Source organism: Chenopodium album, chromosome 23, assembly GCF_948465745.1.
Source record: "Chenopodium album chromosome 23, dcCheAlbu1.1, whole genome shotgun sequence".
Taxonomy (NCBI): Eukaryota; Viridiplantae; Streptophyta; class Magnoliopsida; order Caryophyllales; family Amaranthaceae; genus Chenopodium; species Chenopodium album.
This window is the reverse complement of record NC_137856.1, coordinates 21,838,093-21,982,271: the sequence shown is the minus strand read 5'-3', so window position 1 is coordinate 21,982,271 and position 144,179 is coordinate 21,838,093. Positions and strand designations below refer to the sequence as shown.

Below are 144,179 nucleotides of genomic sequence, written 5' to 3'. Positions count from 1 at the left end.
AAGTCAGCCCACCTTCATATTTGGTGGAAATTTTGGACCAATTCAAAATAGTCTTCAATATGCCAAGTGGGCTTCCACCAGAATGAGGCCATGAACAATGCCATCATTCTCAAGGATGGGGCCAACCAAATTAGTGTTATGCCCTATAGATATCTCCAAATTCAGAAAGATGAAGTTGAAAGACTTATTCAAGAAATGCTTGAGTTCGGGATCATCAAACCATCCTCGAGTCCGTTCTCAAGCCCGGTTTTTCTCGTGAAGAAAAAAGACGGTTCTTGCAGATTTTGCGTTGACTATCGAGCTCTTAACAAAGAGACCGTACCGGATAAATATCCAATATCGGTTATTGATGAGCTATTGGATGAGCTACATGGGGCTACGGTTTTCTCTAAGCTCGACTTGAAATCCGGGTATCATCAAATCCGGGTTCGGCCAAGTGACACTCACAAAACGGCGTTCCGAACGCACGAGGGGCATTATGAGTTTTTCGTGATGCCTTTTGGTCTCACAAACGCACCGGCTACATTTCAATCCCTTATGAACAACGTTTTTCGGCCCTATTTGAGGAGGTCCGATCGATTGTGGAATGGAAAATTCTGAGTAATCTCAAGGAACTCCAGGGATTTTTGGGGTTGACCGGCTACTATCGGAAGTTTGTCAAGCACTATGCGCAAATTGCGGGTCCCCTCACAGCTCAGTTGAAAAAAGATAGTTATGGGTGGTGGGAGGAGGCTACGGTGGCATTCCAAAATATGAAAACGGCCATGACTACAGCTCCGGCATTGGTGGTGCCCAATTTTAATGAGGGTTTTGTGGTGGAGACAGACGCCTCCGGCTCCGGATTAGGCGCCGTGATGATGCAGCGGGATAGGCCGATCGCATACTACAACAAATTACTCGGAGTTCGAGCTCGTGGCAAATCAATCTATGAAAAGGAATTGATGGCGATCTCTCTCGCCTTCGCAAGGTGGCGCCACTACCTGTTGGGGCGGCTGTTCATCATACGCACCGAACAACAGAGTCTTAAGTTCTTGACTGAGCAACACGGAGTGGGTGGAGAGTATCAAAGGTGGTTGAGGAAATTACTAAACTCGATACAAAATGATATCATGTATATTGAAGATGAGTATAGACTATACTCGATTACCAAGCACTATGTTATATCTAGATCTGATTCTTATATGACACTAAGGGTTAGAGAATAACGCAAAGTTGTTTGAAAAATGACTACAATATTATTTTAATGATATATAATATGATCGGTTCATTTTTTCACGTTATAAAATGACCACAGTTACTCTTATAATATCTACAATGTAAGTATAAATTTTGAAAATTTTTATCCGACATAAAATAATTATATTTTGAGATTCTATAAAATAAGAAAAAAAAATTACATAAATGAAACTAAATTTTTGATAAATAAAAAAAGTTGATAATGCTATTTTTTAACACCCCTAAATCTCCCTCTACGTAAATACTATATTTATACGTATACAAATACCGTAGAGATAGACTTGGGCGTATTACCGCCACGTGAAAACGTAAGGCTTAATTCATTACTCAAATTGCAGGAAAAATATCTAACTTTTATTAATAATAGGAGTAACCATAATAACTGTTTCAAAGTAATCTAATAAAAATTTGTCCACATATAAATAAAATTAATTCCTAACAATGTGATCCCAATCCCGACTCTAGTATGCGCACGAACAACTTCACACCTGAAATCAAGACTGCTTACCAAAATGGTAAACAGGGCGAACCAAAACAAAAAGGAAAACAGATTAGCAAAAACGCTAAGTACGTATAAGCGCAAGGCATGTAAATACTTTTATTAGGCAAACATGCTTTCGAAATAACCATTTAAATTTAAACATGTCACGAATCAATTTCCAAAATTAAACTTTCCAAAAAAAATAATTAAACCTTTCAAGGGTAGTAATATTCATCAATAAAAGCTTTCCAAACCAATAGATTTCCAATTTATAAATTTCTCAATTTTCGATATATTCCTAAACCAATTTTCCTCACCTAAGTGTGCACACCCCCCAAGCAAGTTATACTATACTCGAGGAAAGACCAGATCATACAAAGCTCATGGTCTTACTTAACCAGTCCCGGGTAGAGGGACAATTAAAATACCAAATACTCAGGCCCATAATGAGCTGCAAATTAATTAAATTAAGTAATTTATAAATCAACAACTTTTATTAAATCGATCAACACTTTTAAAGATTAAACCGTTAAATCGTAAAATATATATTTCAACTTATCATGAAAATCGTTAACTTAAATACTCATACGCTTAATTTATTCAAACAATCATTCAAACAAACATTTACCAAAACACGCATTGTATCAAGGACCTAGCCTCCTATACGTACCTTGATCACGAGAACAAAAAGGTACGACTACTAAACTTGACCACGATCGAGAGACTCCTCCTACACAATCAAAGTAACCTTAATTAATATAAGGTTAACAAAATAAACACAAAACTATAAATAATACTCTATTTGTACTTGAACTACTAAAATATCAACCTTATAAAATCAAATTTTACAACAATTTATGTAAGTATTACTTTAGTACCAAAGTTAGGTAGTATAATAATGTTCCTAGTATCAAAACTTAATAATAGTAATCATAATATTAATAGTAGTATAATAAGGAGTAAAAGAGTAGGAAATTGTTGTTATGCTTTTAACAGATGCTCACGCAAAATAAGTGAAATAGTAGGATGGTGAGTAGCACCTTGCGGCAGTAGCAAGTGGTAGAGAAAGGGGGCAATAAGGTAGCAGCGTCAAGGTGTTGTTAGTGCAACAATAAGGTGGCAATGGTGACTATAGAAACAACAAGTTGGTGGCGATTACGGTGTTTGTTTTAGGCAAGGGAAATAGGGAGAAGGAGAGGGATGTGAGTTTAAGAAATAGGGAAGAGTGTTTTCTGATTTGTGTGAGGTTTTTGTGAAAGATTGAAGGTCTATTTATAGTGTTTAGAGGGGAGAAAAGATAGAGTTCAAGGTATGACATGTTTACTAGAAAACATGATAAGTTTTGGAGTTTGTTAAAGTACTTGGATCAAATTGAGTCTAGGTTAGTAGTTGGGTTAAAAGATGAGAGAAATTTAGATAGATTTGCATATGGTTGAAAGAATGAAGATAGGAAGCAAAATGGATAATGAAGAAGGCTAGAGGTTAAGTTAAATAAGCTTATCATAAAAGTCATGGTTGTTAGCTTAGCTTCACGTCATTCATTTTTTTTTTTAATAAATAAAAAACGAAAATCATTCTTAAATAAATAAAATAATTAGATTTGATACTTAAATCAAGTTAAAATATATAGAGAATATCAAAACTAAGATCAGTTGTAATTCATGAGATAATAATTAAGCTAAAGTTGTTAAGTATTATTAAGATAAAATCCGGAAAATAAAATTAAAAACGGAATATAACGGTAATTAATAAAGTATGGACCGACGAAGATCATAATTTAGAAATATTTAATTATTTCAATTAATTAAAGAAATTACTAATTAAGAAAATATTTCCAAAAATTAGGTGTATTACAGTCTACCCCCCTTAAAAGAAGTTTCGTCCCGAAACTTAAAATTATTTAATAACTCGAATTAATACTCCTAAATTAGTTAAAATTTAGTAAGTTCATGCACAACCTAAGGACTTGACTCAAAAGACTCACTTAATCAAGACATAAAAGGAAAGCGCGAAACTCTATTGCATTCTACCCCCCTTAAAAGGAAGTTACGTCCCCATAACTTAACCACTCACCATGAAAAGGTCAGGGTACTTTTTACGCATTTCTGCCTCAGCTCAGCCTCCCAAGTTGCTTCCTCAACCTTATGGTTTGACCAAAGAACCTTGACAAGCTTCACATCCTTGTTTCTGGTGCTTCTAACTTTACTATCTAAAATTCTCACCGGTCTTTCTTCATAGGTCAAACTCTCATCTAGCTCAATTGTCTCTGGTTATAGCACATGTGCAATATCAGGAACATACTTGCGGATCTGACTCACATGAAAGACATTGTGCACCCTTTCCAACTCGTTGGGTAAGTCCAACTTATATGCTACTTTTCCAACTTTCTGAAGAATCTCGTATGGCCCAATGTACTTTGGGCTCAACTTCCCCCTCTTCCCAAATCTCATTACCCCCTTCATAGGAGATATCTTTAGCAACACCTTCTCTCCTACTTGGAATTCTACATCTCTACGCTTCTCATCAGCATAACTTTTCTGTCTATCTTGGGCTGCTTTGATTTTCTCCTGGATTAACTTCACTTGCTTAATAGTTTCCTCAATCATTTCAGGCCCAAGTACAACAGTTTCACTTATGTCACTCCAACAAACTGGGCTCCTACATTTCCTTCCATACAAGGCCTCAAATGGGGCCATTCCAATGCTTGCATGATGGCTATTATTATATGAAAACTCAATCAAGTCTAAGTGGTCTTCCCATGAACCTTGATACTCCAATACACATGCTCTCAACATGTCCTCCAAGGTCTGTATGGTCCTTTCAGTCTGACCATCAGTTGCAGGGTGAAAAGCTGTACTCATCAATAGCTTTGTTCCCATGGCCTTTTGCTAACTTTTCCAAAAGTTAGACAAGAACCTCGAATCACGATATGAAATGATATCTGTAGGCACTCCATGATACTTCACCACAAACTTCACATATGCCCTTCCCAACTGATCCATAGACCAAGTGTTTTTCATAGGTATAAAGGTTGCAGACTTAGTCAATCGATCCACAATGACCCAAATCGAGTCATTCCCTGCCCTGGTCCTTGGTAATGCCCCCACAAAATCCATAGCGATCGAATCCCACTTGCACTTTCGTACTTCCAAGGATTGAACCATTCATTGTGGCCTTCGATGCTCTATCTTCACTTTCTGGCATGTTAAGCATTTTGCCACAAACTCTGCTACTTCTCTCTTCATGTTTGGCCACCAAAAGACCTTTTTCATATCCTTATACAACTTATCCCTTCCAGGATGAATTGAATAAGGACAGTTATGGGCCTCCTCCATCAGTCTCTGCTTAATGTCCCCACAATGTTGTGGAATACACCATCACTCTTTAAATCGAATACTTCCATCATCAGCAATAGTAAAGTCCAAAACATGTCCTCCCTCAATCTTCTCTTTTATTGCCTTCAATTTCGAGTCCCCCAACTGACTTTCTCTAATCTCATCATAAATAGAAGGTTTCACTGCCAAGGCATTTAACATCTTACTGACCTCTCCATACTCCACCACTTCCAAATTCATCTTCTGAAATTCTACACACAACTGGTCTGGTAAAATCATCAAATTCATGAAATGACTGGTTTTCCTACTTAAAGCATCAACTACCACATTAGCTTTCCCCTCATGATATTGGATATTTACACTATAATCTTTCATAAATTCCAACCATCGACTCTGTCTCGAGTTCAAATATTGCTGAGTGTAAATGTACTTTAGACTTTGATGATCTGTGTACATTTTACAAGTTGCACCATATAGATAATGTCTCCAAATTTTCAAAGCAAACACAATCGCAGCTAACTCCAGGTCATGGGTTGGGTAGTTCACCTCATGTTGTTTCAACTGTCTCGAAGCATACGCAATGACCCTCCGATTCTGCATTAAAACACAACCCAATCCAAACTTTGATGCATCACTATACACCTCATAGTGTCCACTTTCATCTGGCAAAGCCAACACTGGTGCCGAGGTTAACTTGTCTTTCAAGGTCTGGAATGCTTGTTCACACTCCTGGGTCCAAACAAACTTACATTCCTTCTTCATTAAATTCGTCATGGGCCTCGCAATCCTCAAAAAATCCTTCACAAATCTTCGATAATAACCTGCCAATCCCAAGAAACTACGGACATCTGACACATTCTTCGGTGTTGGCCATTCACTCACTACATTGATTTTCGAGGGATCTACTGAAATTCCTTCCTTAGAAATCACGTGACCCAAAAAGGCTAGCTTAGCATACAACTGGTTTTCCCTCAGGATCGACAATACTTTCATCAAATGATCTTCATGTTCCTCCCTATTTTTAGAGTAGATCAAAATATCATCAATGAAAACCCTATAATTTACCCCCAATTTGATTAGGGATTTGCATGATCGAGAATGAAATTTAATCGATCTTACTATGGGATTTGAAATTCTTAGTTTTAATTTGTACTTGATGGGTTTTGATCTTAAATTCTCAGTTTTAATTTGGAATTTGGGTTTTTGAAGGGTGTAGCGTGGCTGGGGGGAGGGCTGGCCAGAACGACGACTGAAAGAGAGGGAAAGGGGAAGAGGGAATGGAATGGCCGAAAAAGGGGGCTGCCGGTATCACTGGTGAAGGGAAGGCTGATATTCAATTTTTTTTTTTTTTAGTTAAAAATTAAAATTGAAAATAAAAAAAAAATTTACCTAAAGATCAGGTAGCATGTCACCTTGGCCTAATAGAATAGAAGACCCCTCCCCCCCCGCCTCCCAAAGCTTGGATTATTGTGGAATAATCGAAAGGTCGGATTAATAAAAAAAGACCGCTCAAAGGTTGGATTATTAGAATCAAATTTTCCATAAAAGTATTAGATGTATATGTGTTCACACAATCATGCATACAAAATATGTGATCCTTCCAATCCACACATACTTATATAACAAATATAAGTCATCTACTTCAAGCAAGAGTAATATCATCCAATATATAAGTGATTGTAAAAAATATAATTCCTTGACTTTTGAGGAAACAGTTAGAAAAAACTGATACTTGACTTAAATTTTCAATCGTAACTTTATAATTTTTTGTTAAATGTTTGAATAAATATGGAGCTAATTTTTCGTCTAAAATTTTCAATCGTAACTTTACAATTTTTTATTTTCATAACAAAAATAAATAAATAAATAAAAATAAAAATAAAAAACACAACAACCTTATAAATAATTTAGTAACTGAATATCGCACTATATAAATATAAAATGGTGTGCAATACTACAATACAATAACCTTAAGGTGCTCAATCATTAGACAACATCCGCTGTTAGTTTATATATCACAAGGTAAGAGACACACACAAAATTGCATGTGCAATATAAGAAATCTATATATCTCGATCCTTTTTTTTTCAAAATATTATATACCTAATTCTAATATATATATATATATATATATATATATATATATATATATATATATATATATATATATATATATATATATATATATTCCCTAAAAAAAAAAAAAGGTTAGCTTTAAACTTTTCAATAAAGAATGTGTTATATAATATATGTATTAGTGGATGCCCATTATATCCTTAGGATTATTCAGGAATATTCTAGATACTATTATTCCCCAAAACTCTAGTTGTATCTCATGTATAAATATATGTATACTCTCACATATTTTTTTTTTTTTTTTTTTTTTTTTTGACAACAGCAAAACCCTAAATTAATCATAAACTAAAGTACACACTAGAACATTAGGGGTAGAACCATATAATAACTTTCTATTCGGAAGCCATAGGAGTTCGGTGGGATAAGACGCTTTCCTTTTTGAGCCACTCATCCTGCAAAACAAAGGGTTAGTAAAGATAGAAGAAGTTAAACTTCTTAGAGATTGACTTTTCCTTCTAGCTCTGGAACGACAAATAGAAACCAATAACTTCAAATTCTGAGAAGAGGGGTTGTTGGGGCTTGCAGCATACTTCAATGAGGAGTAGGCTGGAGCAATTGGAAGGGGCACCGACGTACTTTCACACGATGACACTTGATCAACCATACCTATGGTCGAATCATCTTGTGCCAAATTTGGAGTTGCTTCACACCTATCATGCCCTTTCACAGGGGGGTGACTAATCTCCATTGGTGTAAAAACTTCTTGAGTTTCAACACAATCCATCTTCTTTGGAGGATCGAGTACTCGGATGCTAATAAAATCCTTCTTGGAAGAGCAATAGTAGTGTAGTTTCCGTCCTTTAGAAATCGCTCCATACATTGTTGGAGTGAGATGCAAATAGGAATCATTACGTTTTCGGTTACAAAACCGATAACTTGACCCTGTAAGATTTGGGTTTTTTGTTTCTGAAGTTGACTTCAGATCAGAATTGTTATCAATAATGTTGGGCCTTCGATCTTGATCGATAGGGTTAACTTTACCCTCCTCCGAATTCAAAGATTCGCCAGCAACATCCTTTTCCTTTTTGGTGACATCTTTTACACCAATACACCTACGAACACAACCATCTCCACTACCATCTCTTTCCTTTCTTTTCCCTTTTTTCCCTAACTTCCTCTTTTCTTCTTCTTTCCCAATTTTAGCATAATCGATCTCTAAATATTTTATCCTCTCTTGTAACTGCAAGTGCCTCATTAACAAAATCCGAAGACCAACCCAATAAAGATATCACCTCATTGAGTTTTTCTTGAAACTCTCTGTTGTTGGGATCAATCCTAATTGTTTGTGCAAGATCCATGAAAGCTAATTCGGGTTTATTGAGCCCTAAAGCTTCCACCGCCCTTCTAAAATAAGCTTTTACATTAGAAGTATCATAACACAAAACTGCAGAACACAACTGACCCACCTTGTCAAAGTTTTCCTCTTTGACATAACAAGCACCCAAGTTCAGATTAAGAGACATAGCTAGGCTCGAAAAAACTGATTTATCTTCATCATTACCCACCGTAACAAAAGATAATAACTTGAGTGCAAGAGAGTATTTAGTAAGCGCTAATCCCACATTACACTGTTTGTAGAAGGCATTACCATCATCTTTCAAACCCCTAACAAATTCCAGAATACCATAAGGATTCTCCAACTTTCCAACTAAAAGCTCTAGTTTATGTGAAGATATATCATCTTCTTCAACATGAGCAATACACAAGATCCCCCTAAGTTCTTCAAACTTATCCATAAAAACTTAAAAACTAAGATAAGCTTTAAATACCAAACAACTAGAAACTAAAGCTCAACCTGATAAACAAAGGGAAAAACAAGCTTCTCCTTAACCAAACAACACATACCAGAGAGACCATTATAAAGAACACCTTGGCAGAGCCGCAGAACCCAGTCAGATGCGCCGTTAGCTCCACCTACACCACCCCGAACAGCAGTGGTATTACAGCCAAACACTAGTCCTTTGATCTTTACCGTATACTTTTGATTAAAGATCCGAAACCACACTTGGCGGCGACGTAGTTAGCGTTGGAATTAAAGCCCATCCACCCCACAACAACCAAATCCTCAGTCAAACAAGAAACCAACCTTAACCTTTCCCTTTACCGAAGAAATTATCAACGGCGGCGGTTGAGAAAGCTTTGAAAGAGGATCCCAAAGGTAGATGAAACCCACGAACCTCCTTTGCAATGAAGAAACCGGCGAAGCAACAATAGCCTCTCGCACAGGAGAAGCGTCACCTTGAAAACCGCAACTAACGAAAAAGGGGGTTTCTCACCGGAGCTACGGCCGCGGCGCCGGAACCCCGGTGAGGCCCTAGGTTTACGGGGGGAACTTTTTTGAGGAGAGAGAAGAGAGGTTTTGGGTTTTGGGCTTTCTGTTTTGGTTCTTTTTTATTGTCACATGAATGTTGTATACTCCCACATATTATTGAATAAGAATATTGATCTATTCTCTCCCTTACTTTCTTCTCTTTCTCTTAAATTTCATAACACGTTATCAGCACCAAAGCTCTACCACTAGTCCTCTAATGTATCTATTATTGGAATCCATAACATTGAGATAAGTATTTATTGTTTTATTCGCTTTTATTAACAATCTGAAAAACGATTATTTGATTTTTAATACTACGTGTTTGATTTTTGATATGTTGAATTTAGGATGCTTTTTATTTGACGCAACAATTCAAGAGGATTTATTTGGCCATCGATCAACCTTTTGTTGGTTTTTGTTTTCGAGACATTATATCAAGTTTCTGATCTTGGAGTTGGGCTCCAGCCTTTCATGCCACGTTTGGTGATATACTAAATTACTAATATTGCTATTTTCGATTATCTTTTAAATAAAGTTCTAGTGGCATTTAATTGAATTTAACATTGAGGATTAATTATATGCTTTGGAGTTATTGAAATAATCAAAATTGTGCGGCAATTATGTATTTATGTTGAACATCTTTAATCCAATTTGTGAAAAAGTAATTAGTTGTGTCAGATAGGTGATATGATTTCATGATATTTTTGATTTCATGGAATTTAATAATTGATGTTAAGCAAGTGATGATCAATCGGCAGTGATATTAGCAATTGGCGAAGTTTCGTGATCGAGTTTTTGGAACATGAAATATTGATTAACACAGAAGTTTGTTTTTAATTTAAGGCTACAATAAGATATCGTAAGTGTGAGTCGCGTGATTAGATCATCTTGAAATCAAGGGAGTTTACTAATTTTAATAGTCGTGACGTTAAACTTATGCGTAGAATAATATGACTATTGTGTGCCCTTAATTATGAGTATTATTTATGACAATTGGTAATCTATAATATACATTAAGGCCTTGCCTGTATTAGGGGTACTCATTACAAGGGTAAATTGTATTGGGGAAAGTGATACTAGAGGACTAATTAAGGGAGAAGATTTCAAGGAAGTAAAATCAGACAAGGTTTGGTTTAAGTGAAACAAATAATGGGAAACAAATGATTCTTTCAGACACTTGAAATAAGATTCATATGAACATGCTTTTTTTTTTTTTTTTTTTTTTTTTTTTTTTTTTTTGTGAAAACAAACATGCTTTTTAAAAAAGATTAATAAAATTTAAATACACTTTGATATCAAATTAATAGTAGTATTGAAATTCAGGACATATATCACTGGATTTTACGGATCAACTTCACACATCACATCAAAATGTTAAGAAGTATATTAAAATTTATCATCAAATTTCAAAAAAAATGGAAAAAAAAAAAACAAAAACAAAAACAAAAACAAAAAAAACCCATCTAATAATCCAAATATAAAGTAAAAAAGGCAGAAACCAAATAATCTTATAAATTTGAAACTAAATTATTCATTTGAAACAGATCAAGTATCAAATAACAATTCACGAATGTGTCAAACTTCGAATTCAATTATTCTTCAAAAAAAAATAAAAAATAAAAAATTCGAAGTTGATGATCAAGAACAATCATTAACCAAATACAGAGGAAATTCTCGTAAAAAAAAATACAGAGGAAATATGATTTTTTTTAAAAAAAAAATACAAAGGAATTTCAAAGAGAGAGAATAATAGTTGAGAGAAAATGAGTGAGCGGCTACAATCAGTACAATGTGAAAGGGATGAAGTTTGGGTTATAAATTTTTACCCCTGAATTGTTACCCTAGGGGGGCCCTGGGTAATGTATTACCCTCATTTTGGGGGTAAAATGTTCAGCCCAAATTATTTCCCCCTATTCCAGGCAGTGTACCATGGTCAGTAATTATTAAGCCTTAAATTATTCCGGCCCATTTCCATCAATCCAGGCAGGGCCTAAAAGTGAGTTCTTTTCTCTCTCTAAAAACTGAGAGCTTATCTCACTAAAAGTGAGTTCTTCCAGTTTAACTAGGGTTCATCCTAAGTGTTTAATCTTGCTGTCTGCATCTTGAAGATTCTTGCAGACTCACTACTTATCTTTAGTTTACTTCTGTTGGAAATAGGAGATTCTCTTTTAGGATTTCTTCAGTACAAAGGGTTCAATCAGTTGGATTACTTCTGTCGTTGTACAAATATATTTGCTACATTCAAGGAGTTGTTCATCATTTTATGAAAAACGCTTCAGCCCCCCAAAAAAGACACACGCCTTTCTCTTATACCTCGTTTCTTTCATTTCGTCTGTGGGTACTAGGCGGCTCATGCAACCAATAACATTGCTGCATTTATTGCTCAACGTTCTAACTGGTGCAGCTCTTATACCAATTAGAGTCAGCTACTAGAAGTAGTGAATTTATTTCTCCAGCTCCTGCTCCCCATGCTTAATTTCTTACAAATTTCAATACTGTTGGGAGTGCTATAAATGTGAAAGAATTCATTCAAGTTCACAATATTCTCATTCTCTTATTCTCTTCTTCTGTCTTTTTCTTTCTAACTTATTGTTACTCTGCCTTCTTCTCTGCTCCTTCTCTGTTTTTCAGTTACTGAAAATGGATAATACTACAAACAACACAAATTCTTACAATGAGCACCAAACAAACTCTCAAAACAACCATAATGAACAACATACAAATAACCCGAATGCTGAAGCTGAGCAGCGAAGTCTAGATCTACGTGGGGGACCACTTATCCCACCTCCACTAGATTTCGAATTAAATAACAATGAGATTGATTATAATGCATGTGTTATTGGTTTCTTTATTGGACCTAACCCACCACCAGAAACATTCGTGCAACATATGGTTAATTCCAGGTGGCTTAGGGGGGGTGAAATCTGGGTCCACAGGTTTGGATCTTATTATCTGTTTGAATGCAGAAATAGACAAGATCAGGAGGGTCTTGTCAGCATTAATACGATTATAATTGATGACAGGATCATCAATTTTCGAAGGTACCAAGAGGACTATGTTCCTCAACAAATAAGCTTTACACTTACTCGACTTTGGGTGAGAGTGTACGGGCTACCTCTAGCCTATCTTACAGAGGGATGGGCTAGGCAAATTTTCAGGCATGTGGGATATATTGAGGAGATAGATCAAGGGGAGAACAATCAACCAATCCAAGCTGAGCTAAGGGCTAGGGTGCTAGTCGATCTATTTATTCCTCTCATCCCGGGATGTTTCATTCCTCTTGAAGGGGACAGGGTAATCTGGGTTTATTTAAGGTACGAAGGTATATTCAGATTCTGCAAATTATGCGGGTGTGCAGGACACTCTACTTCCAGATGCAATCTTCATCCTATTGTGGCTAGGAGGCGTGCTAGGAGAAGACTAGATGAGGTCGAAGCAGACGGAATACGGGTATTATACGGCCCCTCTGAATATCCTTTTTATTCTAACTACATTAGAGGTTTGCCAGATTGGTACAGGTTTCGTAATACTAATGCAGATCTGAGAATCCGAGAAGTGCAAGATAGGATTCCAAGGGAAAACATGAACTTTGATCATGGGCATTATGATGAGCAATCTGACTCATCCTTTAGCAGCGAGGAAAGTGAACAATTCCACACAGGTGATGAGGAATTTTCAGAGGAAAATTCGAATGGAGATTCGGAAATAATCGAATCTGGAAGGGATCATATCCAACCCCATCTGTCTCCGTCTCCTGGGAGAAGATTGGGGCTTGGAGGAGATCCATATGCTGAGTTTACTCACAGGAATGCTGGGTATGGGAATAGGCAGAGCAATGCCAATACTAATCAGCAACCAAACATTGATCAACAATAGAGAACTGGTGGTTTTCATGAAGAAAGGCAAAGGGAAAGAATGGATCTTAGCCCAATTAGGAATTCAATTTTCCAGCCCACAACTCAGCAACCACGGTATGGGCCTTTTAACCCACCTCGGCCCAATTTCGTGGGCTCAACCTTTGAAGTAGGAGAGTCTTCATCAGCGCGGCAAGCTACGAGACTAGGTGGTGGCCCAGGGACTCTGTTTCATACCCTGGGCATCTCCGAATGGGCTACTGGCCCAATGAGTTATGAGAGAGGTTCGTCTGGGATGGTGGGAAACAGAGCAGCAAATCCACCGCCTATTTTTAGGCCGCAAACAGAGTGGCTGGACTCACCGATAATGGCAACGGAGCGGGTTACAGAGGAAATTTTTTCTGATGCAGAATATGCAACCTTAATGGAAGCAGGTACTATCCTTACACTAGGGATAAGGGAGGAAAGAAGAATCAATAACAATGGTGATTTTCAGAATGCTAGAGCTGCTACTCCACCGTTTTTGCGCCTCTCTCCGTCGGACTTGGGGGGTTTGTCAAATCTTCCTTTAACTGAGTTCGACCCGCCAAATACCCCGGTATCTCATTTTAGTTCTTTCAATTTTACGGAGTTGTTTAATTATGATGACAGTGCAAATACAAGAAAAAGAATCAAGGAGGCAACGAGGCACTTGCAACACTCGTGTGACGGAGAATCGGTTAGAGAAAGTGAATCTGACCACACATGGGTGGAGCGAAAAAGGCTTAAGAGATTACATCGGTGGTCGGAGAAAGGGGGATTTAGCATCTGGCTTCGTGATGGTAATGGAGGGGTGAAATTTGCTTCAAAGGCAATATCGGACCCTGATATGGCGAGGGAATTTGGTGTGGAGGTGAATGACGACATTGCTCGTAGGGGAAAAATGAAAAGACAGCAAGATTTTTCGTCCTCTTCCTCTGAATCTGTCAAGAGGCAGCGAAGTGAAGAAGTAACCTCAGAGCTGCGGGTAATTGCGGACGATATGGACATCGATCTCCAAGTTTCTCTCTTTGAGTCTGTGAAAATTAGTTCTATGGGTATGGTGGCTGAACCAGAGTAGCCCCCAAATCAGATATGAGTATTGTTTCATGGAATTGTAGGGGCTTGAACGATCCACACTCCCTTGCAATTCCGTACCTAGTGTGGCTCTATCGGTCGAAACTTCCTAGTTTTATGTTTATTTCGGAAACTAAAATGGACTATGTCCAAGCGGCTACTAAGTTTATTTTTTTGAATGCTACTTCAATTTTTGGGTGGGGTGCGGAAGGAAGTAGTGGGGGTTTAGTTGTGCTAGGATGGTCAAGTGATATTGTTGAATGCTTGTATGCCGCAAAAAATTTCATCCTTTGTAAAATTTCTGAAACTAATGGAAATGCTAAGTATGTGCTGTTTTTTTTATGGAGAGTCGTTAGTAGATAATAGAGCAATAGTATGGGAACAATTACATTGGTTTTTAGAAGAGTATAAGAATGTCTTGGTTATAAGTGATTTTAACCAAGTTGAAAGTGGAAGTGATAAGATTGGGGGATCTACTCGGGTAAGAGGAATTGATAAGTTCCTAGATTGGAGATTTAGTAGTAATGTGACGGAAGTTCCGTTTACGGGGCCGCGTTTTACTTGGAGTAATAAGAGGGAAAATGAGAGTCTGATCTTGGAAAGATTAGATAGAGCGTACATTACAGAGGAATGGTTTAGTCACTCTCCGGATGGACGGGTCTTCAACGAACCTATTATTTGCTCGGACCATGCCTCCATCACCTATGTTCCTCATCCACCTTCAAATGGGTCGAATAGACCTTATCAGATTGAAAATTGGTGCCTTAATTTCCCGGAAATTAAAGGCATAGTGGAAACTAACTAGAATGTGCATGTGCAAGGATCGTGTATGTTCCAAGTCTCAAGGAAGCTAAGTCGGGTAAGAACCAAAATTCAACAGTGGTGCTTGGAAAATAGGAAAGTTTGGGGCATCAATTGGAGGAAGCTAACACGGGACCTTTATAGGACAGGATTGGAGGTTACCTCTGTTGTAAATGGAGGAAGTTATATTCAGGCGATTAATCTTCAAGTCCCGGAGTGCCAATTGAGTTTTGATTACTTGAAACAAAGAATGAAATCGAGTTGGATAAGGCTCGGGGACTGCCCCACTTCTTTGATGTATAGGAAAGTCAAGCAACGACAACAGCATAAAGAAATCCTCACATTGAGAAATGACAATAATACTTGGGTTGAAGGGCAAAAGGAAGTTGAAGAGGTAATCTTAGCTTCAATAAAGGGTATTTATAACCCAAGTATATCTTCTGATCATGAATAGGATATTGATCTCCTTCTAAGGCAGCTGGACATTCCCTCAATATCTGATAGGGACCGGATAGGATTGGAGCGGCCTTTTACAGAAAATGAAATTAAGAAAGCAACTTTGAGTATGCATCGTTCGAAATCTCCGGGGCCAGACGGTTTTACTGCGGACTTTTTCCAGGTACATTGGAATGAGGTGGGGAAACTAGTTGTGGAAAGTGTCCAACAATTCTTAAGAACAGGTAATATGCTTAAGGAGTGGAATCAATCGCTGCTTGTCTTCATCCCTAAAGTCAAAGTTCCAGAACTTGCAAGCGAGTTAAGGCCTATAAGTCTGTGCAACACAGTCTATAAGTGCATCTCTAAATGCTTGGTTAACAGATTAAAGGTTATTCTACCAAGCATTATCTCTGAGAACCAGCATGCCTTTATCCCAGGAAGATATATGGAAGATAATATTCTCCTGAGTCATGAGTTGATGCATCTCATAAATTCAAGGAAAGGGTCGAATTTTACAGGGGTTAAAATTGATATGTCAAAAGCTTATGATAGGGTAGACTGGCTCTTTCTCCTTAAGGTTTTACAAGCGTATGGGTTTTCTAATCATTGGATCAACATGATCCATCAATGTGTATCTACAGTAAGTTTCAAAGCTATTATCAACAGGAAAGCTACAACCCCCTTTAGCCCTCAGTGTGGGTTAAGACAAGGGGATCCTCTTTCTCCATACCTGTTTATCTTCTGTATGGATATCCTGTCAAGAATGCTCTCGATAGCGGAAGACATCAACCAGTTCAAAGGATTAAAAGTCTCGAGAAGATCACATTCGATTTCTCATCTGTTTTTTGCAGATGATGCCATGCTCTTTTTCAAGGCCACCGAAGAGTCTTGCTTATGCATCCGGGATATTCTTAGCAGGTTTGGTAAAGCCTCTGGTCAGCAGCTGAACCTCCAAAAGTCCTTTGTGAAATTTTCGCCGGGGTTGGATGAAAGGGTTAAAACCTCGCTCAAAGGGATTCTGTCTATGCCTGAGGTAGATAATATGGGGATTCACCTAGGTGCCCCTATAGATATAAAGGGTAAAAAGAGTGCTTCATTCCAGTTTCTGATAGACAAAGTATCAGAAAGGATAGTTTCGTGGGCATCCCTCAATCTTTCCCAGGCAGCAAAACTTATCCTGATTAATACAGTTCTGGTAAGCATCCCAGCACATGTCATGAAATGTCTAAAGCTGCCCCAAAGTATAGCAAACAAGATTGATTCTTTGATCACAAGATTTTGGTGGTCCAATAAGGGGAAATATGGGATGCACTAGGTTAATCGTAATATCATCCAACTTCCTAAAAGCATGGGAGGTTTAGGTATTCGAGGGGCCTCTCTGCTAAATGATGCCTTATTGTTCAAACAAGCAACACGGATGCACCTTAATCCACAGCTGTTACTTTCTAGGGTGCTTAAAGGGTTTCAACCGTGTGGCATCTGTAATATGGAGAAGCCATACAAGAGGAAAGGGAATCCATCTATGGGAAGGTCTAGTCTACAGAAGACCATTGAAACCTTCAAAAAAGGTTTTTCCTGGAAGGTTGGTAAGGGAACAGATATCAAGGCCATTAGCATGCCATGGGTACGAGGGGAGGTTCCGGTTGTCAACTCACACCAAAATCTGTGGGCGGCTACAAAATGGAAGGTTAGTGATTTCATTGATAATAGGACTTCCATGTGGAAAGCAGGAAAGGTAAGGGAGTGTTTTGAGTGGGATAGTGCGAAAGCTATATTGGCTATGGAGCTTCCCCCAAGGTCAGAGGATGACTACCTATACTGGAAACACCACCCCTCGGGAAGATACACTGTCAAAACGGGTTACTATTTCCTGTCCAAAGAACAGGGTCTAGAGAGGTCTAATCTGAGCAAAAGAGAACTAGAATTTGTGAAGCTTGTGTGGAGGTTGAACATCCAACCGAAATGGAAGTTATTTTTATGGAAACTCTTCTATGATGGCATTGCAGTTAAGGGAAACTTAACTAAGAGGGGAATTCAGATTGACGACTCTTGTGATTTATGTAGAGGGAACACGGAGGATAGCCAACACCTCTTCAGGTTCTGTAATATGGCAAAGTCGTCGATATGGGAAGATGGTCCCCTGTCGATTTGCTCTGACTCTCCTGGGTTCAGCTCCTTGAGCGATTGGATCCAGCACTATATCCTGCTCTTTTATAGCGAGGATGGTAAGTGGAGCGACCGCATTGTTAAATTCATTGCTTGTTTATGGGGTTTATGGAGGGCTAGGAATGAAAGAAGCTTTAACGGGGCTAGTGGCACTCAAATTTTGGTGAAGGAATTTAGGGACATAGCAATGAAGGACCATGATATCTTTATAGATCAAGAAAGGAAGGGAATGAGAATGGGAAATGAAACTAGAGAAGGCCCAGATATTCCCCCAGGGTTTCCATCATGTCCAACTAGGAAAGGAAAAGACTGGTTTTGATGAGTATACCATACAAGTGGATGGAGCATGGGAAAAGAAGTCGTCTAGGGCTGGGATCGGTTGGATGGTTAATACTAATGATCAATCTGAGATTTTCGATGGGGGAGAGAAACACGGAGCGGCATGCTCAGCTTTGCATTGCGAAGCTTGGGCGTGTTTAGAAGCTCTAATTTGGGCAAAGACAAACGGGAAAGAAGGAGTCCTTATATTGACCGACTCGGTGGTGCTTCTCAACAACTTACAAGAAAGTGCAGGCAATGATATTTCTATTTCTTATACACTAAAGGAGATCAAGAACGTTGGGGCAACCTTTGAGAAATGGGCAATCATCAAAGCTCAGAGAGAACAGGTTCAAAAGGCTCATGACATTGCTAGGCAATGCAGGATGACCTTGTCGGATCATCCATAGTTTAATTGTTTGTATTTGTTTTTGCTATTGTCAAAAAAAAAAAAAAAAAAAAAAATTATGAGTATTATTTGATATTGTGATTGTTATCTATGTGGGGTTGAGTTAATTTAGAGACTAACTAGATAGTAAACCGGTCCCACTGATATTTATGAGTGTTGAAGAGAAATACTTTCATGTAGATTTATCTATGACTAATGTGATAGTTGATTACTTCTAGTTCTACTAATCTTCATTGTGTTCATTGGTAAGTTGTGATTATTGATTGTGGAACTTATTATTTGTCTCATTTGATTATGTATTGTTTGCTTACTTTTGAATGATTAAAGTTAAACAGCCACTTAAACTGTCACCTTGATCTAGAGGCATATGCAATTGATGATCAGAATTTTTGAGCATGGACTAATTGGTAGGTTTATTTTGTGAGTATCTTATTAGCTTGCATTGACTCCGAAGAGAATTTACAATCATTATTGGTATATATTCTTGTAAATTTAGCATTTTATCGAACTGGAAATGTATATAATTGCAAGGGGTGTAGCATTTATTTTCTTTTTGAAGGTTTAGATAAGACCCAATATTTCTCCAAGATTGATAACCGAAATGAAAGGTTTGGCAAAGGATCAGTAAGGTCATACAAAGTATATTTTTTTGTGTAATCTACATGCGTATACGTGATTAAGCCATATGCAAGGAACTATTACTATTTTTCACTACTTCGGCAATCAGCATTAAGTTCTTTTATTAGTATAAGAAGTACGTGATTTGCTTTATATAAATAACATTACTGTTTTTTTTTGTTAATGTTGCGCTATGCGATTTCAAATTATCACAGATTTATCATTTTGAATTGAATTTATAATATTTTCTTTATAGCAAATTATGTTGAACTTGGCAAAATTTGAATTTGACGTTATTGATGATGTTGAAATTCATCTAAATACAAAGGGCCTTTTTCTTTTGTTATCTTTTGATAAGTTGACAAGGTATTATGAATGTATTTTGATCGTTTTTTGAATTTAAATGTGTATATGAGGGCAATATTTTATTTTATTTTGAAATAATTGATTTAGGGATTATGAGCAATAGTGGTAATCATGACAATGTTTACTATATGACATCATATTCCTTAATTAATGTAGATGGATGATTGATAGATCTGTGATTTAATTCAATTGCATATGAAAAATATGCGAATGTATTTTGAATGATTGATGTATCATTTAAATATTAAGTAATTATACCATATGGACATGAAGTTCCTTAAATATTTATAAGAGATAGCTACTTTACGACCTTCAGAAGTAGGCATAATTTTGATGGTAAGACAACTTAACAAAATTGTCATATAAGAGATAGTGGTAAACACAACATAGGTATTGATCTCACAAGTATGCATAGATAAATGAAAATGCCTAACAGTGAAGATTTGAAGATTCAAGTTTGATCAGGAAGGATCAGTTATCAAGGAATGTTATTTAGCTACAAGTGTGAAGTCACTAAGGCATTGGATTCATTACATTGGAAGATCTCAAGTTATGTGTTTATCAGGGGGGAAAAATATGCACTGCACTCTTTTTCCCTTATCCATGGTTTTGTCCCACATTAGGTTTTCCTGGTAAGGTTTTTAACGAGGCAGCATGTCAAGGCGTATTACGAAAGTATTGTACTCTTTTTCCTTCAATAGGTTTTTATCCCATCGGGTTTTCCCTAGTAAGGTTTTAACGAGGCACACTATTCGATAATGGTCATCCAAGGGGGAGTGTTATATAATATATGTATTAGTGGATGCCCATTATATCCTTAGGATTATTCAGGAATATTCTATGCAGAATGAATGAATGAATGGACTTGTGAATAAGGGATCAGAAATATATGTCCATTTTGATGTCGACATGAAACTCAGATAATAAATAAAAAGTTTATATATCATGGACTAGTAGGTCCAATTTGAAAATGGATTTCTGAAATCCACACTGTATAGTGTTTACATTTTGAGTCTTTTATTTATATGTATGTTTGAGTTTCAGATTTATGCATTACTCATTGTATATATAGGATGTAGTTTGATGCATTACTTATCACATATGTATTTTGTTTACGATTTTATCATAAATTCTACATCTCATATTGGATGCATTAGTTCAATACAACAATTGTGTTATATGTGAATGTTTGTGGTATGACGAGTTTATAATTATGATGAAGGCTTACAAGAAGAAAAGTAAATATACTCCGATGGGCTTATAATTGTAATGAAAGTTTATATGATGACGATCAAATAGCATGTTATGAATCATGCATAAAAAGTTCCCGAAGAACTTACATACAACGTATTAAAATATCTAGCCCTTCAAATTCTATATTATGAAAAATGACTATTGTTATCAAACTAATGGAGAGTATTGGTGACTAAGTTATTGAGATTTCAACCTGAAATTTAACCAAGTGAGGGTTAATCGATTTTTGTATTCATTGGAAAATTCTCGCCTAAAATGAAAAATGTCTAAAGAAGAATAGTAATGAGATATATTATAGTAAGTATAATCTTCTTATGGTCCAGAAGAACCATGAGTAAAGTATATAATAATTATTTATGTTGTATTATTACTAATTCATATAAGCTTAGATAATGATATCAAGATATCACAAGTTGCCATAAAATATTATCAATATTTGATTATCAATAGCTACTTTACAACCTTCAGAAGTAGGCATAATTTTGATGGTAAGACAACTTAACAAAATTGTCATATAAGAGATAGTGGTAAACACAACATAGGTATTGATCTCACAAGTATGCATGGATAAATGAAAATGCCTAACAGTGAAGATTTGAAGATTCAAGTTTGATCAGGAAGGATCAGTTATCAAGGAATGTTATTTAGCTACAAGTGTGAAGTCACTAAGGCATTGGATTCATTACATTGGAAGATCTCAAGTTATGCGTTTATCAGGGGGAGAAAAATATGCGCTGCACTCTTTTTCCCTTATCCATGGTTTTGTCCCACATTAGGTTTTCCTGGTAAGGTTTTTAACGAGGCAGCATGTCAAGGCGTATTACGAAAGTATTGTACTCTTTTTCCTTCACTAGGTTTTTATCCCATCGGGTTTTCCCTAGTAAGGTTTTAACGAGGCACACTATTCGATAATGGTCATCCAAGGGGGAGTGTTATATAATATATGTATTAGTGGATGCCCATTATATCCTTAGGATTATTCAGGAATATTCTATGCAGAATGAATGAATGAATGGACTTGTGAATAAGGGATCAGAAATATATGTCCATTTTGATGTCGACATGAAACTCAGATAATAAATAAAAAGTTTATATATCATGGACTAGTAGGTCCAATTTGAAAATGGATTTCTGAAATCCACACTGTATAGTGTTTACATTTTGAGTCTTTTATTTATATGTATGTTTGAGTTTCAGATTTATGCATTACTCATTGTATATATAGGATGTAGTTTGATGCATTACTTATCACATATGTATTTTGTTTACGATTTTATCATAAATTCTACATCTCATATTGGATGCATTAGTTCAATACAACAATTGTGTTATATGTGAATGTTTGTGGTATGACGAGTTTATAATTATGATGAAGGCTTACAAGAAGAAAAGTAAATATACTCCGATGGGCTTATAATTGTAATGAAAGTTTATATGATGACGATCAAATAGCATGTTATGAATCATGCATAAAAAGTTCCCGAAGAACTTACATACAACGTATTAAAATATCTAGCCCTTCAAATTCTATATTATGAAAAATGACTATTGTTATCAAACTAATGGAGAGTATTGGTGACTAAGTTATTGAGATTTCAACCTGAAATTTAACCAAGTGAGGGTTAATCGATTTTTGTATTCATTGGAAAATTCTCGCCTAAAATGAAAAATGTCTAAAGAAGAATAGTAATGAGATATATTATAGTAAGTATAATCTTCTTATGGTCCAGAAGAACCATGAGTAAAGTATATAATAATTATTTATGTTGTATTATTACTAATTCATATAAGCTTAGATAATGATATCAAGATATCACAAGTTGCCATAAAATATTATCAATATTTGATTATCAATAGCTACTTTACAACCTTCAGAAGTAGGCATAATTTTGATGGTAAGACAACTTAACAAAATTGTCATATAAGAGATAGTGGTAAACACAACATAGGTATTGATCTCACAAGTATGCATGGATAAATGAAAATGCCTAACAGTGAAGATTTGAAGATTCAAGTTTGATCAGGAAGGATCAGTTATCAAGGAATGTTATTTAGCTACAAGTGTGAAGTCACTAAGGCATTGGATTCATTACATTGGAAGATCTCAAGTTATGCGTTTATCAGGGGGAGAAAAATATGCGCTGCACTCTTTTTCCCTTATCCATGGTTTTGTCCCACATTAGGTTTTCCTGGTAAGGTTTTTAACGAGGCAGCATGTCAAGGCGTATTACGAAAGTATTGTACTCTTTTTCCTTCACTAGGTTTTTATCCCATCGGGTTTTCCCTAGTAAGGTTTTAACGAGGCACACTATTCGATAATGGTCATCCAAGGGGGAGTGTTATATAATATATGTATTAGTGGATGCCCATTATATCCTTAGGATTATTCAGGAATATTCTAGATACTATTACTCCCCAAAACGCTAGTTGTATCTCATGTATAAATATATGTATACTCCCACATATTATCGAATAAGAATATTGATCTAATATTCTCTCCCTCACTTTCTTCTCTTTCTTAAATTTCATAACAGAATGGTAGTTTTTTTTATTTTTTATTTTGTATTTATTGATGGTAGTTATTTTCAAAAAAAAAATGTCGGTAGTTTTTTTAAAAGAAAATAAAAAATTAGAGGGGTATTTTTGGAAAGAAAAATTCATCAACCAAAACCCCCTCTCACTTTATATATTACTATAGATAATCTTTACATGTAAGAATTTGATTATCCAGATATGCAACTTTGTTTATTTCTTGATTATAATTGGTAAAGAATGACACTCTTACATGGTCTTACACTACATGTGTAATGTGCGTGTATTTAGTACTCGTAAAATCGTAGTTTATAAAGAGTTCCACTTGATTAGGAACACTTGTTATTGTACCTGAAATTATAAGAACTTATTAAGTTATCAGACCTTAATCACCTTGTTAAACTTAGGCCATGTTCTCTTCACCTTTAAAAATAATATTAAGTAAATATAATTTCAGTTCAGTAAAAATAAGTTTTGTTCAGTAAAATTAATTTCAGTTCAATAAAAATAAGTTCGTAAAATTCAGTTTTTAAAGAAGAATTATAATAGAAAATCAGTAAAAAAATAATTTCAGTTCACCAAAAATAATTTCAATTCAGTAAAATTAATTTAAGTTCAGTAAAAATAATTTAAGTTCAGCAAAAATAATTCAATTCAGTAAAAATAATTTCAGTTCAGCAAAATTAAGGTGAGGAGAACGGCGCCTTATTAGACCTTATTAAACTTATTAAACATGATTAAACTTATTAGAACTTATTGGATCTTAGGGTGTGTCTATTCACCTAATTTGAACTTATCTTAACTTAATTAAACTTATCAGAAATTAACTTCTCTTATTTGAACTTATTTGAATTTATTAAAACTTATTTTACTTGTAATTTGAACTTGGATAACCCTTATCATGACTTTTTTTTTTCTTAAATTTACTTATCTAAACTTATTCTTATCTAAACTTATATAACCTATCTGAATTTTTTTTTTTTTTTTGACGAGAACCGATAAAACTGTAGGAGTTTATAGGTACTACGCAGCGGAAATAAACATGAATCATATTCATACAGTACCTAATCCAAGGATCTAATGCATAACACATAAAGAACAAATAATTGTACCTTTGAAGCGTGATTCCACGTGCGATCGAGCAGTAACAAGGGGAGATAAAGAACCTCAAGCGTGATTCCTCTACTTGGTCCACGGGCACAGATTAAGACCTCCACTAATGCTAGTTAGTCGCAATTGAACACTTCAATTGACCTTCTACGGAGAGGAGAGACATACTAACCAAGAACCACCACGATAACCACCACACGCACCACCAAGGGGTGGCCGGCTGTACGAACATGAGGGGAGGATGAGGGCCGTGAGTTGGAGAGAGGATTAGGGTTTTGGGATTGGTTGCCTTGATGTCAAAATTCACTGTGTGTGAATTATGACTTCTTATTACAAACCCTAGGCATGGATCTTATTTATAGATCTCATCTCTAAATAAGAGCCCATGTCAAAAGCCCAAAACCTAATTCCAATCTAACTATGCTAGCCCAATCCATTTCATGATTAGTTAATTGCTCATGAGGCCCATTAATGGGCCTCTTACTTGCTTAACCCAATACCCTTGTGTGTGACCAATATAGGATCCATTCTAAAGGGCTTTGGGCTATTTGACTAGCCCAAAGATCATCTCTCATAGTCTAGCAACAGAGGATGACGCCCCAATAGAATGAACTTATTATCTCCATAATAGTGATCCTTGATATATCTAGTAATTGCACTTATCGAAGACATAATTCCTTCAATCTCCCACTTGTCTGAGACAAGTGCGCAATATTCAAATTCCTTAAGTCAATGTGTGTCAATTTGATAATATGATTGCATCTTATGTCGTGATCATATTAATCTACAAATCTTTTCTTGAAATCTGAGTTAGAATTTACAAAACAAATGGTTACTATGTAACACATTTGAGCACGGCCATGCATTTTCTGAATTCTCCCTCTTCAAGGGGCCAAGACACATTCCTAATTAAATAGGTAGACTCTATCCAATCTTGTGGCAACCAAAGCTCCCACTCAACTTCTGAAATAACCAGGAAACACCCTTTATAATCTCCAGTTACGGGAAGACGTTTGAATGTACCACAGTTATAACATCCATTGAATGAGATCAATGTTCCACTCATGTCAAAGGAATCCACTAATATATCCGGAAGCTCTATACTTGAACTTCAAAGTAGGTCAATAGTTCGATCATGCATCATTCATGCATATCCATGTGATTGACCGAGCATCACTACGCTCCTATAGATTCTACTTGTGAGGTAGCAACATTTGCTTCTAAACTTGTAGATTTATTCCTTCTTCCTTTAGATCAACCATATTGTGCAATGAGTGAGCTAAACAAGACATCATATGTCCAAGAAGTAGCAATATGCTAAATCAATTTCTATAATATAATTCTTAGATTGGAACATTTCCATTCTTTTACCTTCCAACTATATGAGGTAGTATCTAATCAATTGGAATTGGTCCATTTAATTTGAAACATTTGTTGTTCATAACAACTTTTAGCATGTAAGTAGTTCTAGGTTTGAGAAGTAGCAACTTGTTTGCATTTCTTGGCCTATAACATCTTAATGCAATCCTCATATATTCCTAAACCTTTCCCGTTTGAGCCACTTAGAACATTTCTCTTAGGTTCAAAATGATACTTTGCTTAACTTCTTTAATCACTTTTCATGATTTTGCTAAGTCTATTCAATCATTTTTCATATTTGAGTTTCATCAAATATTAAACTCTATATGAAATGGATGAAGAATAGTGTCATTTGATCAACTTTTGATCATAGATATTTCCAATCACTTCCTTATATTCAATCATATTGAAGATAAGAGATTTTATTGGATTTTTTTATACTTGTCTTTTGGAGGGTTTATACCTCTCATCTCATTATATCCCTTGAAACATTTTTCAAAATGAAGATGTGTTGGCATTTTACTCAAACATTTTGAATAAAACCAACCTTAGACATGTGACATGAATTTCTAAAACTTGCCTTTTAGAACAATTTTAGCAAAATTGGAATATAGGTTTATGGATAATCTTTTAAACTATTGAGAACGTTTCTCAATTTTATTTTCAATCGAGGGGATTATATATATATAATAAAATTAGAACGACATGTTACTTATAAGTAAACGCAAAATTCAATTATGTTTATTAAAATTTAAAGTACCATAAGCAAATTAAATTGGTAACTTTAAAGCATTTCATTCAATTTTAAATTGATCCCTATTGAATTAAATGATTCCAAGATCCTTTATTCGTGCAATAATTAACCGGACTTTGGCCCTGCCATCAACCATTACATTTTCAATGTGAGTAAACTCTTTACTGATTACAACTCTTTGTAATTCTTGGTTGAATAATTAACCATCACATGTTTAATTATTACCCTTAGCTTCAAGGTTCTAAACTTTATCTTTAGGTAACCTTGTTGAGTATAACCAATTAAAAGTGTAGAATTTGTCCTACCCCCACTCCCCAATGAAAAATATGATGCCCAGCTTTGGCATGACCCATCATAAATGTCAAAGGTTTCTTCGGGTTTTTAATTGGAAAAGCTGCCTCAATATTACTGGGACCTAGATTTATTATGTTGTGATTAAATAGTGAACTCTAGCGCATCATCACAAAACATCAATAAAATCTAACATGCATAAAATACAAAATGCATAAATAAGACATAGCATGGCCCCTAATCCTAAGAAAACTAATAAAGTAAATGCTCCCACTTGAATCATCATGGATCGCATCCACCTTGCTCCTTTGGGCCTTTACTTCATGGGCTTCTTGGATTAACTGCAACCTGTAATTCTATTCTATTCTATCTACTATTTAAATGAAATAAAATAAAATTACAAAAATACTTTATTGGTACGTAGACCGTACTAAGATTACAAAAATACATCACGATGCGCAGATTGTATTTAGCAATCTACTGGGCCATACTAGTCATTATATAGCAATAAACAACATCATATATTATAAAATTGCCACATAATAAATCACTCATCATGCTTTCCTAAACTATAACATCGAATGATCATAATTAAGGAAACATGACATCTAAATATCTCATATTTTAATTAGGAAAATTTTTAAATTACCACCCAAAAATGTAACCATTTTCAAACTAACCACTTGTTTAATTTTTTATGTTAAATTACCACCCCTTAAATTAAATAAATGCTCATATTACCACCCATTTTAAAAATCCGGTGGATTTTCTGTCTGTGGGCCCCACCTAACGCTTATTTTGATCCTTTTGACTGATTTTTTACTCGATTTTTCTCTTTAAAAACGCTCTCCTAACTTTATTCACATTTTTCTCTTTGAAATTAGGTAGAATTTGGTAAAGGAAATGTGAATTAAATTTAGAGAGCGTTTTTAAATAGAAAAATCGGGCAAAAAATCAGTCAAAAGGGTTAAAATGAGTGTTAGGTGGGCCTTACAGACGGAAAATCCACCAGATTTTTGAAATGGGTGGTAATCTGAGCATTTATTTAATTTAAGGGGTGGTAATTTAAAATAAAAAATTAAACGGGTGGTTAGTTCAAAAATGGTTACATTTTTGGGTGGTAATTTAAAAATTAACCTTTTAATTAATGTAATTAGATAATATCATATATTATTCATGATCATCAATAAAATATCATATATTCTAAATTAGTCATGAGATAGAATCAAATCTTATTTTAATCTTAAAAGATAAATCACATTTATCCTCAAAGATTATCCTAACAAAGTTAGGAAATTCTATCCTAATTACTAGCCAATCACAATATTTTAAATCAATTATATCCAAAAATAATTATGGGATAATCACATTATTTAAATCAATTATTATCCTTTTGGAATATGCGCAGAATATCCTAATCATTCTTATCCATAATTAACCACTTTAATTTAGGATAATTACCAATTTAACAACTTAAATATGGATAATATCAAATATAACAACTTTTGAATATTTGATTTTATCCTAAAATAAGAGATTCTATCCAAATAAAACCAATTTTATCTTTTAAAATAAAAGATCATATTTTGAAAATATTTTATTTTATCCAAAATAAAACCAATTTTATCCCAAAATAATTCGTAATTATCTTGAAATAATTTTTCTAAACAGATTTTTTTTTTTTTTTGAAAACCGTGAGCCACCAACGCCGGCCACGGTGGTTGGCTAGCCGAAGCTAGCCACGGTGGTTGGCTGCCATGACAGCAGCCACTGCCGCAAGGGCAGCAGCATGGCAGCTGCTTCTGCCGGGGCTGCAGGCCACCGTGCGTGGCCAGCCAAAGCTAGCCACGGTGGCTGGCTGCTTTGCAGCAGCCACTGCCGCGCAAGGCAGCAGCAGCACCAGCGGTGGCAGCCGCGACAGCAGCCGTGCAACGGTTGCACGCTGCTGCCCACAGCCACCATGGACCGCCGCCCTCCCTAACCCTCCCTCTTGGACCACCACCTGGTCGGCAGCCGCCGTGGCTGCGCCACCCAGCCACGGTTGCCGACTAAAATTATTATTTTTTTTTGTGTTTTAATTTAATTAAAATAACATTTATCCTAATTAAATTAAATCAGTCCATAAGATTAAAATTAAATCTATGATCATACATAAAACATTTTTATGCATAAATCAACCCAATTAAAATTATGAAACATAAAACAAATTGAATTAAATCAAAATCAAGCACAAAAATCATATTTTAAGGCTAGAAATTCGAAATTATTCGAAAAATAGGGTTAGGGGGTTCGAAAATTTCGAACAAGTTAGGGCTAAATTTCGGTCCTCTTCATGGCTATTTTGAGCATAATTAAATCGCATTTAATCTATTAAAAAAGTTTAATCCCATTAAATATAACAATTGAACCATAATTAAATATTCTCCCTCCTAATTGAATTAAAATTGTGGATTATCAAAGAATTATTGGCAATATGCGTAAATGCAATAGGCTAACTAATACCACAGTAGGAGTTTATAGGTACTACGCAGCGGAAATAAACATGAATCATATTCATACAGTACCTAATCCAAGGATCTAATGCATAACACATAAAGAACAAATAATTGTACCTTTGAAGCGTGATTCCACGTGCGATCGAGCAAGAACAAGGGGAGAAAAAAACCTCAAGCGTGATTCCTCTACTTGGTCCACGAGCACAGATTAAGACCTCCACTAATGCTAGTTAGTCGCAATTGAACACTTCAATTGACCTTCTACGGAGAGGAGAGACATACTAATCAAGAACCACCACGATAACCACCACACGCACCACCAAGGGGTGGCCGGCCGTACGGACGTGAGGGGAGGATGAGGGCCGTGAGTTGGAGAGAGGATTAGGGTTTTGGGATTGGTTGCCTTGATGTCAAAATTCACTGTGTGTGAATTATGACTTCTTATTACAAACCCTAGGCATGGATCTTATTTATAGATCTCATCTCTAAATAAGAGCCCATGTCAAAAGCCCAAAACCTAATTCCAATCTAACTATGCTAGCCCAATCCATTTCATGATTAGTTAATTGCTCATGAGGCCCATTAATGGGCCTCTTACTTGCTTAACCCAATACCCTTGTGTGTGACCAATATAGGATCCATTCTAAAGGGCTTTGGGCTATTTGACTAGCCCAAAGATCATCTCTCATAGTCTAGCAACAGAGGATGACGCCCCAATAGAATGAACTTATTATCTCCATAATAGTGATCCTTGATATATCTAGTAATTGCACTTATCGAAGACATAATTCCTTCAAAAACCAGCTTTATTAATCAACTAGAAGGCTTAAGTCAGCCATTACAACATCAGTGATACTCAAAGGAACTTCTTCCATCCACACCCTAAGAGAGTCGAAGGAAGAACTAAGCTTGGCAAGAGCATGAGCCACTCGGTTGCCGTTCCTTTTAACAAAAGTAAAATGACATGAAAGACACCTACTAGAAAGCTGGAGAATATCATGGACTATTGAACCAAAAGCAGTAGCTAGTGAACATTGCTTGATCAAATGGCTGTGAAGCTTGAGGCTATCCGTTTCCAAGCAGATTTTTCGAAAACCCGAATCAATTGCTACACTTAAGGCGTGTCTCATGGCAAGGGCTTCAGCAATATCGACTTCAAAATTACCATGGAGGGGCAAGAAGGTAGAGGCAACAACATCACCCTCGGCATCTCTCATAACACCCCCTAATCCCACTCCATTCGGCTTAAAAATCGCAGCATCCGAGTTGACCTTAATCACCCCTTGTGAGGGAGGTTTCCATGTCTCATCCAGCTTCGGTCTTGCATTACTCGCACTAGGATCACTTTGAGCCAGAGCATACTCCCCTGCCATTCCCATAACTTTGTAAATAATCTCACCTATATCCATCTTTCTCCCATCAAACACCCAAGCATTTCTGCGAAGCCATACTCCCCAAAGAAAATAGAAGAATAAATTCCACCACTCACCATCCTTATGCCTTCTACGAACAGCAGCACACCACTCCCAAAAGGAGTTCCCTTCGTATCGCTCCACCTCCAATCTTAAAGGGGGGAGATACAAAAGCCTATGCAAAATACTTTCATTCTCTATCCCACACAAAGGACATATAGGATCGATTTCCATACCTCGTTGAATCAGACTTTGACGGGCTGCCACATCACCCTAGATAGCTCTCCATGCGAAAAAATTCACTTTCGGGGGGACCTCAGCATACCAAATAACATTCCAATCGAAATTGCAGGACTCACTTGAAGAAGTAGCCTTGTTCTGTTTTTGCTCCATCTTGATCAAGTTATAGGCACTCCTAACCGAGTATAACCCATCATTTGTATGATGCCAAACCCATGCATCCACTCGATCATATAAAGGAATGGGAATGTTACAAATTTCAGCCACTTCTACTGGAGAGAAAAGAGCATTTAACACCTCCAAATTCCAAGATTTATCAGTCCACAACTCACGCACAGTAGCAGGACCTCCATCCATCTCACCTTGAGTCGATGAAACCTTAAAGCCAGGGAGGTTTGGCACCCACGGATCATGCCAAATGCTGATAGAAGATCCATTTCCCACTGCCTTTCTAACACCCTTCATTAACACATTTCGCGCTCCCAAGATCGACCTCCAAGTATAGCTCGCATTAGGACAAACCTTTGCATCAAAGAGTGTTGAGTGAGGAAAGTACTTGCCCTTAAGCACTCTAGCCGCAAGAGAAGTTGGATTCGAGATAATACGCAATTGACAGGGTAAAGTCGTATCCCCAAATCAAAAGAATTACCTAAGTCCTCTAACTAATGCAGATAGGGAAGTAGGGTCGAATCCACAGGAAAACTAGTCTTTCTATTCCTAATTAATTATTATAATCTAAATTATCAAGGTAACGAATGTTGTTGTTATTTAAAGGAATTATACTACGAAGAATATGAGTGAGGAAAATAAAGTAGGGGAGAAAACAAATATTAAAAGGCTAGGGCATATGTTCACCAATAAATAATACTCCAGGGTAAAACATATTAATCAATCATCAATGTATCAATTTAATCAGATCATAAAGGGATTTCGCTACGTATTACAATCACAAAGTTAATTTACCGGTATTAAATCTCATCTCTCGAATCTTGACTTAACCATTTATAAATTAAATTGCCTATTGAAACTAGGCCTTAATATTAATTCTCATCTCTCGAATCTCGAATTAATATTGCGTAACTCATACAATTAAACCAGCGCTAATCTAGTTGCAGAGAATTAAATCAATCAATAGGATATTAATATCAAGCATTGACGATTAACAGTAATAAATTACCCCTTCATATTATTCATGGATCCCCACAACCCTAGTAATTAAACTACTCGTGCATAATTAAAACTAAACTAAACAAAGCAATTAAAACAAACATATAAAAACAAGAATCAAAATAAAGTAAATAATAATATTAAAACTAATAACAATAAAGAGAACTAGAAAATAAAAGCAAAGTTAAGAAAACTAAATAAAGCTAATATTGTGAAAGCTAATCAAAAAGCTGCGTAAAACATGAAAACTAAAAGAAACAAAAGTCAACTTTAAAGAATAAAACTATGAAATCCCACTTAAACTCAAACTAAAGAAAACTTATGGTAAAAGTAAAAAAAAAAAAAAAAATTAACAAACTTAAAACTAAACTAATAAACTTGCCTAACTAACCTACGTAACTACTCCTCCTTTTATAGGAAAAGGAAAAAGGAGTTTGACTCTTAATCCCACTCAAGCGTGAGAATATTGAGAATTCGCAAACCGACTATAATAAAGGCTGGAGTAAAGCCCAAGTCAGCAACACGGGGCATAGCAGCGAGCTGGGCTATTTGTTCGGGGCCGTCAGCTTCACACCATACAATCTCTTGTATGATTGGGCTGATTAATCCCTTGGCCCAATCTCCTTCTTGATATTCAATTATTGGAATTGTAACAAAATTAATACTCCGATCAAACCGAGCCCTTAATCACCGAATCAAATACCTTTAACTCGGTCTTGGTCTTAAAATATACGGTCATAAAATACGCTCCGTCTCTAATATCTTTGTAGTGGTTCAATAAGCTCAGGAATCGTCATAAATCTGCAAATTCCTACAAAATAATACCAACTCTACAAAAACACTAGAAAACGTATATTAGTAATAAAAATAGCTTCGCAGAGCTCAAATTAGCACAAATATGACCGTGGGACGGGGAATAAATATATATATAAAATAGACTTATCAAACTCCCCCAAGCCAAACCTTTGCTTGTCCCTAAGCAAAGCAAATGAATAAATAAATCAATACTTCACCCCAAATACTGTTAAACTCAATAAATATGATTCAAGGTAAATACGACAAATATGTATCAAAGTCAACCAATCAAATCCATCCAATTACCAATCTTCCCTAACAATTGTCAAATAGAGCAAACCACAAGAGCATATAGAATTCAAGACTAGTGCTTACACACTCGCCTCTCATTTATGTGGCGAGTAAAAGATGTACTCGATCGCTCTCCATCCCAACCCCTTTATATGTGAACAATGCCATCCCAAACTCACAAGACTCGTGTGTTTAAAAAGACATACACTCAACCTAGATAGTCGACTCGGAATATGTCAAGTCATAACTTGCATTGATAAGCAACACTTTCACATCTACACAACTCTATGCACAAGGTCAGAAGGTCTTTAAAGCTTGTAATGTACTACTAGGGTAAAGGGTAGGATAAATTTGGGGATATGTGAGAGAAAAGTCTTGCTAAAAGGGAGCCATATCCTAATAAACCCATGACCAAAGATAATGATCATAATCATCTCCAACAAAACTAACTCCAACACAAATCCACCAAATATACTCCAATCAATATAAACAATCCCAATACTTACAAAATTCACTCATAAAAATATGATAATATAAACTAGAGTGAATAAACAAACTCAAACTCAAATATTTACAATGAAACTCAATTTTTTCTTTGAATTTTTTTTTTTTGATAAACCTTCACTTAGATAATTTGAACATCAAACTTTTTTTTTCTTTTTGCTCTTTTTTTTTTTCTTTTTAGAAGTTCACTTTCTTTTTTTTTTTATATTTCTCACTTTTTTTTTTTTTGAACTTCTTTTTTTTCTTTTTTTTCTTCACTTTTTTTTTTCCAAGGATATTCAACTTTTAAACTCATCAAAACAAAAATATGATCAAGAACAAATTACTTCTCAAAACCCACCCAAATTGTGCAAATAATGTGCACACTACAAACTCCCTCACCTCACTCGCTAATAGCTCCCCCAAGCCAAGCTTGGGACTAGTAACCAATGGGGCAAAATAGGCTTGTAATGTGGCTAAAAACAATAAAAAGTCAAGGCAACAACATGGGTAGCAAGAAGGGAACAAATGTATCTAAAATAATCTGAAGGCTACCTAAAAGAATGAACGCCTTCGTCCTCCACATGTGCATAATAATGAGTCATGAAACACTACTCATAGTTGCAAACCAATACTCAAATTCATTGACATACCAGGAACTAACACACATTCCTAACCAAATCAACTAGTCAAGCACTATATTCACAAGTAGTTGGACAAAATTGACGCATTTTAAGGTTCCAAGGCAATCAAATATCAAATCACGATCAACTAATCCACAATATTCATCATCAAATACCAAGAATCAAAACAAGTTTCGAAAATTTCATCAAGGGGCACAGAGAAGTATGATTCATTATTTATTGGAACGTATTTTTGTATTTTTTTAATTTTTCAATTTTTTTGTATTTTTCTCATATAGGATAGCAATAAAACTATACTAGAAAGCAATAAAACTGTACTAAGAAAGCATTAAAAGCTAAACTAAGCACACCAAAGAAAAATAAAAAGAAAACGGAAAGAAAGAGTACCTAAATATACAAGAAATCCCCCCAAGCTAAATCAGACAATGTCCTCATTGGCTTAAAGGGAAGCTTGTAATCCAAGTGACTACCCTTCATTATCAAACTTGTCTCCACCACCATCCCAAACATTGCAATGCATCACCTTGGTACAATTTTGGACAAAATAGAAACAAAGTGTTAGTAAGAGAAGAGGCAAAAACGAGTCAGGTCCACTATTTTGCTCATAACTTTTTTTATACAAATGATAATGACGTGATTCTAATTGAATTGGAAAGGAGACTCGAAGAGCTTTACAATGATAGGTCACACGCAAAATTTCGTTAAGAAACGCAAAAGTTATGGCTGTTTGAAGTTGGCCAGTTTTGTTGCCGCGGTCTCGCGCCCGACCGGGCGAGCGTGGCCCGACCGGGCCCGCCTCTAGAGTCCGACCACGTCGTGTTTTACGACTTGCTGCACGAGAATTCTTCTTGGCCTTAGTTTTCTTCATATTTTTCCTTGTTTGAGCAAATGCCACCTGTAGGGAATATTTCAAGCATTACGATAACCCCAAACTTGAACCCCACTGTGATCATACACTAAAGTACGACGGCGTTCCAAAGGGAAAGACAAAGAGCAAAAAGAGTCGCCAACAAGTTTTAGGAACTTGTAAACCCAAAAGACAATCCAAAAGGACCATCAACTACTCCATAAGGTCTTGAACCAAACAGGGTCCGGGGATGAGGGTACGAATCCAATCTACAAAAGAAAGGACCCGCCCTATAAAATAGGCCTCTACTTTGTTCTGCTCGTATTCATGCGCGCTTTTCGAATAACATACAAACATTATATTGAACCTACCCTGTTTAATCTATGTTGGTTGAATATTAATGCACAAATAACACTATTATTGGCGATCACTTGAGTTAAAATCACGTTAGCCTAAACCAAATTATTAGTTATCTTATTAAGCGTGATTTCAAGTACAAATTCCCTTTAAACCTGCATAAAAGGCGTGATCAAGCAACAACAATAAAATATATCAAGCAACATAAATAATAAACAATAATAAATAATAACGGCGATAATAACATGATAAGGCATAATAAAGCTTAATAATGATAGCAAGATTCTAGGCATGATACTAACAAGATTAATAACAAATCCTAGCATGTCACTAAACATTAAAGATCAAAGCTTTAAACCTAACATGGTACTAACATGATAACATGATATTAGAAAAGATAAAGGCACTCTAAACATGATACTAGAAAGCATTAAAAGCATCCTAACATGATACTAGAAAGCATTAAAAGCATCCTAACATGATACTAGGAATTAAACAATAATAAGCATGCTTTCTACATTGAAAGAGAGTAATAAGATTACATACTTTAAAGCCTCGTACCTCTTTCTAATAACAAAATATACAAGTTAGTAAACTTCAATGAAAATAATAAAGAATAATTAAAGAATTAAATTGAAATCAAATTAAATAAAGTTTTGACTAGTTTTGGACCAAACCCTCAGAAATTGTCAAACCTTGCACGTCTAGGGCGAAAGCAACTTCGAACTTGGCTAGATGACTCTAAGTCTTGTGAATGCGGAATATTGTTTGTAAAAAGCTAGTTTAGAAAAAGAGGGAGAAAGAAAGCATATATTGCTCAAGAGGGAAAAGAGAGAATTAAGGAAGAATTGAATGAGAATTGATGATTCTGAAAACAGGGATTCGGACTCTATTTATAATGAAAATACTCCGGAAAATCATAGAATTTGATAAGGAATAAAACTCCACGCTGTCGCCAGGAATCAACTCTGTCGCGACGCGACAATGTCTGTCGCGAGGCGACAGGGTCTGTCGCGTGGCGACAGACTTGTCGTTTGGCGACAGACTTGTCGTTTGGCGACAGCCTGTATTAGCGCGTTTTTCTTCACGCGGAATCCGATCTTTAATCAACTCGATCTACAAAATCCGTACAGAAGATAAAATATATATTTTTAAGATAACAAAACAATATTTTATTCCAAATTAAAATCTATTTTAAAATAATTAATTATTAATTTAACAATATTAGAATTAAAAGGAACTTTCTAGAAACTTCTAGAAAACTATAATTAATCCTAATAATTTTAGGAATAATAATTAATATTGGGCCCTCCTCTAGATCATTGGGCCGTATTAAAATAATTAACCGGGCCCAGTTTAGTGTTTTGGCCATAACTTCCTCAATATTCATCGGAATTAGGCTTATAATATATCGTTGGAAAGGTCTCTTCGAGCCCCATCCATCTATACTATTATTGAACCTTAATTATAGACAAAACTAAATTGGTTCGGCTATTTTCAAATAAATAAAGTCATTTTCAAAAACAGAGAGAAAAGAATTCAATTAAAACTAAACCGCAACACTTGGCTTTTAAATCACTTTCACCTAATTCGATAATAACACAACGTGCAAGACATTCATCACTGGGTTTGGTTTTGGGGAGACACAAATGGGTGTCTACAGAAGCCCCCACTTTGACTGAGTTTGAAGAAACTTATGTTTCGAAAAACGAGAGTCAAAGTATCAATAGGGACGGAGAATGATTCAAAATGTTCTGCAATTCCAAATCATTCTTATAACGCCGATACCTGCAAACTAATCATTAGTTAAAACAAGTAAAAGAGTTGAGAAACGCGTATCTTGCACCGTCGAGCACACGTCTTTGAATGTAATCATTTTGTTGTTGCTTCATATGTTGTTTGTGACAACCTCCACTGTGCCTCGTGAACGCCATCGTCGAAGATAACCATATGTCGTCGCCTTCAATATTCTTGGTGACAATCCTCCACAGTGTTTCGGGAACATCGTCGAAAATAACTGTATGTCGTCATCTTCTAGGTGTGACCGTACATCGCCAGGCAGTATGTCGCCGCTATAGACAATCTCTTCTTTACCTTGAGGGACCGCCGAAGGTGGCCTTGCTTCGCCATCTCCACTAATTGTGACACTACCTTGTCACGACCGTACTTCGCCGCTAGACAACTCTTCTCTATGTTGAGACATTGCCAAAGAATCATTTTACCTATTGACCCTTAATACCATTATTCATCATTGCTTTTATATTTGTGCCAGTACTTTGGTGCTTTTGCGTTTGTAAACCATTACTTTGGTGCATCTATTGAACCAATATTTCGGTGCCTTATTTTGAGCCAATACTTAGGCACTTCAAGCTAAAGTGAGACGATCTTTCATCAAGTCGATCACTTAGTGCATTTTGATCAAACTGACTAAATCATGTCAATTTCTTAAAGGGGCTAACTGGCGTACCAAGGAACCCAAATTACTAAACTGGACCCAAAAAAACATAAGGAGAGGCCCAGTGCTCTGTCTCCGTTCCAGCGTTGGCCAGAGACACCTGTCGCGAGACTCGGGTTCTGTCGCCGCGCGACAGAGTCTGTCGCCTCGCGACAATTCTGTCGTTTGGCGACAGAATCGGGGTTTTAAAACCCGTCTTCTTCTTCTTTCTCATTTCGCTGCTCTGCTTCACGAAACTCACGAAAATCTTCACTTTACTCGTTCTCGCTCATTTCTCAACCAAATTCGCTCAAACTTGTTGCAAATCGAAGCTTTTCTCATCTATTTTCCCGATCTATGTAAGTTTTGCTCAAACTCTACTCGGTTTTTGACGAATTGTCCGTTCTTGTTCGCGTATTTTTCGAAAATCCGAAAATGCTTTTGCTTAATTTGCTTTATTTGTTGAATTTTATGCCTTGAATTTGTTTAATTATGCTTGTATATTACCTTGGGAGTATTCTGAGACTTGTTTGACTCAATTTGATGAAGAAATGAACGATTCACCATTGTTGGACCTCTTAAGGTCGAGAAGAACAATGTGGGTCTTTCTTTGCATTTTTACTGCCTTTACTTGTACAATTTGTCACAATATATTCATCATATGTTTGCAAGAAATTGTTTATTTGCTTAAAGAACACTTCCATGCTTGTTAGAAATTTTGCTCTGTTTTAGTACTACGTACTCTGTTTTTTTTGCGAACATAGTATCATGCGGCCTAGGCGAACTTTAGATACTGTAGAAACTTAAGCTTAATTACTTTTACATACTTTAGCATGGCTAGACGACGTGGTTCCGGTTCTCGGTCGAGGGACACGCGTCGAGAGGACGAGCCCACCAGCGAGGGCGAGGACGTGCCTTCTACTTCCAGGCTGGGTCTCATGCCTGATTGGGACGAGCGCACCCTATTTCACGCGCCGGTGCATCATTTGTCGGAGCGGATCCGACGAGGTCTAGCGAGTAGGAGGACCCGTAGCCATGGCTCGGGTAATTCGACCATCATTTCTCTGTACGACAACTTCATCTGCCGCGCTGAAGGGCTTCGTCGTCTTTGGGAGTCATGTGGATTGACTCCCCTGCTACAGGCTACCCGGGCCATGTTTTCATACGATGGGGGTAACCTCGTCGTCCGGGCTTTGGTGGAGTTCTTTTGGGACACCACTAACACTTTTCACTTTCCCTGGGGTGAGATGACAGTCACCCCAGCTGACTTTAGTCTCATCACGGGGCTAGAGTTCCAGTCTACTCCCCTGCCTTTCGTTGCCGGCGTTACTGTTTATTCGCCGGAGGTTTTGGAGTTATTGGGGCCGATCGTTATTCGGGCCCAGGCTGAGGCTCAGTCGGGACAGCTGAGTTCCCGATGCATTCATCGCTGCACGCTGGCTGCAGCCTTCGAGGATGATGCGACTACCCGAGAGCAGCGGGTGCGCATCTTTGTGCTGATTCTGTTATCAGGGACGTTTTCCCCTGATCGAGGTAGTAGGGTACTACTATACTACATGTCTGCTGTTCGCGACCTCCAGTTGGTCGGAACATATGACTGGGCCAGCATGGCCTATGCTGATTTTCTACTAGGCTTGCGGCGCTCCTGTCGTCACAAGGCCCTGTCTGGAGAGATTGCCCTTTCCAGCTTCTGGAGGGTCGTAGAGGTATATCTCTTTTTTCCTATTTAGGTTTTAACTCTAGATTTAGAAGCACAATCTTTACTGGTTTTCATTTTTTGTATAGATCTGGTTCTACGAGTACTTCCCTTCTCTTGCGCCTACGAGGCCTTCTCCTCGCGTGCTCCCCATTGCTGCTAGTTGGGGAGGCCGCAGAGGTCCGCCGGAGGTGCTGCGCCTTCGAGAGATGATCCTCACGGTAAGTTATGGATCCTCACGGTACTTTCCTTTTATCATGTTTTGGTGTTAGTATCTTACTTAGTAATGTTTCAGGAGCCCAGCCCGGTCTATCGACCTTGGGCTGCTTTCCCTATCTCTGCGCTGGCGGCGCAGTATACAGCTGAGCGTCATTACTTTCTGGGGACGTACGACGCGGTGGTCTACCTGGGGGAGAGGGTAGCCATCCAGCACTCCTCAGATACCTTTTTTGTTCCCGCTCCTCCACCTCGGCATATGTTCCACGACGCTTTACAGCGGGACCGCGCTGGTGGGCCTGCCCGGGGCACTCCTTGGAGGTCTTATGTTCTCCTTGAGCAGAGCTACGAGGAGGACATGCTGCCGTTACTGGCGCCGGCTCCTGTCCTTTTTGAGGAGGCAGCGGTATGTTTTCATTTATTTAACTCAAGTGTTCTTTAGGTAGCCCCCAAGTATCTTTCTAATTTTTTTATTCTTAGCAGGCTGGTCCTAGGGAGTTCATCCCTCCGAGGATGTCTATACGCTACCAGGGTACGTATGGGCCGATCGAGGAGCTTATTCCGCCAGCTCCAGAGGGAGAGCAGTTTGTGGAGCGGTCTATTCCTCGTCACCAGACTCGAGTAAGTAGTTTTTTCCATACCATCCTTATGTTGGCTTTATAATTGTTATTGACTTTGACTATTTTGGCAGTTCTTTCGTGAGGTGGTGACGGCTATGGCCAGGTGCATAGACGCCTTTTGCAGCCAGCTTGTGAGGTTGCGGAACCGTGCTACCTGTCGTAGCAATGACGCTGAGGAGGTATTACTTTTGCTTTTATTACTTTTGACTTTATTTTTGTTGCATTTGCTAACTTTGATTTACTTTCGCAGGGGCAGCCTATTCCTTCTCCACGTACTCGATCGAGGCCCCAGCCTAGGAGGGAGACTACTAGGTCCGACTCGAGGCGTCGCCGGACTACTTCCGGTGGTCGAGGTGGTCGTTCTGAGGCCGCCGCTGTAGAGGATTCGGCGTCATCACCTGAGGACGTTCCGACCGGGCCGACCGTTCGAGGTGGGATGGGTGGTGGGACATACGAGTTTGGCTCGTCGTCGCAACAGCCTTTGCAGCCCCAGCCTCTTTCCGTCGGGTTTCAGGGTGAGGTTAGGTGGCCTGGCCCTGAGCTGCAGTTCGCGCCGCCTGGTGGTTCAGGGGACGATGATGGACATACTCCGCGGAGTAGGACATTTTTTGATACATTCGGCATTCCTTGCGACTTGCGACCTCCGGCACCATAGTTGTACCTGTGTTTATTTTTTGACTTTTGTAGGACTTTATCTATTGTGTTCATATGACTCATGTACTAGACACTTGTATATATATGTATTTTATTATTTATTTTATATTTTATTTGCCTAATTTATTATTAATGTGTGTGTGCATGTAAGTGTGTGATGAAGTGTAATTTTTGCGAAATTTTTTCCGTCATTTTTAATATTAGTGGAGGGTACCGACTCTCTCCCCCAAAAAAAGAAATGAAAAAAAGGAAAATGAAGGAAGAAAATATGATAAGCTTAAAATTAATTAAGCTTTAATATGATATAATGATAATAATAATAATAATAATAGTAGTAATAATAACGATAATAATAATAAATATAATAATAAAAATAATAATATTAAAGGTATGAGAAGAGGAATAGAACAGTAAGTCAAGTCAAAGTCGAAATCAAATATGTAAAAACACGGTTTCCTACGCGCAATAGGTGTCGCTGCAAAGAAATAAACTGGCGCCGCGTAAATCATCCTGTCGCCACGCGACAGAGTCTGTCTCCACGCGACAGCCTTTGTCGCCACGCGACAATTTTGTCGCCTGGCGACAGACGCGCTTTCCTATTTCCTACAGGAATCGAAGCCCGTCATGAAAAAAAGGTTATAAATAGCCCCCGAATCATCCGTTTACTGCATAATTTAACCAGCTTATTAATTAGTTAATTAAATAGAAATCATGCCTTTAGCTAAAAGAACTTTTTGTGGATACATGGATGAATGGTGTCGTCATTTAACTGCTAAAGACAAAAAAGCATTAGATATTTCTCATATGGGGGGTATGTTTGGAATCAAGGGGATGAGTCTTGATATTGACTTTATTTATTCTGCCATAGACTATTGGGATATTGATACTCATTGTTTTAGATTTTTTCATGATGAAATATGTCCTTTACCGGAAGAATTTGGAGCCATTATAGGTTATTATTCTACAGATCTTGCGGTAATGCCTAGAATCAATGAATATTATTATAAGGATTTTGAACACTTTTTTTATTTGAGGGGTACGGCTTTAAAACATATAGTGCATGGTAACATAGTTGATTTGACAGAATTTGCACATTATTTTTATGATAATCCTAATCCCGATTTCCGTGTCTATAAGAGAAGGGCTTTTCTTTATTGCTTATTTAACCAATTGCTCTTAGTTAGTGGTAATGATAATGAAGGCCAATCAATGATTGTATCTGTTATAGAACAAGTTGAATCTGGGAGAAATCCAATGCCACTAATTGTTGGAGAGACTATGCTATGGTTAGATGCACTAAGAAAGAATTCAAGAGCACCTTTAAGAGGTTCTCCAATTTTATTACTGGTATAAAATAATGCTATTATTAATTTACCAAGAACTACAGAATATTATTTTACACTGTAATACATATTTTGCAGATATGGCTCATGGAGTGGTTGAAGCTTATTAATCCTCCTGACGATATACACACGTATGTACCAAATTGCATAGTCTGGCGAAAGAAACCATAAACTGGATTGTTCCTTGGTGGAAGATTGAGGCGATGATTGATTGTAGTAACCAAGCATATTGTCGTCTCCCGAGCTTGTCGAGATTAACTTTTTATTTTCCTTGTAGAGTTATGAGACAATATGGTCTTGCACAAACTATCCCTACAGGAGATCTCCGCCGTCCTTACGAATTTCCTGTGTCACAAGAGACTGAGCGCTTTGATGGATACTGGAGTGGTAGGCCCTTATGGGAGGTGATTACTCATAAGGAACCACCTTGTTTGTCAAATAAAGTGAAGCAATGGCTTGATGGAAGATTCCAAAAATCTCAAGTCAAAATTGAGAAGACCAATGTGAAGGATCGTCTAGGTGACAAAAAGGTCCCTGCTAAAGAACGTCTAGGGGAAAGAATTGAATTTAAGACTCCTATTATGCTTAGAAAGAAGAGTTCTAAGAAAAATCAAGGAAAAAGAAAAGTCGACTCTACTAAGAAGGAAGCTTGGGTAGAGAAGAAACATGGAATCCTAGCGGAGGGAGAAACTATCTATACTAAAATAGAGTGTAGATCTTCTAATGGTTGTCTCCTAGCAAAGGTTATGGATCAAGAGGAAGAGAATGAAGACACAAATTGGAAAAGAATCAAGAAAGAGAAAAAAGATTAGAGCATTGCTTTTCCTTTGATTTATTAGACAAAGTTAATTTGTTTTAGTTAATTTTTCAGCTTTTATTTTACCAATAATGTACTTTCTTTATTAATTAATAAAATTTCAGCTTTTATTTCAATTAACTTTCAATTAAAGCAATGAAAACAATTACAACATTTATTTTTCGGAGAATTAATTCGAATACGGAAGTCGAATAAATTTCCAGAATATGTGAAACTTGTCTAGACACTCGCAGAAAGCTGGCGCTGCTATCTGATGCACTGTCGCTGACGATTTGGCTCTGTCGCCTGGCGACAAAATTGTCGTCGGGCGACAGAGCCTATTTTCTGGCGCCGGTCTTGAAATTTTGCGGACATGCATTTTTTGCTTCGGGGATACTGAATTTCAAGAGATTAAAGTGGCCGTACCCTGTATGGGTTGCCTACGTATCCTTTACTTAAGGAATCAGGCCAAACGTAGCTCTCTTGAGTGTTTCACTCAAATACTTATGGGTAGTATTTCTTAAGTTGGTCAAGGTTTGTCATGTTTGAAAATTCATTGCCATCCATATCAGTTAGTTTAGCCGCGCCTCCTGACAGGATTGTTTTGACAATATATGGTCCAGACCAATTAGGTCGGAATTTGCCTCTTGGATCTAAAACGTTTTTTCTTAATGCTTTTAATACCAAGTCCCCAACCTTGATATTTCTAGTCTTGACCTTTTTATTGAAATGTCTAGCCATGCGGGTTTGATAACATTGGGTATGATGTAGAGCTTCTAGTCGTTTTTCATCGAGTAGGATTAACTCTTCATATCGTGCTCTAGTCCATTCAACTTCATCGAGTTTACTTTCTAACGCAATGCGTAAAGAAGGTATTTCTAACTCTACAGGTTGTACGGCATCCATTCCATATACTAAGTTGAATGGCGTATTTCCTGTTGACGTTCGGATTGATGTGCAATAACCCCACAGTGCGAAGTGAAGTTTGTCAGGCCAATCCTTATAATTTTCAGTCATTTTTTCAATGATCGTTTTCAAATTTTTATTAGCGGCCTCAACTGCTCCATTTGCTTGAGGTCTATAAGGGGAAGAATGGTGATGTTGAATACCATACTTTTGTAGCAATTCTTCACATTCTGCTTGAAAGTGAGTTCCATTGTCACTTATCATTTCATGTGGGACTCCGCATCGACAAATTATGTTTCTTTCGATAAAGAGTGCTACATGTTTGGCGGTGAGTTTGGCATATGATTGTGCTTCCACCCACTTTGTGAAGTAATCTATTGCAACTAAGATGTATTCATGACCTCCTGTTCCGGGAGGTGTAATCTTTCCAATTATGTCTATTCCCCATGTAGAGAAAGGCCATGGTGAAGTGTAGGTGTAGAGAAGAGATGGTGGGATATGTTGCAAATTTGCGTAAATTTGACATTTTGGGCATCTTTTTACATATTGATGACAATCTTTATTCATGGTAGTCCAGTAATATCCTTCTCGCATTATCTTTTGGACTAGCATTTTGCCGTTAACATGTGTTCCGCATATACCTTCATGGATTACTCTCATAGCTCTTTGAGCATCTTTTTTGCCTACACATAATAAAGCTCGACCCTTAGGTACCCTTTTGTGTAGTTCATTTCCTATGAGTACAAACTGGGAAGCTAAAAGTCTTAATACTCTTTTCGCTCTTTTGTCAGCATGAGGAGGATATTCCCCTTTGGTGACATAATTTAATATATCTATGAACCATGGTTCCTCCTCTAGCTCCTCTTCTTGAATTACTTCGTCATCTTCTATAGCTTGGATATATGCTGGTTTGTGCCTTTTTTCTATGGTTAAAGGCATTTGCTCAATTTCCTTAGGTATTCTAACCATTGAGGCTAGTCTTGCCAAGGCATCGGCGAATCAGTTTTCCTCTCTAGGTAGGTAAGTGTATTCCACTTTTTCCAATTGATCGGTGAGAGTTTCCAAATACGTTTGGTAAGGAGCTAAGCCTTCACTCCTAACCTTCCATCTTTTGGAAATTTGATTAATAAATAGGGAGGAATCTCGAAATATCCGGAGTTTCTTTACGCCTAAGGCTAAAGCGGTTTCGAGGCCTACCACACATGCTTCATATTCGGCTGCGTTGTTGGTGACGTTGAAATCTAATTTGATGGATATAGGGACATGTTCTTCTTTTGGTGATACTAACAAGACTCCTACGCCGCATCCCTTTTGGTTTGAGGCTCCATCAAAATATAGAGTCCATGTATCATCCTCCGTCATCATTAAACTTTCATCTGGAAATTCATTCTCTTCTAAGGGTGTTGAATCTTCTATTGGGAAATCTGCTAGATAATCCGAGACCACTGATCCTTTAATTGCCTTTTGAGGCATAAACCTTATATCGAACTGGGCCAAATTTACTATCCATCTTGAGATACGCCCGTTAAGCGTAGATCTTTCGAATATATATTTAAGGGGATCCATTCGTGAGACTACGTGAACGGTATGCACGAGCATGTAATGTCTCAATTTAGTTGTGGCCCACACCAACGCGAGACACAGCTTTTCCAATGGTGTGTAGCGTGTTTCGTACTCGAGCATTTTCTTACTTAAGTAATAAATAGCATTTTCTTTGCTTTCTACCTCTTGTGCAAGCATAGCTCCCATTGTTTCTTTTGTGACAGTTAAGTATAGTCTTAAAGGTATTCTGGGGAGTGCTGGAGCTAATACGGGAGGATTCGAGAGATAGGCTTTGATCTTCTCAAAGGCTTTTTGACACTCATCGTCCCATATGATTGGTACATTTTTCTTAAGCTTTTTGAATATTGGTTCGCATATCGTGGTTAATTTGGATATGAATCTACTTATGTATTGCAACCGGCCAATAAATCCTCGAATTTGCTTTTCGGTTTTGGGCGGTGGCATGGACATGATTGCTTTAATTTTGGTGGGATCTATCTCTATTCCTCTAGAGCTTATGACATATCCCAAGAGTTTCCCTGAGGTTACTCCAAAAGCACATTTGGAGGGGTTTAATCTCATGTTGTATTTTCTTAATCTTTCAAAGAACTTCTTTAAGGCTATTGGGTGTCCTTGGCGGTCTTTTGATTTTACAATCATGTCATCCACATAGACCTCCACTTCTTTATGCATCATATCATGGAGTAGGGCAGTTGCTGCTCGTTGGTAAGTAGCACCCGCGTTTTTTAACCCGAATGGCATTACCGTGTAGCAATAAGTACCCCAAGGTGTTATGAATGTTGTCTTCTCCATATCTTCTTCGGCCATGAGGATTTGATTGTATCCTGCGTACCCGTCCATAAACGAGAGAAGTGCATGGTTTGCTGTATTATCTACCAAAATATCGATGTGTGGTAAAGGGAAGTCGTCCTTTGGACTTGCCTTATTTAAATCTCGATAGTCGACACACATTCGAACTCTACCATCTTTTTTCGGAACCGGGACAACATTGGCGACCCATTTGGGGTATTTGGATACCCTGATAAAACCTGCAGTTATTTGTTTTTGTACTTCTTCTTTTATCTTAAGGGCCACGTCGGGTTTCATTCGACGTAACTTTTGTTTTACAGGTTTCATTCCTGGAATTAATGGTATGGTGTGTTGAGCTATTTCTCTATTAATGCCTGGCATATCTTCGTATGACCAAGCAAATACATCGATAAATTCTTTAAGTAGATTAATTAAATCGGTTCTTTCTTCTTTGTTTAGTGTTAGTCCGATTTTAACTTCTCTTTTAATGGTTGGATCTTTTGAGATATCAACCGTTTCTGTATCTTCAATTATTGGTGTCTTATTTTCAAGTGTTTCCATTGCTTTAATTATTTCTTTATCATTTTCATCATTAGTTAAGCAATGCTCGTCATCTTTAGATAAAGAAAAACAAGAGGAATACGGGGAAAAAGACATATTATTAAATTCAGAAATCATTACATCAAACAAAGAAATGTCCGTCGGGACTTGATTGCTAACTATCCTAGGAGTAGAAATAGAAGATGAGGGTGCTACAACTAAAGACTTAGAAGACTCGATAGGGGAAGACTCTAATTTCGACTCTGACTCAGACGATTCTTCGAACATTGGTCCTTGTCCTGTAGTTACTGAAAACTTCTTTCCATTCGTAGTGATTATCTTCACTGTCTTGCGCCATCCACGCTCTTGATCTTTTATTGGAGTGATAAGTTCGGAGGGGTCAAAATTTTCACTTTGGAGAACCGCTTGGATAAGTGAAGAATCATCCTCCGTGTATCTTGATTCATTCTTTTCCCTTCCAAAGAGGAGTCCCATGACATTAAAGTCGAAACAAGGAGGTGCCTTTTCCTTATAGATTGGAGCTGGGATCTCGTCTAGGAAGTAACAATCCAAAAAGATTTCGAACCCAGGCTGCCTTATACCATTCACAACAAAGGATTCAGGAAATTCATGACAAGGGTAGTCCTCTCCTTCTCTTATAAATTGTCCATTTAAGGTGAGAGGATATTGATCCATGGGTATTTCCTTTTTTTTTGTGCGGGCATTTCTTCGTGCTCTCGATTTTTCCTGGGCCCGTTTAAGGTCTTCGCGAGTTGGTTCAAAACCAAGTCCGAAAGTATCCAATTTAGGGAGGCCAGGTAAGCCCATGTGTTTAGCCACTCTTTTCTTCTTTCCTAGAGTCATTCCAGGAAAGTGTCCTTGCTTTCTTAGGATAGCATTTGTTGTCATGTTTGAGTGGAGGTCATAATGAAGAGGGGTCCTTTCATCTTCCTCTATTAAGGAGACCTCTTCGCTAAAGCCCCACAAATCTTCATCATTTTCATCGTGTTCCACATTAATTAGTGGATTTTCTACTGTTTTGATCCTCATAGATGAAGCATCAATGCTAATTGGAATGCCTCCAACTATAGCCTTTACTTGTTGATGAAGAGACGAAGGGACGGCCTTTAAATCATGAAGCCCAGGGCGTCCCAATAGCAAGTTAAAAGATGCCTTGATATCTACTACTTGAAATGTAGTGGCATGCTTAATTGCGCCCGCCGTTATATTCATGGTAATTGTCCCTAGTGCTTGACGACGCGAATTATCATAAGCTCTTATGCCCTGGGTTGACGGGGATAAATCCTCATCTCTTATTCCCAACATTCTTGCGGTTCTAAGTGGGCACACATTAATTGCTGAACCATTATCCACAAGAGTCATAGGGACGTTCATTCTTTTGCATATGACTGTGAGGTTTAGAGCTTTATTGTGTTTGTCACCTTCCGGTGGTAGATCTTTATCCGAAAAAGTGACTAAATTAATTGGACTTGGGAGGTCACTCGTGAGGAAGTTAGCAAGTCCCTCAGGAGTGGTATCCGAATATATGCCTACTTTAGCCAGCGCATCCATGACTGCAACTCTATGTTCTCGAGATGTGGCTAAGAGTTTCCATACATTCATTTCCACTTTAGTCTTTTTTAACTGTTTGACAACATCGTTGTCTTCTATAACAGGCACGAGAATTTGCTGAATAGAAGGTATGGGTTGTGTTAAAATGGGAGGTTGTATTCTCCCGGACCTAGTGAGGACATCTATGGGCGAATCCTCCTCGTCCCGAATGTCACTTACTGGATATATTGTTGATAGAGGAGTTTCTTCAATGTCTTTAAGGTAAACATCCTCATCGTCACTGTCCCATACTCCATTAATCATGGTATCTTGTGGAAGTTGAACTAATTTCTTCTCATCAATCAAACGTTGAACCAAGTCCTTAAACTTGAAGCATTGCTCTATTGTATGTCCCCCTGATTGATGATATGCACAATAGTGTTTGTCTGTTCTTTTCAGCGATTCAAATGGTCTTGGTTCGAGAGGTTGAATTTTTCCATTCTCGAAGAGCATCTTGAATATATTTGTGTATGATGTCCCAATTGGAGTATATTTCCTATTATTCTTTTTGGGAGTGTCAATTACATGGAGAGAAAAAGGTTTCTTTTGTTTAAGTGGGGGTTTACTTTTAAGTAACTCATTTTTCTCTTTTATAGCCTCAAAGGTTTGTGAGATTAGCTTTTTCAATTCCGACAATACTAATGTCAATGCCAATACTTCTTACTTAGTTGCAGGTTCCTGACCAGGGAATTCGAGAGCATCTTCGAAGACTTCTTCTTCAATGGTCTCGATAGGCTCTATGAGGCTAGATGGATCCTCTTGGTTTTTTTCGTCGGAAATAGCCAAAGAATCTGATAACGGCGCGGTATTGATACTTGGCTTCTTACTTGCAGGAGGTAATGGGAGCTTGTTACTATCGATCAAGTCTTGAATGGCTTCCTTTAGTCTCCAACAATTTTCTGTAGGATGACCCCTACCTTGGTGATATTTGCAATGTGCATTTGGGTTCCAGCTAGCCGTTCTCCTTTCGACAGGTGGGTCCCCAAATGGTCCAATAGGAGTTATAAGACCTTTTGCATGTAAGCGATCAAATGCGGTGTCATAACTCATACCAATAGGAGTATAATTCTTCCTAAATGGTTTCTTTTGTCCTTGATTATTATTCATTGCCAATACTTCATTAAGAGGAAAGGTGCTAACATTATTTGAGTGGGTAGATTTGGATGAAGAAGGATTGTCGTTCTTCTTATTTTTCCAGCCACTACTTGAGTTGTTATTAACAACTTTCTGTTTAGCAAGGTCATCTTCAATATTAATTCCAATATCATATACAGCTTTGAAAGTGTTTAAGTTGCTTTGGTATTTAAGGTGCTTAGAGTATTTTTCTTGAAGGTTCTTAATGAACATCCTCACGGATTCCTTTTCACTAGGCACTTCAACCATTTTTGCAGTAGTTTCCCTCCATTTATTGAAGAAGGAGGTGAAACCCTCATTTTCTTTTTGTTTTAGCATTTCTAATTCTCTATGATCGGTTTCAACTTGTATATTGCATTTATACCTTTCAATGAAAGCGCTCACAATAGATTCCCAACTAGAGGTCTTTTCTTTATCAAGTGAAAAGTACCACTGTTGACATACAACTTCTAAGGATAATGAAAATACAGAATGAAATGCTTTTCTATCTATCCCCTTAATACTCATTACAGTTTCAAAAGCTCTTAAATGAAAATAAGGATTATCCATAGCCTTGAACTTAGGGATGTCATTGGGATTGAACTTTTGTGGAAGAAGGTCCTTATCCACCGAGACCCCTTGGGATCTAATCTCTTGAAATCTGAAGTCGTTGGACAGTTTGCCCAAGCTTTCCTGGATTAGGTCCATTTGTTTTTGTTTTTCAGGATTACTTATTTGCAGCGATAGGTTTTGCAACATCTCAGCCAAGTTGGCTACCTGTCCCTTGACTTCATTAAGTTCTTCTTGACTAGCCATTGCCTTCTTAGCTTTCCTTTTCCTACTGATTGGTTTGTCAAAAAGTAAAACTTGAACAAAAGTGTTGTCCTTGATTAAACGCCCTTCCTTTCTTGACCACGCGCTGTAATTTAAACCATATTTGTTTTAATATTTGACTCTAATTAACTTGACTTTATGTTCAATAAGAAAAAAAAAATGGGGTATAAAATGGGGTATATATTTTAAGGGAAATTGAAAATTGGAGGATTAATATCCGACTTACCCCCCCAAAAAAAAATGACGGAAAACACGCATTCAAGACTCTCTAGACATGGTCATAATGTGACAAACATGTTATGTGTGTGCTTTATGTGTATGTAAGCGACATGCTTTGACTACTAGTGTATGACCATGGGACTTTTAAGTGCCTAAACTCAATTAAAGACTTAAACATGGTTTGAAATATTAACAAACTGATTAATCCGACTAGTAGACTGTTAATTAGACTCGTCGTGGTGACTCGAGCAAGAAAACTGGACTGTCGCTAAAACAATAGGACTGTCGCCACTGTTTAGAGCCTGTCGCCAGACGGCAAAACTGTCGCCAGGCGACAGACACTAGACTGCAGCGCCACAATCCAAATTCCTGCGCCATTGCTGGAACATTAATCTGGACTGTTTCCAGTAATTTTACTTTAAATGGACATGCCTAAAGTCGTACTAAGTCGAATTGATTAATATATTAGCCTTTAATTAATTCAAAATTAATTAATTAATTAGACAAAGTCCTTTTAGTCATTAGTCAATTTATTTAGTCTTTAAAACACAAGTCAAACAAACCGTTAACACATATATAATATATACAAACAAGGTAGACAAGTAGTTCACATAGTCACAATATGATGAGTTTGCAACCTAACCATGGCTCTAGTTCTCTAAAGTTCGAGGATATGGGTTAAGTCAAAAAGGTCCATGGTTAAAAATCCATATGCATTGCACACAAGCCTACCGGGAGGGTTGGAGCGAACGGACAGGATTCCGCGAGTTCGTGATGAAATCGAACTCGACGCCACGGTTTGGTGGATTCACAAACATTACACGTACCCAAATCTGAACTTTGCACATGATAGTGGAATATTCCATTGGGCAGGTGAAGCAGGAACCCCCAGAGGGTTATTTCCATATGTAGAACACATATGGGTTCAGAAAAGTGAGAAAACGACTCAATCAATAAGCAAAATCGAGCCAACAACACTAGAAATGGTCAAAGCAAGAAGACAGACCCCTGGCTCGGTATTGGAAGAACTTGGCGCCAGACTACAGGGACTGTCGCTGCAAAAAAGCTCCTGTCGCCAGGCGATAGAACTGTCGCCAGGCGATAGAACTGTCGCCAGGCGGCGACAGAAACTTTTTACGGGCGACAAGCCCTGTTTTCTAGACGCTAGTTCCTACATGCCTTGGCAAGTTTCTGTGTTCTTCGAATTTTCCAGATTTCGCATCATCTTTTCGATTCTAGTCATGAAAGATATTTCTCAAATTTCCTACGTGTAAAATTCCTATGGATTGACTCATGGGGTGCTCCCATGAGGACCTTTTGCATATGACAATAATGTTAATCAAATCACGTACATGAAATACTTAGAATTTTTCGAGTCTCATCCGCTCATTCTAAATAATTGCCAAAATTAAATAAATTTCAGGAATATAAATAGAAATCCTCCCCAGCGGAGTCGCCAAAAACTGTAGGGAATATTTCAAGCATTACGATAACCCCAAACTTGAACCCCACTGTGATCATACACTAAAGTACGGCGGCGTTCCAAAGGGAAAGACAAAGAGCAAAAAGAGTCGCCAACAAGTTTTAGGAACTTGTAAACCCAAAAGACAATCCAAAAGGACCATCAACTACTCCATAAGGCACTACTAGAAAAAGGGTCATTTCCGACGGAAAAATTACGTCGGAACCACCCCGAAATCCGTCGGAAAACCAGTTTTCGACGGAATTCCGTCGTAACCGATTGTCGGAAAACCTTTCGTAGGAAATTTGTCTTTTTCCGACGAAAATTCCGTCGGAAACACTTTTCCAACAGAATTTCCGACGGAATTTTCCGTCGAAAGAGGTTTACAGCACCAGGAAAATCCGTCGGAAATTTCCGACGGATACAATTCGGTCGGAAATTTTCCGACGGAAATTCCGTCGGAACCTGTATTTTAGGAATTAAAAAAAAACGCCGCGCCACCACGGCACGACGTATCATCCACCACCAACCACCAAATATACCCTTACCCCTACATCAGACAACCAACACTACCACCAGCCCCTAACTAACCCCCCACCACCACGGCACCACCCCACACCACCAGCCCCCCTAACCCGCCCCGTACCACCACCCACACCACCAAAACCCATACCCTCCTAACCCTAACCCACACTAGGAGCCCAGATCTACCACCCCACCTAAGCGAACCACCCCACCACCTACCTCAAACAATCACCGCCACCACCCCCACCAAAACAAACTACCACAACCCAAAAATAAAAAATATAAAAAAAAGAAAAAATTAAAACCCCAACCAAACACCCAGAAACCCGAAAAACTCCCAACCCCCCTCACCCTAAAACCGACCCACCCTCCTAAACGACCCAGATCCGACCAAAAACCAAACCACCATGACACCGAACCACCACACAAGCCACCACAACCACATCGAACAGCTAAAAATCGAAAATATTTACAAAAAAAAATTAAAGACTCGAAAAACATACCTTATTAACTGAAATTGGCTTTGAAGTCTTGAATTTGGTTTAAATAGGTCAAATTCGACCATAAAAAGTGTAGATCTACACTTTTCATGGTCGAATTTGACCAAAAAACCATTAATTTCGGCCATGGAAATCACAAGTATGAGAAGAGAGATGAGGAAAGAGATGAAAGGAGAAGATGGTGGATAGAAAGAGATGGAGGAGGAGAGAGGAGAAGATGTTGTTGTTCGTGTTGTCCGTGGGAGAAGACGAAGAGGAGAGAACCAGGAGAGAGATGGGGGAAGGAGAAGACGAACTAGGAGAGAGAAGGGGGAAGGAGAAGATGAACCAGGAGGAGACGAACCAGGAGGAAAGAGAAGAGGAGAGAGAAGGAGAAGGGGGAAAAAGAAAAGTGGAGGCGGAGGAAAGGTGTAGGGTATTTGGGTTTTTAAAAACTTTTTCCTTTTTTTTAATTAGATTCCGACGGAAAATTCCGTCGGAAAGTTCCGACGGATTTGTAGTCCGTCGGAAATTGTACTTTCCGACGGAATTTCCGTCGGAAAAAACGAAATTTCCGACGGATTTATTTTCCGTCGGAAATTTCCGACGGAATTATTGAATTCGTCGGAAATATCCGACGGAATAAAAAATCCATCGGAAATTTCGTTTTTTCCGACGGAATAATGGGTCCGTCGGAAGCAGTCCGTCGCTATTAAACTGTTTTCTTGTAGTGAGGTCTTGAACCAAACAGGGTCCGGGGATGAGGGTACGAATCTAATCTACAAAAGAAAGGACCCGCCCTATAAAATAGGCCTCTACTTTGTTCTGCTCGTATTCATGCGCGCTTTTCGAATAACATACAAACATTATATTGAACCTACCCTGTTTAATCTATGTTGGTTGAATATTAATGCACAAATAACACTATTATTGGCGATCACTTGAGTTAAAATCACGTTAGCCTAAACCAAATTATTAGTTATCTTATTAAGCGTGATTTCAAGTACAAATTCCCTTTAAACCTGCATAAAAGGCGTGATCAAGCAACAACAATAAAATATATCAAGCAACATAAATAATAAACAATAATAAATAATAACGGCGATAATAACATGATAAGGCATAATAAAGCTTAATAATGATAGCAAGATTCTAGGCATGATACTAACAAGATTAATAACAAATCCTAGCATGTCACTAAACATTAAAGATCAAAGCTTTAAACCTAACATGGTACTAACATGATATTAGAAAAGATAAAGGCACTCTAAACATGATACTAGAAAGCATTAAAAGCATCCTAACATGATACTAGAAAGCATTAAAAGCATCCTAACATGATACTAAGAATTAAACAATAATAAGCATGCTTTCTACATTGAAAGAGAGTAATAAGATTACATACTTTAAAGCCTCGTACCTCTTTCTAATAACAAAATATACAAGTTAGTAAACTTCAATGAAAATAATAAAGAATAATTAAAGAATTAAATTGAAATCAAATTAAATAAAGTTTTGACTAGTTTTGGACCAAACCCTCAGAAATTGTCAAACCTTGCACGTCTAGGGCGAAGGCAACTTCGAACTTGGCTAGATGACTCTAAGTCTTGTGAATGCGGAATATTGTTTGTAAAAAGCTAGTTTAGAAAAAAGAGGGAGAAAGAAAGCATATATTGCTTAAGAGGGAAAAGAGAGAATTAAGGAAGAATTGAATGAGAATTGATGATTCTGAAAACAGGGATTCGGACTCTATTTATAATGAAAATAGTCCGGAAAATCATAGAATTTGATAAGGAATAAAACTCCACGATGTCGCCAGGAATCAACTCTGTCGCGACGCAACAATGTCTGTCGCGAGGCGACAGGGTCTGTCGTGTGGCGACAGACTTGTCGTTTGGCGACAGCCTGTATTAGCGCGTTTTTCTTCACGCGGAATCCGATCTTTAATCAACTTGATCTACGGAATCCGTACAGAAGATAAAATATATATTTTTAAGATAACAAAACAATATTTCATTCCAAATTAAAATCTATTTTAAAATAATTAATTATTAAATCTAACAATATTAGAATTAAAAGGAACTTTCTAGAAACTTCTAGAAAAATATAATTAATCCTAATAATTTTAGGAATAATAATTAATATTGGGCCCTCCTCTAGATCATTGGGCCGTATTAAAATAATTAACCGGGCCCAGTTTAGTGTTTTGGCCATAACTTCCTCAATATTCATCGGAATTGGGCTTATAATATATCGTTGGAAAGGTCTCTTCGAGCCCCATCCATCTATACTATTATTGAACCTTAATTATAGACCAAACTAAACTGGTTCGGCTATTTTCAAATAAATAAAGTCATTTTCAAAAACAGAGAGAAAAGAATTCAATTAAAACTAAACCGCAACACTTGGCTTTCAAATCACTTTCACCTAATTCGATAATAACACAACGTGCAAGGCATTCATCACTGGGTTTGGTTTTGGGGAGACACAAATGGGTGTCTACACCACCCGATCAAATGGGACTTTCACTACGGCCTCAAACTCTACAACTTGCTTCTCTTTCTCCACTTGTTCATCCTCAAACCCAAGTCCTACACAATTTAGAGCTCTTTCTATAGCATCCACATCATCTTTCCAAGTATTAGTTTTTCCTGCGGAAGATGCAACACAAAATACCGCCTCCAAGGGATCTCTAACGAGAGCTTGGGGCTTATTAGAAAAATTATTTACATCAACCACATGAACACTATAGCACTTTTCCTCTAACATGGGGCTTTTAGGAACATTATTTAAATTAAAAGTAATATTATCATCCCCTACACATAATGTAAGTTTACCACTTTTCACATCAATTATTCCCCCTGCAGTATGAAGGAATGGTCTACCCAAAATAATCGGAATTTGCAAATCTTCCTTCATATCAAGAACAACAAAATCAACAGGTATATAAAATTTACCTACTCTAACAGGATCATCCTCTAAAATACCTAAAGGATATTTAACAAAACGGTCGGCCATTTGCAGAGTAATATTGGTAGATTTTAATTTACTTATATTTAATTTAGAGCTCACAGATAATGGCATAACACTTACACTAGCACCCAAATCACATAAAGCTTTATCAATCATCAGATTACCAATATGACATGGAATAGAAAAACTACCCGGATCTTTTAGTTTAGGTGGAGATTTATTCTGTAATATAGCACTACATTATGCGGTAAAAGCAACTATCTCTACCTCACTAATAGATCTTTTTCTAGTCAAAATTTCTTTCATAAATTTAGAATATGCAGGAACTTGAGTAATTAATTCTGTAAAAGGAACCGTTACCTGCAAATTCTTCACAATCTCCAGAAACTTACTAAATTGCTTATCCAACTTACTCTTTAAATGCCTATTAGGAAATGGAAGTTTAATAGCTGGACCCTGCACATCTCCACTCTTATCCTGGGGTTTACCCTGCAAAGAATTATCAAAAATATTAGTACTTTCCTGTAGCCCTGCAGGGCTAGTAACAACATCATTTGGTATAACAGAATCAAGATTAGCAATTTTTGTTATAACAGGTTCGTCATCTTTGGGCATAGGAGGCCCATCATAGTGTGAACCACTCCTCAGGGTAATTGCATTCGCATATTCTGTAGGTTGTACTGGCTGTGATGGTAGGGCTCCCTGCTGGCGAGTTTGCAGAGTAGCGGAAAGTTGCGCAATTTGAGTATCTATCATTTTATTATGTGCTATCAATGAGTCAATTTGCGCATCTCTACTCTGCATTTGCTTCTGCATAGTACCTAACATTGTTTTGATTTCTGATAGGTCGGAATCAAATGGAGAAGTAATAACCTGTTGTGGTCTCTGATGTGGAGGTTGGTAGTACCTCTGTTGTGGTTGTTGTACCTGTGGTGGGGGGTTAGGCACATTCGTACTATTATACGACATATTTTGGTTATTTTTCAACCCTGCATTGTAGGTGTTAGAGTATGGACTAATTTGCTTATATGCCTGAAAAGCATTAACTTTCTCAAGTGAACTCCTACAATTCTGCGCCCAATGACCTACAAGACCACAATTTTCACAAAATATTACAGGGTTAGTACCAATAGCAGAAACATTAGCAATGGAAGATGAATTAGAATTATTAATATTGTCTAATTTCTGGCTAATAGAAGTCAATTGTGCTTGCAAAAAGGATATAGAATCGACTTGATATTTTCCCTTATTTGCAAATCCTCTGGGATTCCCATATTGGGAATTATGAATAGCCATCTCTTCGACAACATTGCTCGATATATTCAAATCTAAATTCATAAATCTTCCGTTAGCTGCAGAGTCCAAAATCATTCTTGAATTATATCCAAGCCCATTGTAGAAAGCTTGGATTATCTGCCACTGTTCTAGTTTATGATGGGGACATTCTCTCTGCAAATCCTTAAATCTTTCCCAAGCTTCATATAAAGATTCATCCGCTTCTTGGGAAAAATTTAGGATTGAACTCCTTAACAAAGCTGTCCTCTCTGCAGGGTAATATTTATTATAAAAATTCAAAACAAGAGTATCCCATTCAGTAATACCAAGTGCATTTCTATTCAATCCATTATACCATAATTTAGCTTTACCACACAAAGAAAAAGGAAAAAGAATCTCCCTGATTTGGTCTTGTGTGACCCCAGCTTGCCTAATGGTGTTGCAATATTGACAGAAATCTGCAATATGAAGATTTGGGTCTTCACCCTTAGCTCCGCTAAATTGCTTTCTTTCAATCATAATAATAAACTGGGGTTTGATCTCGAATTGTACTCCCTCGAGATTTGGTGTAGGAGATAGATGTGGAAAATCCGTCAGGGACGGCTGCGAATAATCGCTAAGCTTGCAAGGTGGAGGTGGTGGCGGTGGATTCATGCTTGATTCTTGATCTGTACTAAACAAACAAATATGAGAAACTATCTCAAAGAACTTGCGTTCTCTGAGACGAGAAAAAAAAATAAAAAAATAAAATAAAAATAAAAATAATAATCTAGACTACAAAAATAATCAGAAATAAAAATAAAACCGTTTCTCCGGCAACGGCGCCAAATTTTGACAGGGTAAAGTCGTATCCCCAAATCAAAAGAATTACCTAAGTCCTCTAACTAATGCAGATAGGGAAGTAGGGTCGAATCCACAGGGAAACTAGTCTTTCTATTCCTAATTAATTATTATAATCTAAATTATCAAGGTAACGAATGTTGTTGTTATTTAAAGGAATTATACTACGAAGAATATGAGTGAGAAAAATAAAGTAGGGGAGAAAGCAAATATTAAAAGGCCTAGGGCATAGGTTCACCAATAAATAATACTCCAGGGTAAAACATATTAATCAATCATCAATGTATCAATTAAACAGATCATAAAGGGCTTTCGCTACGTATTACAATCACAAAGTTAATTTACCGGTATTAAATCTCATCTCTTGAATCTCGACTTAACCATTTATAAATTAAATTGCCTATTGAAACTAGGCCTTAATATTAATTCTCATCTCTCGAATCTCGAATTAATATTGCGTAACTCATACAATTAAACCAGCGCTAATCTAGTTGCAGAGAATTAAATCAATCAATAGGATATTAATATCAAGCATTGACGATTAACAGTAATAAATTACCCCTTCATATTATTCATGGATCCCCACAACCCTAGAAATTAAACTACTCGTGCATAATTAAAATTAAACTAAACAAAGCAATTAAAACAAACATATAAAAACAAGAATTAAAATAAAGTAAATAATAATATTAAAACTAATTAATAACAATAAAGAGAACTAGAAAATAAAAGCAAAGTTAAGAAAACTAAATAAAGCTAATATTGTGAAAGCTAATCAAAAAGCTGCGTAAAACATGAAAACTAAAAGAAACAAAAGTCAACTTTAAAGAATAAAACTATGAAATCCCACTTAAACTCAAACTAAAGAAAACTTATGGTAAAAGTAAAAAAAAAAAAAAAAAATTAACAAACTTAAAACTAAACTAATAAACTTGCCTAACTAACCTACGTAACTACTCCTCCTTTTATAGGAAAAGGAAAAAGGAGTTTGACTCTTAATCCCACTCAAGCGTGAGAATATTGAGAATTCGCAAACCGACTATAATAAAGGCTGGAGTAAAGCCCAAGTCAGCAACACGGGGCATAGCAGCGAGCTGGGCTATTTGTTCGGGGCCGTCAGCTTCACACCATACAATCTCTTGTATGATTGGGCTGATTAATTCCTTGGCCAATCTCCTTCTTGATATTCAATTATTGGACTTGTAACAAAATTAATACTCCGATCAAACCGAGCCCTTAATCACCGAACCAAATACCTTTAACTCGGTCTTGGTCTTAAAATATACGGTCATAAAATACGCACCGTCTCTAATATCTTTGTAGTGGTTCAATAAGCTCAGGAATCGTCATAAATCTGCAAATTCCTACAAAATAATACCAACTCTACAAAAATACTAAAAAACGTATATTAGTAATAAAAATAGCTCCGCAGAGCTCAAATTAGCACAAATATGACCGTGGGACGGGGAATAAATATATATATAAAATAGACTTATCAGCAATCCAACACATCTTCCTTTCTTCACCTTTTTGTCCCCAAAAGAAATGTCGATAGAGCCTCTCAATTTCATTAAGAATACTAGCCGGAAGAGCAAAGCATTGCATTGCATAAGTAGGAATCGCTTGTGCAATCGATTTAATCAAGACCTCTTTACCCGCTTGAGACAAAAAATTTTCTTTCCACCCTTTGAGTTTTTTCCAAACACAATCCTGAATATTTTGGAACACTTGTTTCTTCGATCCACCAATGTAAGTCGGCAAACCAAGATACTTGTCATGTCCTTCGACGACCTTAAAGGATAACTTCATCTGAAGCATATTTTTCCGTTCATGCTCAATATTTCGGCTAAAAGACACTTCCGATTTGTCCATATTCAGTTTCTGTCCCGAAGCTAACTCATAGGTAGAAAGGATATGCAAAACATTCTCAATCTCTTCCTCCGTTGCTCTCACAAATAAAAGGCTATCATCTGCAAAGAAAAGGTGGGAAATAGGTTCCATATTCCTTCCAATTTTCACACCATGGATGAGTTTTTTACTCTCCGCATCACGAAGGAGAGCCGACAAGCCTTCTGCACACATGATAAACAAGAACGGGGATAGAGGATCACCTTGTTTAAGCCCCCTACTAGGCTTAAAATGCCTCGACGGCTGCCCATTCACCAAAACATCAAACTCTGCAGAGCTAACACAATTCATAATCAAAGCAGCAAATTGGACCGGCAACCCCAATTTTAGCATCATTTTTTCCAGGAAATCCCATTCTACTCTGTCATAGGCTTTACTCATATCAAGTTTGAGCCCCAAGAAACCTTTCTTCCCTGTTTTCTTTTTTCTAAGGTAGTGAAAACACTCATACGCAACCAGAACATTATTAGTGATCAATCTTCCAGGAACAAAACCACTCTGCGACTCGTGAATAATAAAAGGTAGAACTAACTTTAAGCGGTTAGCAAGTACCTTGGTGACAATTTTATATATTACATTGCACAAACTAATAGTTCTATAATCAACAGGAGACTCACAATCTTTTTTTCGGAATTAAAAGAACCTATGTCACCATTATTATTCAAGATATTTAGCACTTTATCTACAACATCCACCCCCACAATATCCCAAAACTTCTGCAAAAATATGGCAGACATACCATCGGGCCCGGGGGCCTTCGTCGGATGCATCTGGAATAAAGCAATTCGCACTTCCTCGGCTGTGAATGTTTCATTTAGAGTGCTACATTGTCTGTCGCTGATCATTGGAGACACTTTCTCGATCACAGGTTCCATCTCAATGTGGATGCTGCCCGCAAAAAGATCAGAGAAATATTGGACGAAAGTTTCTGTAATCTGCTCTTCTTCCTAAAAAATGTTCCCTGCTTCATCTTTTATTTTTTTAATGCTATTTCTTTCACGCCTCTGCTTTGCCTTTGTATGGAAAAAAGAAGTGTTTTTATCTCCAGTTTTCAGCCACTCTTGTCTACTTCTTTGTTTCCAGTACAATTCTTCTCTCCTCTCCAATTCATCCATTCTGTCATCAATTGCCCTCATTTGAGCAATAATTTCATCCGATTGATCCTCCTTCATCAACCTTTCCATCTCCGATCAACAAGCTTGCATTTCCTGCACAAAGTCACCAAATTTCTCCCTACTCCATGCACTCAATCGACTAGAGGTGAAAGCAATTTTAGAGCATAAATCTCCACCCCTTTCCCAAGCTTTCGAGACAATTTCAGCACAGTTTGTGTCCCGAAGCTACATCTCTTCGAAGCGATATTGTTTTTTCTTCTTCTTTTTCTTCGTGTTCTGCATCGCTTCTTTCACACATAACAGTAAGGGTAGATGATCTGATTTTCTTTTTGAAAGATGGGTGAAAAAAGAGCCCGGGAAGCATTCCCTCCATTCTCGATTTGCAAGAAATCAGTCTAGACGTTCCTGAATATTATCCGTCCCACCTTTATTATTCGACCACGTAAAATCATGACCAATGTACCCCAAATCCTCCATATTACAATGAGAAATAGCCCCTCTGAGAATTTCGGCATCCCCATTATCAAAGACCCGACCTCCTGTCTTCTCACTAGATTGCAGCATTAAGTTTAGATCTCCTCGGCAAAGCCAAGGTAAACCATCAGCTACCCATAAATTCTTCAAAAGTAACCCCGTCTTGAATTTAAGCTCGTCTTCCGGATACCCATAAAGACCCGAAAATCTCCACTCCCTACTTCCTATAGACTTGATCCGCACATCGATGTGATTTTGCGAATATGAGTCCACATTAACATCAACCGAATTTCTCCACATCAAAGCTAGTCCACCTTTCCTACTTCTGCCTTCTCCTTCACAATCAACAACAAGTGCACACTCAAACTTTGTTTTTTGTTTGATTTTTTCAAATTCAAAATCTTTCAACTTCGTCTCACAAAGAAAGACAATTTGAGGGTTCTCAAGAAACACGATGCGTTTCAACGCATTAATTGCAGGGTTACCCCCTAACCCCCTGCAATTCCATGAAATGATGTACGTCATTGATCACCGAGAGCCCTGTGGGTGGGGCTCGCCACACTAGCAATTTCACTCAAGTTCAGCCTTCGTTTGATCACACCACCCTCCTCCTTATGCACCGAATTACCTGACCCCTCATCACATTCTGTATTTTTTCTTTTTTCACCCAAAATTTTTTCAGAGCAATTCATACTATGATCAGTATCCCTTATGTTTCTCTTCCTGGATTTATTATTTTTTTTCTCTCCCAACTTCTAAATTTTTTCTCCAGCAGGCTCCTTCACACTCCCTTCCCCAACCACTTCCCCACTACTAAAAACAAAAGTTCCAGTATCCAACAAAGTATTATGAACTACAGCCCCATCATTATTATGTATATGAACATTAACAAGTTTGTTCATTACCTCATTTACATGAGTAGTATTAGCCATATTCGACACACTGCTCTCCTTTGGCTTTGTCACAAACAAGTTCTCTGCACAGCTTCCACTCCTCCTCTCCTCTTCTTCTCTGCCTCCCACGTTATACTTCCACAGAGATGCTTTCAACCAAGTCCCGAAAGGAAGATTTGAAGCTTCAGTTTCTCTATGATCCTCACAGTCTTTTAAACCATGTCCCATCATCCCACAAGAGAAGCAAAATAGGGGCGGTTTTTCATATTTGACTTCAAATAATTCTTCTACTCCACCCCTCAATTTCAGTTTGACATTCTTGAACAGGGGTTTACAAACATCCACCATTACCCGCAATCGAATAGACTTGTCTATCCCCACCTTTGCTGCTGCATCCATCTTTACGAATACTCCTAATTTGTTTCCTATCTTCTCCACATTCGCAAGGTTTAATCTGCCTTTTAGGGGTAAGTTATACACCCTAATCCACATTGGCAAGTAAAATAACTCTATGTCCGATGGTTTCACAGAGTCAGCGGTTTCACTAAGAATCAGTGCGTGCCTGTCGAAATGCCAAGGTTGTTCATCGAGAACACGCTGCTTGTCCTTCCAATGATAAAATTGGAAAAGAAAACGGTTCTTTCCAATATTTGAGACATCCACTCCATGCTTAGGCTGCCAAACACCCTTAATTGTTTCAATAAAGGCATTCGAATTGATGTTTCGGTTTGTCCAGAGAGCCCCAACAAGAGCAAGTTCAACCCGCGCATCCTCATCAGTTTCACCACTATCATCCCATTCAATTGCTTCGTTTGGATCCTCCTTGGTTAGCGAATCCTTATTACCACGGACATCATCCTCCTTCTCTTTTAATGTTAACATCGATGAATTAGCCTTCTCCATAGGAAAGAAAGGCCAGAAAAACAGAACAAGAAAGCGAAAATTGATTGCAAACTCGAGATCAAATCGAGAAACACCTTGAAAAATCAAGAAAACCTAGCCAAGAAGCTAGAAAAAACCCTCCCAAGGAAACCCTAGAGGGAACGAAGGTTAGACAATGTTTTTCAAACCAAACTTAACCTATCTGAATTTATTAGACCTGAAATAAGTAAAAATAAAGAAAACATACCCTCATTACACCTTTACACCTCATTATTAGACTTGATTATAACTCACTACATGAAGCCCGTGCGATGCACGGTTCGATCTATCTTTTTTAAAAAAATATTTTTCATATTTATGTGATTACATTTGTTATTTTATTAGTTGTACGTAATATATCATTTTCTCCGTATTTATTTTAAAATATTAGATAAAATTCCTAATCTCAAAAAGATAATATTTCGTATTTAATTAATGTAACCCTTAAAATCTCATTGATCAATTATGCTTATGTGGCACTTGAATTATTTATTGGATATAACTATAATTTATAATCCTACTAGTTCAAAACCCGTGCTATGCACGGTTTTGCAATAGTATTTCATTAATCGTTTAATAGAAACTGTACAAAATGAAATCATTATAACTACAAAAAAAAAAAAAAAAAAAAAAAAAAAAAAAAAAAAACATAAATAAAAAAAATTACAATAAACATTGTGAATTTGTACTATAATTAATGTACGTAAGATGAAAGGAGATTAAAAAAAAAAAAAAAAAAAAAACTTTTTGATAATATCCTAAGTAGAGTATTTTATATTATTACGTAGCATTTCTTATTCTTTAACATTATATTTTGTAATTTGAATTAGTACTGTTTGGCGTCATTCCGTAATAAATATAATGCTAAAACTTCTCCCTAACATATAGCAACAAACTTCTTTCAATGACAAATAACAAAATAAATAAATAAAGATAAATAAATAAATAAATAATTTGGCGGGAAAATTTTGTATAAGGTGGTGACACGTGTACTTAGGGGATAACTACGGGGATTACTTTAGTATAATAGTATAGATGTGGCACGTTGAGTAATCTTATATTAGGCGGCATAATTCTATCGTGACGTTTTAAAAATATTAATCCTATGTGGCACTCTAATAATTTTTTAAAAATAAAAATCCTACATGGCGCTCTAAAATCTCGGGAAAAAACTCCCCTTTATATATATATATATATATATATATATATATAATTAGATCTTATTTTGACTTATTGATACTTATTGAATTTATTAGACCTTATTAAACTCCTTGGACCTTATAGGCTTATGAACTTATTTGAAGTTATTAAACCATAAACTTGTTTTTATAAGATGAAGTCATGAAGAGAACAAGCCCTTAAAGTCTTGAAATAATTTAAATTTTGACTACTTAATCAATGACACTAGTTATTTATATGAAACAATAATATTGTAATAAACTAACAACACTCTCAGCAATATAATAATGGTGTTGACGCTTAGATTTATATTTCTTATTAAAAACATTAGTAATTATAACAATAACATTAATAAATTTGACTATTTGAGCTTGATGCCTTAGACCCAAAGTTTCAATCCCAACATGACCGGATCATAACTTGACTCGACAATTATACTCAAAGATTGACTCGACCCGAACTTGACTCGACCCGAATTCGACCTTGGCCCGACATTTGACCTGAAGACTAACCTAACCCGATTCGACCCTACCCAAAATGACCCGACTTTAATTTGACCTCAAGTGTTGGCCTGATACCCGACCCAACCCGAATAATAATTAACCCAAAACTAATCTGATACCCAAATTGACCCGACCCGACCAGAATATTCATTGACCCCAAAATTTACCCAACCCAAATGACCCGTTTGCCAGGCTAGGCACAAGTAATACTAACAAGTATCAAATTGGCAACAAGAATCTTGAGCTAATTAAATTTTTAATACAATCTAGTATCAAATTGCCAACAAGAAACTTGAGATATTTTAATACAATCTGTCAACGATTAAAACTACAATTAAAGTAGCATGATAGCATTGAACCCTTGATAGTTTGCAAACACTGCATATATCATTTTCTAAGACCTCAAAGTTGACATTTAAACATGGGCCAGTAAATCAGCATTGAACTATATCAAACAGTTCAATGCAAAAGCCAAGGAACTCAGGACACAATGCAGGGTTAAATCAAGATCTATAGTTCACCATCCACTTGAAAACGCTGCTCATTCAACTTCACCCAAGTAGTCATCAATTTCAGCAGGAGTAAGTACCCTGCAAGTTGAATTTATACACTTGTGATTTGTCAATAGACTTATCAAAATTTTTTAAATAGGTATGCAGACCGTTCAATCACACAGAAAGCTGGATAACGACTCTAAGATATTTAGCAGAGCAAATAGTTCAGAATAGCACTCATCAAAATTATTACTGGTACATCTGAGCAACAAGGAAAATATAGGATAAAGTAACATCTGCTCAATGAATAGTATATCCGAATGGATATACCAGCTTTCCAAACTAAACAAATCATGGAACAAGCAATGGGAGTCCCTTTAGCTCAAACATGAGCAACTATAGGACACAAATATTTTTGAGACACCATTTCAATTGCAAAATTCCATAAGCAAGCAGACAAGAGTCTTTAGGTGAATATCATACTCTGCAACCTTACCTCTCTGCGCAGCCTCATGTACCCATACCTTAATTACACTAATTCACTTTATTGCAACCACAAAATAATGGGGTCGGCCACATGAACCAAGATTTTATTTCATGTATTCGTCAACCGTGATCCTCTCCTTCTGTTCCTTTCTATCTAATGTTATATGCTCATCAAACTCAACTTCTTCAAGTCCTTAACTCTTACATCCAATCCATTTTTGGTCTGTCCCTCTTCTGAAACCCCCTTGATACTAACAATCTACTTTCATTACTGGTACATCTTCTGATCTCCACCTAACATTCCCGAACCAACGCAACCAGTTCTCCCTAATTTTATCCACAATGTCCGCAACTCTAACTTTTCTCCTAACATTTTCATTTCTAAATATTTCTTTTTAGTGTTCACAGTTCCCCCACATCCGTCTAACCATACGCATCTCTGCTACTCTCATCTTCCTAATGTAATCGATCCTGAATGCCCAACATTGACCCATATAACCGCTGGTCTGATGGCTGTCCGATAATTTTTCCCTCTCGACTTCAAAGGTATGCTACTTCACTTTATTAAAAACTTGAAAATTATTGCACAGAGAAATCTTACAGTGGAATGTGAACTATAAGTGCCAGAAAAGGAATCAAGAACACTCACTGTTTACAGCAATAATTAACTTGACAAGACAATGCATGATTTATAACTTTCAATAGCTGGATTAATTGAAACAATCAGGGTGTGTAGGCTTTGTTTGGTTCTTTAGTAGCCCACATAACAAATTACTCAGGAGAAATAAGAACACACTAGAATCAACATGGGGTAGAGGGGAATCCAGGCAGTTAACATTAAATGGCAAGCAAGCAAGACAGAAGAATAGTTACATCCTGAAGAGAAAGGACGATGACACTGGCTGGCAGGTTGCTGTAGGGTAGGATGAAGTGATGAACAATGCAACACCTGCATTTCTTACTATTCAGTATCTTGATGTGATTCCTCAACCCCCCCCCCCCCCCCCCCTCCCTACCTCTCCTCTCTTTGAGGTTTTTGAATTCCCTCGAAAACAGATAAAGAAGGTATAAAAGAGAGGCCGAAAGAAAAATGAGACAGCCATACACAACGAACTCCCTGAAAGTTGGTAACATAACATACACTACACTTCTTTGATTATATTAGCAAGATTCACAACACATTTTACAAAAAATAAACAGATGTACTTTTTTACATCCTAAGCTATAAATCATTGCCAATTAAACACCAAAAGTAACTCTGATCAAAATTAACAAAGTTTATTTGAACCATAGTGCCATACATGACTTGGTAGTGGTATCACTGGTATCTAGCTTTGCCTCACATTAAAATATAAGCTCTCCAGAAGATGTTAACAGTAATACACATTTCCACAATGCAGATAGTACTTAAAGGACTAGTACCGCAAAAATAATTAAAAAGAATGCGCACCTGAACTTTTTGTCAGAGCCAATAATCCCAATCTCAATATTCTTCCCTGAAATTTGGCCTTCAAAACTGTATGAAGGACAGTATTAATGAGATGACAAACTACTGCAATTGCTGCATCTTAGAGGAAAACAATAAGACTACATAAGCCTATTTTAACTACACATGCAATAAGAGCATTAGAGGACTCCTATTGCCCATATTGTGTTATCTTGTCCATTACAAAGACATAGAACAGAAAAGAAAAACTATTGACCAAGAACAGAAAATTTTATTTTATTGCAGCTAAAACATCCTTCTCTTTCAGAGGCATGTTTCTTTGAATTCTTTCATGCATTATTCATTATTACAGCATGTCCTTTTCATCATATATCCATTCACAACAAAAGACCAAACAAGCACTTAAAATCATCACTTGTATTTTAGGCTTGAGATAAGGAGGGGCACTAGCTTGTTCACATCAGGGTACATGAGTGCAGCAAAGTTCATGGAGTATAAGAAGGCGCACACATCAGGCTGCCTCCACCAGAGTGCAAGCCACTGCACATCATGCGTCACTTTGATAACATAAACCAAACATGGAGTTGTGTGGAGAGGAATTGTAAGTGTTAAAAGCAAACCATTTTTTTATTCTATTACAATTAATTGCATAAGAATCCTTCAGTTAGAACTTTAAACCCTAAATCAAAGCTTATTGCATATGAAACCCTAATCCACAAATTGCCTATAAGGTCATAACTTTAAATTCTGCTGCGCCGTCCCACACTTCCACCCTCTGATTCCACCGTAGTCTCTCTGTGTTTTTTTTTTCCCGAAAATTATAAAAGTTTACCAACATCAAAACGGCATATTTAAGGTTTTAAAGGTCTGATTTGATAATGAAATTCCATGTGGAACTTTCACATTCAAATTGACCACATAAAACGTTAACTTGAGGATACAAAAAGGTTTTATTTAATCAATTTTATCGATTTTTTTCCGAATTTTTTGGTTTATTTATGGGAGGTGTCCAGCAGTTTGAGAGTGAATTAGTTGTTGGTTGAGTGGTTCCCGGCGGTTTGGGGTTGGTTTGGTTGTTTCCGACGGGTTGAAGGTGGTCTCATTATTGGTTGAGTAGGGGTGGTATCTGGCGGTTTGGGGCAGCGATTTGAGGGGTCGGTGTGGGCGGTGTTACTATGAGTTGTGGGTAGTCGTCGTCAGTGAGGTACTATTGATGGGGGTAACAACTTTGGAGTTAATGCTTGGGGAATGGGATTTCAAAACCGGGGGGGGGGGGGGGGGGGGGGGGGGGGGGGGGGGGGTGTGGTTGAAAGTAGGAGAGTTTAAGGTAGATGGAGGCGGGTAAAGGGTTTAGTAAAAATTACATTACAGTAACAAAAGAAATCAACCCTCTTGATTCTCTTTCACTTTCCTGGATGCCCTCAGCAAATGCCCCCTAAGTTCCTAGGCCTCCAAATAGGAAAGAAAAAGCATCTTGTCTATCTATTGACATTAGGTGGTTATCTAGTTACTAATTAATTTATAGGACACAAATCAGTAAACAAAACTTAAAAAACAATAAAACACAAACTCTATGCCAAACAATGGTGGTAAATTAATTTGAAAAGTTGGGGGGGGGGTGGGGGGGGGGTGGGGTGGTTGAAAGTAGGAGAGTTTGAGGTAGATGGAGGCGGGTAAAGGGTTTAGTAAAAATTACATTACAGTAACAAAAGAAATCAACCCTCTTGATTCTCTTTCACTTTCCTGGATGCCCTCAGCAAATGCCCCCTAAGTTCCTAGGCCTCCAAATAGGAAAGAAAAAGCATCTTGTCTATCTATTGACATTAGGTGGTTATCTAGTTACTAATTAATTTATAGGACACAAATCAGTAAACAAAACTTAAAAAACAATAAAACGCAAACTCTATGCCAAACAATGGTGGTAAATTAATTTGAAAAGTTGTTTGGACAGCCATCTCAAGAAACGCATTCAGCCTGTTAATTTATCCCCATTACTGAGATACATAAATAGCATAAAATATTAATTGATCAACAGTTGTTTTTTTTACTTTCTTTTTCCTTTTCGATTTATTGAGTGAAGGGGATGAGGATTAATCTGCTTTCAGCATTATCGAACAGCCACAAGATTTGATGATCATCTAACAAACATGAAATCACACATACAGACAGCATGGGAGGGAGGTTCAAGGTCTCAACAGTTCTTACCCTTCCTTAAGCGTCAATATAGCTGTATGGACAGCATCATCAAGTTCCATATCATCAGTATATCTGCATCCAAACAATAAAAAATAAATAAATAAATAAATAAATAAAATAAGAAAACCAATAAGGAATTCTTCGGTGATAACTTCTCAGTACATAAAATATATTTTTCCATTTGCAACAATTGAAACAATAATTGATAATAAGAGTGTATGCAATGAACTGTGAAAAGGAAAACTGAAAATCTGCCCAGATACACCAGCTTGATTTGAAGGTGCTAAGCAATAACTTTCAGTTAGGGCCTGTTCACATTTACTTAATTTCAGTTCAGTTAAGTTCAGCTCCAATCAGTTCAGTTCAGTTCCGTTCCAATCAGTTCAGTTCAGTTCAGTTCAGCTAGTTCAGTTCAGCTCTTAATTTCCCTCTCACATAAAATATTCATTTCAGCTCAATTAGTCAATTCAATTCAGTTCAGTTCAGTTCCAATCAGTTCAGTTCAGCTCCAATCAGTTCAGTTCAGTTCAGTTCAGCTCAATTCAGTAAATATGAACAGGCCCTTAGTGACAATCACACATTGAAGTTTCATCTAAGATTAACTAATAGGACCAATTTATCCCCATAATCATCTCCAACTGGCTTATTTTATGTTAAGATACCAGCCTAAAAATGTTTAGGCAATTGAGAAACATAAGAAGTTTTGTACGTGTTGACTTACCCAAAGACCGGAGAAGGAAAAAAAAAAAGGTCAAATATTAAGAACTACAACAGGAAATCAATAAGGATAGTTCATCATTGCAAAAGCTCATCAACAAGAGGAATTATGATCATATCATGCCTTTTCTTGAATAAAAATGTTAAAATGTTGTCTTCAAAAGTTTTGCTTAGTAGAAAGGGGAAAAAAATACAAGTAGATAGAAGGGGGGAAAAAGGTTATCATCTATAATGAAATACTCTTAACAGTTGACAAATGAATAAACAAATATAACTCAGGGTTCGTTTGGCACCGTTTTTAGTTTTCTGTCTTGTGTTTTTTAAAAACTGAGAGCTGATTATGGTTTTGGGTTTCAATTTTTTCGAAACTGTTTTTGTTTGTTGGTACATTAATAAAGCTATAATTAAAAAAAAAAAAAATTAAAACTAAACCCAAATTCACCAACTGATTCCTCAATTTCAACAACAAAAACAAATTCAAGTAGTTCAATTTACAACATGATATAATTATTCCACATGCAATATGTTTTACACTGATTGATGATGATCCGTTTATTTCAGAAAAAATATCCAAAATATAAAAACCCAAAAAAAATTGAAATAATGACGAAGAACCCTAAATATTAAAATTCAAGTGCATAAAGAAAAAAGATAAACATGTCATCAAAAAAAAAAAAAAAAAAAAAAAAAAAAAAAAAAAAAAGACATATTTGATGAAAAAAATCAAATACAAACCAAATTCACCAACCAAAAATTAATAAATTGACACAGTAGAAAGAACTAAAGATGGAAGAAGGTTGGTGACTTCAAAGGAAATTGAAAGAAACAGAGAAAGGAGAAGCCTTCATGCCTAAAGTCCTCTCCTTGAATCTTGGGAATAATTAGGGTTTGATGAAAAATGATGGAGATACAGGAAGGAGATACAAGCGTTATTCTTGATAGGCTTTAATTTTTAAAAACAAAACCTATAAAACTGCTTTTAATTCTATTTTTCTTTTCTTTTACGTTGTAACGGCTTTGTACTTTTGCACCATTCACATACATCATTTTGAGTACTTTGGTTATTTAAAAGTGAGGGTAAACAAAACATGTGGGGGTCTTATTAATTTCATCTCAATATCAATTTTCAAAACATCAACTTTTTATAGTTTTTACTTATATGTAATTTCTGACATTATTGGTCAAAGTTGAACATTGGCAAGATTGAAGTCAAAATCTGCATTAAGAGAGAGAGAGAGAGAGAGAGAGAGAGAGAGTATTGTGACTCTGCTGCTAATGGCCTTAAAGCATGAAGAATATTACATAAGATTTTGGCCAACATTTACTGTGTGTTTGGATAGAGAAAGAGGAAGGAAAAGAAGGGGAGGGGAAGGGGAGGGAAGAATGATGGAGAGATCAATTTCTACAATTTATTCCCTCCATTTCTCAACCCCTCCAATTCTCTTCTTCCCTCATTTGTTATCCAAATGAAAGATAATTCATCCCTCCATTTCCCTTTTCTTCCATTTTCTTCAATCCAAACAAAGTGTTAAGCATTACACAGATTTAGTGAGTTTGAACTCATTATAAACCCTACATCACTCATATTGAAGTGACATACTGATATACATTTCAAGATCTTATGACACGAACTCATCTTAATGAAGTAACCATAGGATAAACTTTGATTTCTTATACATACCACCTCTCACATCCCTAGCTAAGATTAGAAAAGTTCATATTAATTTCTACAGCACAAACCAAAACCTGCCCACAATAGACCATATTGAGCAAAAGAAAATCAACTTGGAACTGAATCAATTATATATTTATATCTCATCTACTTGTACAATTTATCCTTCCATATCTATCTGACATCCCCCTTTAATATACATGACATTTAACCTTCATGTGTAGTCTAATTGCTCACTGTCAAAACTGTAAATTCGTCAATTCATTGAGAAATGTGGTTCAACAGATAAGAAATATTAAAGGGAAAAATTGTTTAGGAAAATGTGGTTCAAGGAATCAGAAATAAGAACTGAGCAATGTACAAGTCAAAGAGATTCCTAGCAAATGTAATAGTAACAAATTACGTCTTATCACCCGTTAATTTAATTCTGTACTTCTTAACAGTGGACATGAAGACATTCAGAGCAATGCAGGGATGATTTTTAACAATAACCAGTAACTCATTACCTCTTTTCAAGAAAAGTCTTTGCATTGGAGACATTCTTTCCCATAGCTGAAGCCTTCCATGAGAAATATGAACCAGAGGGATCCACCTAAATAAATATTGAATACTTTAAAAAGCTGCGGAAGAATGTCAAGAACCTAACGAGCATTTATCACTCAAGCCTAATTAACATAGGGAAAGTAACAAATGAAATAAATCAATAAATTATACGCTGACGCTGTTTTCTTATTAGAAACAAGTTTGCCCCCACCAGAATAAACTAGACCAAGAAAAAAGGTTGTTTTATTATTTCATTTTTTTTTTAAAACAGACTTTTAAATAGAATGAAGTAAATTATATACAGAATTTCTGATCATATATTTTTAGTCCATACAAAACAAACAGTAGAACTGTGAAGCTTTCTCTACAAGGTGCCTTAAAACTTTCCTAAATACTTTTAATATTTTGCAGCCAGAAGCAAATAGCATACAGACTTTCAGCTGATATTCAATTTTTTAGAGCATAAAAAATAAAACAAATTTCAGCTCTGTAAAGCATTCTCTACATTGTAAGGTACCTTAAACCCTTTCGTAATACTATTGTTATGTAGATTGTCTTAAATGGATAATATATGCTTTCTAAAAATTCTTTCAGCCAGAACCAAACATTCCTTCTATTAATTCAAAGCAAGCTTCGCATTAGAAGAAAAAATGAAAAGATTGCTAAGAGTATATGATTAAAGTACAGACTTTCAAGAGGGTTGCACCTTCTTCCAAGATCACTCCACATAAAAAGCTACACAACACACCGACAATCTATAGACAGCTACATAGAAAATTTAACAGGAAGCATAGCCATCACTTCAGTTCACTCATTAAGTACCTGGTACAATTGTGGACCACTTTCGTCAAATCCGGCAATCAGAAGTGAAACTCCAAAGGGTCTCACACCACTGCACAGATTTAAAAAAATGTACAGGAAAATTAAAAAATAATGGACCAAAAGCAACTAAAAAAAGCAGCAAACAGAAGCAATGTAAACAAACAATAAGTTCCATAATTTAATCTAAACCTGTTTCAAAAGATGAGAAGAAAAATCAGACCCATCTGTTTCTTAAGTGCCTTGATACTAACATGGTTTCATACTATGGCTATGGGTATAAAACGTGCAATTTTTTTCTTTTTAGGTGGGGGGGTGTTTGGGGAGGAGGGTATACAACTAACACAAAACATTTGATGAAATTTGACAAAAATAAACTACATTGCATCATTCCATGGACAAATACTAGGCCTGTACAAAACTATCCGAGAATCCGATCCGCAACCGATCCGAATTTTTGGCTATCCGATCCGAGTTTTCATTTCGGATCGGATATCCGATCCGAAAAAGCGGATATCAGATGCGGATTTGGATATCAATTTTTAGAATTTCGGATATCCGATATCCGAAAGATATCCGAAATATAAAGCCTAAAATAATATAATTTTTAAATTGTTCATATAAAACTAACCCTTTATTATTAACTTATTGTAATATTCTTAATATATTTGATGATAATATTAATTGCAAAAGGACTACTAGTTTTGTTAAAATATTTTGTACAACTTAGCGATAAAAAAACGGTAAAATTAGTGAAATTTAGAAAGTAATCATAACACTTTTACTTAATATTTAATGGATATCCGAAGCATCCGATCCGAAAATTTTGGATATCCGAATATCGGATATCCGAATTTTTCAAATCAGATTTGGATATCAATTTTTGATATCTGAGTCTTCGGATATCCGATCCGAAATCACATGTCAGATCGGATATCCGATTAGTGAACAGGCCTAACAAATACAAAAATATGACATGAAATTTGGAGAACTAGAACTATAAAGTTAAGACATTACATAGTAAATAGCAGCTGGAGGAAGTCAATTGAAAACATTGTGTGTTGTTAAATAAATATTTAAACTCATTTGCAATATAAAAGTCATTTGAAAGGTGTTGCCACGTATATTTAAAGGCCAAACCAATCCATATCCAATAACCCTATCCAAATTACTAACCAAAACCTATGTTACCTGGACACGGCATTTTGGCCGGCATACCCGGGTCGATACGACGCGACACCGATCCGGGTATGAAATCCGTTCCGGATACTCCATTTTGTTCTCGGGTACGGCGGCCATTGAAGGAGTTGAAGCTTTGAAGAAGATGAAGATGGTTCTCAAACAATTTCGAAGATGAACACGGTTACGAGTTTACGACGGCCATTGAAATACTTGAAGCTTTGAAAGTTTGAAGAATTAGATGAGGATAGGAAGAAAGTGATGTTGAAGGAGGTTTAGTATATTTACTTTTACAGCTGTTAATTTGTACGAATACTTTTACTTTAGACATTTAGTATATTTATTTATTTATTTATTGAATTTAATTTTAAAACTTTTAAAAAAAACTGTGTGGGCAGTTGTTGCTTCCCAAGAAAAGTGGTACAAATTACTAGTATTAGATTATTACTAGTTTGTTGGCACTACTTTGGCTTCCCAAGCAAGGTTTCGAGTGTTTTTCTTTTGAGTGTTTGTATATACAGTACTATTTTTGATATATTATGGACAAAATTATTGTCGTATCCGTACCCGAGTCCAATGTTAAGACGGTGTCCCCGTGTCCTAAATTTTTGAGAATGGCGTATCCGACACTCGGATACGTACCAATATTGGATACCCGTACCCGTGTCAATGTAACATAGACCAAAACTCAATTGTACACGAAACCAAAAGTGAGCAGCCCAAAAATCAAGATTCCTATGATGACCTCAACAATTCACATCATCAAAGTGACCCGACCAAAATACAAATATTAGTGACATAACTAACGTTTCCTGTCACAAAAAATACCACTCAAAATTCCTATGATGACTTGCAAGATTTTCTGCAACATGTCCCTCAAACCAATTAAATTATTATGATTCCTAAGATAACCTGCAATATCTGATGTGACAACATATCGCCCCTCAAACAAATTAAAGTATTACAACCTAAGTACCTAACAGCTCAGACTTACAGCACCAGCCCGAAATTATGAATGCCACCTCAACCCACAAGACCAAAAGGGCTCAAAAATACATTGATTGTCAGATCATGTAACAAAAACTCTTGATAGAACAACTTCCTAATATACACCAGAACAAGCTGCTCACATTGACAACCACTGGCAGTCAGCCTGAATTAAGCGGTACCCCTGCAGTAGTAACAAAAAAAAAAAACCGATTCCAACGGTTTCCAAGTATTGGAGAATCAACAATAGTAGATGCCTTCAACTCAGTGTTAGCTTCTTTGGAAGGAAATGAAACCTGGGTTGGAACTGATTTACATAAAGAAGAAAGAATACTCCATGCGGTGGGGCATTGACACTTATGAGGTACAGTTCTTACAAAGCAAGGCAAGCAATCCTAGATTGTAGACAAAGCTATGGACTACGGGCTTGATTTAATAAAAACTTTTAAAATCATTGGCCAATATGTTCAGTAAAATCATTAGTTTTTGTTGCTAATATGAAGACACGGTGAAGAACAATGTCAATTCTATACTCAATCCATCCCCAAGTAAAAAGTCTAGGTTTCCTCTATTACATATTTTTAAGAAGTTGAATCAAAATGTAAGATAGTGGGGTTTGGCTAATTAAAGGTGAATAAAGTAAACAAGATAGAGGGATTTGGTTCATTAAAAGTGAATTAAGATAATGAGATTTGGTTGATTACATGTAAATAAACAAATAAATAAAGGTGGGGACATTTATTTAGGAACAAAGCTTTGGTCGATTGGCACATCGATGTCGACTCATCACATCCTGGGGTTGAAGAAGGTCCCAAGGATTTAGTTGTTCGCCAGTCAAAAAACATTAGACTTTTCATTGGAGACCGAGGGATAATTTGTGGGGGTTTTTATTTTTGGGGGGGAGACTTTATGACAGTCAATCATTTTGCTACTCTTTTTCCTTTTCAAACGATTCCTTATGCAATTCATGCCAGCCGACCCCAAATCATTTTAGGACTAAGGCTTTGTTGTTGTTATTGTTGTTGGAGACTTCATGACGATGTATATTTGAAGCTGCCATGAGGGAATAGCAGAATACTGACTCGAGGCAGAGGGTTTGTACAGGAAAGGGGAAACACTATCCTACTTCAGAAGATTGTGTCTCAGCTTAGGCCCTGCTTTTTGCTGAACAGAATTTTTTATTGCCAATAAAAAACTGAATTATTATTGATTGAAACTTATTTTATCTGATTGAAACTTCCTATTACTAATTAGAATTAAATTTTACTGACTAGTGTTATTTGTTGCATCAGGTTACTCATTATTAACAATTAGAAAACTTTAAACCTACTTATCAGAATACTGAATCTTATTTTTACAGCGAAAAAAAGAAGGCCTTTATAAAGACTTTTATAGTCTCAACCTAAGCAATAACCGAGGCCGAATTTGGCAAACAAGATTCTCGATCATAAAACATGGTGATTAGGTCACTAACCTCCTAGTCTTAGTTTTAAAGGGCGTAAGGCGCATCAAGGCGCAAAAGTCCTTGGAGCCTAGGCGCAAGGCAAAGGCAAAGGCGAAGGCGCGTGCCTTTTGTAGGTGAGGCGCACTTTATTCTTATATAAAGGAAGTAATAATTTCTATTAAATAAGTGTAAAAATGAAATTATGAGAAAAGGTGAAAGGGCCATGTGATCAATAACAAGAATTCGATTAGGATATGGGATTCCTCTCTCCACTAGAATTGAAGAAAACCTGCCCATAACAAAGTCTCATGGTATAATTTAGGAAAAATAAAATAGTTTTGATACTTTAAAACATAAAGCGCAAAATAAGGTGCAAAGGCGCAAGAAGCAGCCTAGAAAAAAGCGCAAAGGCGCGAGCCTTTTGTAGGTCTTTGAGCCTCAAAGAGCTAAGCCGCCAACTCTCGAGCCTCACGATTTTTAAAACTAAGCTCCTAGTTTATGCTGCATTAATGCTTATCACTAGTAACAATGGACAAGAAAGTAAAAATTTAAAAACAAGACTTTCATGAACCTTTCATATCAAGTACATGGAGCATCTTGGTTCTTTCTCGATTTTGGAAATAACTAGAACAAGGCAAGGAATATTTGTTTATAAAAGAAAATACATCAATCACAACTCACAACTACCAACTTTCAATTTAGTAAGTCTGCTTTCATGACCATTCATCAATCTAGTAAACACTAATCACATCCTATAAACCACCTACATTATAACCTTAATGCCATTCTCTTTTTAATGTACTAAAGCACCAATTCTGTAACAGTACACCCCTCCATTATTCTACCCTTGCTGTACACTGCTATGATTATGATTCCTATGAACATCCAAGCTGCTATTGCAATTGCAGCAAACCCAGTGAGGATTGGAAGAAAACAGAACCAGTGAAATTAGAACTAAAGGAAGAAATCCAAGGCGGTATGATAATTTTTTTTTTTGTGTTATTGGCGGAATGGGTCTGCTTTAATTCTCTTTCTTGTCCTAAATAAAGCCAATTTCCAACTTCCTCTTATAGCATGCTCACACAGTCACACTTGTCAAATTTTACAAATAACTGGGGGGGGGGGGGGGGGGGCAGCTTATGGCAGTTTTTAACTATTTACTAACATTAATTCCTCTGGTACATAATTAGCCACATACTTCCCCACAAGAGAATTTACCATGCTACTAACTACTATATAATCATCTGATCACATCATATAATGAATTGGAATCATAAAATTTCATAATATTAGAGTAAACACCCTTACTTTCTGATGATAATTTATACAAACAACGAAATAGCTCGAAAACTCTATCTTACCCAGATTGTGTGAATTCTTGCATGACAGCAGCAGTTTCCCTAACAAGCTGTGTAACAGGGATTGGTTCCTACCACACAATTTGCAAATAGTTAGTGCTACTTGATCATATATGAGAATAGGTAGAAGGAAATGGGAAGTAAATTGCCCACTGACAGCAAAAACAATAACCCAGGATGTTTAGGGAAGAATGGAAAGATATAATTGAGCAAAGAGATTTTCTGATACAAATAATAGAGAAAGTCAGTAGCAATGTTTGGATTCACATGCAAATTAATAAGAATAAATTACTTTTTTTTTTTATTGAGCCTAAAAAGAAAAAATTACTTAAAAGTTCAATTTTCAATCCATGATTACATATAAATTTTTTAAGGAGAAGAAAAGGAACTTGCTAAGCGTTCAATAGATAGATAAATAATAAAAGTGACAGTATAAGACGTTAAAAATTCCTGGGCACATATAAAAGCAGGGAAGGTTACAAAATAAAGAGATACACAAAGTATAAGAAACCCTTCTTAAATGTAAACAAGAACCACATATAACAAAAAAATGAGAGTATAGCACAATTAAAGATAATACACACAATATTACAAAGGACTGCAATACGACAACTACAAAACCAAGAATATGAAGATCCATAACCAAAAGAGAGCAACAAATAATTTCAAAAGGTACCTTGTATAGTTTATAATATTGTTCTGCCTGCTTTCTGCTTTTACGGACTAAAACACGCGAATCGGGACCCATGCCGCTATATACACAAAGATAAAAAAGAAATAATCAATCAAAGAAAAAAGGACAAAAATGAAGATCAGGCATTGTAGGGTTGAAACGGGAGCCCCCATTTCTGAACTTCAACGATTTGGAAAGGTATGACAAAAATCCGTGACTGTACAAATCTTTTAGAAATTTGTGCTCGCACTAAAGATTCAATTCTTAGTCAAATACTTCAATAGGGCAAGACATTATTGTGGCAAATGCAAACTGCACTACAATCCCTTATTGTGGTATTCTATTGCAGACATGCAGTAATGATCCAATTTTTAGTAATGATCCAATTTTTAGTAGAATACTTTAATAGGGCAATGACATTATTGTGGCAAATGCAAACTGCACTACAATCCATAATTGTGGTAGTCTATTACAACAGTGGTCCCAAATTATCAGAATATTTAATCTAATAGTGCAGTAATCACAAAGACCTAACTACCAAAAACATGAATTAGGAGCGGGGAAATATGAGTAGATGATGCAAACCTGTAGACAACTCCAATGTTAGGTGTCAAAAGTTGAATCTTTTGAACCTGTAGTCAGTGAAAAAAAGTTGATAAATAATGGGTGCATAAAACATAGTGATTTGGGTGAATGAGAAGATTATACGAAGTACTAAGCAATCGCACAAAAAATAAATTATGAGTGCATCACTTTATACAATCAAACTCCTAAACAGTTTGTTGGATAGAAATTGGTCCTCACAGATCACTTGAATAAATTTCATGCTGGTTCAAACTTCACAAATCTACGTACTCTAATTATTAGATAACAAACTTTAAAATTATAAAACTCTGACGCATTTACAACCACTTACAGATGCTTCATCCACCAGGATTGAAGGAAGTTTCTTTTCGGTTGCAATAACAACACCATTAGCAGCTGCAACCACCAAAAAAGACAGTATATTCTTCAAATTAGTATACCTCAAAGTTCTAACAAACAAAAAATTAAGCTTGAGTCAATAAGGCATGGAAAAGGTAAACCAATACATTTGAGTATCTGAGCATATCCCAAATAGTCATCAAGTCAACACAGATATAACCTGTTAGCTATATATTCAGGTCCAAAAATTTTATGATCCAAAACTAAACCAAAGCTAAAAGTTTATCCTTGAAATTGAATACAAAAACAAAAGGAAAACGAAACTAAAATGTTAGGGTACTGTTGGCTATCCCATGAGGTTGAATTAGTTTAACAATTTCATGAGTCTCTCTCTAACAAAGCTACCTAGCAAAAGAGTATCAGTCAGGGCAACCTCGCCGATTATGAAGCTTTACAATTGAGTTCAGCTCATAATTACAAACGCAGCCTATTACAATACATAGTAAAAACTAGAACATCGTTTAAAAGTAATTTAAGGACTATAGAGCAGAATAGCCCTAATTTTTAAAGTTCCCCTTTCACAACCCCTACGAGACACACAAATACACATAACTGTAAAAAAATTTCCAAGATGGATTCATGGATCTTACAAGATTTAAACCCTTGTCATCAAGCAAAAAGGAATATATTATTAACCAACTGAGAAACTGTTATTTTCAAGGGATAGAGATAATAATATCGGCACTAATGAGAACTCATTCGTTTAGTATTGCCAACCCAGCTATATAAAGAATTTTGCACCTCCATAATTACAAAAGTGAACAACAAAGCACGATTTGCGAAAAGTCACCCATCTTAATGCTTTAAGGGGATTGCAACTTAGTAGCTATAACATTAAACAAAGCTACTGATCAGTGGGGTATATGAAATCCATCCTCGAAAAAGCATCAGACATCGTTTTCATCGACGAAAGTGATAAACTTTATGAAATAGCTAATGATCGATTAAACGAGTAATTCAAACGACATGCTAATCATTCTTAAAAAAATCTCACCCCCCCCCCCCCCCCCATTTCCACCCCACCCTAAGAAAGATAACTATTGCAGAAATTTAGCAACCCATTAGCATCAACATCACAAATAAGTATCAAATGGAACAATAAAAGCGAAAACAATAAAATTTAAAAATTTAAAAAAAAAAAAAACTGAAAACCCAACAAAAGCAATCAAAAATCAGTGAATTGGGTTTACCTTTAATGCCAAGAGAAGTCTGCCCAGAACCAACAGCAGTTAAAGCGTGTTCGATCTGTACCAGCTTACCAGAAGGGCTGTTTCATAACACCATTTCAGAATCCAAACATCAATTGAAAGATCAAATACCATAAAAACCCAGTTCAGATAATTGTTGATAGATTATAGTATGAAAATTTAGGTTAATTTTTAGTGAGAATTTGGAGGATGAAATAGCAGGAAAAGAAATGCAAGAGTACCTGAAAGTGGTGAGAGAAAATGAGTATTGGCTGTCCCCCATTGCGGCTTACGAAGATGCAGAGCAGAGACGAGAGGAGAGAGAGACGAGAGGAGAGATGCTGAGGTTTTCGCTTTTACGAAGGAGGAGTGACTCCTTCAGCAAGCAAGATCGCAAGATTTATACCGAGGTACAAGATGCTCAAAGACTTAAAAAATTAAGAGTACTTGTACTCCCTCCGTTTTTAAATAACGAGTCGATATGGGTAAACCCGTGTGATACAAAATCCGCACATAGAACTTGTTGAATAACTATAAGTCCATAACACCTATATGTGAGGAATGTTCATCCTCAACTAAGTTGAGACAAGAATGACTCAACTAAGTGAAAAAAAAAAGGAAAATTTTTATTTTCTGAAATCAATAAAGAGGGTGTAGTACTTGTGGCTCCCACTAATGTTCAGTCACTTTGAGAGGGGACCTCACTAATGTCAGTGAAGGAATCTCGTTGTTTTTGTGTGAAAAAACCAAATCTCCACCCAAATTAATGGTGGGGAGCTGTTTTCCCCCAAATTTTTCCCCAAAATTTTTTCCCCCAAAATATTAATAATTTTTTTCCCTCCCAATTTTTTACACCGAACAATAATAATGTAATTTCTTATTCTTTCCCCATTTACTCCAGAATAATTATCGTAATTGCCAATTTATTCACCATTTACACTGATTGTAATTTTCCCAAATTTGTCCCAAGAATTAAGACAAAATCCAATTTTTACCAAATTTAATAATTGCCGATGAGAGTTAATTGAAGCTTTGGAGCTGATTGCGGGAGTGAAGCTTGCAAGTGAACCTGATTGCTCCTGCAACTGATAGAGACGAGGTGGTGGCGAGCTTAGTAGGTTTTCGACCAAATGGATTATGATGGTGATTGTGTGAATAGAGAAATTGAAATAATTGAGGTAAGATTTTAGTAATTCCAGAATGTTTAGTGTATGAATTTAGCTTTTTTTAATGTGTTTAGCTAATTTAAATGATGGTGTTTATTGAATTTAATTCTGGAATTGAAAGTATTGAAGAAGATTAGGTATGGAATTTTTGATTGGAAATCTGTATTGTTGAAATAGTGTGGTGTAAATTGTGGTCTTTATGTATTATGAAATATGCTTTATTGTCGTGGGATACTTGGAGGCTCAAATTCTATTTACTTATTTGTTTGGATCTCTTCATGTGTTGTTCTTGTCATTCCCTCCCTAATTGTTGTTGTTCTGTTATTAAGCAGAATGACTGTGATAGCTCAGATAGTAGCTCAGACAGCGATGAAAATCCTAATAGTGTTGTGAACAATGATGGGTGGGAGGCTTTTGACTTGAATAAGGAGCCTCCATCTGAGGGTGTTCATTCTTTATTTATGAATAGGGACAGTGATTTTATTGATTTAAATGAAGACTGTAATGATAGTGTAGAGAGGGAGTTAGATAGCTGTAGAGGTAGTGTATTACCTCAACCAGAAGTGGGAATGGTGTTCAGCACCTGGGATGAGATGAATAAGTTTTATCGTGGTTATGGGAGGCAAGAAGGGTTTGGTGTTGTTTGTATAGGTGGTGGGAAGCCTGCCTCTAAAAATGCGAGGAAGTCAACTTCATATCGCACTTATGTATGGAAGTGTGAGTGCTATGGGAAGGTAACATACAGAAGGAAAGGTTAATGGTAAGAGGATTTTGGTTAAGGAAGAACCAGTGGTGAAGAAGAAGACTAAAAATTGTGATTGTCCCGTTATGATGTACGGGCACGGTAATGATGAAGGTGGGTGGATGGTAAAGAAGGTTGTGAATGAGCATAATCATGTAGTGAGTCCTGAGATGTCCAAACACATAGCTATGTATAGGAAGGAGAATATTACAAAGCACTTGGAGTATAGGATTGAAAATGATCATGGTTCCGGCGCTCCAATTGGTCAGATTTTCAACAATATGGCAACTCAAAGACATAGAGTTGGGAATATGGGATTCACTAAAAAAAGATATGCACAACTTGGTGAATAGAAAGAGGAGGTTGAGGTTAAAAAATGGATATGCCTCTACTATGTTGGACTATTTTGATAGGATGATTGCGGATAACCAAATTTTTTTTCATATGCACCGTCTTGATAATAGGGGGAAGACTGTAATACCCCGTATTTTTATGTATTTTTATAAAGTATTTAAGTATTAATAAAATGTATTGTTAAGGGCTCAAGTATTTTGATTAAATATTTTAAAGAATTAATATATTTTAAATATAAGGTTTTATAAAAGTAAAATATATTTTGGGCCAAACGTTTATTAACTATATGAGCTCATTTAAATAATCGTATGTATACTCTTCCTACATATTCTTATTAGACCGACCCATTTAATTTTACTAAGCCCAATAACTTATTTGAACCCTTGTGGGTCAAATGTTTTATGATTCAAGCCCATTTATTTATTGAGCCCAAACTTAAACCCTATTCTTTACTCTATAAATACCTCCCAAAACCCCAAATTTTTCCCACACTAGAAATCAAAAATCAGATTTGGGGTAAGTATTATTTTCCCTTTTATTTCTTTCCCTTTATTTTCTTTCCCTATTTTTCTTTCTTTTTCCTTATTTCTTTTCTTTTCCTTCTTTTTCTCTTATTTTCTTTCCCTTGTTTCTACATGTTGTGCGTGGGAGTTGGGTGCTCAAAACCCACTCACGACATGCAACCTTCCTTGCTGCCACATCATCACGCCGACCACCACCTGCCGGGCTCCGTCGACCACCGCCGGCGACGTGGCTCGCTGCCGCGCGCCCAGCCGGAGTTCCATCCTCCACTTCTTGCTCTCTCTCTCCTCTTCTATTTTAATGGTGGGTTATGATTATAAACGTGGGTTTTTTATTTTAATAGTTCTAAATGTGTTTATTTAGTATAAAAACATGTTATAATGATTTAAAACTATAATTTCAGATTTTTATTATTGACATTATTTTCAGATTTAATAAATTATAAAGTTAGGGTTTTTAATTCATTCAAGACTTGATTTTTTTAGGGTTCTTATATCAATCAAATTGGGGATTTTGAATACCCATTGATTTTGATTATAAAGTAAGTATAAAGATATGATTTTTGATGAGTTTTAAGGAGTTTCTAACAAAGTTATGTTGCTGAAATTTTAATCAAAGTAGTAGAATTATGATTTTATTGAAAAGGGTTTAATTACCTTTTAAAGAGGAGTTTAATTAAAGGTTTATTATAAATTTCAGATTATTTAAAGTAATTTTAAGATAATTTAAGTTGCTGGAAATTGTGTATACAAGGGTAATTAATTTAGTATTATTGTCCCTTTATGTAGGAGACTTGATTCGGGAATTGTTGTAGTATTTTCGGCCACTTTATGGGCTTAATTGAGGTACGTTCGCGTACTTAGCATATTTGATGATGTAGAATCATGCTAGGCTTAATTTCAATCAATTACAAGTAGTTTCATGCTAAGGTTCATGTATTGAATTGTGAATTGTTGGTGTTGGTGATTGAATTGTGAAGCATGAATTATTTGTGATGATCTATGGATTGGAAAATTATATTTTGGCATGATTATATGGACTACATATTTATTTATGGCATGATAGAGAGCATGTTTAGTCAAACTAATTGTTTGGTTATGTTTGGACTATTGAAAAGGAATTTTATTATGGTTCATATAATTTTTATTGATGCTTTAAGCATGAGGAAGGAGCTATGTAAGTGTCTATGTACACAAGGAATAAATTGTGCGTCGGTGCCTTTGTGCACTTAAGGTGTTTTTAACACCGAGGGATAGGATTGTTGGCGCTTTATGCGCTTAAGGTGTCTTTGACACTGAGGTAGATTTAAAAAGGGTTCGACATTAAATTATATGTGGTCACTAATCATTCAAGAATTAAATTGGTATGTTTGTTTGTTTGAATTATTATTGAGATTGAATTGTTATGCTTTGTGAGTCATCACCAAGTCTAATAATATGTAAACAACATAAAGTGAAAGAGATTACGCACCAAAACTCTCGGAACGTATATACCTTGAGTATGAACATATGGGGGGAGTTATGGGGTTTTATATTTAACCATAACTTCTAATGGAGTACAGGACGATGTATATTCCCTTTTATTATTATTATTATGCGCTGGAATTCCGCCACCAATGTGTGGCATAGGTGATGCTGGCACGGTTAGCTCCCGTGTCAGTGGTCCTCAATTTATTGAGGCAGGTTTAGGTGGAAACCCGTTCGATGCGTAATCAACGCTAAATGAATTATTTAGTGTCCAGTCAAGGAGTCTTGTTGTTTGTTGTGGTGCTTGTAAACAGGTGCAAAGAGGTAAGTCTGTGTGATGATAGGAGAATGCATGTTAGTGTGTTTAATTACGCTTATGTGCTCAGCTTTGCTGATTGTGTGTTTTGTTTGTGTCTGGCTACGTCTTTATCTTGGCCCTACGATGATCCATTTTAATGGAGAGTAGTGGGGACAAGTGGAGATGATCTTTTCAAGCGTTGAAGCATATTCATGACGGGGCATGAGTGAAGAGCGAATCATGCTAGTTTCTATTAGTTGAGATGTGGTTTATTTCTTTCAAATATTATATTATGTTATGCTTATGAGACTAACGCAAAGGTTTTCATAATTTAATTGGTTTTGATAAGGGCCTTCAATGGTTCCAAGTTGTAGGTTGATTTTATTTGACTTCGTTTGACTTTGGTTTTAATCTTTATTTTCGTTTGGTTGACTTTTAGGTTGACTCGTTTTTGAATGGTTTTGAGTTGAGTCTTCCGCTGTGTGTCTTTAATAATTGCCTTAGCCGTTTTCACGGTGGCGGTAATGTCTTAGATATTCCTAAATCGTATTTTAAAAAGAGTAAAGTGTATTTTAGAGGAAAGGAATTTCTAGGGTGTTACAAAGGTTGAAAGACATATTGTGGGTTGATGCTCGGAGTAGGGAGGCCTTTAATTATTTTGGGGATGTGGTATGCTTTGATTCGACGTACCTAACAAATCGGTATGCACTTCCATTTTCGAATTTTGTTGGTGTGAATCACCACGGTAAGACTATCCTTCTTAGTTGTGCCTTGGTTTCTCATGAAACTACTGAGACCTTTGAATGGTTATTCAAGACTTGGATGTCATGCATGAGAGGCAAGGCCCCGGCAGCTCATGACATATCAGTGTGCGGCGATGAGGAAGGCGATTACAGAAGTCTTTCCCATGCCTCATACACGCCATCGTTGGTGTATGTAGCATATTATGAAGAAGTTTGGGTTGAAACTTGGCAATTTGGCTAACTATAAAGATGTGAAAGAGGATTTGCAAAATGTGATCTACAACAGCATTATCCCGGACGAGTTTGTTGAGTCCTGGTGGGAAGTGATCAAAAAGTACGAGCTCGAACAGTATGATTGCTATAAATGGCTGGAAGGTGAGTCCTATAACTAATGTGTACTGATGTTATTTTTATTCTGTTTCCTGTTTCTGTGTTCTGTCCTGCATGTTTTAGTGTATATGTTATGTATATGTTCTGCCTCATGTTGAGTTAATACTGATGGTAGGTCATGATACCATCAGGGCTATGGTTGGTACCCAAGCTAACACTGATGGTACTTCATGATACCTTCAGGGCTATGGTCGGTACCTAAGCTAATACCATAGGGGTTTGGATGGTACCTAAGTTAATACCATCATGAGACATTGTTGTGAATGGTATTGTTTATATTTTAGTCAGTGTGGTAGATGATTTGGAAGTGTACTGAGTAAAATTCGACCTGTGTGTTATTGTGTGTGTAGGCCTGTTTGAGGAAAGAGAGATGTGGATTCCATGCTATGTTAAGGATGTGTTTTGGGCGGGAATGCAGACAACTCAAAGGGTTGAGAGCATCAATAGTTTTTTTGATAGGTATATTCACAGGCACACTCGCCTTTCTGAATTTGCTCCAAACTGTTGTAAGGCCATGGAAAGCCGTGCAACTGATGAGCAGGAGGCAGATGCAAACTCAGCCCGTTATGTAAGACATTTGCTATCGAAATTCAGATTGGAACGCAAATTTCAAAAACTGTATACGGATGCAAAGTTTGTTGAGGTACAAAATCAGTGCAACTGAGTGGCATATGTGACCCCTGTTGGGCCAAAGAAGATGGTGTCACCTACCGAAGAAGAGCATGTATTTTTCAGATCGTGTTTGGATCTATTGCAAGAAAAGGAGGAGAGAAGTGCCCTTGCAAAATAAGGGGCAAAATAGGATGAAGGAGTACACTGTTTTGTATAACACAGAGAAGAAAGAGGCGTATTGTGATTGTCGACACTTTGAATGTCATGGGATTGTGTGCAGACACATAATTAAGGTATTAGACATGAATGGTGTGACTGAGGTCTCTCCTATGTATATCCTAGATAGGTGGAGAAAGGATATTACTAGGAAACATACCCACTACAAGAAAATTTATCTATAGAGGCAAAACTTTGAGGCAAATAATTTTTTATAGCCTCTAAAAGATATATTTAGCATCAATAAAATTATGACTGCCTCTAAATGTTCTTTTTAGCATTAGTGGATTATAGGTTGCCCCTAAATGTTCTTTTTATCATCAATGAAATTATTGTTGCCTCTAAAAGATAGTTTTAGCATTAGTGAATATAATCTTGCTTCTAAAAGTTCATTTTTATGATTAGTGAAAATTTGTTTGCCTCTAAAAGTTAGTTTTAGCAATAATGTATTTAATGTTGCCTCTAAAAGTTTTTTGTAGCATTAGAGAAAATATGGTTGTCTCTAAAAGTTTTTAAGTGGCCTTTTAAAAAATCGGAAATTGTATGTATACTAATGCTAAAAAAGGAAATTGATTAAGTGGTTATTCTTCAATCTTGTACAGTTGGAGCCTTTAATTTTCACACAATTATTTTTCTCACCAAGGTTTAATTTTATGGGTTGAACACCATAAGTTTGCCAAGATTGTAGATAAATAACAAAAGCGAGCTCTTTCTCTATGGATGAAGGGTTAAGTGGTTATTAATTTAGTTAGTAAATATTTTTCAATGATTTTGTGCCACTATTTTTTATTATTAAATTAGTTTAGTAGATAGAATAAGTTTTTCACTTTTGATAACCATCCGTATCAACTTGAATTTTTGTAATTATGAATAAATGCTTGAATATATCTTTTAATTATTTTTTTCTTTGTCTTTGTCGTAGTCCTATTATAACTTGAAGTTAGTATTAATTTTGAAAGGAACAAAGAGTACCAAGCTAGTAGCAATTAATACTCATGAGTTTTTGTTTTTTGCTTCAAAATGAAAAATTATATATATAAGATACTATAGTATGGAGTAATGTGCTTTACTCGTATAAATTGGCCAATTGAAGACTTTGGTAGGAGTAATTAATATAGACAAATCACAAGTGCAAACAATGTGCAATAGTAATGGATTGATCCAATATATATGTGATGTGAGCACTGCAATAGTACTTAAAAGCGAAAACAGCGCCATGTAACCTCTCGTGCAAGTATCCACAATATGAAAAACACTCATAATTGATTATATTTTTTTGGTATAAAATAAATATTAGAAATCAAAGTTTCTTACAAAAAAAAATGTATGTGCTAAAATCCAATCACAATGATATATAAAAATTAACATCACATGTAAAGTAGGAACCTATAGAATAGACGATAATGGTTTTATAATTATATTAAAAAAAGATAAAAATAAATGTCAAAATAATAATAATAATAATAATAATAATAATAATAATAATAATAATAATAATAATAATAATAATAATAATAATAATAATAATAATAAAGGGTCATGGATATATAGTATCCATATAATTATTTTCGTCATGATCATTGACCTCCGGAACATCATAGGAGTTTCTTGGTGTGGTCCTAACTATAACTTTCCAATTTGGCTTCAAAACATCATTAACATAAAATACTTGGCGAGCTTGTGCAGCTAATATGTAAGGATCATTAGCTAACAACTTTGATGTATTAATGCTTATGAAGTCAAAACAATCCGTATAGATCCCTCGACCATGACTATGCACATCCCACCAATCACACTTAAACAAAGTGACACGATTTCCTCCAATATATTGAACTTCTATGACTTCTTGTAAGAGGCCGTAATAATCAAGGATTGATGCTCCACTTTCTCCATTCACAACAATCCCACTATTTTGTGTTTCTCTTCCCCTTTAATTGTCCTTTGTACGAAACATAAATCCATTAACCATGTAGCCATTTAAGGAAATCACTGCACGATCTGGACCTTGTGCTAATGCTCTTAAGTTAGTAGTAACACTTGGATGGTTTTCCTTTGACAAAATTGTCACCTATAAAATAGATAAAAAAAATTAACTTAGAAGATTATCATAAAATGATGTTAAAAAAAATATTTAACCATAAGTCTTAGGATTTAGCTTGTCAATTATGTTTCCATGAAGTTGCACTCGAACCAATTATCATTTTTTTTTATTAATAATCATGGCAATCTTTTCACCATAATATGCACTAATTTAATGAATGTACTCATGTTCTAATTTGCACCAAACAAAAAAAAGTGAAAAAAATATCAACAAAAAAATAGAGACATATATACTCCGTATAATAGTAACCATAAAAAAGAAGAAATCGAGTTACAATAGTTACAGTTATAAAAATAACAAACTACAAAATTACATCTTCATTCAACAATCCCACCAAATATCATCACAAATCACAAATCTCGATTGCCTTAGACTATACAACAACAAAGTACCCAATAAATTGGTTCTTCAATCACAAAGCACTACCTCCTACCTTTTAATTACTGGAAAAAAAAACATAAGTAATAAGCAAAAAAGACCCATGATATTCCAAGACCCATGATGATGAACAATAATTAAAAAAAATGGGAAGAAGAGGATACAGAGAAGATGGTGTACACTGTATAGTATTGAAGAAGAGGAAAGATGGTATTTTAACGTTAAAAAAAAATAAAATGTAAACAAATGGGCCCACTTTATGCAAATCAACATGTTTACCAGGTAGCCAAGTTACTTGAACTATTTTGAGAAAATACTCATAATATATATATATATATATGGGGAGGTTCAACCTCTCTTACAATAAGAACTCATTTAATAGTGAGAACTTGTAATCCTATCCGTCAGATTAAAATGAGCGGCTCAGATAAAGGATTTTATTTAATGACAATAATGACCCCATATAAAAGCTTAAAAAAAATCAGCCTCTTCCCCTTCTTCTTTCACTTGAACCTCCCCCTATATATATATTGACAACAGCCCCATATACAATATACAATACTTGAGAGTAGTAAAATGTAAACTGTAGTATGGATTATTTTGAGAAAGAAGCTAGTAGTTTGGATTATTGATATTAATTTTTTTGTATATTAAACATTGTGGTCGCTACACAATTTTATGAAATAAGAAGAAATATATTTCAACATAGGAAAAAATATAAGAATAAGTAAATACTTACTTGATCTCTAAACCATGTTATGAAATCTCTTTTATGAGAAGAAATCATCTACTTGTTACTCGTAACATTGCGAGTGTACTCACTGCGATAGTTAATTAGCAAAGTTATATATATTTTCTATATAAGAATCTTTGTACTTGCGAAAATATATATATATATGGAACTTACTCAATAAATGATTGTACTTCGTCACAATTATTCAGCACATAAAAGTGAACTTCTTCCCATTCCTTTGTAGTAAGTAAACGAGCACATTCCTTCCCAAATGCTCTACCTCTTGTCTCAAATATAGGTAGGATATCAGTTGGAAAATTTTCACGATCATCATAAATTCTATCTGGTTTGTTAAATCTTGTCTCTATATCCTCCATATATCTTGAACAAAATGTCAAGCATTCCTCTAAAAGATAACCTTCTGCAATTGATCCTTCTGGGTGACCTTTATTGCGTACATACCCTTTTAATTTCCAAGATACCTATAAATAAATTAAAAATTACATATTTATTTATTATTATTACTATAATAACAAAATAAAAATAAAATGAAATTTATCTACCTTTCAATGGGGTACATCCAACGATAATGAACTGGTCCTGCAATCAAAGCTTCACTTGCAAGGTGAATGGGTAAGTGTAGCATGATCACAAAAAAGGAAGGAGGAAAAATTCTTTCTAGCTCACATAGGGTAACACCAATTTGTTTTTCAAGTTGTTCTAACTCATCAATCTTCAAAGCCTTAGAACATAACTCTTTGAAAAAGGTGCTCAACTGAATAAGGGGAGCAGACAATGATTTAGGCCAACCACGTATAGCAAGAGGCAATAGATGCTCCATAATAACATGATAATCATGGCTTTTTAATCCAGAGAGTTTACGTTCTTTAAGGAGAGAATTTTTTGAAATATTTGAAGCATACCCATCTGGAAACTTCACACTAGTCAAAAAATTACACAAATCTCTCTTTTGCTCCAAAGATAATGTATGAGGAGCCGGAGGTAGCTCTTTTGATTTATCAGGATGTGTTATAGGGTGCAATGACTTTCTAATTTTCATTTCCACTAGATCAAGACGTGCATTCAAATTATCCTTAGTTTTTCCTTCAATATCCAATAGTGTGCCAAGTAAAGTTTCACACACATTTTTTTCTATATGCATTACATCCAAATTATGACGTATTAAAAGACTACTCCAATATGGCAATTAAAAAAAAATGCTCTTTTTTCGCCATAATTTATTTTGTTTTGTCTTTTTCTTATCACGCTTTCTCTTTTTCTTATTACATTCAGCTTGTCCAGCATCAATTTGCTGTAATACTTCCTCACCGGATAATGGTCTAGGTGCAGGTCTCAGCTCTTGTTTCCCATCAAAGGTTCTTCCATCATATCTCCATTTATGATCTAAAGGTAAGAATCTACGGTGACACATATAACAATGTTTATTTCCATTTGGTAACCACTCAGAACAAGTATCGCTATTACAAGACGGACAACCAACAGCTCCTCCAGTTTTCCAACCTGATAAATCACCATAGGCAGGATAATCACTTATAGTCCATAACAAAGATGCATGCATTTTAAAGTTCTCTTTCTTTGAAGCATCATATGTTTCAGCACCAACTTCCCAAAGTAATTTTAGCTCCTCTATTAAAGGTTGCAAATAAACATCAATCTTATCTTTTGGCCCCTTAGGACCTGGTATAAGCATTGAAAGAATGAAAGAATGTTGCTTCATACAAAGCCATGGAGGTAAATTATATGGTATAAGAACTACCGGCCATGTACTATGAGCTATATGACCATTTCTAAAGGGACTAAACCCGTCACTTGCTAACCCAAGGCGAACATTTCGAGGTTCAGAGGCAAATGAAGGATATTTTTCATCAAAAAATTTCCACGCTTTAGAGTCTGCTGGATGCCTCATTATACCATCAGGATCATCAACACGCTCATCACTATGCCATCTCATACTTGCTGCAGTTTTGGATGACATATACATTCTTTGAAGCCTGGGAATCAAAGGAAAATAACGCATTGTCTTTCTAGGAGTCCTTCTAGGCTTACATTGTGATGTTGAAGATTCATTATTACGTTCATCAATTTTCCATCTAGAAGCATGACACTTTACACATTCATTTGTATTAGCATGATCCTTCCAGAATAGCATACAATTATTAGGACAAGCATCAATTTTGATAGACTCAAGGGAAAGGCTCTTTATTATCTTTTGAGCATCATAAAAAGAATTTGGCAAAGTGTTACCTTTAGGCAATGCTTCTTTAAATAGATCAAGAATCATAGACAAGCTTTTATCACTTATTCCACCTAAGCATTTTATGTGGAATAACTTAAGCAAGAAAGACAGTTTTGAGAATTGCTTACAGCCAGGATACAACTCTAACTCAAGATCAATTGTGTTTATTGGTTGAATTTTTTGCAAATATGTGTAAATTAATGAATTTTGTTAGGAAAATAAGAGATATATAAGAATACACAACATATAACAATGTCTTGTGTGAGAAAAATATGAGGTATAAAAGAATAGATAACATAGCATATATATCTTTAAAGTAACTTTCTCATACTACCCTCTTTTTAATTTTCTCTATTATCAAAACACTTATAATTATTCAAAGAAATATTTGTCATAAAAATATAAATAAAGGACTGGTAGAAAGGTGTGAATTTGAGTGATAATTACATAAAACAAAAAGGCTATGGGAGGATAGAGAAAGAAATAAAAGGGTGAGTGTTGAATAGCTAGTCAGGGTGATGCGTGATTTGGGTGGAAAGCGTATATTCAATGCTAGTTCCTGTAAACATTGATTAAGGGTTGAAATTTTGTTTCGTTTGGTTAAATAGCTGAGTGTAAACTACTTTTATTATGTATGGGTCAAATACATATATAGACAAATTTATGACATTATAGGTTTCTTAATGTGTCAAATTGACAAATTAATCGAGTAATTAAAAAATTATTTTCTTTAAATCAGAATTCTATTTTTTTTTTCTCTAGCTCCAAAATGTCAAAATCAGGAGGAAAGACTCTTTCAAAAGAAAATGAGTATGAACTGCAAAGACTGAAGATAATTGAAGCTAACAAGATGAGGATGAAAACATTGGACATAAAGCGCATTGCTGCTTCTTTAACAAGCTTAGTAGATAGCTCAAAAGTTAAGAAAAGTAAAAAAAAGTGTAATGCATCTCTTGAGAAAGATGGTGATTATTTACCCGATGAGAATGAGGAAGTTGAGTATGAGAAAGAAACTCACAATATATCTTCAAACAAGAAGGTATTGCCTTTTATTATTTTTTTTTTCATTAGTTTGTTATTCAACTTTTAATACTTCCAGAGATGTTGGCATGTTATTATTAACCATTATGTATTCCAAATTTACTAGTAGTGTAACTATTAAAAAAGTTTCTTCGTAAAATTTTTCTTGAATACTATCTAATAATTGTACATTATTTTTTATTTGGGTACCTACTCTTTGTTATAAAATTTTTCAGGTTATAATTAATCAGATCAAAGAAAGGGGTCGAAGGATCAATCTCATTCCACCAATGTCAGTTGCTAGGTATTTAAGATCAAACAAAGAAAAACAGGCAAGACATGGATATAAAAATGCTGATAAAACCAAAACATCCATGAAAGTACAAGGTTAGTTTCTTTTTATACATTTCTATTTATAATTTCATATACGATCAAGATATGCATTAATATTTTATAAATTTTCAAATTTTAATAATAACTAGGATTTGAACAGAGAAATGATGGTGAAAGTAGTGGTCATTCTCAAGGTACATTAATATAATTATTTTTATTATACAATCATCTGTTTTAGAATATTTATGCGATTTCTTATCTTTGGCATATTCTACTAATCTGGCCCCAAAATGCACTTGATATAGGGCAAGATGAAGTGCAACACTCTGCGAACAATATTGATAATGATTTGCACAGTCAAGAAGGTGATAACAATTTAGATCAAACAAGAGACATTTGTTTAGAAGATCAAGAAAATTTCAACAATGCACACATGATTAGAAGTTATGATGATGAAATACCTATAAATGAAGGAGAAGACAACAATGGTATTTCTCATTATTTATTCAATGATTTCTATTTACATTGCTAGAGTTAACCATTGCATAATGTTTTTATATTATAGGAACTAAAAAGAAGAAAAAAACTTATAAGACCAACACTCCTAGAGGTCCTACAAGAAATCTTCAAATGGCAAAAATGAGACCCGGTGAGAAAAAAAAAGTGGATTTTAACATAAGAGGTCAGCCAATTGGTGTAAATAGAGCTTGTTTGGCAAGTTACTGTGGTTCCCTTGTACGAGATCCTCTTAATGCTCCACTTTATGAGGTGAAAGTATTTTTAGAAATCCCAAAAGAAAATAAGGAGAAGATGTGGCAACTTGTTCTGGTATTTTTTTCTTAAAAAAAAAATTTATATCTTGTTACAAATAGATTATGTTTTCTTACAATTTTATTTATTTTTTTTTATTTTTTTTTTGGTTTTAATAATTACATTTGTATGTATTGTCAAGGAAAAATTTGATATAGGACTTGAGGATGATCAGGATGAAGAAGAACGTGAAAAGAAGTTAAAGGAAAGGACAAAATATATCATGGAATCTTTCAACAAGAAGTACAGGAATTTTCGCGCAAGATTGAAGAGTACATATTATGATACAGTGGATATAGATGAAGATCGACTTAAAGAAGAAAATATGCCTCCAAATGTCGATGAAAATGACTGGAAATGGCTTGTTGATTATTTTGGGTCACCAGAATTTAAGGTATAGTATAATGTTATCATATATTTATTTATTTCTCTATTAGTGTTGGACATCAATTATATATTACATTTCAAATTTTAAAGGCCATAAGTAAAAGAAATGTTGACAATCGGTCTTACCAAGATGCTGGACACACTGCTGGGACAAAGAGTTTTGCTCAAAAAGCCGAAGACATGGTAATCTCTTTCTTTTATTTTTTTTATTTAAAAAAAAATTAATTTGATGATGTGACTTTTTATTATGTCAGTTCAAGCGTGACAAAGTAATGCCAAGCATGTTGGATTTATATGAGGAAACTCATTCAAAAAGTGATAAAGAACCTATCACTGAAGTGGCAAAAGAAACCATGGTAAGAAATTACGTAATACATATAGTATAGAATAATAGTGAAAAATTATACTATATCTATAATATGTTAGAAAAGCTATTGAACAAATCCTATAAATAACTTAATTCCTTATATTTTCGTTTTTTATTTCTTTATATTATTGAAGATATAGTAACTATGAAAATAAAATTGTGGAGGTGGTATATGTGTTGTGATTAAAATGATGGTGGAGCTGTTTTATGTTTATTGTGTGACAAAGCAGGTTGAAACGACTATATTAAAGTTGGTTTTCAGTCATATTATAAGGGAAATACTGTTAAAATTTCTGTAGAAGTAGAGATACAGTTTATTTGTCATTAGTTAAAAAGACTTGTGACCTTTTTTCTCTCTCTAGAATCAATCTTGTATATAATTAATTGACTTTATTTGTAAATATAAGTGTTTATTATTAGTTTTCCCTTTTTGTATGATCTTACATTTAAATTTTTTCATATAGTCAAAAATTAAAGAGCTCCTTGTGCAACGTGAGGCGGGAGAAATAGATATGACCGATGAAGAAATCTATGCAAAAGTTAAACCCATTGGTAAGCGTGGTCGTTATCGTGGCAAGGGAGTTAGTCCTTCTATTACATCATTATATGGGACATTTAGTGAAGGAGAAAAGTTACGCAAAGAAGCTGATGAAGCAAAGAATGAGGCAATAGAGGCTAGAAAAGAGGCAAAAGAAGCTAATGTGAAAAATAAAGCCCTAACTAAAAAGATGAGAGGCCTTCAAAAGGAAATGGAGGTCATGAAAGATTTCATGGGGAATATTTTGAGCCATCTAGGTTATGATTTGTCTGAAATGAATATGGATGAGGTATACTTCATTATTTAATATTATTATATGGTTATTGAATTAAATTTAAGAAATATATTTTATTGGTCATTGCATACTAATTATGAAATTATAGGTTAATGATAACATCGATGACAATGTGGATGATGATGAGAATGACGATGAGAATGATGATGAAGAGGATGATGAAATGCAAGTAGATGAAGAGTAACAGTACTTATTTTTTTTATTCATTGTAAGTTTTTATTAATAATAATTTATAGTTTTTTTTTTTGATAATTTTTATTAATAATAATTTATAGTTTTTTTATTTTATTTTATGGATTAGTGATTTATAATTATTTTAATTTAATTTTTCGTCATTATGACAAATATTAATTTCATACTTTTTAATGACAGGAAATTATATAATGAAGATGGCTAGAGATCGAATTAGAAGAAATTGAAGAAAATAATGCTGTTTTCAAGCTTATAGTTTTAGATGAAAACTCCCTCTTATTCACATAAATACATTATCCAATTTTTTTTATTATTAATTTTTATTTATTTATTCATATGCCTGTTTTGAAATTAAGTAGTTTAGTAAATCCATAAATTTTTTTGGGATCAATTATGTAATGACAACTAAATTATTAATAATATCATTGTTGTTTGATTAAATGAAATCAACTTGCTTTATAATGTTATACTGACATAGTTAATTCTTTAAAATGATTTTGTCTATTAATGTAAACAAATTATATCATAAAACGTAATATTGTTGTAATATATATTTCTGTACATTTAGAATCAATACATCAGAGGCATATATCATGCATTCTGCCTCTAAGAACCTTTCATGTCAAACTTCTGATTTGCATCTAAATATCATTAGCATTAATATACAAGATTGCATCTAATTATATTTTGAGACAAAATTACATAATTGCCTGTAAATGTATATGATATATAAAAGCAAACAGGTATAATGCCTCTAATTATATTTTGAGGCAAAATAATATGGCTGCCCCTAAATATATATGGTATTTAGAAGCAAATTTACATAATGCCTCTAAATATATTTAGGGTCAAGATTATATGGTTGCCTCTAATTATATTTAGGGACAAGGTTATACGGTTGCCTCTAAATATATGGGTTTTTAGAAACAATGCATTGTATTGCCTCTAAAAGAGGCATTAGGGGCAACCATCAATTAGCGACGGAATTTTTAGAGGCACTTGAATAGTTATCTCTGAAAGGTATTAGAGGCAATATCATTATTATTAGAGGCATTTTTTACTTGCTTCTATAAGTAATTTTTTTTGTAGTGACCCTTACCAAAGTTGCTCACCATGATGCGTCCAAAACGGAAGATGTGATGAGATATGATAAGTTGATGTTAGCTCTTGAACCTGTTGTTATGCGAGCTTCATCATCTGAAGAAGCTGTTGAAGTGTTGATGGACAGTGGCGGACCTAGAAATTTGACAATAGGGGAACAATTTCGATAATTCAACTAACATCAACTTGTTTTTAAAATACGAGTATAAAATGTAAATAATTCGGGTACATACTTGTTTAATACTAAAAAGTTACAATCCCAAAATCTATTGAATAATACAATTTGGTTACATACTACTAAAATATTCTCCGAGTCTTCATTTTTTGAAATCAATCAATGATATCTTCATCGGGGACTTGCAAAAACACTTCTTTCTCAAAGTAACCAAAAAATCATTCATAAGTTGATCACCCATACTATTTCTCAATTTACTTTTGATGTATGTCATTGCCAAAAAGACTCTTTCAATACTTGCCGTAGCAACGGGAAGAATCAACATTAACTTGATAAGCAAATGAATAAGAGGATAAGTTTCATGCAACTTGGTTTTGACAAGCATCTTTGAATTGAAAAAGAATTAAATCTTGAAAATTTTCATCATCTAACATGATTTGCTTGAACACTTCAAGTTGATCATCAAGACTCAACAACTCATTATGTGAAAAGTCTTCGGGGTACAAAGAAGCAAGTTTAAGCACCTTGTAAAAAAAATGGACAAGTTTTAATATATAATAACAATAAGACAAGTATCTTTTATATATGAGGTTAGCTTTTGTACCTTTTCTTTGTCAAATGATGAAAAATTATCCTTAGGACTTAAGCTAGCCATGCAAGTAAGTAGCTTCATGTGCTTCTCATTAAACCGATTATCAAGTTCTTGAAAATGCAAATCAATCACTTCCAAGAAAATTCCAAAACGAAAATGATGTTCATTTGTAGTTTTCTCAACAAAACGCCTTGATCTTCCATGTGGAATATAATTAGCCTCCATATTGGGAACATCAATTTTGTGTTTATTGCAAAATGAAGTTACTTTTTTCAAGAGAATATCCCAACCTTGTTCCCTCATTTTTTGTAACACTTTCGTTGTAGAAGAAACAAGTCTCATGGCATTAACAATATCTTGTTCTTTTCTTTGCAAAGCAATACACAAATCATTAGTGTATCCAAAAATAGTCAACATCAAGTGAGCCATGAAAATAAAATCAAATGATTCTAATGAACCCAACACAATTTGAGCTTTGAATTTATCCTCCGATGAACCATGTTTTCCAATGTGCACAAGTACCTCAACAATTGAAGGAATACAAGGAGATAATGTTTAGAACACATTTGTAATGTGATCCCCAACGTGTATCTCCGGGTCTTTTCAAACCAACTTCTTGATTCAATCCCGAACCACTATATTAATTTCCCCCACTTCTAATGCTTGAGCAACCTTTTGAGCATGACTTTTTCGAATCATTTCTCTTCTTTTACAAGAAGCCCCAATTACATTCAACAAGTTTGTAGTAATTTCAAACACCCAACCACAATTATCATTTTTTTTAGCAACGGCAACAAGAGTCAATTGAAGTTGATGTGCAAAACAATGAATGTAATAAGCTCTAGGAGTGTCATTCAATCAAAGTCTTAAGCCCATTTATCTCACCTTTCATGTTACTAGCACCATCAAACCCTTGCCCTCTAATCATTGATGGACTCAAGTTGTGTTCCATAAGCAAAGAGATTATTGCATTTTTTAAAAATAAAGCGGTAATATCACCAACATGAACAATGCCCAAAAATCTTTCCATCACCGCTCCACTTTTTCTATCAACAAAACGCAAAACAAGAGCTAATTGTTCTTTTTGGGACACATCACTTGACTCATCCGCCAATATTGCAAAGTATTCATCACCAACCTCTTCTACTATACGCCTAGTTGTTTCTTTTGCACAACAAGTTATAATGTCCTTTTGAATCTTAGGAGAAGTCAATACACAATTTTTAGGAGCATTTTCTAGAGTATGATTTTTAACTTCCTCCACTTTTCCCCTTAGCCATTTCAAAAGTTCAAGGAAATTACCCCGATTGTATGACTCCTCACTTTCAAGATGCCCACGAAATGCCAAACCTTGCCCCAAAAGAAATCTCAAACATGCTAATGATGCTTTCAAACGAGTATGATATTTTTGAATTTGTGCCTCACTTGCATTGTCAAATATTTTGACAATTGATTTTTTTCCCCTCTCTTAGATTCACATACTTCTCATAAGCAACATTATGAGCACTATTCACTCCACCAACATGCTTATCAAACCTCTCCGGTTTATTCCATGCCCTAAATCCTCCATTAACAAATGCATCACCGCCACAATTATTTTCAACTTCATGCTTGAACAAGTAACATACAAAACAAAATGCAACATCTTTTGAAATACTAAATTCAAGCCAATCTCTTTTATTAAACCACTTCACACTAAAATAACGTTTTCCGGAGCATTGTCTTTGAGGGAAATTATGAGTTTTTGGTTGACAAGGTTTTTTAAGAATGTAGGCTCTCCTCACCGGATTTCTTTGATTAGGGGGATAGTCCATTATGTCCATTCTTAGTCCCGGATCATGAGGAAGAAGTTCAACATCATAAGCCAATTCCTCTTCTTCCTCCTCTTCCTCTACCTCAAATGAATCTCCCATTTTTATATCCACATCAAATTCTTCATCCAAATCATTCACATCAATTTGTTTATCCACATCATTCACATCAATTGGTTCATCCACATCATTCACATCAATTGGTTCATCCACATCATTCACATCAATTGGTTCATCCACATTATTTACATCAATTGGTTCATCCACATCAATTGGTTCAATACTAATGATTTCATTTTGCATACTATGATTAGGAGCTGTCTCACTTTGTGTGGGTGAAGAACAAGAATTATATCTTGTGATTTCAATTTTTTAAACAACATTTGACGAAGATCCGCTTGTTTTCCCATTGTCCTAGACTTGCTTGAAGAACTTGAAATATCCTAATTCATTTAAAAATTAAGCTTCAATATTCAATAATTATTTTTTTAACAATAAGCATCTAAAATCTAGAAAACCAAATCACAAACTAATTCAATACACAAAATTACAAACTAATTTACATCTTAATTAAATTCACAAACTACTTCTCTTCTTCATACTTGCAAAGTTTCAATTTTACATTCACCATATTCACCAAATAATTCACAAAATCACAAATTCAATTCACAACTAACTAACTAAGAACAAATAAACTAAATCACAAATTAATTCAAAAACATGATTACATAAACATAATTACTCAATACTCATTAGCTTAATTTTTTTTTTATAATCAAAGATTAAAATTAAGAAATAAAGATAAAAAAAAAACTGACCTGTGGTGGCGGAGCAGCAGGGTTGGCTGTAGTGGCGGCTTCCGGCGGGCCTCGGTGGACGGTGGTGGCGTGGTGCGGTGCAGCTGTGCAGCGGTGGACTCGGTGGTGGGCAAGATCTAGTTTCTCTCTTAGGTTTTTTAATTTTCAAAGTTTTCTCTTTCCTCCTTTTTTTTTCCTCCCCTTTTTTCCTCCCTTTTTTCTTTCCTTCTTTCTTACCCACGTGATGACTGATGATGCCTTTCTGTTCTCTTTCTTTCTTTTTTTTTTTTGAAAGTGGGGGGACATTAGTCCCCACTTGTCCTCACGTGGGTCCGCCCCTGTTGATGGATATGATTCAGTCTATGAGCATAAAGGTTGATGAACTTCAGGTGAAGGCACAGGGCTCAGGTCAAGGCTCTGGTGGTGATGATAGGCCTGGTGATATTGAAATGGTGCAACAGGCCATTCCTCCAACTCCAAAAACTCCTAGCTCAGTCAACAAAGGGAGTAGTGTACAACTAGAAGATTCACCGAATTCCAATGTGAAAGATCCTGAACCTCGGATTAAAAAAAAGGGCAGACCTAGAACTTCTCGGTTTGTATCACCCACAGAGAAAGGGGCTTCGAATAAGCAGGCGAAGACAGGTGGCGGTAAGAAGAAACAGATGATAGGTCAAGAGACTGGTGTGGATAATCGGTCTGAATAGACATTTAGCTTGCAGAACGAGGTAAGTGTTGTGTGTTTGTTTTAAGTTTGTAATGATTATGTAAAGTACGGTTTCTTATTGTGGCGATCATGTGTAGGTTCCTTTTCCTACTATGTTTGGTGCTCCATATCTTCAACAACAAGTGTTCCAGCAGCAGGTAATAGTTTTTGCCACTTACTTGGTGCTCCATATTTTCCTATTTCTGCCAGCAAGTAGTCCTCTTTACAGTGTTGTTTTTGCTGCCACCAGGGCCAATATGGAGTTGGAAGCTAAGTAATGGTAGTGGGCCGTCAGCGTTTGGGGGTGGAAGGATTTTAGCAGGTGGAATTCACATGAACGAGCACACTGATGCAGTTAGGTGCTTCACCAACAATGCGTACCATGGCCAACAACATTTCCCTCCCCCTCAAGCCTATGTATACAACAACAATGGGTTTCCCACCAACATGTCCATACATCATTTGCAACAGGATTCAAATCATTCAATAATTAATTGATTTGTATAATAAACTCTGTAGAGGTACTATAGGAAATTGATTGGGTACATTAGTTGTTCGAATTTTACCTGATTGGTTAATTGTGTTATGACATATACCATTTCTAATTGGGATGGTATCATAAAGTAACACCATTACACTCAGATTGGTATCGTAAAGGTACCATTTGTGTTTCTTTCAAATCCCACTAAGTGTTAAAATGGCATTAATGAAACTGTACTTTATGTCCTTTATGTATAATGTCACGGACTGATTGCAATCCAAAAAAGTTGTACTGTATGGATAATGTAATCCAATAGATTCTTTTCACATATCCACTTTACATTCATCTTATAAATATTATTGACCTCCATTCCACAAAGGTATGCAAAAATGAAACAAAAATGTCGAACCAAATGTCAAAGAATAGACTTGATGCTTGACATTGGAATTACTGCTGGTGAAGTGACCGAAATTTTTGGTGAATCCGGGGTGGGGAAAACCCAGATATGTCTGCAAATGCTGTTGACGTGTCTTTTGTATCCAAGGGATAGCGGTCTATATGGATCATCCATATATATACAAGCATGTCCAGTTTTCCTGGCTCAACGACTACACAATCTTAGTGTGCATTTGTGTCCTCCTTAGTCAATTGATGAAAATCCACTTAGCTTGGTGCATGTAAAAAAAATTGATAACGCTGAACAAATATTTCTAGTTATAAACCAAGTTGAGTTGATGGTGCTAAACTCCCATGAAGGATGCAAGCATACTAGGGTTGTTCTTGATTCGATTGCGTATTTGTTCAAGCATGAGCATGACAACACATATGAAGGTTTTATGGAGCGTAAACGCACGTTACAGGCAGTAGCAAGGAAAATGAAAGAAATAGCAAGTAATTATAATCTCGCGTTTATCGTGGTGAACGAGGTTATTGATGTATTCGACAACTCGGGGTGCGGAGCGGCCATCGTAAGCACATACAGTTCTGGTTGACAGATAAAGGTCTCACTTGGCACTTCGTGGGAAAGTATGATTCCAAACAAGATATTTATCTCCAACCAATACGACAGCAACAACAAAGCTTGGTACCGAGAATGGATGGTGTTAAAGAGCACAAATATCTCATTGCAAGGCCGTCGATGTCCTTTTAGTATTACAAGTGCGGGCTTGGCCTCTTGAATGATAGTGTACACCAAAAGCTGTTTGTTTGGTATCCATATACAATAATAATGTAGTTTTTAAAGGGACTTATTGTGATTAAGATGGTATTAGGGTGGTATTAGATGGTATTAGGCTGGTGTTGGACAGCAATGTCTATTATATTAATGTTATATTAATGTGAACTATATTAATGTTTCATTTATTTAATTATTTGTTTATTTTTGTCCTATTATAACACCCCATTCAGTGACTGCAGAAGCTTATAAGAATCATTAAAACATAAAAACACTCAATAAATTGATCAATTAACGTACATTAAACACTGGTTGGAGTACCAACTGATCATCATACAGACGTAATAAAAACCATATCATTCATCTATCATACAAACATGATATACATAAGACATATCTTCTAGAGTTAAGACATACTATCTAGTTAAGACATACCATCTAGTTAAGTAATGGTATAATATAATGTCATACCATCACAAAGCGGAGAAATGCATGTAGGTTACAAGATCTGAATTATTCACTCCCATCTGAGTCGGTGGTGCAGAAGCTTGTGTCTGAGCTCAAATCTGTGTCACAGAAATCACGCTCAACCAATTTAGCCACAGCATAATCCATATGAACTTGTACTCTTCGGGGTGTAGAGTTATTAAGTACGGGTTTGTAAGTAGGATTTCCATGTTGCTCATAACATCCACACCGTTAGCCTCCATCATCATGTTCTTGAATTTGAGGAATTTGTTATCTTCGACCTGCCACTGAAAATCAAGTCTAAGATTGTTTTCAGAGAAATTCACCCATTCATACGTGATGCTTATCTTGTCGGCTACATGAACTCCTATACCACTTTCTCCGGAGAACTTCCGGCCCAAAATAATCATACCCCATTGGCCAGACTGGGCGACATTTCCCTCAAGATTTCCAACAACATCCTCCCACCATGCCTCTAATGGCTTAAACATGCCGAAGAATTGTTTAAGCCATTTGTACCGATGCTTGTATATCATGCATTTAATTAGGGTTTCCTTCAACTTTACCATGTCAAAGATGAAATCCATCTTGTACACGTCCAAGAGGTAAAACATTAAGCAGTATGCCTCCCTTTTGAACTGGTTTGGTGGGCCAAGTTCAAGTAGTGTCAAGTAAGGGTACGTCGGTTATGAGTCTATTTTATATATATTTTTATTCCCCGTCCCACGGTCATATTTGTGCATATTTGAGCTATGCGGAGCTATTTTTATTACTAATATACGTTTTCTAGTGTTTTTGTAGAGTTGGTATTATTTTGTAGGAATTTACAGATTTATGACAATTCCCGAGCTTATTGAGCCACTACAAAGATATTAGAGTCGGAGCGTATTTTATGACTATATATTTTAAGCCCAAGACCGAGTTAAAGGTATTTGATTCGGTGATTAAGGGCTCGGTTTGATCGGAGTATTAATTTTGTTACAAGTCCAATAGTTGGATATCAAGAAGAAGGAGATTGGGCCAAAGAATTAATCAACTCAACCATACAAGAGAACAGACGGACGAGTTCCAAAGCGGGAACTTGTTTGATTGGGCTGCTGCTATGTGCCGTGTTGCTGACTTGGGCCCTACTCCAGCTGACTGACCAAATCACGCGACTTTCGTAATTGGGGATTTATTCTTTGTCGGTTAATGGGATTTTGGGTTACTTTCCTATATATAGGATTAGTAGTATTACGTATTAAGGAGATTAGTTTTTAGACTTTGTCAGCTTTATTATTTTGGTTTAGTATTAGCTTTTAGTTTTGTTTTTCCCGCAGCTTTTATGATTAGTTTTAAGTTTGGCTTTTTAATTTTAAGTCTTCTTTACGTAGATTTCAAGACGTGTTCTTTTGTTTTATATTATATATTAATCATAGTTTTTAGTTCTTAATTCTTTCCATCACGTTTTTGTTTTCTTTAATTAAGTTTACAGCTTTCATTACTTTTATATTTATCATATGTTGGTTTGTTTCCATTGTTTCTTCTTATTTCTCTAGACTTTCGTTATTTCTCCATATTATATTAGTTTTGTTAATTAATATTTTGAGTATGTTTAATTTAATTGTTTTGATTAGTTTAATTTTAATTATGCACGAGTAGTTTAATTCTAGGGTTTTTGGGATCCATGAACAATATTAAGGGGTAATTTATTATTGTTAATTGTCAATGCTAGATTAATTTCCTATTGATTGATTTAATGCTCTGCAAATAGATTAGCGCTGGTCTTTTATGTATGAGTTTAGCAATATTGATTCGAGATTCGAGAGATGAGAATTGATGTTTAGGTCTAGTTTCAATAGGCAGATTAATTTATAAATGGTTAGGTCGAGATTCGAGAGATGAAATTTAATACCGGTAGATTAATTTTGTGATTGTAATACGTAGCGAAAGCCCTTTATAATCTGGTTAATTGATGCATTGATGATTGATTATTATTTTTACCCTGGAGTATTATTTATTGGTAAACCTATGCCCTAGGTCTTTGATTCATTGATTTCTCTTATTTTATTCTCCCTACTTATATTCTTCGTAGTATAACCTTTAAATCACAACAATATTGGTTACCTTGATAATTAAGATTATAATAATTAATTAGGAATAGAAAGACTTGTTTCCCTGTGGATTCGACCCTACTTCCCTATCTGCATTAGTTTGAGGACTTAGGTAATACTTTTGATTAGGCGATACGACTTTACCCTATCAGTCGGATGCCAACGTATCCCATAAATGGCTTCCGACCCCTTACCACTCTTAACGGCTTGCTGAAATGGGATGATTAAACTCTTTGATCTCATTTCAAGAGCTAGGGAGCCAATGGTGTCCTTTACATCCCTTTCACCGGGTTCACCCAATTCTTCACAAATGTTAAAGTCGTCCATCTTTGCCTTTCCCTTTTCAGCGTATGTGTAGTGTCGAGACATGGACCTTGTTTGCATTCTTTGTGAAGATTTCCCTTCTTTGTTGATTTTCTTACTTTCCATGTCTGTAGTGTTTTAAGTGTTTTAGTTGGGATGTAGTGTAGAGTGAGGTAGTAAATGAAGGGGTGTTGCAAGTACACATTTATATAAATAAGTTAGTAAGTAAAGGTGTCTGGGAAGTACAAATATAGGTCTAGTTCATTAGTTAATATCTTGTTACTGACACGCGGTTTGGTAAGGTAAGGTTATGATACTAACAAAGGCTCAGATGGTAGGATAATGGAATTCAACCAGTCCATTTTTCATCAGGATGGTATCGATGTGTACAATATTAATTAATCTTAAAATACAATTAATAGATAATGGGGTATGATTGTTAGACATTTAATAATTTTCACACGCAAAGGAAGCAAAATAATTTATGAAATTCTCACACGAAAGGAGACTTGATACATACACAATTTAAAACGAAACATGAGTCACATAGACATGTAATGAATTTCCAAATACTTATTAGTACCACTAACGCTTAAACATAACACCAGAACAGTTTAGTAGAAATGATCTACTACTTCTAATGTAGTCATACTTAAAAAGAACTACAAGGAAATACTAAAAAGTTAGCCAAAAACCAAAAGAACTTATACAAAAGTAGTGATACTATTGCATCGCATGGTAGTACGTTTTCATTGTAGTCTATACCATCCTACTAGTTGATGGTGTGGACTACCTAAATTAGGGTTTAAACTAGGGCTGGCAAAAACTGACCCGACCAGAAAACCCGACCCGAACCCGACATGAAAAAAGCGGGTTAGGCTTGAGATTTTCAACCCGAAAACTTAAATGGGTCGACACGAACCCGAACACGAAATTAAATGGGTTAGGTTGAGGTTGAAAATCTCAACCCGAAAATGACCCACTTAACCCGAAAAAAAAAATCAGGTCAATGTCAGGTCGGGTCAACCTGAGCCCGACCTGATAACCCGAAATAATTGAAGTTACAAAAACAAATAAATTGTAAAAACCATCTAAATTTCTAAAAGCCCAGCCCAATTCACTAATGAGGCTTTCTTATATATTATCAAAACCCTAAAAATCTTATTCATTCCCCTCATTTCATTCCTTCAGCCATTTTAGAACTTCTCTCTCTTCAATTTTCTCTCTCCTCAAAAACTCTAAAATCCATTCACCATTTTTGAATCCGAGTACTCCACCATTGTTGAATTCGAGGTTTTCTACTATCTTCTCACTCTCATACGGTATTTAACTATTTTTTCATGCTTCTTCTTGATAATATATGAATTTATGCGAATAGATCTTGTTATTTTACAAGTATACAAATTATACTTGTTAATTTATGAATTTATACGGGTTGATCTTGCTAGTTTATGTATTTTTGTTGTTTAATTATTTATAATTTATGCGACTTCGTATTGCTAGTTTATGTATTTTTGTTGTTTATTTTTAATAATTTATTATGTGTTCTGAAGTGTTAATTTTCATCGTGTTATGTTCGAAATTGCTCAAGAATTTCCTTTATTTTTTGTGACTGAAATGCATATTATAACATGAGGTTTAATTGTTCATTATTCTAATTTATGAAAACGCATGATATGAAATTTAATTGCTCTTTGTACTGTTGGCATAAAGTAATGTCCAACCATGTCCAATTGGAAATGCTTTGTCAATTATGAAGCTTGAGTGGAGGACAAGAATGATACGCCCTGTCGCCCCATACGTCACCCGATCTTGATCCAATTGAAAGCCCTATTGCATCCTCTAATCTTATTTAAGAACTAGAATATATGAACTTGTGTTTTGAATTGTAATTTGTTAAGTACACTCTTGGTTTGTAATTGATAATTAGGCACCTTACTTAGACTATGCGTTTTATTTTGGACTATTTGTTAGGATTGAAGCACTAAATGTTTGAACCTTTGCTCTTGTTTGTTTGAAAAAAATGACAGTTTGAAAAATTTAGGTGGTTTGAAACTTTGAAAAATTAGGATGTTCATTTGTTCAGGTCATTTTCAGGTCATTTTAAAATCATTTTCAGGTTAACATAACCTTATTAAAACCCAAACAAAAATTCAGGTCAAATAAGGTCATTTTCAGGTTGACTCGACCTGAAAAATCAAGTTCAGGTTGAGGTTTTCAACCCGAAATGTTAAATGGATCAGGTTCAGGTCAGGGTGTAGCTGACTGATGGGAAGGAGAATGGTAGGTCGTTGGGCTACCACCCCACCCTATCAAACAATATTTGTAACTTAACTAACCCCTATTTAGCGTAGTGGCAAGTCAAGGTCGAACCCAAGGGAATGGATATCAAGTGCACGATGCCTAAATCAAGCTATTTCGAAGTCTAGAAGGGGTTTGAGGTAGAACTAAGGCTAAACTAGGTAATGCAAACTTGTATAAAATCAATCTAAGACACTAGGGCAATGGATCCACAAGCAATCATAATGGAAACGGTAATTTGGGAGGTCAAACCGACTAAGTCAAGCGATATGAAGGAAAATCATCATGTATCCAAAAGAGCATACTAAGGTGGTTCACCTAGAGGTCTAACTAGCGTCAACTACGCTAAACACTACCTAGGGAACGTCACAAAGCACCTCAATCGTGAAATTGCAAGTTCACTAATCAATGGTCCGTATCATAACAAGCTTACAATGCAATCTAGTGTATTAATCAAAGATGGCCAAACCTTAATTAATCACACACATGCACATGAAAGATCAACCAAATTTAATCATATCATCAACTCCATCAATTATCCCCAAATTACACTATTCCATCATTCATACATGCTTCACCATCTCCCTAGCTAGGAAACTACTCACTAGCCATAGGAATGGAGATCAAAACTACAACATTCATCAATTTCATCATCAACATACTTGAATTCAAAGGTTAAACCAACAATCAATCAAAATCAATCAAAATTCAATCAATAACCAAATCAATCATCAACAATATGAGAAACTAAAGAAATCAACTAAAATCAAACTTGTATTGAGATTAAGAAGAAGATCCTTACAAAACTTTGATCAAAAGATCAAATACAATGATGAATTCTTGAACAAACACCAAAGATCATGAGTTTCTCTCTCTAGTTCTTGAGTTTCTCTCTCTAAAATTCTCCCAAAAACTAACTATCAAATTCTATTTCAAAACTAAAAACTTACTTTCTAAAAATAGGTAGAAATAACTATATATACAAGGAGGAGGTTTGTAATGACGCCCAAAAATAGACCCTCGTAAGTGTGGGTGCTCGGAGGAGGGAGAATGGCGCGCACGGGACACACCCAGGCAGGTGCGCCCGCACGCACCTGGTGTGCGGCCGCACACGACCAATGTGCGGCCGCACACTCCCTTAGTGCGCCGGCACATTGCTGGGTTTCCCCCCTTCTTCTCTTCGTCCTAGCTCAAGTGGTGCACGCAACCAGGATGATGATGATGGAGGACAAAGTGGGCAGAAACTTCCTTGAATTTCTTGAAGAATAAAAGCCATGAGTAAGGCATAAACAAAGCCTTGAAGCTTGCCCCTTGGATCCACCTTTGACTTGGAACTTCTTGCACCTTCTTTAGGCATAAAAGCAATGAAAACTCGTAGAGAGGAGGCTCGGGAATTCTTGGACAATCAATTACCACCTACAAGCAAAAGATAAAAAGCAAGTAAAAGAGAAAAATAACAAGTAAACTAGAAAAAGACATGAAAAAGAGAAACTAACTACAAAAAGCATAAAATGAAGAAAACAAGAATAAAACTAAGGAAAACTAAAGAAAAGAGAGATAAAATGAAATAAAAATCATCCAAAAAGGAACCAAATGAGTGCCAAAAATGTCACTCATCACTGACCCGAAATCAGCTGAACCGAACACAAACCCGACCCGACCTGATCCGATTGCCAGCCCTAGGTTAAACATAACACCACTGAATTACGTCTTCATATCTCTTCACTTCCATCCATGTCACTGTCTGTGGTGGTGTAGTCCGAATCTGAACTTAAATCCATATCCCAAAGCAGCCAATCCGCAATCTTCTTCACCGCCACATCCATTTGGTTCTTGTAATCTTGAGGATGTAGATCGGTGATGTATGGATTAGATAGTAGAATATCCATGTTTTCAATGAAATATATCCCGTTGGCCTCCATCATCATGTTTTTGAACGTGAGGAAGTTTTCTTCGTCGGCTTCAAGCTCGTATCTCAAATTCTCGTGGGAGAAGTTCGCCCATTCATAAGTGATGCTTATCTTATCAGCAACATGAACTCCCACTTCATTTTTATTTCGGGGATTTTTGTGATAACCCGAAAGGGGGGTATGGATTCCCGCGGGAGACAGATTCGGGATGCAACACTCGTACGGACGAACACCTGCAAAACAATGGAACTCCGGTTTACCGGAGTTCCGCCTCTGACGATCAAGTTAGTGACCGGAAAACGGAATTTTAGAGAGAGAAAGTAGAGAGAAGTGAGAGCATATTTTGGGCATTATGCCTTTTGGAATTGAGTGTGTCTCCTTTTCCATCATGAAATGATGGGGTATTTATAGGGAAGTGGGAGATCATGCTCCTAGGGTTTCATAACCTAGGAAGATTGGCTGCCCTATACGTGGTTGACACGTGTATTAGGGTTTCCTTCATGCTAGGCATGTTTCCTTAGTGGGCTTTGAGCCCCTCTTTTTCTGATATCTCTCTTAAGGCCACGTGTCATGCTCTTATTAGCCTTTTATTAGCTGATCCGGATGCTACGTGTCGGCTTACTATTGGGCCATTTGTTAGCCTCTCATTTGTCTATAAAAGGGGGTAAAAATACCCCGAAACAATTTTCTCCCGAGAATTTGCGACCTAAAACAATCATACCCCACTTACCGGACACCGACACATTATTCTCCATATGTTCAACAACGTCTTCCAACCAACCTTCTATTGGCTTAAACAAGCCAAAGAACTTACCTAGCCATTTATATGCACGTTTGTCTTGCATGCATTTTGGTAGGATTTTTTTCAATTTCACCACATCAAAAATAAAAGCAATATTGTACACATCTAGTAAGTAAAACAAGAAACAATATGCATCCTTTTTTAACTCTCTAGGTGGCCCTAGTTGTAGTGGTGTTCAGTAAGGGTTTTCGGGATGAAATCTTAAACCATATATAGCACCCTATCCTTTACCACTATAAACGGCAAGTTGAAATGGTCGAATTAGACTCTTTGACCGGTTCTCGAGAACAATTGAGCCGATGGTATTCTTCACATCCCTTTCTCCCGGTTCTTCAAGTTCCTTGCATATATCCAAGTATTCCAGTTTCGCCTTTCCCTTCTCAACGTAGGTATAGCGACGGGTCATTGGTCTTGTGGGTCTTGAGTTAGAAGAAGATGATAAACCTTGATTGTTTTTTGGGTTTTTGTTTTGGTTTTCCATGTTGTGGTAATGAAAGCAAAATATGTTGAGTAGAAGCTTTGATTTGTATTTGGATAAATGCCAAAGGAAAATTTCATATAACCCTTGTGGTTTGTGTACGTACAGTTCTTAGGTTAAAGTTCATAGGTAGAGGGCATTAATTTATGTAAACTTTTGTTCAGTAAAACCCAATTAATACAAAGGTACGGATAGCAAGTCATGTCATCGACAAGTTTAGCACTAACAATTCTGGTACCAACAAGAGTTAGGGTAGGATTGGTAAGAGACCAACTACAGACTAAAATATACCATCGTTGAAAGTGCAGTGATTTTTCGTAAAGAAATCTCGGAACACACGCCATATGTTGTTGATATATATATTTTATGTTTCAGCCTTCATTTAATAGAATTACTTAGTATTTTTCTTCCATTAAATGTAGGTGAAAGAAAGACTAGATGTGTAATGATGTTATTCCCATCAAGGGCTATTGCATTAAAGAGAAGTGAGGAGTAGTTACAATTAATGAACTCAGAGTAGTGACTAGGTTTTTTTTTTCATTTAATGGTAGTAGTGATAATATGTAGTTGAAATTACTTACACATTATAACAATTACACATACAATGTAAGAATGCTGAAACATACAGAAAATACCAACTTACATCAACATAGTATTCATAGTGTTACAATCAATGGCCTAGATGGTACCATGTTGAACATATGACGGTACCATGTGGAACATATGATATTGACTCTTAAAACTTGTAAATGATTAATGATTGACACAAATACCCGCAGTAAAAGAAACAATATTTTAGACCAATAATATTAAAGGGTACATTGAAGCTTCCGTTTTTTGCGCTACGGGTCGATTGCATTTGGAAGCCTTTCCTCATTGGTTGGTGTAAAAATGCGTACGTAGAATAACGCACCCGTAGCATAATAAATCTTCAGTGTTTCACTTGGGACAATGGCGTTCTCAGTGACAAATGCATCCCAACCAAGGTGGAGAAACACTGGATTTTGGGAAATAACTTCATTTCTAGAAAGAGTTACATCCCACACCCGACCTGTAGTACCCCGCATGACTCAAACTGAGTCTGTGGGGTGACGGAGCCATGATCTCCACATGGCCGGAAGAGGCTTCGTAAAAAAAATATATGGTTAATTTTATTGTACCGAACATTTACTAATAACGTTGAAATTATATCAAAAACCGTATTCAATTGTAGCATAATATTGTTGTAAACTTGTTTATCAATAACGTAAACTTACCAGCTTGTCGTTCATAGAATTTTGAATAATATTGTTGTGCATGGAAGACTCTCATACTCCATTTTTTTTGTTACCTCTCCTTATGTTGGTTTTTTATAACATTTTCATAGTGGTGTCCTATTTATAGTGAATTATAATAGCAAATAGGGAATTGTAATAGCAAATTGTTGAATTATTGCTGTACATTATTCATAAGGGTCAATGCTTATCTATACACGTAATTACAGTGTTGAAAATGGTGTGAGAACACCCAATCTTTTGCGGAAAATGATGATGACCATTGAATTTGGGCTTAATATTCTGATCATCTTATTTGAATTATTCATGACCCTACTTTAATATTTATCACCCTACCATTTAAAGCATTTCATACCGTTGTACTTGTACTTGGTATACCACGTAAAGGAATTACTATTGACAAAATGCATTGAAAAATAAAAGAACCTACATGAAGCAACTACACAAAGTAAAGTAAACATAATTCATAATAAACATTTAAACTAAAATTAGTCCAATAATTCATAATTTAAAACAATCCTGTAATCAAATACCATCCGCAAGCTGCGTGGTACTATCTAAGCTACATGGTACTATCTGAGTTGGAAACTGACGCTAAAGATGTTGAAATTGTGAAGTTGATCCGCATCACTAAAATGGGGAATTAGTCTTGGATCCCACATTAACGCAGCACCTCCAGTGCATCCCCGTGATGCAAATCCCGGAACCCTATAACCACCGTGTAGTTGACCCCCTACACTGATCAAGGTGGTTCTACTAACTCCGGATTCAGTGATAACCCAGACCCATGGCTTGAAGTTGTTGTATAGAGCCTTGAAATGTGGTATAAATGAAGGAAGATCTATACCTAGGGCATTCCAATGGAGTGCTATTGTTCCCTTCGGAATGTATTTAGTATCATTTGCATCATAACTTATTCGCTCTGAATGGATGTCTACCTCATGATATTTTCCTTTATGGAACCAAAACCACTTGAATGTCACTTTAAAGCATAGATAGTGCATAAGAGAGTCCACACGCATCACATGAATGGAGTCAGCGTATTCAGCCACAAAAAAAGGGGCAAGGAAATCTGGGAAGCTGTAGATAACGGGGTTTTCGACGTTTATAGTGGGGGTTGGATCTATAACAGGTAGTAGTTCATCACGAAACATCTAGGGGGAGTTTGTTTCATTCAATTTCGACGACGTCCACTCCAAAAAATCCGAGAAACCAAGATGCATGTTGGGATGATCTTGGGTATATAGGAGGTGTGCAACAACAGGGCTCCCGCTGCCTGGTGTTGACATCCACTTGGGCTCAAACCCATCTCTGTCATACTCCTGTGACCGTATGCCTTTTTTGACATATTCTGAACCAATTGGTCTACCTTGCCGATAGTCAAGGCCGTCGTTGTAGTAAAACGTGTCGTTATAATCAACTTCTACCTTCCTAGTAGTCGACGACGGTGGTGTGAAATAAATCATAGCGCGAGGGTGGTACGTGAGCTGTTGCCCCCCCTTAAGTTTATTCATGGACACTTGTGAGTTAATGGATTTGTTTTTACCATTGTGCCCAAAAACTCTTCTAAACATAGTGTTAGAAATAATGTGATGGTTTCTCTATTCCCTTTGGATTAATGTTTTGGGAGTAAAAAAATTTGTCGATGAAGTGTACCTTATGTAGTAAGAACAAACACGTCCTCAAATAGAATTTCTCTAAGCTGTTTATCAAATCTAAGAGTAAATGGTAACAGGATGGTAGTGTTTATGATGCGAAGTTATACCATCTTACCAGTTGTTGGTGTTCAATGCACATGATACCAGTTGTTGTTTCCCAGCTGTCATTGGTTACGTGTTCACCTACTCTTGGTAAAACGTCAACTGCTCCTAGCCTTTTCAGAAGGCCCTTCTTGTCATATCTTTTCAAATCTTTTTGGGTTGACCTCCAAATTTCCCGCCCTATTCTTTCTAGCAATTCTCAGCTCCGAATTTGATTTGCTTTCACTTGCCAATAAATATTTTGCAACTTATAATTCATTTAATGCAAGCATTATCACCATAGTGATGGTTACGTGAATACCATCTTCTTAGTGATTAGTCTTATGTCATAGGTATTGAGTGGTCTTAGGTCTTAAGTGTTCAATTAAGATTGTCAGGCAATGAGAGGTCTTGTCAAGCTTTATTGAATCAGTTTAACTTTAGGTAACCAAAGCGTGACACTTAATTGAATTTAATGGCATACATTCAGTAACACATTAATTAAAGGGCGTATTATTGTCATTATGTCCCCTACTCAATTCCAGAATGGTATCCACTGAATACAGAGTGATTTAGCTAGCCAGCACTATTACAGAGGTTAATGGTATTTTCAGAATCGGAGGGAAATTTCCTGCCCATAATGTAAATAATTTAATTATAAAGAGAGGTGTGTGTGTTAACTCTTCAAGGCATAAAATAGGTCTGAAAGCACATCGTCTCATTTCCAAAATTTTCTCATCCACTCTACGTTCACATGTCGACATCCACGGGTTCCGGTACTAGGTTGCCACAAGCGGTAGATACTGCACCACCTGTCGCATGGGTGGAGATGGTCCCTTGCCCCACTTGCAAGGCGGGTGTTGTTGAAATCCGTGTCTGCGACTTGTCTTTCCCGGGACGCTTATACTACAAGTGGTGCAACAATGATTTTTTCCAATGGCTTGACGAGGAAAGCGTCATTTGATCCGATAACATGTTACCAGAGAAGCTAGTTTGGGTGGGCATGGACAAAGATGTCAGCCAATATCTCCCAGATTAATTTGGGGATCAAGATTGTTACGAAGCTGGCTGTAGTGTTATTAGTTTGCGTTGTTACTTTTGCAGTTTTAGAAAAGTATTAAATACTACAAAAAAATTTATAAAACTTTCATGTAATCCTTGTTTATGTAATTGTCTTAATTTCAATGCAAAATAAGGATTCCAATGCGTTTTGCACAAAATATTGATCATATTGTCTTACAAAACGCTTACAAAATATTCTTCACATTGTGAATTACATTACAACTGTCATTGGATTGGCTTACACATGGGTTGCACCTTTTTTTGTTACAATTATCATAACCTAATGTTTTTCTGATCGACCTTCTGCCTGGGGTGGTGGTGATGCTGCACCATTTGCCTGTTAAGAAATACCAATACTAAGTCAGATGGTATCAACTTAATACCATAGTACGCATAGTACGCATACACTTAAATGGAGAAAGATAATAAATTTGAAAATTTGAAAATATACAATACGTACGTGGAAGGAAAGATCTAACAAGTGGACCACGAACGGTTCTTCTCGCTGTTGAGGTGGAGTGACCATAGGTATTAGTTCACCCTTCTTCCAAAATACAACAACCCCACCCGGAGAAGCTTGAGGACCAAAACTAGCCGTTTCATATATTGTAGGCAGACGTAGTCTTAACAGTAAGAGGTCTTCAACCGTATTTCGACTCTCCGTGACAATCAACACCGATGGGTCAAAGCGATTGTAAATTTGAAGAAAGTGGCTGACAAAACATAGTCGGTTCATCCCCCTAGCTTTCCAACACACAACTTTCTTTCCTTTCAATATGATAGGAGGTGAGTTGTATGTTGGTGATGTGGGAGCTGCCTTAACTTTGACAACGTGAAATCGCAACTGAAATTTCTTACAATAAGAATAAAATACTTGTACATGCAAAACAAGAGATAAAATAGCCAGCTCCATGACATGAATAGAATCACTAAATGAGCCAATAAAGAGTGGACAGGTTTTTGTTGGTATGGCATATATACCAATTTGGTCAAAATGGTATACAGGTGTTGGATCAAACAACGGCAGTAAATTCTCTGGTATTATAACATGCTGGTCTAAATTTAGTGACAAATTATGTAATTCCCACTCCAAGTAATCCCACAAACCCCTGTGCAAACCATAAGAATCACATAATAAAGGTAGGTGAACGGGGAGTATGTTAACACTTGGTGGTGGTATGAGCATGCACTTACCCGGAAAGGGGTCTTCATACAACGCAGAAGAAAGCAATCCGACCCGTAATGCATCTACGTTTATCATATTACCCGACTCAGTATTATCATAACTAGAGTAGTACAATGTCTGGTTCATATTCAACTCTACCTCACGGCTACTAAGGGGCTTTAAGAACATAACATAAGGGGGATGATATGGAATTCGTCTAGATGGTGAGAGTTGTGTTGATTTAAGTTTCATACATAAATTTGGATAGGTATTGGCCATGTTTGTAAACATTAATTCCAAAAGCATGACATCTAACTTCTTATTTATACACAAACATTTAAGCATTACATGCATTAATGCATTCCCAACGACTTGTTCCTTAATCTAAACACCATCACTCGTCACATAGTCTCACAAACAGATACCGAAATGAACTAGAATGGTATTGATCACGGAACTGTTTAATATATTCCGAATTACATGTGTAAAGTAATGTCTCTCTTAATTACGGGAGTAAATTAAGGGAGTAGGTTTACATCATGAACGTAATTCAAATAATTCATAGTTCAAAGAATTGAAATTATTGTTACATTTGAAGAAAATTAGAATGCGTGTATTATTGTTGTAGATATTATTGTTGGAAAATGTAAATTCTCATATAGCAGTTTCCATTAAACACTACTGTGAACACCATTGACTATAACATGGTATACCATCTAACACTACTCTGAACACTGTTGACTTTAAGATGTGTACCATCTAAGCTACTCTTAATACCATTGACTATAACATGGTATACCATTCAATTTAAGATAGTGTACCATATAATTATCCTCAAAGAGCATTCATGGAAGCAAGGGAGGGAGTGAATACAAGGGCATTAACTTTGGAGGGGAAATAAGAGGGAAATAAAACTAGGGAGTGCAATAAAAAACACACTTGCGTGTAAGTAGAGAAAATAAGGGGTCAACACCTAAAAAATAGACCCCCTCAATACCAGAGAAGAAGGTGGAGATTTTATTAAACAAAAAAAAGTGATTGTGGATTCTTTTTAACAATGATCCTTTTAAAAGTTTTTTTCTTGTAAAATGAGGCTTTTGAAAGGGTTGTTTTTTGTTGACGAATTAATTTTCCTGTAAAGTGATAACGTCATCAACTAAAAAGTGGTAGATTAAATATAAGAATTTGTGTTTGAAATTATCATCCAATAGGAAAATTTAGACATAGCAATATTAATTTTAGCAAAAGAAAGAAAAAAAATCATATATTATACACTTAGGGCCTGTTCTCATATGATTATTTTCAGTTCACTTCAGTTTAGCTCAGCTCTAATAAGTTCAGTTCCCTTCGGCTCCTAATAAGTTCAATTAAGTTCTTCAACTCTAATAACTTCAGTTCAATTCAGTTCTCCAGTTCAATCAATGAGAACAGGCCCTTAGTATATACTTTATCATCAACTATAACATGGTATACCATCTAACCCTACTCCGAACACTGTTGACTTTAAGATGTGTACCATCTAAGCTACTCTTAATACCATTGGACTATAACATGGTGTACCATACACTTTAAAATGGCATACCATACACTTTAAGATGGGTATACCATTCGATTATCCACTAATCCTAAATTAAATCCAAAATTAACTACCCCATTTTTAATATTAGTAAGTCATAAAACATTAAAACCTTTATTTTTACACATTTTTTTGTATTTGAAATATAAAATGTAATGTCCAAACTTATATTATAAAATCTAATTTCAAAACTAATATTATTTATATAATTGGTTCAGCACATTATCTTTGGGAATACAACTTGCCACATTACCAAGTAATTTCCCAGATAATAAACTGTACATGATTGACTTTAAGATGGTGTACCATTACCACCCTACTCAAATTTTTTATCCTCTAGTTACTATCTATCTAGCTCAATTACCCTACGCCAAACACCATTACTACTATTAACACAATTAACACTATAATATGGTAAAACCATCTAACCTATAACAACATACACCATTGACTATAAGATGGTGTACCATTAAACACTACAACACTATAAGATGGTGTACCATTAAACATCACATAACAGTATACACTGAAATAAAGATCTAATTAGAACATAATCCCATTCATTCCTTAGCAGTTTCTAGCACAAAACAAAACAGACAAAATACAATGCATGCTGAAGAACTGGTGTCACAGTAGCCATTGTCTAGTCAAACCCTAATTCCAAACGTATACTATCTATATCCAAAACAATAAAATCCACACATCTGAACCAAAGACCTACATACTATCTATCTAGGCAGAACACAAATTCCATAACTACAAAACAACTAATCCATCCAAGTCGTCCTTCTTTTCATTGCAAAACAGAGCGCAAATCTTCAATAAGAAGCGAAGCCCGGGTAAATTCCATGTCCTGGGAATCAGTACCTCCTTCCTGTGCAATAAGAATACCAAAACTAAGTTCAAAACCAACAATAAACAACTCATAGCCACAGTCCATAGTCATAGACAACAATATCACATTTACTGATTAGGGAATTTTTTACCCTAGCTGCGTGGACCAATGAGGGGCTGCCACGTGTCAAGGGCTGGCAGGTCACCTCTGACCTATCCCCAGTTGACACGTGGCCTTCCCAGATACATTCTCAAAATGGCGGCTTTCAGAGGCCCAATTTCCCAAACGCATTGATTGCGGCGCAGCCCATTAGTCCTAGGTCAGATGACCTAGGGGAGGGCACCTTTCCCAAGGACCCTATAAATAGGGAGATATTCCCCCAAAATGGGGGACATCTTTTGAGAAATTTACTATCATTTATTATATCCTACTCTCTCTCCAGAGAACACCTGAGTTTGGAATCCAAGCAGATCCCCACCTAAATTTCCGCACTTTTTATTCTCCTTCAAGTTACTAACTTGAGCGTTGGAGGCGGAGCACCACCCAACCGGTGTCTCCGTTGTTTTTGCAGGTACAGAGTCAGCAGGACCAGTCTTCGAGTTGTAACTCTCCCAAGGGACAAAAACACCCAAAACATTTGGCGCAGTCTGTGGGGAGAGTACCTCAAGATGGTTCAAAATTCTGTACCAATTCACAGTTCTACCTCTCTACGTCCGGGTACTCAGTCGGGTAACCCGGAAGACTTGCAACCGGTTATTCAGCCGGTAGGATTTGAAATCCCCCAGCCTCCACCTCAGCCTCAGCCAGAGGTATTCACTGAGGAGGAGGATGAAGAAGAAGACAATGATGTTGAGACTTACATCTCTAGGGATGGTTCTCTCATCTCTAAATCCATCCGTTCCAGAGACCAGCTGGAACGAAATCTGGATCAGGCGGGCCCAAGCCGGCCCCCTGGGAGGTCAGACGGGGAAACCCGGAAGACCAGAGGAGAAGCTCCAGTCACCCGGAACGAGCTCATGAAATTCATGAACTCCTTCAAGGGTGAAATCAAGAAGATGATCAACAACAAGGCAGGCTCTTCCAAGAGTCAGCCGGCTAAAAAGACTCCCAATGATGGGAAGAAGAAGAAGCCGGTCAAGGACAGGCAGCCAACTCCCCATCCAAAGGAGAAGGCAGCCGCAACACTTGATTGGTCTAAGATTCTGATGCCCCGGCGACCCCAGCCGGAGGCTAGAAAAACGTCCACCTTTGATGCTAGAGAAGTCATCAATCGGAGGAGGCAGCAGTAGTCTGAGTCAGCTTCTACCTCAAGCTTTCCAGACAGCTTCAAGCAAGCTTCCGCAAGGAACTCTATGTCCTTGCATGAGAGTCGGACAGGCGGTAAATCCATCAACACCGAACCTCAGCTGATGATAGGGTCTATGCCATACGCACCCCAGGCGCAGTATGGGAAATATGGCCTCCAGTTCGTGCAGCCACCCCCATTCGGAGGTCAGGCGGCATATACTAATGCCCAGCCACTGGACTGGCAGCTCCGGCTGATGAGGCTAGGCGAACAACCGTCTGCCTTTACAGCCAATATAACCGAGGCGGCTCAGCCGGCCAAGGTTAAAAACATTTTGGTTGGTGCTTATGATGGCACCACCAACCCTGAAGATCACCTGATGGCATACACCAACCTAATGTGTTTACAAGGTTGGGATGACGCCACCTGGTGCCGCTGCTTTCCGGCTACATTGAAGGGCATTGCCCAGCAATGGTTTGGCAACTTGCCAGCCGGATCTATTGATTGCTTCAAGAAGCTAGCCTTCTTGTTTGCCACCAACTTCTCAATGAACATCCCTGCTAAGAAGACAAGTTTAGACTTGAGCACCATTAAGCAGGGAGAGAGAGAAGGGCTACGCTCATATGTCAGGCGGTTCAACCTGGTCAGAATTCAGATTCAGGGGCTGTCTGACGAGGTAGCATTTACAGACTTCTTCAAGGGTCTGAGAGACGGGTCGACTTTTAAGTTTGACCTTGTCAGAAAAGGGGCATTTACGCTACAGGCGGCCCTGAGGGAGGCGAAAGCTATATACAAGCAACCGACCTCTGTACGCCTGGTAACCAGTCAGACTCCAAGAAGTCTGACAAACAAAAAGAGAGTCGGTCTGCTCAGCCGGCGAAGAAAAAAGAAGAGAGCAAGAAAAGGAAAGAAGTCTGGGCGGTCAGCGATTCTGAGCAGCCGTCCCAGAAAAAGAAAAAAGAGTTTAAACCGTACGTTCCCCGGTACGAGTTTAACAAGGATTGTAACTCCATCCTCATGGAGGTAAAGGACCGGCTGTCCATTGAGAAACCGAATCCAATGAAGAGTTCCGTTCAATCCCGGAACAAGAACAAATATTGTCAATTCCATGAGGAGGTTGGCCATGACACCAACGACTGCTTCAGTTTACAGCGGACGTTGGACCGTCTGGCTGACAAAGGACATTTGAAGTCCTATATTTCTAAGCCCCCAGCCGGGGTTAAAAAGAAGAACAAGAGCCAGTCCTCTAAGGCTGCTTCCCAGCCTGCAAGTAGTTCGGAAACCGACAGGGATCCGGTCTACACCATAGCAGGCGGGTTTTCCTGTGGCGGCCCTACCATCCGGGGCACCAAAAGCCATCTTCGAAAGATGGATAAGGATGATGAGGAGCAGCCGTCTGCCAGCTCCACTTTTCCGGATGTCCTCATTACTGAGAAGGACAGGGGCAGTGTCCGCCGCCCGCATGACGATCCGGTTGTCATTGAATGCAAGGTCGCCAACCAGTTAGTTGGACGTATCCTTATTGACACCGGCAGCTCGTCGGACATCATCAGTCTCCGGTGCTTGCAGAAGCTGAAATACAACTCCAGCAGCATGCATCCGGTTACCCACCCCTTGGTTGGTTTTGGGGGTGGGATGGTCTATCCAGCCGGAAGAATTGACCTACCCATCCGGCTGGGTGAGAAGGGCCAAGGACGACATATAGTCGTCAGATTCTTGGTCGTTGAGGAGTTGACCGCCTACAACATCATTCTTGGCAGGCCAACCCTCAACGAGGCCAAGGCTGTAATCATCCCTTCTCTCATGCTCATCAAGTATGAGAGGGATGATGGTTCTGTTGGTTCCCTGAACGGGGATCAGAAGACGGCCAGGGAGTGTTACCTCTCAGCCGTCAAGGATACTGTGGCCGCAGACGGCCAAGGGAAGGAACCAATAGACCTTGACAATGTCAAGGATGCTCCCTCACCTCCACAGCAGCCGGAAAAAAGGGAAAAGCTGCAGAACTGGTGGTGGTGAAGAAAGAAAAGAAATAGCAATCACTGACCAGTGAACGGTCAGAGGAACTCCGTCCCCAACCGGCTGGTGAAAGTATTGATTTTGTTCTGGACGACAGCCGTCCAGAGCGAACTGTTAAGGTTGGGACGGTTACTAATGCAGTTCTGGGTGCAGACTTGCACCTCCTGCTGAAAGAGTTCAAAGATGTGTTTGCCTTTGAAGTGGAAGAGATGCCAGGCATCAGCCCGGATCTTGCTGTCCACAAACTCGCCGTGGATCCAAAAATGAAGCCCATCCGGCAAAAGAAGAGAAACCACGGCGAGGAAAGAAGTCAGGCGGTAGCTGCCGAAGTAAAAAAGCTGTTGGATGCCAGGTTCATTCGGCCTTGTAATTTCCCCGACTGGGTGGCAAACGTTGTGCTTGTGAAGAAGCCGAATGGTACCTGGCGGATGTGTGTAGATTACACAGATCTCAACAAGGCATGCCCAAAGGATAGTTATCCGCTTCCAAAAATTGACGGCTTGGTCGATTCAACAGCCGGTCATGCCTTGATGAGTTTTATGGATGCCTACTCCGGCTTCCATCAGATACCTCTGTGGAAAAAAGATCAAGAAAAGACGGCCTTCGTCACTGATCAGGGGTTATTCTGCTATACTGTGATGCCGTTTGGCTTGAAGAATGCGCCGGCTACGTTCCAACGGATGATTAATACAGTCTTCATTGATCAAATTGGGAGGAATGTAGAGGCTTATATTGATGACATGATAGTCAAATCCAAGCAGCAGGCGGATCACCTTGCTGATCTCCGAGAAACCTTCACCACACTCAGGCGGCATAAGGTTATGTTAAATCCTAAGAAATGCGTCTTTGGTGTTGAGTCTGGGAAGTTTCTCGGATTCCTGATTGATCAAAGGGGGATAGAGGCTAACCCTGAAAAGATACAGGCGGTAATTGACATGAAGTCACCCCGCACTGTCAAGGAAGTTCAGAGACTCACCGGTTGCCTGGCCGCCTTGGGGAGGTTCCTCAGCCGGTCAGGTGACAAATGCCTCTACTTCTTCCAAGCAATCAGGAAGAAGACTAGATTTGAATGGGGGGATGATGCTGAGGCGGCATTCCAGAAGTTGAAAGAACACTTGCACTCTTTGCCAAGGCTTGTTAGTCCTTTGCCAAGAGAAAAGTTGTACATGTACCTAGCCGTCTCAGACCATGCTCTCAGTGCCGTTCTCCTTGCTGAACGAGACGGTACACAGCTCCCGGTATATTTCATTAGCCATGTGTTAAAAAATGCTGAACTCTGGTACCTCATGGTGGAAAAATTTGGTCTTGCTCTATATATGGCCTTCAAAAGTCTTGAAATCTCCTACGAACCAAGGAAAGCAGTGAAAGGTCAGGCGTTTGCCGACTTCATTGTTGAAATGACTCGTCCGGTTCTCCCGGATAATGTTGATCAGGTTTGGAAGGTGTATGTAGACGGGAGCTCTACAAAGAACGGCTGTGGTGCAGGCATAGTTTGTGAATCCCCAGAAGGAGATAGATATGAGTATGCACTACGGTTCAAGTTTCAGGCCTCGAATAATGAGGCGGAGTATGAAGCCTTGCTAGCCGGAATCCGCATGTGTAAGGCAGCAGGGGCAACAAAGATTGACGCCCATTCTGATTCTCAGTTGGTTGTTAGCCAGTATGAGGGCACTTATGAAGCGACCCATTCGGCAATGATCAAATATCTTCAGGCTGTCAAGGATGAGGCTGGGACACTTGAGGAGTTCAGGTTGAATCAAGTGCCCCGGTCAGATAATCACCCGACGGATGCACTATCAAAATTGGCATCATCCGCCTGTCAAGATACGCCTCGGTCAGTCTTTTGGGAAGTTCTTGAAAAACAAAGTATTTATGAAGAGCCCATTGGAATTCTGGATCGAAGCTCTAATTGGATGGATGGCATCCGGGCGTATCTTGCAGACGGCACGCTCCCTGATTCACCTCAGGAAGCAGCCGTCATGAAAAAGAGAGCAGCAGACTTTGAGTTGAGAAACGGAGAACTCTTCAAGGCTGGTTTTCTCAAGCCCTTGTTGAAATGTGTTACCCCAGAAAAGGGGAAGGAGGTACTCGAAGAGCTGCATGCGGGATTTTGCGCCTCCCATATAGGCGGCAAGTCCCTAGCCGTCAGAGCCAGGCGGCATTATTTTTGGCCTACCCTCGAGGCAGATGCCAAGGAATTTGTGAAGAAATGTGATAAATGCCAGAGGTTTGGCAAGCTAATACATCGCCCGGCTACTGATCTGACGGCAATCCACAGCCCAGTCCTGTTTGCTAAATGGGGCATGGACATTTTGGGTCCATATACGCCTGCTCCAGGCGGAAAGCGCTATATTTTGGTGGCTGTGGATTATTTCACCAAATGGGTGGAGGCGGAGGCAGTTAAAAATATCAAGACAAAGGATGTCATCTCTTTCATATGGAAGAATATTATCACCCGGTTTGGGGTACCTATGTCTATGGTGTTTGATAATGGTCCTCAGTTTGAAACGCCTCAGCTCAAGACTTGGTTAGGAGATCAGGGCATCTCAAGTTATTTTGCCTCAGTCGGCCGTCCTCAAGCAAATGGTCAGGTTGAGGCATTCAACAAACTCATCTCAGACGGAATCAAAAAGAAAATTGAAAGAGCCGGTGGCCTATGGGCTGAAGAGTTAATTCATGTGTTATGGGCCATCCGGACAACTGCTAAGGGGTCAACCGGAGAAACCCCGTTTCTCATGGTATACGGGGCTGAAGCCGTTTTACCCATTGAACACTATGAGCCTACGCTCAGAGTGATGCTCTATTATGAAGAGGCAAATTGGGAGGCCATGCGGCTGGCATTGGACTCCCTCCCGGAACGCAGGGGCAATGCTGCCCTGAGACATGAGATATACCGTCTGAGAATGACGCGAGCCTACAACAAAAGAGTGCACAAACGCCCCTTGAAAGTGGACGATCTTATGTTACGGAAAATGGAGGCAACCGGTAGGGCCAATGAGCTTGGAAAGCTAACTCCTAATTGGGAAGGCCCCTACCGGATCTATGAAGAAGTCAGGAATGGCACATACCGCCTGGAAACCCCAGACGGTAGACGCCTGCCTAGAACTTGGAATGTAGACAACTTAAAAAAGTACTACTTCTGAGTATTGTAAGTTTTTTAACAAGAGGTATTAATGAGAAATGCTCTTGTTTCATGTATTGTCTTTTTATTTCCGTCTGGGTTTACCCATACTAATGTTGAAAAAGTACAGTGGTAAATTTAACGTGTGAATAACTTGAGGCCAATGGCCAGATAAAAACTAAGTTTGATACTTAGTATATGAAATCAAAAGTCCATAGTGACAAGAGGCTAACAGCCGGATCCTAAACTAAGCACAAAACCGTTTAGTGGCTATCAGCCGGTCTAACAGCTAGACCTGAGGCCAAGGGCCAGATGGTTGTCCATTTTCTCAAAATTCGTCTATTTCAACATGGCTATAGGCGTCCGGCGACACCCCTCCGGATGCAATCGTCGCAGAGAACAGCCACCATGCTTGTTCTATAAGCCCATGCAGGCGGCAACAATTGAGTGGCTAAAGCAGTCAACTCATAGCTGTCTGTTCATATTATTTCTCTTAAGTAATTTTTGATTGAAAATTTTCCGGCTGTCTGCAAGTATCAGCCGGAGTAACATCGAAAGTCTTTTACTTAGAGAAATTTTCCTCAAGTTGCGTACTTCTGGGGCAAACCCCTTTTTTGCGTAATGGCTATAAAGCATACTCAGACGGTTTGATACCGACTGGGGCAGAGGTTGCATGCCCGTTATTTGGCCGGCTGTGTACTTGGTTTGGGGTAATCACCATTGTGATTGATTGCCTTACAAACATCCCATACTCTTTTAAGTATGAGAAGTTCCCAAGGCAATCAATCCTCTCTTTGTTTGGGTTAAACCAACCACACAGCCGTCCAGGGGCAAGGACAGCCGGATATGTGCCTGCCGCATGCTTTTTATAAGATAGGCAAATTCACAATCACAAGTATAAGAAAAGCCGACTGGGTCGGTACACTTCATAAATAGAGTTGGCTCAAAAGGCCAAAATAATTGTTACCCGGAAATACATCCGGAAGAGAAACCATTGTTACCCGACCCCGTGGTCGGTAAAGGATACATCAGTTACTCGGCACGCAGGCCGGAAATTCAAAAGAAAAGTAAAAATTAAGCTTGATTGGTTGGCATACTGCCGCTGAACTCAAGAGTTTGATTACTCTTGGGGAGGTTGCTGCTCCGGCTGCTGAGCTGGTGGCTGGAGCTCCGGCTGGTCTTGTGCCGGGGAAAGGTCTGCTTCTGCATTCACAGCCTCTTCAGGCTGGTTCTCTTCAACCTGACCTTCTTCCTGCCCTCCCGCCTGCTCCTCCTCCTCGTCGGAGACATCATATCCTTGTAAATCAGCCCAAACCTTGAAGCGAGGCGGTGCCTCCTCTCCCAGAATTTCCGCATCATACACAGCCGTGGCATAATCGTACCTCAGCTTGTAATATTCGAAGTCCACTTCTGGGTTGAGGAGTTTCCAGGCTAGCTGCAGGCGGGCCTCCGTGTCTTTCTCATTCTCCTGGACCAGCCGGGCCTGCTCCTTGGCAATTTCCTTGGCAAGCTCCTCCTGGTGCTCAGTCTTCTGTTTGGTCAGGGCCACCACCAACCGGGAGTTATCAGCCCGGAGTTGGGTATTTTCAGTATCAGCCCCTTCCAACGCCTTGAGGTTAGATTCAGCAGTCTTCAATTTTTGTTCAAGGTCGTTGGCCCGGTTGTTCGCAGCCTCGTTAGCAGCCGTCAGGGTCTGAATCAGCTCCTCCTGTTTCAACTCCACTGCTTTAATTGAAAGTTCAGACATATAATATGCATGTTCAGCAGAGTTGAGATTTTCGATTGCCCTTCTTTTGGCGTCATTTACCTCTTCTTGCTTCCGCCTGAAGGGCACTCGGAGCCCGTCTACTCTCAGCATCACCTGAGTAAGCCAGCCGGGAAAATTAGCACTTGACACAATGAAACGAAAATATAAGCCTAAGAGTTAAGACAGTTTACCTCCGCCAGCTGGCCCATTATCCGGTCAAAGTCCACTACCTGTAAATCAGGTACTGAGGCTTTCTCTGTCCGGGTGAGGGTCCTCACCATCCGTTTGGCAAAGCCCGGGAAGTCAGGTGCCCCGGAGGTAGCATCTGCACCAAAAGAAGTACTTGGTGAGAGGGAAGCGGCATAGGCAGCATTCATCCGTCCCCAGCTGCTCACTGAGCCACCGGATGGGTCTACCTTAGTCTTGACCCTCATAAAGTCAAGTGGGTAAGGGATTTCAATGGTAGCCTTACCTTGAGTTCTTGGCTGTGGAGTGGAACCCTCCCCAGCCGCTGCAGTGCCGGCTGCAGCATTGAGTGGCACGCCACTCTTCGATGCCTCCTCTGAGGCATCCGGCATTTTCCCCTCCGTCTTCTTTGAGCTTTCGCTCAACGCTTGTACTTTGGAGGGAGACTTGCCACCAGTCGTAGGACGATCTGGTTTGGCAGTGGAGGTTGTCTGGGAAGGGGTCCGCCTGACCTTGGCAGCCGGAGTCTTGAGCTCCTCACCAGTCCTTTTTACGTGCTTGGTGAAGGAGCGTGGAACAACTTTGTTGGTGCCCTGCAGCAAGGAAAACAAAATGTTAGTAGCCGGCAAAATACTTGAGTTAATTCGTTAAAATGAGCATTGGGGCAGGCGGTCTTACCCCGCCTTTCTTTGCATCCTTGGCCTCCAAGGACGCTTTCTTGGCCATCAGCTGCTCCTTGCGCAGCTGGGCAGCAGGCTTAGCCGGAGTCTTTGCCGGATCCACCATCCTTTTAGCTTCGGCTGCAAAGTTAGACGGAATATCAGGCACAGAAAAACATAAGAGAAATTATTATTGAAAGCAAGGCAAAGATTTTCAAGTATAGGGATCTACCCTGGGGAAACATTGTGCTAAGCCCACAGGCGGATAGGAACCTCTCATCCTTGAAAAAATCCGGATGGGGGATCCAATTCTTAGGGACAATTATCTCCGTCCCGTCGTCCATGTGCGCCGTGGTGGTTTCAAAGAAACCAGGATCAATGATCTGCAGGCGGGCTCGTGTAGAAAGCTCCGGGAGAGCGCATTTCCTGCCCAGGAGTGCCGGCTCCTTATTATACCGGCGCAGTGTCCGGTTGTGTTCAAGGGATGGAGAGGAAATCAAATAAAACCTTTCCCTCCATCCAGCCCATTTGGACACCTTGTCCAAAGTTATTTGATATTGGGGCAGGGTTGTGAGAGTATACCAAGCCCCATGACCGCCTGGGGCCCTGCTCAAATAGTGCATATGAGCAAAGGCCGAAAAACTAGGCTCTATATCTTGAAATTCGCAGGCGACAATATACCCGAGTATATTCCCCCACGAATTCGGGGTTAACTGCCAGACCCCTAGATCATACCCCTTGAGGATCTTCCTGATCCCAGTATGGAGGGGGAATCGGAGGCCGGCTTCAATAACCGCCTCGTAGCAGACGAAGTAGTTGTCTGCATTTGGGATGTCATCCTTCCAGGCCATAACGGCGTCCGCAGGCGGAACCGTCACATACCACCCGTTCCCAAATGGATGCTTTTCATTAAAGACCTTGAAGCTGCTCTTTAGTAGGGCCCTGTCAGCCGGCAGCATTCTTATTTTTCTGGGGTCAGGCTTATCTACAGTCTTCGCCGGCACTTGATAGTCAGCCGCGAAGTTCTCTTGTGCAGAGCCGGAAGTTTCCGACCCTGATCTCTCAGCAGCCTCTTCGCCGCCTGACCCATTTCTTTCCTCTGGTTCAGAGGATGAGGCGGCCTCTTCGCCGCCTGACTCACTCACTTCTTGTGAGGAGGCGCCACTTTCAGAAATCTCCGGCTCATCCGGACTCTCATACCCCTCCTCCCTAGAAACCTCGTCAGCGCGCACTCTTCTAGCGCGTCGGTGTCTCGGCTTGACAGCCGTTTGTTTAACTCTGGCCATTGTGTCCTGCACAGACACAGAGAGGGAGGGATTTGGGGATGAGCAAAGGAGATCTGATTGTCTGGAAAGGGCACCCCCGGTTCTAGACTCAGCCGTACCAGGAGACCGGCTAAGAGTCCTAGGCCGTGCCGTGTGTGTGGATGAAGAGTCCATCTATTTTGTTTTGAAAAAAGAATGTATACAAGTAAAAGAAAACTGAAGAAAGAAAACGGATAGTTACCTTACTTTGAAAAAAGCTCTGAAAAATCTGAAAGCAGCTACAGCCGGTGACCGGGTGTTCTCGAGTGAGCACGCGGGAATCTTGAAATGGCAAGTACGCAGTCGGAGTTAGAACACCTCTCTCTAAAAACTTCTCCTTCTCTCTCTAGAAAACGAAAATGATGAAGTGAGAGAAGAGAAAAAGGGGAGGGGGGGTAAACTCCTATTTATAGGCAGGGTAAACGGAAAAATGACCGTTAACCCTAGCCGTTTTCACTGCTCACCTCTCACAGGGTGACACGTGTCACAGGCACCACGTGGCCTGCCACGTGGCACCTGTGAGGGGCAAATGATTAGGGGATTTTTTACCCTAGCTGCGTGGACCAATGAGGGGCTGCCACGTGTCAAGGGCTGGCAGGTCACCTCTGACCTATCCCCAGTTGACACGTGGCCTTCCCAGATACATTCTCAAAATGGCGGCTTTCAGAGGCCCAATTTGCCAAACGCATTGATTGCGGCGCAGCCCATTAGTCCTAGGTCATATGACCTAGGGGAGGGCACCTTTCCCAAGGACCCTATAAATAGGGAGATATTCCCCCAAAATGGGGGACATCTTTTGAGAAATTTACTATCATTTATTATATCCTACTCTCTCTCCAGAGAACACCTGAGCTTGGAATCCAAGCAGATCCCCACCTAAATTTCCGCACTTTTTATTCTCCTTCAAGTTACTAACTTGAGCGTTGGAGGCGGAGCACCACCCAACCGGTGTCTCCGTTGTTTTTGCAGGTACAGAGTCAGCAGGACCAGTCTTCGAGTTGTAACTCTCCCAAGGGACAAAAACACCCAAAACATTTACCACTTGAAACTTCGTCTGGAAACGCTCTGTACTAGCCTTAATGCAAGCCAGCATGATAACCCACAACTGACTGTGCAAATAGCACAAAATAATGTTCTTCAAAACAAATAGGACACTGAAACAACTGAACAATGTGCGTAGCAGTGGTGAACTCACAGATTAGGCTGGTGAACAACTTCAACGCTTTCGATAGCCCACCCTCCAAAACTACCCACTTCCCAACTCTTCTCATGGGTGTTAATCAACACCTCCATCGCCCCAATCTGGTAACACAAAATGCATTAGCAAATGACCACTCTATTCAATAAGAGATATCAAAGTTAGACATATAATGTAACTATGGACAAGTTTCTACCAATTTCTTTAAGAAAGCTTCATTTTCTGTAGCAAGGTCAGAGTACATGGAGTCAATTAGCCATATCTTCTGTTCTTTGAAGGAGAACGCAACACACCACCAGCGTTTACCTATTAGAACAGGGACAAATATCTGCATAATCCAAACAATATTCAATACCAATAGAATCCATAAAACCAAACTTCATGTTAACACTAGTCCAAATTACCAAATTTATAAGCTACATGTTACAAAAATGAGCCCTTACCACAACAATTTGCTTACAATCCACCCCCCGTAATGGGTGTCCATGTTTTTTTTGCCAGGGCAGAAGCATCTTCCATGTTTGTCACCAGCTTAATCTGCAACAAGTCATTGAATAAATATTCCGTATATATCATTATATCATTTCAATAAGGTTTTCATAACTGAAAACTGAAACGAGGCCCAAAGTTACGTACGGCAAACGCAGGATGGAGCATAATCCTTTTGATGTGACCATCATACTTAATACCCCATTCCTTTGTATACAGCTTAGACACAACAGACACATACTCTGTCCCTACCCTACGCCGAATGTGCAGAACATTAAGGCAACATTCCTTATCAGCAAACTCCCCTTCACATTCCAACAAAACAGGATTGCAACAAAAAAATGGATACTTATTATTAGTCCTAACAAATCATAGCTAAATCATAACACAACAACATTCTACTATATGGATGGTATACCATCTTACTATCTCGGTGGTATGATAAGATATGTTGATGGTATCTTACCTCAAAGACTAATGGATACTATCTAGTATCAGGATGGTATCATCAAGATGGATGATATGATCTCATAATACCTCAGATAATATACAAATAAACCTAAACAATACTATAACAGCTATGCACACTTAAATTGAACCATATCATTGAAAGCAAATATCATCAAAGCTAATATTATCAAAGCAAATATTATCAAGGCATTATCAACATATACAAACTTGGCACTTCTAGAAGATCCTAATCGAATCCACTTCAAAAGATTCAGATCAGGTGCCTTCAGCTTAGACAGTCTAGCCCTTCGATTCCCCACAAATTCACCTGAAATGACCTTCAGCGAAGGCTTCAATGTCCTCTTGCTGTCACTACGGTTACATTGCTTTTCCCCATCAACCTTTTGCCCATCAAAATCATCTTCGAGTTTAATTGCCTCCGCATCAACTACATCTTCACCTTTCTTTCCTTTATTTAAGGCTTCAGGTTCACTTTCTTTACCAATTATTCCTGCATTTAAAGCCAGGACAGTGTTGTCCCCAGCCTTTGGCAATGTAGTGTCAGTCCCATTCCCTTTCCCACCACCATCATCAGCAACAGTTTTAGGCACAGCCCCATCATTCCCCTGATTCCCATCATTATCATTCCCACCAGCAGATCCATTCCCCCCAGTCCCATTCCCATTCCCACCACTCCCCCCATCATCATCAGCATCAACAAATTCATAAAGCACCTTAGAGATCACACCCTCAAGCACTTCTGAAACCTTCATTGACATATTCCCAACAACAACAAAGTCATCCAACTTATTAAAAGTATCAGAAACTGAGTTTACATATTCCCCCTTGTCCAACTCTCGCTCTTTAATTGAGCTTGAGCCAAAACTGCCCACATGAGTTTGGTTAGGGGAACTACGAACACGAGACCTTTCCTTCGGCGCACCCCTAAACGTAGGTACGCTGTTGCTTGCTTTCAAAATCTTCTCCAAATTCTTCTCCACGACCTTCCCCATATTCTTCTCCAGCAACTTCTCCATATTCTTCTCCAATGCCTTCTCCATGTACTTATCAAATGCCTTCTCCATGTTCTTTTCAAAGATCTTCTCAAATTTCTTCTCCATTCTCTCATACATCGGCCTGATCATATTCAATACCTTCAAAACGACATAAAAACATTAGTTTAAACACAAAACTATCATAGTTTATAACCAAACACAGAAACAATGTTTACCTCATCTGCAACACGGACTTCTAGCGGCTGGCATGAGTCCCTTCCAACCATTGGATGTCGTTCCCCATATGCTACATCAACAGTCTACAATGAATTCACAATAAAAATAGTAAACAGATTGCTCACACAACACAATTGCAAATAAAAACAATTGAAAATACAACACATTCACCTTCACTTTCCCATAGTCCATTGATGGTAGCAAATCAGCTTGGATTGCAGCAACAAACTTCTTCTCAGTCCACACCTTCGATCTAGGAAAATGCCACCAACTCAAAGGAGGCAACGCAAGGTGGTCCAAGTAAAAAATCTGCGACAAAAATATGCATATTAAACAATAATAAAAAAACAAGTGAGCTTTTAGAATAAACTTATATACCATAATACCTGGAGGAATAACACACATCCACCATCGCCGGCAGAAAACCCTCTCTTGTTAAGCCTCCTCCTAAAATCTCTTATATAGGAAATCAACCAACTGTGTGCACATGCACACCAATCAAAATACTGCGCACCATCACCTATCGAAACAGTGGGCAGTAATGAAGTAGCTAAGCTTTGACCATTGGTAGTCGGACATATCAGTGTTCCCAACATCTCTACCAAGAACGCCTTCATGAACTCATCCTTCTCATGCTCAGTGTTAATCGGCATTAAAGGCAGCTCAATAACTGCCTGCTGCATCTTAATGTGACATGTACCATCTGGCTTCACTACACCATAGTGCTGAACTATCCCGTCAACCCTCGCTTGCATGGCTACATTTTTTACTTTAACAGGAACTTTGTTTGTACCACGAGGAAGCCCAAAAATGCACCTCCATTGTTCAGGGCACTATTTATATTATTTTATGCAAAAAATTAAAAATTAAATTTGAAAAGCTCGTGTGTAAGGAGGGAGAGGAGAGAGAAAGCCACTTGATATCAAAGAGAGAGAGAGAGAGAGCGAGAGGAGCAAATTAAAGAGCTTTTCTTGGTCTCAACTAAGTTGAGGCCACTTTGGACTCAACTAAGGGTAAATTAGTAATTTTCCCTTACCTTTGTTGTTTTATCTGAGTAAACCTAAAGGAGGAATTCTTGGTCTCAAGTAGGTAGAGACCAAGCTGGTCTCTAATAAGGTCATTTTCGTAATTTAGTAAAAAGACAAAAAAGAAAGTACCTAGTACCTTATCTTTAAGCACCAACGATCTATATAGACAATACCATCCTGAGTAGTATCAGAATACCATCCTATAACTCGTTGGTATCATCATATTACTGCGGTTGGTATCATAAAATAACAAGTATTGTTGTTGGTATAAGTAGCTTTATAGTTTGTATCCTAATTGAAACTTTGTTGGTATCTAGCTGCCTTCGATTGGTATCACAGCTAAAATAGGTTGTTCTTAATTAAGTAAAACTAGAGAATACTAGACCTTCTACTGAGTGTATAAAGCTTGATTTTAAGCATTACTATCATATTCCAGAAAATTCTAACAATCTTGGCCTTCTACTGATACTGTTAAAAGCTAAAATAGGTTGTTATTAATTAAGTAAAACTGGAGAATACTAGACCTTCTACTGAGTGTAAAAGCCTGATTTTAAGCATTACTATCATATTCCAGAAAATTCTAACAATCTTGGCCCAGTCCTTAATTATATTGTAGATCAAATTGGTGAGCTTAAGGTAGAAGTTGGTAGCATACATTGTCGTTGCATGAGCAGTAAGCATAAGTTATTAACAGAAATATCAGAGATTAATAAAAATTTAAGTGAGCTAAAAGAACAAGTTAAACAAGTACAACTTGCTTTAACAAACGAGGTTAGACATCAGTTTAACAAGGAAGTATCACCTAGTAAGGAAAAGATTGTTCCCTATAAATATAAATATCCTTTTCAAAATCTAGATAAGAATAAGAAGTTTACTGTATCACTTCCTAAGAGACCTATTAGTAATCAAGAAAAGAACCAAGAAACTAAAGATGAGCCATCATCTTCAGGAAAAAAACACTTGAAGAACAACAAGTCCTATTCGATAAGGAAAGAGACCCTAATAAGCTTAACGAAATCATGAAGTTAATTTCTAAGAAAGGAATTTCTTCTATAAAAGAAAATAATTATGTTACTTTAGAAGAAGACCTATATCAACAAATGGGATTAATGAAATTAAATGATCTGGATCTTCTACCCATAGAAGTAGTCCAACAAAAGATTGATAATAAAATAGGTAAAAAAGTTATGGATAATAATGATGTGGTAGAAGAAATTATTGATGAAAACATTAACGTAAACAATGTTATTCAAAGACCTAGATATCAAGGAGAAGGAAGTTGCACGACCAAGATACATACCAGGGAAAACTACCCGGTTTAGTGTTAAAGTTATGCCAAACAAATTTCTAAACAAGAAGTAACTCTTGAACCCATAAGTCAAACTGGACATAAGCTTAAGTTAGACGGAGTAAGAGATAGACAAAATTTTCTAGATCAGTGGAAAAAGAGCATGAGTAGTGTACTCAACCTAAACGCTGACTAGACTTCTGAAAATTTCTTAAATTATATCGAACATAGTTTTTATGGCTGTGTATTGGTACAATGGTATAGATGAAGAAGTCAAAGCTACATTAAGAGCTAGTGAATCTCCTACTAGAATGTTTAGGCAGTTATGTCAATACATTGAAGTAGAGTTCATTGGTCCAAGAGCTGATCCTAATGAAAAACGAATAGAATATCAAAGAAAGTTAAGTAATATGTCCATTTGTAATATGAAATATGTTGAGAGTTACATTATGGAGTTTGAGACATATTATTATAAAATTGGCGAAAATGAAACAAATCTTGGAATGTTCTATGATAAATTACCGAGTCCCCTTAGTGAAGAAATTAGTGAAAAATATCAAGAATGGAAAGAAAAATTCTTAGCTAGGGATGCCCTAGGAAACAGAATTGCTTTTTTAAGAAAATGGATTGAAAAGAAATGTAGAAGTTGCAGGAACTCAACAAATGAATAGACAATTTCTCACTTGTTGGGATTTCCCAAACAACTATGGATGTGAAAGAAAAAATTATAATAAGAGAAGGAACTATAAGAAAAATAAATTTGACAGATCAAGAGGAGAAACCTATAAAAAGAAGTACTATAAACATAAATATAGAAAACCGAGTAGGTTTTTCAGAAAAGCAACATATTGTCCTGAGAAAAAGAAAACATGCAAGTGTTGGTCTTGTGGAGAATTAGGACATTATGCTAATGAATGTAAGAAAGCTAATCATAAATTAATAGAAGCCTTAGGCAGTTAGGATTATATAGAAATACCAGAAGACGAGGCTTTAGAATTGGCTTTAAGTAATAATAAAGGAATAGTAGAAATAATAGAAAAAGAAAATGAGTATAATGAGGAACCTGAAGACAGTGAGTTTGAAGATGAAAATTACGAAGAAATAAATAATATGATGGAAGGAGAAGAATTAGAAAACTCAAAATCAGATGACAATGATGAGGATAAAAGCAAAATGACTATAGGTCAACTAAAAAGAGCTGAATATTCATTTGAAGATAATGACCTAGACTAGAAAAACAAAGAAAGCTGGAATTTTCCTCAGATTACTAAGGATAAAATATTTAAAACTTCTTTCTTTAAAACAAGATCTAAATATGTATGTGAAGAAATGGAAGGAAGTATAGTAATCGAAGATTGTGAACAAAAAGCAGCTGAAATTAATATCATAAACTGGAAAAGTATTAAAAAACATAAAGAAAAAGGAAATTATAGTTATATTTGTATTGGTGCAGTACAAGTATACATAACTCCTTTACAAGACTTTGGCAAAGATGTTAAATGCTTAAGTTTTATTTGTGATGTTAGACATAAAGAATTTTATGATCAAATAATCAGTGGTATCACATGTAATTTAAGTCAAGGAATGGTAAGCTACATATGTGAACCTAGATATTATGTGAGCTTAGAAGATTCATTTGCGTCTAAGTTTTTAGCTATCAAACTACTAACAGAAGGAGTAAAAATGCATAAAGGAACACGACCTATACAATTAAGATGGAAGGTGGTTTTTAAGTTGGTAAACACTATAGACTCATCTTTTAAGAAACAAATAGTCGATGCTCAGAAGTATGAGCAAGGAGGAGGCCCTAAGAAAAAAATTACACCTATAAAAGTAAATCCTAAAGAAATTGAAATTGAAAAAACTTGGGAAGAGTTCTTTATGAATCTTGCAGTTAGTAATAGATCAAGTAAAATGTTAATTGATGAATCTGGATTACTTCATATTGGAGTAGCCACGAAACCTAAGACATAGAGAAATATGAGTTTTAGAACACCAAGTCTAAGTAGACAAAAATTAACAATTATCTAAATGAAAAAACAATGTGATGAGAAGCCAGAAGAAGATGAAGAAGAAATATTAGTTCTGCTAAAGAAACTAAATGAAAAATATGAAGGTAAAAAGGCTTTAAAACAACCTACAAGGCATAGCATTGATATGGGATCATGTTCTAATTTTGAGTTAAATGAAGATCTAAATAATCCTATTGATAAAAGAAAAGTAATTGGATATAAGACTAAAACTGTGAGTGAACCTGTATATGAAGATGAAGTTAATATGCAAATGGAAGCTTGTAATGAAATAACCAGTACTAATCCTAATAACATTTATATTCCAATTGATATATGCATTGAGGATTATAATAAATATAAATTATGTGCGTATATTGATAGTGGTTGCTCTACATGTTTTGGAAAAAGATCATTATTTCCAGAATTCTTATGGAAAAAGGCTAAAAATCCTATGCAAGTTAAAATTGCTAATAATAGTGTCATGATGCATACGGAGATAATTGAAGATTTAAAAATAGAAATTGGAGGAGTTCAATGTGTTATTCCTATTTTATGGGCAACTGATCAGCCAAGTCATGATATGATAATAGGAAATAATTTTCAAAGGTTATACTCCCCATGCACTCAAACTATTGATCATATAATCTTTACTATTAATGGTCATTCTGTCCCTATACAAAAAATATCAAAGGCTTATACCCATCAGACTATGGAATTTACGCGCAGCCAGCGTGGTGATAAGGTTACACCTACACAACGAGAGGTTGCACTTAGAATTTCTGAGTGTGAATCATCATTAATAGATCAAATTAATAAGCAACAAGAAAAGTTATGTGAAAAATTATATTCAACAAACCCTTTAGAACATTGGGAAAAGGATAAAGCATTTGCTAAGATAACTCTAACAAATCCTAATAATATTATCAGAGTAAGACAAATGGTTTATACCTACCAAGATATATTAGAATTTGATGAGCAAATAAAAGAATTGTTAAAGAAGAAGTTAATTAGGAATAGCAAGAGTCCTCATAATAGTCCAGCGTTCATGGTTAGAAACTATGCAGAAGAAAAACAAGGTAAAGCTAGAATGGTCATTAATTATAAGCAACTAAATGACAATACTGTTTTTGATGGCTACTATATTCCTAATAAAACTGTGTTATTCAATAGAATACAAGGAGCCACATGGTTTTCTAAAATGGATTGTACGTAAGAGTGGTTATTGGCAAATTAAAATGGAAGAAGAAAGTATTCCATTAACTGCATTTAGTGCACCTCAAGGGCATTATGAATGGTTAGTAATGCCTTTTGGATTAAAAAATGCTCCACAAATATTTCAAAGAAGAATGGATAATATTTTTAGAGAACTTAATCATTGTTGTTTGGTTTACATAGATGATATTTTAATCTTCTCAAAGGATTTAGAACAGCATAAGAATGATCTTAAAGCTGTAACTTAAAAATGTGCTGAACATGGAATAATCCTTGGAAAAGATAAATGTGTATATGCTGAAAAAGAAATCGAGTTTCTAGGATTAGAAATTAAAGCAGGACAAATAATATTGCAAAAGCATATCCTAGAAAAGATTGAAAAATTTCCAGATAAAATTGAAGATAGAAAACAACTAGAAAGATTTCTTGGATGCTTAACCTATGCTTCTGATTTCATAGAAAATTTTTCTTTATTAAGGAAGCCATTAGAACAAAAACTCAAGAAAGAATTAACTTGGAGCTAGAAGGATTATGATTATAAAATTGTTCAAAATTTAAAAGTTATGTGTAAAGATCTTCCTATAATAACACTACCTACTAGTGAAGATGACTTAATCCTTGAAACAGATGCTAGTAATGAACACTGGAGTACTGTATTAAAAATAAGAAGGAGAAAGACTTTGCAGATATAGCAGTGGAAGTTTTAATAAAGCTAAGTTAAATTATCCTACAATGCAAAAGGAAATCATTGCAGTTATTAGAGGGATCGAGAAGTTCTTAATCTTCTTAGCCCTTAAATAGTTCTTGATAAGAACAGGTTGCAAAGGCATACTCGGTTTTGTTAAAAAGAATTTGTCTAATATGCAATCGCAAGGGAGACTCCTACGTTGGCAATTATAGCTTAACCAATTCTCTTTTACTGTTGAACATATACAGGGAACAAAAATTCTTTGGCAGACAACTTAACCAGAGAATTAGCCAATGTCGTCCAAGAAGCTCAAGGCTATACAAAACCCTCCTACATACCAACTTCAAAAGATGGATGTAGAGAGGAAAACTCTCATTGATGAGACCGAAAAGGCAATGGAGCGGGTTTCACCCTCCTGTTGGACCTTAATGCAAGGCTTAATCATATCAGCAAAACAACGTTCACGAGATGGTTTAATTAAGGGTTGCCATCGGGCAGTCCAAAGGTTATTAATGTTCGAAATAACAATTATGTTATTTCAGCTCATTCCTGATGTACGAAATATAATATTAAATAAAATAAGAGATAACGATTTTAGGACATGGTATGAGTTGGTGGTAATGAGGTCCAGTAAATTCTTTGATGTTCGAGATCTATGGGGAGATAGGATAGAGTTTCCTAAAAACTCTAAAGTAGCATCAGTGCGACTCTACCCATATCCCCTTGATAAGAATGCTCCATTCATTGATATACATTACATGGCTTGAGATTATGGGATGGTACACAATTTCTATGAATTCCCTACTCCTAATGACTCTTTCTTTCCAAGACTCACGAAGTTCCAACAGTATGCATTCAACAGGGTTTGAAAATATTGTGATGACAAAAAAGATGAATTTCAGCTAAGTGTAAAGGTGCAATTTGCTAATATCAAAGTTAAGGAAGGAAAAGTTAGTCCACCGCATTACTAGATAATGTTTGGAAGAGTAAAGTGTTGCAAAGATCCCATACTAATTCGTCAGAAGACTGTTAGAAATCCAACTGAAGCCAAAGCACTGGGATTTTTCTACATTTCACAATATCTTAACGATTTTATAAAAAGGAAAGGAATTCCTCTTGTCATGTTTCATGTTGGTAACACTACAATTGTGGCACCAAACGAAATGAAAGAATATTTAGTAGATGGCATAAAAAACACCGAGTCAATCTACAAATATTTAGAAGATATTGAAAGTGGAAAGTTTCTTTCATTTGAAGGCCATGAGTATCTATTTGAAGCATTCATGAGTTGGGATGAGGAGTATGTAGCCAAATGTGTTGCAGACCTTTGTAGAGAGAATCCTATGTATGAAGATAGTGAAGATAGTGAGGGAGGCCTACAAGAAATAATGATGGATGAAATTATAAAGGCTTGAGCCCACACTAGCAATAATGCAAGGAATCTTCACTGTAGCCACGTTTTACTAATGGTTTCTGTTTCAAAATATCCCTGTAAAAAGCAATGGTGTAGAATTTCTTGATAGGAATCCTATGTAACTTTGTTTCCCTATATAAAGGGACTTAGACCAAGAAGTGAAGGCAGAGTTGGAAGAGTTAGCTAGAGAATTACTCTGAAGGTAATAGAGAGTCCTCTAGAGAAAAATATTCACCTTAAGAGACAGATTAGTTCTCCATCTCTCTTAAAGTAGAGAAAACTCTAGTTCAGCTTATGTCTGTTTAAGCTTTCAGTTTGTGTGTGTGTGTTGTAATATATGAGTGTTGTAATCTTTTCAAATTAAATAAAAGTTTTGTTCAAGAAGGGAACATTATCCCCTTGAACCTTATATATCAAATGAGTTATCTTTCTGTTTAAAAAGTTCCATCATAAACACAGTAAGGATTGTTTAATTAGAGACTACGGTCTAAGGTAGGAAACAAAATAGATCTGTGCTGAGCCTGATCTAAGGAAGAAAAGGTTGGGGTTAGCTACCTTGGTAAAGCCGGAAGCTCAGAACGCCGGAGGTTCCATTGTCGACTAAGTTCAGGTATTGGTCAAAACTCTCTAGTTAATTAATAATTATTGCGAAGCATGGTGGGCTATTAAACTGTTAAAATAACCTATGTTGATGTATAAGTAGTAGAGTTGTGATAACTAGTACCGTTAAAAGTCATTAATAAAAAAACAAGTAAACATCAGTTGATAATAGTATATAAATAGGTTCGTTGGTATTGAAAAAGTGTTAGATAGTATCAATAGTAATACCATCTAAGAGTTCGTAGGTATCAAAGAAGAATACCATCTAAGCTTAACTTGGCTATTGTTGGTATACCATCCACGTTAACACCAGAACCAAACCACTAAAGACAAAAGTGTCGGTAAAAGTACACTTGGTCCCCACTTGGTAGAGACCAAAGTGGTATCAAGTAGGTAGAGGTTTAGAAATCCTCAACCTAAAGGACTAGTGGGGCCCAAGCAAGCAGAGCAAGCAGTAGGTAAATGAATTAAAAAAAAGGGAGTAAAAGGGAAGAGAGAGAGTTAACAAAAGAAATTTGAAACAAAAAGGGAAGAGAGAGAATATCCTTTAGAAAAGAGGAAACACGTGAAGAGTGATAAAAAAGAGGGAAATGCTTGAGGGAAATGCAGCACGTTGATTGAGAAACAGAGCGAAGAAGACGACGGTTTCCGGCGAAGGTTGAACGCTGTGTCGACGGAGAAGGACGACCAACACTTAATTCCGGTGAATCTCATCCGTAATTGTAAGTTTTTGTACATGTAATTTCGAAGTTAGGGTTTATAGGATTTGGGTAATTTGGGGGAATTTGAGTAATTTTGTCTTCTATTATGCGTGTTTATGCTATATTATGCGTGTTGATGCTAGTTTTTTAGGAATTTGATAGTATGTAGTTGTTAATAGTTGTTTATGCTAGTTTTTTTAGGAATTTGAGTATATAGTTGTTTATGCGCTAGTTTTTTTTATGAATTTTATAGTATATAGTTGTTTATAGTTGTTTATGCTAGTTTATTTAGGAATTTGATAGGATCTCCTCCGTAAAGTATATAGTTGTTTATGCTAGTTTTTTTTAGGAATTTGAGTAATTTTGTCTTCTATTATGCGTGTTTATGGTATATTATTGTTTGAAATGGAGTGGTGTCTTAAAATTTGGGGGAAAATTGTTGTTGTCGTAAAATGGTGGACAGTGGTATTAAAATAGACTATTTTAGAAGGGTTGATCTGAGTATAACCCAAATTCATGTTGATTTAAGTGATATGCAATTTGATTAGTAATTTTTTTTGGGGTTTCTCGGACTCTTGGTTCTTATTGTTATAATAATAATAGTACCCTTTATTCCCATACCAAATTCAATTTTTTGTTATACTACATGGATTTTTATTTAGTTGGTAGTGCCTTTTTTTGTTGAATATGTAATTAAAGTTACCCATGTGTTGTTGCACCATTAATAATGTGGTTGGTACATATAATTATGTTGTTGGTATGGTACATGTAATTATGTTGTGTTGGTATGGTAATGCGGTTGGTACATATAATTATGTTGTTGGTATGGCACATGTTATGTTGTTGGTATGGCACATGTTATGTTGTTGGTATGGTGAAGTGTACATATAATCATAGCTTGTATATGTTCTGAATTATATTTTGAAAAATAGTAAAGAAAAGTTTTTATGAGATTATGTATGTTGGAATCATAACTAGTTTGTTGAGATTTTCTTATGTTGTTTTTTATTAGGCGGGGTGAATAAAAAATTTAGATATTCTATTAGATGCCGGTGTTTTTCTTATTTGTGTATTTGTGTTTTGTCGTCCTAAAACATCTAAATGGCTTGTGTGTGTGTGTCAAA

General features: G+C 36.9%; 7 protein-coding genes and 1 non-coding gene across 8 annotated transcripts; 3 read left to right on the top strand and 5 right to left on the bottom strand.

The window, feature by feature from the left end:
• Nucleotides 1-57,794: 57,794 nt before the first annotated feature.
• On the top strand, nucleotides 57,795-57,901 carry LOC145609790 (small nucleolar RNA R71). The gene has a single exon (XR_014106083.1). It is a non-coding gene; the product is annotated as a small nucleolar RNA R71 (small nucleolar RNA).
• Nucleotides 57,902-61,896: 3,995 nt separating this feature from the next.
• LOC145607132 (uncharacterized) lies at nucleotides 61,897-62,505 on the bottom strand. Its single transcript, XM_081662887.1, has one exon. The coding sequence runs from the start codon at nucleotides 62,503-62,505 to the stop codon at nucleotides 61,897-61,899; it is 609 nt and encodes a 202-aa protein (XP_081519013.1).
• A 3,195-nt stretch (nucleotides 62,506-65,700) lies between these two features.
• LOC145607738 (proteasome subunit alpha type-2-A) lies at nucleotides 65,701-82,064 on the bottom strand. The gene is made up of 11 exons (XM_081663330.1): nucleotides 81,905-82,064; nucleotides 81,666-81,742; nucleotides 80,408-80,472; nucleotides 80,077-80,123; nucleotides 79,495-79,570; nucleotides 78,822-78,889; nucleotides 73,854-73,923; nucleotides 72,995-73,080; nucleotides 70,109-70,171; nucleotides 67,907-67,972; nucleotides 65,701-66,066 (listed from the first exon to the last, which is right to left on the bottom strand). Exons 1-11 carry the CDS (start codon nucleotides 81,943-81,945, stop codon nucleotides 66,018-66,020), a joined length of 708 nt encoding a protein of 235 aa, XP_081519456.1. The 5' UTR covers nucleotides 81,946-82,064; the 3' UTR covers nucleotides 65,701-66,017.
• Nucleotides 82,065-90,101: 8,037 nt separating this feature from the next.
• On the bottom strand, nucleotides 90,102-93,685 carry LOC145607131 (uncharacterized). Its single transcript, XM_081662886.1, has 4 exons — nucleotides 92,650-93,685; nucleotides 91,979-92,535; nucleotides 91,575-91,865; nucleotides 90,102-90,239 (listed from the first exon to the last, which is right to left on the bottom strand). Exons 1-4 carry the CDS (start codon nucleotides 93,683-93,685, stop codon nucleotides 90,102-90,104), a joined length of 2,022 nt encoding a protein of 673 aa, XP_081519012.1.
• Nucleotides 93,686-94,353: 668 nt separating this feature from the next.
• LOC145608970 (uncharacterized) lies at nucleotides 94,354-96,214 on the top strand. The gene is made up of 5 exons (XM_081664548.1): nucleotides 94,354-94,679; nucleotides 94,897-95,187; nucleotides 95,299-95,481; nucleotides 95,559-95,821; nucleotides 95,946-96,214. The coding sequence occupies exons 3-5, from the start codon at nucleotides 95,427-95,429 to the stop codon at nucleotides 96,201-96,203; spliced, it is 576 nt and encodes a 191-aa protein (XP_081520674.1). The 5' UTR covers nucleotides 94,354-94,679; nucleotides 94,897-95,187; nucleotides 95,299-95,426; the 3' UTR covers nucleotides 96,204-96,214.
• Nucleotides 96,214-98,019, top strand: LOC145608973 (uncharacterized). The gene is made up of 5 exons (XM_081664549.1): nucleotides 96,214-96,373; nucleotides 96,445-96,546; nucleotides 97,022-97,384; nucleotides 97,479-97,598; nucleotides 97,763-98,019. The coding sequence occupies exons 1-4, from the start codon at nucleotides 96,371-96,373 to the stop codon at nucleotides 97,572-97,574; spliced, it is 564 nt and encodes a 187-aa protein (XP_081520675.1). The 5' UTR covers nucleotides 96,214-96,370; the 3' UTR covers nucleotides 97,575-97,598; nucleotides 97,763-98,019.
• Nucleotides 98,020-98,280: 261 nt separating this feature from the next.
• Nucleotides 98,281-99,753, bottom strand: LOC145607130 (uncharacterized). The gene is made up of 2 exons (XM_081662885.1): nucleotides 99,463-99,753; nucleotides 98,281-98,292 (listed from the first exon to the last, which is right to left on the bottom strand). The coding sequence occupies exons 1-2, from the start codon at nucleotides 99,751-99,753 to the stop codon at nucleotides 98,281-98,283; spliced, it is 303 nt and encodes a 100-aa protein (XP_081519011.1).
• Nucleotides 99,754-100,300: 547 nt separating this feature from the next.
• Nucleotides 100,301-101,564, bottom strand: LOC145607127 (uncharacterized). Its single transcript, XM_081662884.1, has 2 exons — nucleotides 100,933-101,564; nucleotides 100,301-100,721 (listed from the first exon to the last, which is right to left on the bottom strand). Exons 1-2 carry the CDS (start codon nucleotides 101,562-101,564, stop codon nucleotides 100,301-100,303), a joined length of 1,053 nt encoding a protein of 350 aa, XP_081519010.1.
• Nucleotides 101,565-144,179: the final 42,615 nt, after the last annotated feature.

Bases quoted from the DNA above. Each gene is read 5' to 3' on its own strand.
- LOC145607131 (XM_081662886.1), bottom strand. From the start codon at position 93,685: ATGATTCTTGATCTATTTAAAGAAGCATTGCCTAAAGGTAACACTTTG. The intron at 92,536-92,649 runs GTGATAAGAAAA...TAATGCATATAG, and splicing joins TAATAAGAAAAAGAGAAAGC to AAAAAAATGTGTGTGAAACT. The intron at 91,866-91,978 runs GTTCATTATCGT...ATTTATTTATAG, and splicing joins AAGCTTTGATTGCAGGACCA to GTATCTTGGAAATTAAAAGG.
- LOC145607130 (XM_081662885.1), bottom strand. From the start codon at position 99,753: ATGAGGGAACAAGGTTGGGATATTCTCTTGAAAAAAGTAACTTCATTT.
- LOC145608970 (XM_081664548.1), top strand. From the start codon at position 95,427: ATGATTAGAAGTTATGATGATGAAATACCTATAAATGAAGGAGAAGAC. The intron at 95,482-95,558 runs GTATTTCTCATT...TTTATATTATAG, and splicing joins TGAAGGAGAAGACAACAATG to GAACTAAAAAGAAGAAAAAA. The intron at 95,822-95,945 runs GTATTTTTTTCT...TGTATTGTCAAG, and splicing joins AGATGTGGCAACTTGTTCTG to GAAAAATTTGATATAGGACT.
- LOC145607127 (XM_081662884.1), bottom strand. From the start codon at position 101,564: ATGCAAAATGAAATCATTAGTATTGAACCAATTGATGTGGATGAACCA. The intron at 100,722-100,932 runs GTATGTGAATCT...GAAATGGCTAAG, and splicing joins CATAATGTTGCTTATGAGAA to GGGAAAAGTGGAGGAAGTTA.
- LOC145608973 (XM_081664549.1), top strand. The intron at 96,547-97,021 runs GTAAGAAATTAC...TTTTTCATATAG, and splicing joins AAGTGGCAAAAGAAACCATG to TCAAAAATTAAAGAGCTCCT. The intron at 97,385-97,478 runs GTATACTTCATT...ATGAAATTATAG, and splicing joins CTGAAATGAATATGGATGAG to GTTAATGATAACATCGATGA.
- LOC145607132 (XM_081662887.1), bottom strand. From the start codon at position 62,505: ATGACGTACATCATTTCATGGAATTGCAGGGGGTTAGGGGGTAACCCT.
- LOC145607738 (XM_081663330.1), bottom strand. From the start codon at position 81,945: ATGGGGGACAGCCAATACTCATTTTCTCTCACCACTTTCAG. The intron at 80,473-81,665 runs GTAAACCCAATT...TGGTGGTTGCAG, and splicing joins GACTTCTCTTGGCATTAAAG to CTGCTAATGGTGTTGTTATT. The intron at 70,172-72,994 runs GTAATGAGTTAC...GTTTGGATGCAG, and splicing joins AAGACTTTTCTTGAAAAGAG to ATATACTGATGATATGGAAC.